This window comes from Cryptomeria japonica, chromosome 6, assembly GCF_030272615.1.
Source record: "Cryptomeria japonica chromosome 6, Sugi_1.0, whole genome shotgun sequence".
Classification (NCBI taxonomy): domain Eukaryota; kingdom Viridiplantae; phylum Streptophyta; class Pinopsida; order Cupressales; family Cupressaceae; genus Cryptomeria; species Cryptomeria japonica.
Window position 1 is genome coordinate 183,057,387 of NC_081410.1, and position 144,179 is coordinate 183,201,565.

Sequence of the window (144,179 nt, forward strand, 5' to 3'; positions counted from 1 at the left end):
AAACTCTCTTCCCCATCCTCTTCCACCTTTTCCCTTTCCAATTTGAGTAATGTGCAAGAGTTTGGGAAGGGCAACCAATGGGAACTCACACCTCACCCAAGGGGTTGGGAAGTGTGTGAGAAGCCTTCTTAGGGAAGAATTTGCAAACTTAGTGAGTAATCACCCACTCTCCTTTCTTGGAGATTTTTCTTGTTTTGAAAAAGTTAGTAGGAGTTGGCATTTTTAGTGGAATTTTGGGAGAAAAGATAGTGGAAATTGGGCAGCTCATCCCCAACTAAAGTTAGCAAACCTTTTGGCAGAATAAGGTTGGTTACTCCCTTCTTTCTCTTGTTATGTTGTAAATGATGATTTGTGTTGTTTTGTGAAATGAAAGAGTTGTTTGTAAGATTGTGCCTATGAAGTTTTTGGTTGAAGTTAATATGTGTAGTTTTCCTTTCTATGTATTTGTTTGTGTTTCTTGTGTTTTCTTTTGGGAGTGTCCAAGATCTCCTATCCTTGGGAGGGTAGGAAGATCTTGGGGTGGAAGGAGTTTGACAACCATGGGTGAGAGGCTCTCCTTATGGAGAGTGTTCTCAAGGGAGTCCTTGGTGACCCTTGATGCATAGCCTTGTGAATGCATTTGGGGGTCATAAGGGGAGCATATATGGCCTTGAGCCTTTTTGGGGGGCATAAGGTATGTGAAAGTATTTGGGTTGCATTGTGTTGCCATGAGGTGGCTAATGTAGTATTGTTTTTGGCATGCATTCTCCCCATTGGTACTTGGTCCACTTCCACCCATGGAAGAGTCACCATGAAAGTGGTGAATGTGTAGCTTGGGAAGGGATATTTGTATGTAAATGTGTTTCTATGTTTGTGTGGGGTTTGTATGTGTGTAACCCGTCTAGTGCTTGGTTCTCCAAGCTCGGGGGTGGCTTCTAGTAAGCCTAGGCTGGGAGGCGAGCTTCCCATGGTTAAAAAAAAAAAGGTGTTTTATTGCAGGTTGCATGAGGAAGGGGAGAAGAAGGATTAAAGGGTTATGTTGCTGTTTTTATGTTGCAGAAAATTAGCTAATATGGCATTGTATTTTCTTTGGAGTTGTAAATGAAAAGAAAGGAAAGGAGCTAGGTTGTATTATCTACAAGAAAAGAGGATTATGTACCCAATGTAGTATGTAAAGGAAGAAGTTAGTCAATGATGCATCAAGTAAGGCAATGTATGCCCATTCCATGGATAGGAAAATGCAAATGGTTATTGCCAAAATTTATGTATTTATGTTTATTTTGTATCCATTATTGTTTTGCATCTACCTTGCTAGAGAAAATTTACAAAGTCTTTACTTAGTGGCAAATGAAGTGAGTAATGCATTAGAATGCAAGTGGGATTTCATGTTTCAAAGGAAAGGAAAGGAAAAGCTTTTATTTTCTTGTATTCTGCAATTTTAAAAGAAATTAGGTTGCTGTAAATTTAAGTGAAAACAGTTCATTTCTTTTTATTTAATACTGCAAAAGAAATTTATTAAAATGTCTTTTTCATGTGTGTAGTCTTATCTATTTGACTTGCCAAATAAGATGTAATCTCCCTACTTAATGCAGAAAAGGAAAACTTGTTACAGCAGTTTATTCCTTTCAAAAAGAAACATATGTAGCATTTAGTTTAGTATTTTAATGTCAAGGAAGGATTAAATATGGAGGAAATTCCCTTAAATGTACTTTGTAGTTTATTCACAAAAATAATATGTTTCCCATAAAAGTTCATATGAGTTATGACTTTTAAAAGAAAAGAAAAAAAAAAAAAAGAATATGCTTACTAGTGTAACTCTTAACCATATACAAAAATATATATATATATATATATACATATATATATATATATATATATATATATATATATATATATATATATATATATATATACCTGATAAAAAAAAAAAACCCTGCAAAAAAAATATAAATATACAGACTGAATACAAACATGTCTTATTAATGATTCTGGCTGCACCTATAGATCCCAAAACACTTAAACATATATATAAAAAAAACACACATATATATATACATACATATATATATATATGTGTGTGTGTGTGTGTGTGTGTGTGTGTATTTACATATTTTAATCATTCTGTTCTTTTAAAAAAAAAGAACCAGGGAACTTAACAAAACAGGTATATATATATATATATATACCAGATTATATATATATATATATATATATATATATATATATATATATTCTTTTAAAAAGAAAACTTAACTAGATTTTACCACGAAGTAAACCCGGAAAACCAAGCAAAACGTTAAACACCCAAAAGGGGTCTGTGCAAGTATGGTGCGGGCCGCAGCACCGGCGGCGACGGCCGCAGCCTGCGGAACCCGCAGACTGCGGGCGGCGACATCGCAGCCTGCGGGGAGCCGCAGCCTGCGGCGGCGCCGTCCGCAGCCGGCGGTGCCGCGGCTGCGGGAGCCGCCCTGCCCCTTCGTGTTAACCTGTGCGGCGATACACTCCTCCTCCGCCCGAACAAGAACCTCCGCCGATAACAAAAAAACACAAACGCAAGGAAAAAGGGGGCATGGGTGGGGAAAGGGGTTAAGCCCGGTCTGCCCTGCGCGCGGTCCATCGGCCGCCGATCCTCTTCCTCGCACCCTGCGCGCACAATACAGAGAGTTAGAAGTAAAGCGAAGATAGAATGCCTCGGTAAGGACAAAATTTGCCCTAACCCTAGTTCGGGTTAGGGCAAGCTCACACACAATTTTGAATTAAACATGTGAGAGTGGGGGAGGGAAATGGGTAAATGAGAATTAATAAAAAAAAAAAAAAGGGAAAATGGTTTACAAAAGATAAGTATCCCACCTTTCCCCTCCCCCTTATGACAATTAATTATAAACTCATTTTTATTAAGTTATGAGCGCAGGCATGGGTAAAAATGTAAATATATATATATATATATATGTATATATATATATATATATATATATATATATATATATATATATATATATATATATACAAATATATATATATATATGTATATATATATTTGTATATTTTTATATAAATAAAAAAAAATAGTAGGATTAGTTTGGCATTTAATTTGTATTAAAATTGATAGAATGTAAAGATAAGTATTGTACACTTTTGTTAATATTGGACAAAGAAGGAGGTACGACATAAGATGAATTAATTACCTAGGTGGGCTAGGTTTAAAAAAAATAAATATATAATAGTAATTTAAGAGGTAAAAACATTAAGTTCTCGGTAGGGCCAAGAGGGCCAAATCAAGTAAAAGATTATAAAGTTTTATTTTAAATATAGAGGATTCAATTAAATAAAAATGTTTTTTAAATTTCGAGGATAATTGAACTTTGAATTCTAGTGGACTAAGGAGGATAAGATAAATTTTAAAACGCTTATATTAAACGTTGTATTCAAGATTTTAATTTATTAATAAAGCTTAGTGATTACCCCTTTTTGGGGAAATATTAGCTCATTGGTAATTGAGTAAACCTAGTATCTAAATTGAATTTAATTACCCGATTGGCATGAAAGTAATTAAGACCTAATCCAAAATGCATTATTATATTCAAATTAATCTCACTTAGTCAATTATTTTAATTAAGTAAGTCGTAATTAGTAAGTACTTTAAAAAAAAAAATTATTCCGTTCGTGCCCAAGAGTGGGCATGACACCCCCTCTCAGTTTTCTCTCGGTATTAGATCATTCCAACAATATTGTATCTCCTATATATGAGGTGCATGAGATAGAGGTTGTGTGTAAGATTCTTATGGCTATTGAGTTACCTCTAAATCTCTGATTAGTGGTACCCCTGCAAAGAGCTTTCTCTACAAGTATATTGTAATCTGTTTGATTGTTGAATAATATATTGGGTGACTTTTGGAGTGTGAGGTTTTTCTCTCGAAAGGGTTTTCCCCACATAAATCACCATGTTGTGGTATGAATATTATTTATAAATATTTCTATTAAGTTTTTGTAACTGTTGTGACGATCTGTAATTTTTTTTGCATTACCCTCCTCTCAAGGTTAGTGTAGGAAGTTGTTCCGCTACTTAACTTCCTTACATATTTTGAATCTTAGTTAGGTCCACATGTACTCTCTATGCATCTATAATGTATCCTAAATATTGAATTTTCTCCTTAGAAAATTAAAAATTCTCTATATTTGCATATAACATGTTTTTTCAATTTATGTCAAGTACTTACTCAATATGGTGCAAGTGTTCATCCTAAGCCTTGTTAATTATTAGGATGCCATAAAGATAGACAATGACAAGTCAAATGGTTAATGGATTGATGATGTCATTCATCTTTAGTATGAAAATGCTTGTAGCATAAATTAGGTCAAAGAGCATGCCTAACCTATAATGCCCCATTTGAAGGACCAAGGAAAAACTTGATAGAACAATTTTTTTTCTGAAACATGAAAGATATGGCAATTCAACCACCATGAAAAATGTACAAGAAAGAAGGAACATTGCCTAAAATACGATCAAGTAAAAACCCATGACCATATTCTCTCGTGACACCACACAATGATAGGATGATAGAATCATCAACCTCCAATCCATACCAAATCACACTTTAAAACACTCAAGACAATGCTAGAATCTAACACCAAGGATGGTTGGCTAGGAGCCAACATTGCTCAACTAGATGAAGAAACTGTTGATTTTGAGATGAGTAGGATAAGGTCAATGCCACCTCTAGTCCACTCAATAGGACCAAAAATGATCCTCAACACAAAGGACAACCCCCACAAGAGGTTTTTCTAATCAAGAGGCCTTACTTCCTCTCAACCTTGTAGAGCTTAGTGGTTGGGGTTTCAACACTTCATCTTATCTCCTATTATAGACAAGTAAACCACATAAAAGTAACAACTAAGCCCCAAGGGTCGATGCTCTTCTAATATTTTGGAGATGACTCAAGGTTCAGTGATTTGGCTTCTGGTTAACCCCTTCTTATTGAAGATGTAGGAAAAAAGATAAAAGTCCAAAGACCGAGGGCCAAAGATAGTCTTTCATTTCACAACTTATCAGGGGTTGGGTTTCAAGTTCAAGTTACCTTGTTACCTGTTGTTCTCAAATTTTTATTCTCTCCTTTCCTCCCTATAAGAAGATTTGATAACTCTGTTTGCTTATGAAGAAGGCATCAAGAAAATAGAATTCTAGAATAACATATAACAAGGTTTCAATAAAACCTTCTACACTTCGAACTTATTGAAAGCTCAAGTGGGTATACCCTTTGTGAAAAATTTTAGACTTTTAAATTGAGATCCATAGTAAACCAATGCTAAAAACCTATGGATTTCATCACCTCAATGGAACTGAAACATTAAAAGAAAAACTTGTGTTCATTTTCAGTATTGATCCTCAAGAAAAATAGAAAGAATTCCATAACAGGTATCAGTGCCTTATCCAGGCCACAGAGTCACCTAAATCAAGCAAGAGTTTTCAAAGATAAACATTCTCATACATTTCATCACTTTGGCTTTCATGAACCCCATACATGCCTAACATATACATAGGTCCTTTCCCATTTAACTAAAATAGTTCATCAGATTCAAAGTAGCAAACAATTGATCTACTAACAAAAATATTTCATGCACATTTAATCCCTCTCCTGAAGAGAAAAGCCAGAAATATGTCTATAAGATTGCCTTACAATCCATGCTCATTTGAACAACCCTAAATTATCCAAATGAAACCAACAAACTAATGAATGCTCACCAGAAGACAAAGAAGATTTAGGCCTGAAACTTCAATCTATATATTCATATTCATTCTTGATGAGAGAACTAGAAAAACCTAGATATATTTCAACAAAGTTTCTTTACAAATTCTTGTGATCTCTTTTTCTTAAGTCCTGGTATCCATTTATAACAATATGGATGCATACAAGCTTCAGACATTCCTAAAAATAGTTTGTTACAACCGCAATTTCTTTCAAAAAGAAGCTATACATCACTTTCAATCCCAACAACCTCTTCAGTTTGTTGCTCCATTGCAGCATCTCCTAACTGTTCTGGGACTTCCTCTTCTTGCACCGTATACTTTTTGGTCCACTCTTGGAACACATCATCAGCAGGCCATGAGAAACTAACAATTTTTTCTTTCAACTTAACTAACCTTTTCCAAGAGTTTCTCACTTTCTTAACCTCTGATTCCAAAAAACCGTAATGTGACTTTATCTTCTCTATTTCTTCAATTGTTTTAACAAACAAGGATGTGTTATTTGTATTAATAATTTCATTCACCCTTAGAGACAAGTTATCTCCCAACTCATCAAGCCATACTTGTTTGTCCTTCAACTGATTTGGACTAACAAAACCCCTAGGAAATAATTCAAACTTATGCTCAGTATATTCCTTCCTGTACAAGTTGGCTTTTCTCTCTACACCAACCCTTCCTTCTGTTAGCCTGGTCATGCCTTTTGCTAACTCACATGTGTATTTAATAATGGCATCAGATCTTGCCTCATCATAGGATGCACACATAAGTTCTAGATCCATTTTTCTAGGCATCCACTTATTCAAAATTGGCTCTAGAGTAGCCTTGTCTTCATTCAACTCACTCAAAATATCCAAAATTCTTTTCATGTTAGTGTGCACAATGGGAGCTCCAACTGTATCAACAAAACTCAAAACTGTGGCCTTTACCTTTTCTTCATATTTGTTTGCAAACAGGGCTTGAGCCTGTTTTAGCTTTTCCAATTCATGTTGAATGGTCTCAGCTGGTTGAAAACCAGAGGTCATGGGAGAAGGGGGAAATTCAATAATAGGACTGGTAGGTGGAGGTCTTGCTGGAGAAGATGTATTCATTAGAGTAGAGGATTCACCTCCTTGGTGTTGTCCTACTAATTGGCTTTGTAGTCTAGCAATAATACTATCCCTGTTGGCTACCTCCCTTTTGGCTTCATTATAAGCCTTTAGAATTGTTTCTAGTTTTACTTGGAGATCAGATCTCTCCTTTGCTTCTTTCTCAGCCATTGCCACACTGAATTTTGTAGTTTCAAGAACTATGTTGGCAGCTTCCACAACTCCTGAGTCCTGGACTCTTTTAACAATCATCCCTACAAAAAAATTGGATTTAAGGTATCTTTCCTTCTTCTACTCTCATCCCTCTTTAAGGACCACATGACCAAAGCAACATTATCCTTGCTGAATGCCACTCCTTCCATAGGCTTGGTTTCTTTTCTGACTACTTCAAGTACCAAGGCATCTGCTATATCCCATCCAGGGAGGATTAGAACACTAGCCTTTGACACCATTTCTCTCCCCTTTTTCAAGACTAATGGCTTTGAATTCTGCCATCATTTCTTGTTTCACCTCCTCCTCTACTAAAGTTGCATCTTTGTGAGGCTGCTCACTCTTTCTCTTTTCACACCTTGCCTTGAATTGCTCAATGTTTTGCTTCCAAGCAAATTGCATGAAGGCCCCTGTTGTGACAAAATTACTATCAGCCAGGAACTCTTCACTGGCTTGCTTGACAATAGGGTCTAGCTCTTTGCCTTTGAACTCATCTACAATTAAGTTCATCTCAACACTCAGTGGCTCTTCTGGAATCCCTTCTTTTGTTTCCTCATATGTGTAGGCAATCTCCCCAAGACTCCCTAACTGCAATAATTGTTCGGCCACTGCCTGTTAATCTCCTATATGGATAGGGGATTGGGACAGAGAATACAAAGGTTCACCTATTTGCACTTCTTTCCCCACCCTTTGCCTCTTAGGGGAGTCTTGGATGCTAGTGACATCTTCTATTTCTCTCTCCCCTCTTGAAGTAGAGGGCTCACCTGTTACTGGCATCAACACACTATATTTTGGCCTCTTATGCATTATATAATCACCTAGAGGGATGGCCTTAGCAAAGGTAGGCTTACTTAACACCAAACTAGCCTTGTCAAGATTATATTTTACTATAGCTTCCCTCTTTTCCTTCAAAGTTTGCATTAGGTATTCAAAATAAAGAATTAGGAATTTAATCTTTTCCTCAAAGGGACTAAAGATAGACAAAGGGTCATAACTACTATCAAATTGATGAATAAAATCAAGAGCCCTTTTGTATGCCACCCACTTTTCTTTCCTGAATTCTTGCTCATCCAAATTGAATTCATTTCTAATCAGATCCTCAGGGAAATGGAATTGGTGTGGCCTACCTTTACATACTGCTCTCTCCCTGAACATGCCATTGAAAAAATCCTTAGGGTCAGTAAACCCGAATACTGCAGTGGACAACCTATAAGGTTGAAAGAAGTCATCAAAGTGTTTCCAACCACCCTTGGTAATTACTATTGATAAGCCATGATGACAGTTGGGAAAATGGTCCCTTTTCCCCTATTTGTTAGCTCTGCCTCTTGCACACCCCCAATTTGCCTTAGGACCTCTGTAATTCCTATCTTCAATGGGAATTGATAGGGCAATAAATATAGAGTGCCTCTGAAACCATAAACTCTGAAAACTGTAGAGATAGGGTATAAGTATATGTCACCCCAGTTGTGCACAATCTTGATACCTTCAGCAAATTCCTTAGGCCTAAGGAATTCTAAAAGAGCTTTGGGGATCCTAGGGTTCTCTAAGCATAAGAGAATCCTAATCTTAGATTGAAAGCATCTGTCAAATTTTAGGTAGCTAGCATTCTCTCTATCCCAGGACAAAATGGTGCTCCACAGTTGTATAGGCACCTCTTCACCATCCTTTTCCTTAACTAAACCCATTTCACTAGCGAAGTAATCAGCACCTTTAAATAAAAACATATGCATGAGAAGGGAGTACCATCTAAAAGGTCTATCTACCTTAACACTTTTTATCCCTATCAGTCCTACATGGATTTTGTAGCTAGGAAATTTGGAAATCATCAAAGCAACATAAACAATAGCCTAGTTCAATCACAAAAACTAAATTGCAATGACCAATCCTAATTACACTCAATGAAAACATGAAAACAAGACATTCAAGATTGAAAACTAAGAAAACCAAATGTAGATTTGAATGTCTCCTTCATGTGGCTCCATTGTCCTTCTTTCTCCTTCAAATAGATTTTATTTGTGGATCTCACCTACTAGTGCATAAGCATGATGTGAAAGCAAGTAGACAAGACGAGATGACAGCATAAGGGTACTGAAAGCGTAATTGATTCGACCAGGGATTAGGGCCCATGATTGAAGAAATTCATCCAATTTATAGACAAATTGGAGAAAAGACAAGATTAGCATGAATTTGATTCGAATGGAAATTTCAAATCAAGAATGACAAACATGACAAATTATGACAAATTGACACTTTCTATGCAAGATTGATTGATTGATAATTATGACAAATTGCTATGTCAAAATTGATTGATTGTCAATTATGACAAATTATGACAAATTGAAATGTCATTCCCATGAAATTAGGAGAAAAATAGGAAAAAATTGAAAAAAAGATGAAATAGAAATTAGGAAATTAGAAAATGAGGAAATTAGGAATTAAGAAATTTAGAAAATGAGGAAATTAGGAATTAAGTGAATTAATTAACAATTTTTCATTTATTAATTAATTCACAAAGAGGGAAGAAGTAGTTAGTCAATTAAATAAATATTTAATTGTGAAAAGAAGACTTAGGATAAATAAATAAATTATTTAACCTAGAGGGAGAAATGACAAACAAGGTTAAATGAATAAATCATGAAACCCTAGGAGATGAATTAGAAATGAAAGAATGACAATTAGGTCTTGATTGAAGGATCGATTTGATCATGATTCTGACTTGATAAAAGACCAATGCTGATAAATGATTTGATTGATAAATGTGCCAATTGACGAGGAACAATGACTAATTGATACAAATTGACGTGATTGAGAAGGACGACGATCGATGTCAAATTGATCGCAAAATGACAAGATTGAAAATGACAACGATCGATGACAAATCGATCGCAAAACGACAAGATTGAAAATGACAACAATTGATGACAAATCGATCACAAGATGACAAGATTGATGACATTTTGATCGAAGGAAAAGGATCGATGATGAATCAATCGCAAGATGACAAGATTGAAAAGAGGACAAAACCCTAATTAGGATTGATGATGTCCAAAATGATGACAAATTAACACGCAGATTGATGCGACAAGATAAGATCGATCAAAATTATGACTAAAGATTGTTATCGACAAGACCAAATTTGAAAGTGAGACAAATGAAGAATGCAGAAGAAGGACTCGATGCTCACAAATGATAAAGACCAAGTGCGAATCATAGGAGAAATGTTAATGCGACGCAAAAACCCTAAAATAAGGCAATGCACAAATGTTAAAATATGACTCCGCAAGTGTTGACCATTTTTAGACGTCTACATTTTTCCCCTCTTTGAGACAATACGATTTTAAGCGTTGTTTCAAAGAACGATAATGAAAATGCCCCAGATACTGACAATGACACATGCATGCCCCCTCGAGGAATTGGCTAGAAACATCCAGAAAAGAGGCCAATTGATCGATAAGAATGACAGAAGATGATAGGATCAAATGGACTGCCAAGACTGATGGAAGAAATGTTAGTAAGAAGAAATTAGACAAAGGATAGTTAGAGATGAAGAAAAACTTGCTTTCACAAATGCACAGAAGTAGGTGAGAACCTTTATTTAATGTAGCAAAACAGATGTAGAGCATCATGGCATTGAAGGCCATAGTTGAAACGCAACCCTTTTTGCAAAACAAAGACACATTGCACACAAGGAATGAGTGAGGCATCCTAGGGTGCATACATCAAGGGTCGAGGTATGTGCGGCATTCACAAAGTGAAGGTACTTATCACAGACACCCAATGATATAGTTTCCCTAGTTTGTAACAAACATTCCACAAACAGCAATCACAACAAAAAAGAAAGAGACCATGAACCATCCCGGTTACTCTAAATCACTCAGTGACATCATCTAACAACATAGGAACATGATCGAAGATAAATCAATAAATGATAAGACTCGCTAATTCCAACAAGTCAAACAAACATCTTGATCTTCATTGTCAAAAGTTGAAAGTGTTGATAGGATGATCATGCTGTCTGGTTTCAGGACATGCGGTACCCCGTCTAAGACAGGACACAGTTTGGTTTCGAGTATACCACACCCTATATAGGACCCATGATAGTAGTGACAAGGATAAATGATTTTGAGGTTGATTGATATGACAATTTTGATCAGTGTGAATGTCTGGTTTGATTGAAAAAGTTCATCTGTTTATGCATGATTTCATTAAAGCACAATGTGTGATTGCGTGTCGTTGGAGGGATGCTCAGCGATCTGTCTATGCACAAAGGGGATAATGTTTTTGTTTTTCTTTTTCGAGTGTTTACAATTTTTTTTGTGTTCATTTTTTTCAGGACTTTATTTGATTTTTAGAGATTTTTTTAGGACATTATTTGATTTTTAGAGATTTTTTCAGGACATTATTTGATTTTTATGATTTTTTTCAGGACATTATTTGATTTTTATGATTTTTTTCAGGACAGTTTTCAATTTTTTTGGATTATTTCAGGACATTTTTCAATTTTTATGATTTTGCCCCTAGTGTCTAGCAAGGCAAGGAATATGACAGGTGAATAAATAGGCTTGCTGAAATGTTGGTGGATAGAGGGAAGACAAAGGCCTTTTATTATGGAGACAATATGGATGCAATTTTCAAGGGCTATTGCGTGATGGGACAAGAGACTGGATATGACAATGTAAAGCAGTGACATGGCATGAGGGACATGTCAAGAGGTTTTTGAAAAATATGTTTTGCATTTCACGTCCTTATGTCAGATCAAGATCAAGGGACAAAAAGAGTGTATGGATAGTGATAAGATATGGATAGGATAAGCAAGACCAAGAATGGATAAGGGACATGGACTGAAGGTCGGGATAGGATAAGGGATAGTGGCAGAAAGTTGCAATAAGCTAGGGAATATGGATGAAAGGTTATAATAAGCAAATGGATAAAGAAAAAAAGCTATGATAGACTGAAAGCTGTGAACAAGATCCATGATGCTCATGAAGATCCTCAGCCTTGTCAAGATCAAAGGTGGAAAGAGGAAATTGGACATGAGGGACAATAGGATAAAGGAGGGTAATGACAGGGGTTTGATAGGATAATGAAACAATGAAGGACAAAAGGATATGATAGGATAAAACCTGCCCCCATGTGTGATGTGCAAGAAGTTCATAGATTATGCATGATGCCTATTTGCTAGGTTTTCATCACAGTACTTTCCCAAGGCACTTGTTTGCCAGGTTTTCACCAGTGGACGAATTATTTTTGCTTTTTTTTTTTCTTTTCCTTTTTTTCACTTTTTTTTTTTTTTTTTTTTTGTATTTTGACTTTTTCAATAGAAGATGGACACATGATAGGGGATGGAAGAAGGACTCAAACATCTCTTTGTTTGGATAGTATCCTTGAAAAAAATGGACCATGAACTTTAAAAGTATGCTCAAAGACGTTGGTAGGATAAGGACATGGAAAATAAAATGAAACTAAGGCGAGGATTTATGCAAAAGATTGGACCAAAGGAATTGAAGGATGAAAAATATGCATTGGATAATGGATAGGGTATTGGAGGAATTGGGCTTTAGTGGATGGAAATGTTGGCAAGATCGACATTGACACACACCTTGAGGGGTGATGGACTGATGGAGGAAAGATGTATTTTGGATATTGAGATTTTGATGGAGGAATAGCTTGGGATTTTGGGACATAAGGGCCCAAAATGGATGAAGAAGGTGATGGAGGAAAAAATTTGAGAGGGCTGGATGGAGGAATAGCAACTTTGGATGCCAAGTTGGATGTTTCTTTAGGCTTTTGTGCTTCAAGGAGCCGCTTAGGGATCCACATTGTTTTGGATTTTTCATGCTTTTGTGGTTCCTTGGAGTGCATTGCTTGCACAAGGGATTTAGGAACCCATATAGATTTTGAATTTTGTTTTTGAGCAATGGGCCTTTTCCTTTTCTTTATAGATCAAATTTTTCTTTGTTTTGACATGTCGATTATATTGGACATGTTGATCCTTGAATACATGTGGATTTCTAGGCTTATGACTTTTATTCTTGGCATCCAAATTGCTTGGAGGGGGAAAGGAATGCATGGATGGAAATGAATGAAATGGAGTTCTTTTGGATCGATGAAATTTACTCAAGGATGTGTGCCTTGCTGACCTTGCATAGAGGACGAAGGGATATAAGGACCTAAGATGGATGGAAAGTATGATGGGGAAGGGATATGTTTTGATTTTGATGGAGGGATACCAACGTCTTGAGAGTGAGTTGTGTAGACATGACCCTTAAGATCTTCTTTGATATGAAGGGATTCTTGCTTATGGAGATCTACTCCTTTGCCTTTATGAATATCTTGACTTGTAGGATACTCTTTTCTTTGGGAAGAAGACGCGAGTCCATTATGAGGTGGATATGATATGAGAGAAATAATGAGATCTTGAAGTGGATCGGATTGCACCAAAGTGGAAGAACCCATTATGCATGTCAAGGGTTCATGAACATCTTGCACTGACACGTTAGAATCATGAGGGGGATTAGGATCATGAGAGGGACTAGGATTGTGTAGTGGACATGGTTCAATGACAGGTTCTTCAAGAGATGGAATGGGAGAAATAATGGGATCATCAAAAGAAATGCGATCTTGGAGTGTATATGGAGCATTAAGACAAGGAGATGGAGGAACAAGTGGATCTTGTGGAAGATCTGAAGGAATGATAGGGTCTTGTGTTGGAAATGAATTTGGAAGGATACTTTGATCTTGACAAGGAGTAAGATCATTGGATTCCTCTTTAAAGGTGCTTTTCTCTTGACTTTTAATGGAGTCATCGAAAAAGATGGAAGGGATATCTTGATCTTTCTTAGGAAGTGGAATGTCAATGGGATTTGAAAGGACATTTTTTTCATGAAATGGAATGGGATCATTTGGGATTGGATGGACTGGGATATCTTGATCTTGCTCATGGAATGGAGTGTCAATAGGACTTTGGATAGGATGGACAAGAATAGGGGAATCATCGTGAGTGTCTGGGAACATGGGTTCCTGGTCAAAAATTGGATGGGATGATAAGGTTTCAAGATCTTGATCTTGATCTATTTCAAGACATGTTTTTGCATGCTCTAAATTATCCTCTTGACATGAGGTTGGACTTTGGACATGCATGGTTGATTTTGACAAGGGATCAATGTTTTGGCATGAAGGAAATACACTTTGAACATTTGTGATGGATTCTGGCAAGGAATCAATGCTTGAACATGAGGAAGAGGGACTTCGAATGGGGTCCTCTAAAATAGGTAATGGCAATAAAGTGCATGGTGGCATTGGGTCTTGTATTTTTGAAACTTGACAAGGATGTGCATCATGAATTGGATTATCTTGGCAATCAATTATGGATAGCCCTTGAATAATGTCATCCTTGGGTGTATTTTTTGATGAGGACAATGTGGAAGGTTCTTGTGAAACTTCTAAAGGTGTAGGGATAGATGCCACTGGAGAGTCAATTTGCTTGCGAGGGGATGAGGCATTGCTAGACATAAGTGTATTATTTTGATCTTCCTTAAAGAACTCACTTGGTAATTTCCTTAAGATCATTGCAATAAAGCCACCTTTCTTTCGAGGTTTTGACATGGTTGTATTTGGAATTTGAACTTGTTTGGCAAGGAGTTGGTTCTGGTCTAATGTCATGTTTTGATATTAGACTTGGTTGAATTGTTCTAACATGTTTGAAACTTGGGTTGGTGTGTGCTGCAACCTTTGTTTTTGAATGTTTGGTTGTAGTTGTTGACATTGATATGTTGATTGAACTTGTTGATATTCCACCATTGGTTGAACTATTTGTGGACATTGTATAGTTGGTTGGACATATTGTTGAAATTGGACCATTGGTTGTGTTGGTTGAATATGTTGGACAATTGGTTGTGTCTGTTGGAAATGTTCGAACTGTTGAACAATTGGTTGTGATGGTTGAAAATGTGATTGATAGTAAAAACCTTCTTGTTCTTGTTGTGGAGGCACATAATATTGAAATTGATGTTGTCTCTTTTCTTGAAATTGTTTTATCATCTCTATTTGGGAGAGGAGAGCTGGTATGTTTGATCGTTCAAGAAGAGATCTTACATCAATTGGCTCAATCTTTGGATTTTGACTTGGAAATTTTTGAAACATTTTGGACATTTGTGATCTATTCTTCTCAATGTTTTTCACTTTTTGTTCCAATATCTCCTTTTCTTGAGCTAGTTTCTCCTCTAGTTTTTGTATTTGGAGACTTGTTTCATCATAAAAAGTTTGATCGGGTTCACCAATTAATGTAGCTAGGAAATTCGGAAATCATCAAAGCAACATAAACAATAGCCTAGTTCAATCACAAAAACTAAATTGCAATGACCAATCCTAATTACACTCAATGAAAACATGAAAACAAGACATTCAAGATTGAAAACTAAGAAAACCAAATGCAGATTTGAATGTCTCCTTCATGTGGCTCCATTGTCCTTCTTTCTCCTTCAAATAGCTTTGTTTATGGATCTCACCTACTAGTGCACAAGCATGATGTGAAAGAAAGTAGACAAGATGGTAGTGCAAGAATACTAGAAGCGTGATTGATTCGACCAGGGATCAGGGACCTTGATTGAAGAAATTCATCCAATTTATAGACAAATTGGAGAAAAGATCAAATTAGCATGAATTTGATTCGAATGGAAATTTCAAATCAAGAATGACAAACATGACAAATTATGACAAATTGACACTTTCTATGCAAGATTGATTGATTGATAATTATGACAAATTGCTATGTCAAAATTGATTGATTGTCAATTATGACAAATTATGACAAATTGAAATGTCATTCCCATGAAATTAGGAGAAAAATAGGAGAAAATTGAAAAATAGATGAAATAGAAATTAGGAAATTAGAAAATGAGGAAATTAGGAATTAATAAATTAAGAAAATGAGGAAATTAGGAATTAAGTGAATTAATTAACAATTTTTCATTTATTAATTAATTCACAAAGAGGGAAGAATTAGTTAGCCAATTAAATAAACATTTAATTGTGACAAGAAGACTTAGGATAAATAAATAAATTATTTAACCTAGAGGGAGAAATGACAAACAAGGTTAAATGAATAAATCATGAAACCCTAGAAGATGAATTAGAAATGCAAGAATGACAATTAGGTCTTGATTGAAGGATCGATTTGATCATGATTCTGACTTGATAAAAGACCAGTGCTGATAAATGATTTGATTGATAAATGCACCAATTTACGAGGAACAATGACTAATTGATCCAAATTGACGTGATTGAGAAGGAAGATGATCGATGTCAAATTGATCGCAAAATGACAAGATTGAAAATGACAATGATCGATGACAAATCGATCACAAAACGACAAGATTGAAAATGACAACAATCGATGACAAATTGATCACAAGATGACAAGATTGATGACATTTTGATCGAAGGACAAGGATCAATGATGAATCGATCACAAGATGACAAGATTGAAAAGAGGACAAAATCCTAATTAGGATTGATGATGTCTAAAATGATGACAAATTAACACGCACATTGATGCGACAGGATAAGATTGATCAAAATTATGACTGAAAATTATTATTGACAAGACCAAATTCAAAAGTGAGACAAATGAAGAATGCAGAAGAAGGACTCAATGCTCGCAAATGATAAAGACCAAGTGCGAATCATAGGAGAAATGTTAATGCGACACAAAAACCCTAAAATAAGGCAATGCGCAAATGTTAAAATATGACTCCGCAAGCGTTGACCATTTTTAGACGTCTACAGATTGCATCAGTGAGATAAGGTGCATAATCAAATGTTACTGCCAAAGAGGGGTGTAAAATCTGTGCTATCATTAGCATATAATGGGTTGGCATGGCGGTTTTAGCATCTTCCCCAAAAATCTGACATAGTGACCAATACATCCCTTTAGCCCTTAGAGTAAACAAATTCAAAGAGAAGGGTTCCATGGTACTAGGGCCTACAAGAGTTATCCCTCCTATTTTGACAAAAAACTCCTTCAAAGGACCACTCCTGAGGTGATCTCTCTGCACATTATAGATTTGAGCCAATGTTTCAAAATTGATAGGCTCTAAGTAATTTGATACCTCACTAAGCTTAAGCACCTCCCTAAATTCATCATCATTAATTTCAATTAAGGCTCTTCCGTTCACATTCCTGATACATATAGCCATAGGGTCATAATTGTGTGCAATCTGGGTTAACAAATCTACATCCATGAAAACCCCAAGGACTATGAGCTTTCCCACGTCTAATTTTGATATACTATTCATTGGAGCAGAGGCATATCTTTGACCAAAACCCACCTTAAAAAGTCCTAGACCTAATATCCCTATCTGTGGATCCCTCAACCAGTTACCTTTGTCATACAAACCATCTCCAATTCTTAGACGGGGGGCTTTGGGTACCAATTCTTTAATTTTGGCTACGACATTTGTGGACATGGTTAATTGTTCTAAAAAATCATCACAGATAGCTCTGTCTTGGTAATTCACTTTCCCTGTGAAATCCCTTCTTGGTGCCATCCTAGAATTGCAGTTTCTCAATTAAAATTTGGACAAACTTCTAAGAAAACAAGCATGCAGTGATACCAATTCGAGTTATAACAGTCAAACAGTATGCAGAAACTTACTAATTGCTTAAAGAAACTCGCTCTGTGCACTGACTCCTCTACAAAACTCTTCAAAAGGATGCCGATGTTCAGTTGATGTGAGCTTAATACGACAACTGAGCATTGAATTGAGACATTAAAACCACATGCTTCGACAATCAACTCAGAATTGAATTCAAAAAATGGCTCCAACGGATCATAAAATTTTCTAAGTGTTTCACCTTTTGCTATTTCGCAGAGGTTAAAACCCTCCCACCTTTTCATCGCGAAACAACGACGTCTTTTGGATCCCGAGAAACCTGCACGCCTTTTACCTTACCTGAGTCGAGTTGCTTAAAACTAGGCCCCACTTTCTTTTGCTACTTCATGAAGGCTAAACCATGCACATTTCTGTCATGTGAAATAGCGCCATCCGTCAGATCTTCTATTATCTACTTGACCTTTACTCTACATGGTGATCGCTTGTCTTTTCACTAACTGTAGGGAGTCATTACCACTAACGGTCTTCGTTGCTTCACAAAGTTTAAAGGCCTCTCATATTTGGGTTGCGAAACAACGCCCATTATTGGATCCCTCTTAAGATGTTCTACCTTTAACACCTTTAATCCTTTGAAGTGGGCCCTTTGCATGGAATCCATCTGCCTTATTGAGTGCCGGTAGATAATTCTTACATGTCAGTCATTTATTTGTTCAAAAAATCCATCAGGCTCCAAATCTGGACTGTCACGTGTTCTACTTTACCATAAATTTCAACACCATCGCCGCTTAACTGAAGAGGGCCCTACACTATCCTTAAGAGCCACATATCCAGCTGACAAGTCACCCCTTTTGTCCTAGCTGGACATCCAACTATATTGCCACATCACCGGCCATGTAACCGCCAGCTCATTTCGCTACTTTGTGAAGAGTATACTGCATGCTACTTCACCCAGTGAAATAATGTGGACCATCTGGTCTATTCTTAGATGCACCTTCTTTACTCTCCATGTCACCCTTAAGCTGGGCCCATTACCTTTTCACCACTTCGCGAAGCATAAAACCTCGACAACTTTTCTTCACGAATCAATGCGAACCGTTAGACCCTCTAAGAGATGATCATCCATTAGCCCTCTTGTGACCACCTTACCCGGGCCCGCCACCTTCTCGCTACTTCGCGAAAGATAAAATTTGGGCTACTTTTGGCTGCGAATCCATGCACGCCATCAGATCAACTCCAAGTTGATCGGCCTTTAATACCACAAATTGCTTACCTGCCAGACCCACCTATCCTTTCGCTATTTCGTGAAGGATAAAACACATGCTCTTTTGCCTAGTGAAACAACGTGGGCCGTCTGATCTTCGCAAGATGCATCCTTCTTACCTTTTAAGCAATATTTCCACTGGGCCCACTACCCTTTCGCTATTTCACGTAAGGTAAACATCAGACACCTTTGCCGGGCTAAACAACGCTGACCATCAGATCTTCTTGAAGATGAACGGTCTTTAATCAGAGGATTCACTTAACTTTTGGGGCTCGCCAGGCTTTCACTACTTTGCGATGGATAAATCTTGTGCATATTTCCTTTGCGAGACCGTGTGCATCATTAGATCTATTGGAACTTACACGATCTTTACAGAGATCGACAAGGAAATGAAAACTTAGGAAAATGGCATAAGAAATAAAACATTTAACCGAGACCCGCCTAAGGAAAGACATAATGGGGGGACCCTTTCATGATGGACCGACCCTTCCACTTAAGTGGAAAAAGTAACATTGAAAAAGAACATAGGGACTCCAAGACATATCAAGGGTAAATTTCAAAAACTCTAAACCTTTAGACCTAGCAAATAATGCTAAGCACAAATTTGCAGGTTTTAGCTGATTACAGAACAAAATCACCCAAGGTTCAAAACAGTGATAACATTACCTTCAAGGACTTAATCATTAAGGTTAAAAATAGAGGATTGAAGTAATAAGAACTTAAAAAATTTCAAGCTTTGAAGAGAACTTTTGGGGAATTGGGTATTAGGGTTTTAGATTACCTCTTACACAAATTTATCGAAGTTGTAAGGTGAAAGTTTGATGCCCATGACTTGATAAACTTAAAGTGAAAAATTCCTTTAAGGAACACTTTAGGGATTAAGATTTGATAAGAAGCCCTTCCTTACACCAAGAGGAGGATTAAATATTAGTGTGAAGGCCTAAGGGTTGAAGCTTGACAACCTTAGAAAAATTCAATGCCTTAAAAGGATCTTTCGGTGATAGAGGCTCAATAATAAGCCTTAACCATTTAACAAAGTTAGCAAAGCCCTGAGGGTGATGGTCAAAAACATTTAGGATTTTTTCACAAAATTAAACAATTCTACAAGATTTAAGGGTAGGATCTAACTCCTATTAAAGGGATAGTTAATTTTAAGTTCAAAATACAAGTTCCTACATTCATTTTATACCCAAGTGAAAAATGCTTAAGTTCATTTTACTATTTACATCATAAAGAATACAATCATATTGAAGGTACAATCATGCTCAATTCCAATTTTGAGATACGTTGAAAGTGTTAGCAGTAGTCAAGAAGGAAGACTGAGAGGGGGGGTGAATCGGTCTTCATCAAAATATAAAACTTTAACTAGAATAACAAATATACCAAACTAAAGAAATAAACAGATAAACAATTCTACAACACAACACACAACACCAAGATTTTTGACGTGAAAAAATTGGTTAAGGGAAAAACCATGGTGGGAACCTACCCACAGTAAGATGATACTCTGCAGTAGTATGTGAAAGTATTGCAATGGGGAATGCACATGCATTCAGGCACACTGCCTAGAGCTCAGTGATCAAAAGATATTTTCCCAAAAGTCTACAAACCTCAGGGAAGTCTCACCGACTTACAATAAGATTTGGACTACAATCCAGAAGAAGTGAACTGAAAGAATAACATCTCCAAATGCCTGATTACAGTTCCAGTTAAGCATAGATGTCTTCCCTGCAAAACCAATCTCACCTCAAACTCAACATTGAATGATAAATCACTTGAATGCACATAAATATCTCTCTCTGCTAATGTAGACCCAAAATATTGATAACCAAACTACATGAATAACTCACCTATATATACAAATCATCAACCTTGATAACAAGGTCAACAAAACCCTCAACCCTTAATTAAAAAATTGCATTACATGATACAAAGATCGACTACCAGACCAATATAATGATCTAAATTACATAGCATGGACCTAATTCAAATTCCAAAATGATTACATCCACCAGAAATCATGCTAAGATCAACCGCAACACGCTACACCACCAGAAATACCACATAACATAAAAATCAATACTAATTGATGAAAACCACCAAAAACTCACACAACAATCAATGTGGATCACCAAAAAAAATAAGACACAACTAGGAAAAACCAACAAACAAGTTAGAATCATTCGAAATAGTTGCACCAACACCATTTTTGAAATCTTGATCTGTTAGTGTCTAGAAGCTCAAGAACACAACCAATCAGCAACTGCCACAATGAAAGATAACTTGTGGAGCACCAAACCCTGAACCATCTAAAATGAAGATACAAAAGATCATCCAAAACAATATCCCAAAGACTTAGCACCAGATCTGATCAGATCAAAATATACCAAAGGAAATATCAACCTTTGCAACACAGTGATCATCAAAACCAAACTAAAAAAATGGATCAAAAAATCTTCCTAATAACACCAAAATAAATCATAGGAATATGTTGAAATCAATGATAACAACATATCCTAGTAGTAGCAATGATAAAACATATCCAACAATCTCCCCAACAATCGAACAATCTCCCCCTTTGGCATTGATGGCAACATATAAATGTGAAAAACAGTCAATGTAAAGAAAGAAGATATCACCAACAAACCCCCCCTAAGATCAAGATAGATAAAATAGTTTTCCACATGATCTTCTCTCCCCCTTTGACAACAATGCCAAAGATCTCAAATTAGATAACCAAACGTATTCTCCCCTAAAACACAGACTACTCCAGCAGAGAAGCAACACCAACTCATCAATATGGATAAAAGATAAAGCTCTGAAATCCACCGGATTGATGCAACTCAATGCATCAAGTTCTCATCAGGAGGGGTGGATACCCCTACCTTGCCTCTCAAATAGAAAAATGTATTTTTAGGAAAAAGGCTTAGTAAAAATATCAGCAATCTATTCCTTTGTAGATACATATTCTAGCTTCACCTTCTCCTCACTAACTTTTTCTCTGAGGGAATGATATTTGATTGATATATGCTTAGTTTTTGAATGTTTCACAAGATTCTTTGACATGTTTATAGCATTGGAATTATCATAGTAAATAACATTAGGCTCATCATGAATAAATCAGATATCTTTCAACATTTGCTTCATCCAAACCACTTGAGTGCAATTACTAGCAACAATAATGTACTCAACTTCAACAGTAGATAAAGACATTGAAACTTGTTTTTTACTAGCCCATGAAACCAACTTCTTACCCAAAAAGAAATCTCCACCTGTAGTGCTCTTCTGGTCATCTACATCACCAATCCAATCTGTATACACATAAAAATGGCTATGAGCAATTAAATAAATATTTTATATTTATTTAATAATTGTTCTTCTATTAAATAGTTAATTTGAAAAGATTAATCTATTTAATTCATTTCATGTCTTTCTATTAATTAATTTAATTGAAACATTTTATTAATTAATTCATCTATCCTTTTCTTCTAATCAATTAATTAAATATCTAATATTTAATTATTCCTCTATCTACTATCCTATAGTCTCAAATATTAAATAATTTCTTAATATTTAATCCCTTTTCCAACTCACCTTCCATATCCACTTCATATTTCCTTTGCCAACTCATCCATCATGTGGCTAAATTAATTCAACAAAATTTAATAAATAAAAATTTATTAGCCACTTATCTCCAACTTCCAAAATAAATGAAATATTGTGTATGTACACATATTTCCAAACCTTCTTCTATATTCTCTCCGACATCCCTATATCTCAGGAAGGACTTGAGTCCACTTGTCCTCTCATGCCTAAATCTTCTCCAACCATCCCTAGATTTCCTCAGTCAGCAACCCAGTCAAGGTGAGATGAGTGACACTTGTCTTCTCCTTCCCCCTTTCTCTCAACCTTCACCTTTGCTCACAACCATCCAAATTTGCAGATCTGATCATGATCATTGATCCAAGACACATCATCTTATCCTCTCAAAAGTCTATAAAAGTAGGAGTTTGAGTTGAGAAAGAGTTAGTCTTCAAATTAACAATTTGAGTAAAACTTATGCATCTGTGAGTTTTTATCTTGAAGCAATTTAGCAATTTAGCATTTCTCATTTAGCTTTAAATCATGTGTATTGCATATCATAGTATTAGTTAACTATCAGCTATCAATCCATTCTTCATATGCCATCTTCAAAGCTACTAGTGCTTGTCTAAGAGAAAATCATCTGCAACCAAGAATAGTGGAGTTAGGACACAATGAGACTTAAATCATGAAGGTAATAATATGGTTTTTATTTTAATATTCATTTCATGTAGTTTCATTGGTTGAGTTTGGATTTCCTGTAGCATTCCCTTTGTATTTTGTGAAACTTATATGTTGCAGGTAGTATTCTGATGATGAAATTCAAGTCGACACATTTTGGCGACCACCATGAGGCTAGAGCCTCACATATATCTTTCTAATATCCTGTCTAGTTCTTGCAAACATAAGTTTAACGCATTTGTAATCCAAATTCATGACTGTGTGAGTTTTGATAGTGCTTTTGTTTAATAGATTAGCACTTTTGTCTCGCAGGTTAGCGCATTTGGCATTTAGGTTAGTGCTTTTGTTGGTAAATCAACACATTTGATTCTTAGATTAGCGCTTTTGTCTCAGAGATTAATGCATTTGTATTTGGTTAGTGCTTTTGTCAATGAATTCTCGCATTTTAGTCTGTAGAGCAGTGTTTTTCGTATCACAGGTTCACACTTTTGTCCTCTAGGTCAACACTTTTGAGGTGGAAGACAATGCATTTCTAGGATAGTGCTTTTATTCGCAACTAACAAACTTTTTCTGTAGGTTCGAATGTTTAAGAACCGAAAATTTCAAACTACTAACATATCTATGTAGCATGATTGTTTTTAAGCAAATTTCTTTGCATTTCCTCATGCAGTTTAATTAGGAGTTTTATTTTGAAAAGTAACACATCATATCTTGCTCATTTATCCTAACTAAGGGATAAATTGATAGCATTCAACTTGCATTTTGAGTGACTTCTTTAAAGTAGTTGCACATAGATTATAGAGGGCTAAAATAAACTAGTGTTTTCCATGCTTGATGAAGTAGTAGGTAAGTATGCTCTCACCCCCATACGGTGATCAGAAAACCAGACCTACTCTCTTTTATGTGCAACCTTAAGAGGGCTTGCCTTCCCGAGCTTCTTTGAGGGGGTGAGTGAGAGGGGAACGACCCAAAGTGGAAACGAGCTAATACTGAGTCCTTCCGATCCACTCTAAATAAATTGTGTTTGTGACAAAAGTCACAAACAACATGTGTTGATAAGTTCATACCGACACTATGTTTCCCCATAAACCCTATGGAGCGTAACATCTATAGGCTGGGAACCTTTTGTATTTAAAGAGTTGAAAGTGTTGCATGTATGGCCACATGACGGGAAGCCTTTTCACTTGTATTTGTTGCCAAAATCCTTCTAATTGTTGGTGCAAGAGGTCGGACCTCTGAAGCGGCTCACACACATACGGTTCTTAGTAGAGATATAAAGTTCTCCATGGGGAGTTTTCATGGAAACTGGTGCTTGGTTTCCCTAGAGAAGTGAGTGCTAAGGGTGGAGCTAGTGGGGTCAAGCATCAAAACCAGTGGGGTCAAGCATCAAAATATTCATTTTGAATAACGTAGCCTCGGAGGAAACCCCATGTGAGATTCAACAATTATTGTCTCAGCTTGCCATAGGATTCATACTCGCTTGTACATTTTATTTTTTATTTTTAAACATTGTGTCTTCTATGTCTATAATATGCTCAGAATGGTAAAAAATTGAAGAAATTCATCATCTAAAAATGAGCAAAAATCCAACAACTTGCTGGAAAAATTGAAAAAATCCTTGAAACATAGTCAGAGCAACACTTTCAAACAACAAAATAATGCATTAGCACTTTTGACTAGAGAGTTAGCACAAATTCTCTCTCACATCTGAGAAAAAACATATCAAATCAAAATTTCAAAGTTAGTATCAAAACACTTCTTGAGTAGAGTTGTCTTTAAGCTATCACACATCATCAAACTAGTTTGATAACTGGGTTACTAATCCAATAGGCTATTTCCAAAAGGTTTCCATAAGCATAAAACATTCAACAAGCTAGTGATTAAAACATCTTAAGTGCAAAAAATCAACATCATTATCAGTTTCTCATCAGGATATATCAAATCCTCTATCACGAAACTTGATCAATCCACCTTGTGTTCATTATCTTGGATATATCTTCCTGTTTTGAACCTAGGTTATATCAAAATCAGAATTGCACTCACATTGGAATCAAGCGAACTTGTAAACTATCATATGCTTATATGAATTTTAAGTATCGCCTTAAGAAAAGAAAGCCCATTTATAAAGCTACTCAGAAGAGGATAAGATTCTTGTATATCAATAACAAGATCTTGTTAAAACATAGGACATTCCTACACCATTTTCGTCACTATTTACGTGGCTACAGGACAAAAATTGATGGAGAAATTTTGCAAGGATGTGCTTTTCAACAAAGAGATGCTTTATCACAATGAACCAACAACAGTGGTAAAATCAACAAAGCGTACCTTCCTAAACCAATAATCACCTATTGAGCTATTTTTAGAAGGTCAAAGCTTCAAAAAAATTGAAACAATCACATGCCAGTTTGGACTAGAGCTCAATACGAACAACTCAGAAAACAACAAAAACAAATGGAAGAAAAAGATAATTCAACGTTCCAAACTTTTGGGTATACGACTGTTGATGAAGAAGCAGTCAATAACACCATTAGAGACCTTGTGCAAGATTTCAATTTTGATAGACTAATGGAAAAATTATTAGCAAAGCAAAAAGAAAAATATCTTTTGATGTTGGCAAAATTAGGAGCTAAATTGCCACAAGACTTTAACATAGAAGGCTTGAAACAAGATGCGGAGACAAGTAACACTCAAAACACAAATCATCCAAATAAAAAAGATATAAACAAAGAAAGCCATGAAGAAACAAGGTGAGATAAAACAAGAAAAGAACATGATGACACAAGAAGAGAGCATAGTGATAGAAGAACTTATGAAGAGACAAGGAGAAACAGTATGGATAATCCTTTGTTAAATCTCACTCAGCAAATGCAAACTCTACAACAACAAATACAAGATATGCATAATGAAACAAGTTCCAAGAAGTATTCATTGGAAGATATCTCTCCGTATCCTTTAGATAAAAGTTTAAATATGATACCATTTCCACAACATTGCGAAATTCCTAAATATGATAAATACGATGGGAAATCTGATCCTTAAGATCACATTAAGGAATTTTGCACTATATGGAATTTGCACACGATGAAACTTACGTGATGCATCTATTCCATAGGAGTTTAAATGGACAATCAATGAAATGGTTCTTAAGATTACCATTTGGAATCAAATCTTTTGAAGAACTTATGAGTAGGTTTATTTCACAATACTCATACAATGTAAGAAATGAGATAACAATGCCGGATTTATGCAATGCTAAGCAAAAGAATGGTGAATCTTTTATGATCTTCTTACAACGATGGAAGAAAATGTTTAATAGGTGTTATTACTCACTAAGTTGCCATTATTTTTATGTCCAAAGTCATTCTATATACTCTAGTCGATTACTACTACCGCAACATTCAGTCGGTAAGCACAAAGTAGTCAGTTATAGAAGAAAGTAGTCACAGAGCCCAGTATACACCGAGTTGTCTACCGAGTAACACTCTATGTCTACCAAGAAGAAATAATGATAAACCAAGTGAAACGTGTTACCAGATTCATTGAACCTAGACACACATGTGGAAACGTGTTACAAGATCGAGGAACAAAGAACCATTATCACATTGGAAATTGCACTTAAGGATTTTGTATGATTTTGAGGTCATCTATCCAATGAAATATTTTGTATAGTTATTTGATAAATCATGTTTGTAAGATTGATGCATGAACCAGATCACCGACATAAGAGATCTATTTATACAGCATGAATTGAGGATCAAATGGGTATGTGTGTATGAGTGTGAAGACAGACATATGTGAAAAGCAAAATCATGGGAAAGCACTGAGTGTTATGACTGTTACAGAGACACATAGGTCACCGAGAAGGATTTCAGAGAACAGTCAAGGAACAGAGTAAATAGAAGGGTTTACCAAGTTATTCTATGGGTTATCGAGGTATGCTATAAGCAAGGTAATCTCATTTTGAGCACATAGAATCTGCTATAACATTTCAGATGTGAAGTTGCAGATATTTGTAAAGATTTTATTGTAATATTTTGAGTTGTAAGAGAAACCTTTAATAGGGTAAAAGACTAACAAAGTCTATAAATTGTAAAGCCTTTGACCAGGTGCAACATTTAGAATAAGTGTTGTAAAATCCTTTAGCAAGGTAGATCTAACAATCTTGATACTCCTAACAGGGTAAGCTATCAAAAATAGCTAAACATGTAGCTCTAACCGAGCACCCTTTATTATTGCAGTAGTGAAGTTGTGGGTGCCATCCCCACTACACTTTTTCTCTCTAACCAAGAGTTTCTGTGTAACCAAAATATATGTGTTATGGAGTGAATCATGTATGATTGTTATTTATCTGTTTTAGCTTTATGTTATGTTACATCAGTTTTTGGTTTATGCATAACAGTAAAGTTATTGTTCAAGAAAGGATTTGAAGTACTGATTCACCCCTCCCCTCTCAGTACATCAACTTTCCATATTGGGCCTAACAATTGGTATCAAAGCTCGAATCTTGGAAAATGGTTTAACAACCTAAAGAAAAAGATCTTATCAATGGAAGGCTATAAACAATCTCAGAGAATTGTATATTTGCAAGAAGAGTTGGATCATGCTAATCAAGTGATTGCAGACATGCAAAGACAAATGCAAAAATCATTGAAAGTTAGAAGAAGATTGTCTGATGATTTGTAGGACTCTCAAGAACTGGTGGAATAGATTAAGACATCATCTGAGAATAGTATATTAAGAGGAGACTGAAGAGATGATTGGAGAACTGAAAGAAAATAACAAAGCACTGACTGATCAACTAAAAGCAATGAAAAGAGGACATGAACATTTCAGCACACAAATGATTGAAAATCTTGATACATTGAGGACAACTGAGGATAAAGTAAGAGATCTAGAAAAAGAAAAAGAACAACTTGAAGCATTAGTATCTGAAAAGAATGATGAAATCACTAGGATGACTAGAATACAAAGAAATTTGTCAGATCAATTGGGTTATACACATCATGAAGCAAATCTAAAGGATAACGAGAATCAAGCATTAAAACTTGAAGTATCAAGGTTGACCGATGAACTTGAAGCAAAGAAGAAATCCAAAGCAACGCTGAAGAAGAGTTATGAAGCATCAAAGATGTTGAATGAGCAACTAAATACAAGAAGACCCAACAAAGATGCAGGACTCGGTTACAAAGGAAAAGACTCTACTGAGAAGGGAATCCACACTATCGAGAGAGGAGAATCATCAAAGCAAGCTGGAAACAAGAAGAACATCAAAGGAAAGAAACCTATTTGCAACTAGTGTGGAAATCAAGGTCATACTGCCAACATGTGCCAAATCAGAAAAGGTAAGCAACCGAATGTCATTAGGTCTAATGGTTATTATTACAATTGCAATAAATATGGTCACACATCTAATCAATGTAGGACAAAGTCTATTAACAATTATCAGAAGGCAAAATTCAAAGGGTTTTGTAAAAACTACAATAGATATGGACATAGTACCGAGAAGTGTTGGTTTAAGCAAAATAACTATATGTGGTCTACACACTAAGCAAATGCTAGAGGTTACCGAACTCATACAGATCCTTACCGACAATATTCTGCAGTAGCATGGGATTACAATACAAGGATATGGTGTGAATATTGTGGAAGATATGGACATATAAGTGCCAACTGCTTTATAAGGGAATGAACAATCAAAGATCATGGAGAAATCCTAGTATGGCATGTTTTCATTGTCACAAAATTGGACACTTGGCTAGAGATTGCAGAGATCAACCTAGAGGAGACACTGAAGAAATAAAAGGCAAATTAGAGATGATTTGGAAAAAGAAGAAAATTGTGTCAAATGAAGAAAGCACCTTACCTACAGAGTTAGGTGCACCTATTCCAAATTAATCGATAAAGGTATGAAGGGACTGCATTCTCTCAAGGTTAAATCTTAACAGTTCCTATTTTATCATGTACTTAATTCAAAATCTGCATAGCTAAAGATGCATTAGGAAATTTGAAATTTTATCAAGTCTTTTGGAAGCCTATCTAGTCAGTAAACACAGGAAGTCTGGCTACTCGGTAAAAGCATAAAAAGGAAGCGGTACCGAGTGCATTTAATGTTTTTGACCTAACTGCATGAAGCCCGATAAGGTATATTGTGTACTTAAAGCTTTTGCGCGGTCATTTTAAACTTACCAAGTTTTCAAGAAAGCAGAGCAAAGCGATTCAAAGGCAATCAAACCTCCTCCGAAGCGAAATTCAAGGTATTTACATCAATCACAATGCATTGTCAAACTAGTTTACTAATCATATCAGTTGTGAATATCTGTTTTACATTTGCTAAGTGGGAAGCGTCTGCCGTTTAAAAGTTTTCAAACCCTAAGGATCTTTTGTTAAGTATTTATCCGAAATCTGTAATGGCACCTAAGATCCAGAAGCCCGTTGTTGTTGAGAACATTGAAAAGCCCTCACTGAAATACTCTCTAACTCCCAAAGTAGCATCTAAACCGGATGATAAAACTGCATTTTCACTCATTTTAGATAAGGTTTTACTAGTTGAGGATGTCATATTCTTCACTAAGTGTCGTGTTGAGGAACTAGGTCATGTTGAGATCAAGGACACATATGATGAATTGTGTACCGATGAGAAATTGGATAGCGAGTATGAACACATTAAAATCAAGGAATTGACTGAAGCCCTAACCTATCCCTGTGTCTTCAAACCCCAATGGGTCAAGTTTGTTCTGAGTAGAGTTCATGATGATTTCATGTGGTTAGAGGAGCAACCATTCAAAATCACCAAGGAAATCATTCATTTGATCATCGGTTACCCTATTTTTGATCATGGCCAATCTCAGAAAATGATATCACAAAAGGAATTGATCACTTTAACCGGAGTTGAATCAAATTGCAGGGGATTGAAACTGAACAATGTGATAGATGCAGAGCTGAAGTTTGCCATTAGAGTAATAGGTTATTTTTTCTTTCAGTCGGCAAGGGAAAACAATGTTCCCTGTGCAACAGTCGATTTAGCATATAAAATTGTGAAGAAAGGAATGAAAATTGATCTTTGTGAAGTATTGTTGAAAAACCTTTTTGAGTATCTAAACACCATAAGGAAGCCAAAGAAGAACAACTCGGCTGACACACTGAAGTTTAGATCACTGTTAGTATGCATTTTTTTTTATTTTGAGAAATTCTTTCCATCAGTCGGTATTGTAGTTTGGGAGCTACACCGTCTAATCACCCATCAAATCAATGACTTCATCAAATGGCTAGGTGATAACTTTAATGATATTATGGATGATTACTTTAGCAAGTTTCAGGAAAGGATGCATAACAGGCATAGAATTCGACCCCAGTTAGTAGAGAAATACAAGGATGACATATGCTTTGAAGTGGACACCGATTACTTCTATGTTAATGCTGTGGAACCAAGAACTCAATCTTTGCCACCTATGGGTTATGAGATTGATTTTGAAATCACACAACAACAGATAGATGCCTTTCTTACATTACCAAGGCATGCGATCGAGCTGAGATACGGTACATATGAAGAAGTGAAAGAGAAAGTTAAGATGTGCATTGTAGTACCAAAGGCTACAAGGAACGCAACAAAAATGATCAAGGAATTAATGGAGAAATTTGGTGAAGGTTCTTCCTCCACACCTATCAAGGGCACTATAGTCATCACCGAGGAGGAATTTGAAGCCCAAGAGGCAGCTATTACATTGAGCACCGAGTTGCCTAAAGGGAAATTTTTGAAAAGGAAGAAACAGGATACATCAAAGGTATCACCGACTCCTTCAGTAAGGCGCCCAGACACAAGATCATTTGCAATATCACCGAGTAAGAAACCAAAGATTGTTGCCACACCAAAGGTAACAAAAACTTTTAAGAAATCTACTTGGAGACTCATTTTGACTAAAGAGCCTAGTGACACCGAATTTGAAGATGCAAGCAAATTTCAGATTGTTAAGAGAAAAAAGGAAGAAGTACATAGTGTTGATAAATTTTGTGCTAATCTGAAGCAAAATGGTGGATTTGGATCATTTAGATATGTTAAATATGAATCCAGATCTGATGAAGAAAAGAGATAAATAGAAGAAGCCGTAATCTGCACTCTTCTAAAATTCTGATTGGTCCCATTGGAAGTAACTAATTCTCTTCCAAAAGAATTGTATTTTCATATTGATAATAGGTGGAAATATGCCATGGACTCAGAAAAGAAGATGAGAGAAAGAAGTCTGGTACATCTCTTTCCAGACATGTGGGTAGATGAAATAAGTGAACATCTGAAAAACTACCACTCAAACTTCCTAGTCAAGCAAAGAGCCTTGAAATTGATGAATGTCTTTTATTTGGATGTAGAGAATGAGACCAAGGAAAAATGGCAGGAAATCTTTCAACTCAGGAATGATGGTGAGCAAGTTGAAGTTGAAACAGTTGATGTTACTAAGCAAGATCCTGATATCACCGAGCAAGACCCTGCTGACACTATACAAATTGATGAGGATATCATGGGCACCGAGGGACAAGAATAGGAAATGATAGAAGGGAATGCATATGCCAAACTGGTATCTAGTGAGTTAGTTTTGGAACAAGTTCAGCCCTATCCTCTGGTCACTCAACTTGTTTCAACCAAGGCACCTCAAGATACTGAACAAGGAACAGAGGGTCACAAGTCTACAGAAGGAGAAGGTACTTCTCAGGCCACTAGGGAATAGACCTCTCAAGCCCCTTCTAGCACTGAAAATGTTACAACTAAGGACTCAAGCACAGAAGCACCGAAGGAGAAAATAGAGGCTACAGGAACTGACAAAAGTGTTTCCTCTATCGAGCAACCTACCAAGGGTAATCAAGCCTCCCAAGCCATTGTATTAGTTCAACTGGTGAAAGCCTCCTCCTCTAAAGAAAAGAAAATGAAAAAGCATAGTTTCAAATTAGATTTGTCAAAACCAATAGTGTTGCCAAATGTAGACATCTCCAAATTAAAAGGGCAAGAACTCATTGAATTCGGTGAACTATGCAAAGCCAAAGAAGAACAAGAAAAACAAATGGCTATTCAAAAGAAAAACAAAGTACTTCAGAAGGTGAAAGCACTATTAACAGATATGCTACCTGAAGCTACAGTGACAATAGATGTAGCCATCCATATTCAACTGGATGAACTCCTAACTAAAATAGAGACATCTGGAGTAGACGCATTTGAATATTTGAGCAAGTTAAAGGACAAAGAGCTCACTGCTAAAATGATTGAAGAGGTACAGAAAGCTATTGCTTTTAGCAAAGTAAAACTTGTCAAATTTATTATTGAGTTGTCCCCTCAAATCAAGAACATTCTTTATTTATTTCAGAAACTCTGTACATTCTCTTTATTCATTAAAGATATCAAAAATAAAATAGAAGTGATTGAGAAAGAGATCACCGATCTCTCAAATAAGTTGACCACTGAGCCAAACTCTATTCAAAATTTCTATACCAAGCTACAAAAGCTCATGGCTCAACAATTGGAACTTAGGAATGAAGAGCACAAAATAAGGATGGACATTATGACTCTTCAAACCTTATTCATTCCACACTTGTCCTCCATCCAAGAACAGATCAACAAGGCTACCTCCCTATCCACTCAACAAGAGGGAAGCACCTTAGAAGGATTAATATCACTGTTAGTTGACATTATAGCTCAAAATTCACTCATGGACAGTGTCAAGGATGCCCTCTCTGCCGCTCTTACTGATGCAAGGACAAAGTACAAATCCATTTTTGACTAGTTGCCTCCATCGAATGGTAACTAAGTTTTGATGTTTGTCAAAAAGGGAGAGAATAGTATCAGAGTATCAAAGGGGGAGTGTAGTATATAGGGGGAGCATACATAACAGAGTATCCAAGAAGAAGAGCAGTGAATTGAGTAGTTAATACGGATCAGAGTTATGTACAGTATATTGATAAGGGGAGTATATCTAAATATACTATTTTATTGACAAATGTATATACTGTTAGTTTAGTCAAATTTTGTAAGTATATAGATTTTTGAGTTATGACTTTGAAAGAAGTTTTGTCAAACATCTCAACTAATGTCAAAAGGGGAGATTGTTACTACTCACTAAGTTGCCATTAGTTTTATGTCCAAAGTCATTCTATATACTCTAGTCGGTTACTACTACTGAAACATTCAGACGGTAAGCACAGAGTAGTCGGTTATAGAAGAAAGTAGTCATAGAGCCCAGTATACACTGAGCTGTCTACCGAGTAACACTCTATGTCTACTGAGCAGCAATAATGATACACCAAGTGAAACGTGTTACCAGATTCATTGAACCTAGACACACATGTGGAAACATGTTACAAGATCGAGGAACAAAGAACCGTTATCACACTGGAAATTGCACTTAAGGATTGAGTATGATTTTGTGGTCATCTATGCAATGAAATATTTTGTATAGTTATTCGATAAATCATGTTTGTAAGATTGATGCATGAACTAGATCACCGACGTAAGAGATCTATTTATACAACATGAATTGAGGATCAAATGGGTATGTGTGTATGAGTGTGAAGATAAACATATGTGAAAAGCAAAATCATGGGAAAGCACTGAGTGCTATGACTATTACAGAGACACAGAGGTCACTGAGAAGGATTTCAGAGAATAGTCAAGGAACATAGTAAACAGAAGGGTTTACCGAGTTATTCTATGGGTTACCGAGGTATGCTATAAGCAAGGTAATCTCATTTTGAGCACATAGAATTTGCTATAACATTTCAGATGTGATGTTGCAGATATTTGTAAAGATTTTATTGTAATATTTTGAGTTGTAAGAGAAACCTTTAACAGGGTAAAAGACTCTAACAAAGTCTATAAATTGTAAAGCCTTTGACCAGGTGCAACATTTAGAATAAGTGTTGTAAAATCCTTTAGCAAGGTAGATCTAACGATCTTGATACTCCTAACAGGGTAAGCTATCAGAAATAGCTAAACATGTAGCTCTAACCAAGCACCCTTTATTATTGTAGTAGTGAAGTTGTGGGTGCCATCCCCATCGCAGTTTTTCTCTCTAACCAAGAGTTTCTGCGTAACCAAAATATATGTGTTATGGAGTGAATCATGTATAATTGTTATTTATTTGTTTTAGCTTTATGTTATGTTACAACAGTTTTTGGTTTATGCATAACAGTAAAGTTATTATTCAAGAAAGGATTTGAAGTACTGATTCACCCCTCCCCTCTCAGTACATCAACTTTCCATATTGGGCCTAACAATAGGTATCCAAGAGATGTACCTGATCAAGAAAAATAGACGTATTCATTGATAATCTTATCAGTGAAATGAGTTATCGTCTAAAAATGCAATGTCCTCCTTCTTTCTCTAAGATGATTGAGAATGGTCTAAAAATAGAAGACACAATGGTAAAGAATGGAGAGCTAAAGATTTACAATAATTCCTATAATAACAACAACAACAATGACAAACCCAAGTTCTGGTCAAAGAATAGGAATGTCATCAATGGAGGAAATGATGACAAAAATGCTACAAAACAACAACCAATCTTTAATCTATCAAGTCAAATCCTAGACAATAAAAATCAAGAAAATAATAAATCCAAGTCTATCTTCTCCAATCCTCACAGGAAATTCACAAACATTGGAGAGCCCTTGGAATCAGGTTTGAAAACTCTTCTTGTGAATAAACTGATTATTTTACAAGAAGCAAGAAGTTATGAACCACAAGTCAAACCTAATTGGTGTAATGACAATCATTTTTGCAATTACCATCTAAATAAAGGACACAAAACTAATGAATGTAAAAGATTGAAACACCTTATCCAAGATTTAATCGATAATGGAACTATCAGAGTGGATAGTCATAAGACAAACAAATCACATCTAGCCTTTAAAACTCCACTTCCAAACTGTGCAAAAGGTGAACAATCTAAATGAAAATATGACAAAGGCAAAGCTAAAGTGAACTACACTTATACATATGATGATGTGGTATAACCAATCAACGTCATTACGAGAAGCAAAGAAAAGGTCACATTTCCAGGTATAACAAATGAATCAACATCTACTTCATGACAATATAATTTAGTGGAACAATTGCAAAGAATACCTCCTCAAATATCAATTTTAGAGCTTCTCAAAGTTTCACCTATGCAAAAGCAAATTTTGGAAAAATCTCTAATAGAAACAACAGTTTCAAAAGACCTGGATTTAGATCAGTTCCAAAACATGGTGGGATACCTTATAGCCCCTCATTGCTTATCATTTTCTGAAAATGATGATGCATCCTTGCAACATCCTCACAATGCTCCCTTACATGTTGAAGTCACCATTCACAAAACTTGTGTCCAATGTGTACTCATAGATGGTGGAGTTGGCTTAAACATTTGTGGATTAAGTTTAATAAAGGCTTTGGGATATTTAGAAAATGTAGTAGATCCAAAGAAAAAAATAACCATTAAGGCTTATGATGAAGAAGAGATTTCTTCTAAAGGAACTATGGTGTTACCAATCAAAATAGGACCTGTGGAAAAGGAATACATTATGCCAGGTTTTAGATTTGAATCTCTCTTATAACATTCTTCTGCAAAGACCATGGATTCACAACATGCAAGTAGTTCCTTCTACATATCACCAATGTGTAAAGTTTTCTTATGAGGGACAAGAGGTCACTATAATTGTAGACTCCAACCAATATTGCAATAATCTGAAGCCAACACAACATACAAGAGTTCCACATAATAGAGAATCAGTATATCCTACCAAAGAAATTCAAGAAAAGTTATGGGAAACCTTTGAGAAAAAGCTTAATTTAAATGATTAAGGAATGGGAAAGTATTCTTTGCATAACTTACCACTTTCACCTCAATCATATGGAAATCCTACAAACGTTCAACCATAGATCTCAGAAAAATCAAAAGAAATGTTTAATGGAGCATTTGTTAGAGCTTGAACACTTGCAGAAGAAACTGAAGACAAGGACATTCTTGATTGGTTGTACAAAGATGAAAATGAAATTATAGAAACGGTTGCAGAAATCAATATTCCCATAGAGGAATATGGAAATGGTTATAAGATCATGTAAAAAATGGGATATGAAGGAAAATGACCAATTGGTAAGCAACAAGAAGGTATTTCAGAACCTATTTATCCTCACTCGCAATCTAAAGAAGATAAATCAGGACTTGGATATCCAAAATCAAATAAAAAATAACATAATTATCAATAGCCAAAGTGGAGAAATAAATCAGTCCCTAAAGAAGAACCATGGAAATAAAAACTACATCAAGTAGCAGAAATAGTAGCCAATAAGCAAAAACAAGAATAATATGAGAAACAACAGAAAAAACTTGCAATCAAAAGAGAAGAAGAATCTTGTAAACAAGTTCAAGGAATACGAGCAAATTCTAAATATGAGCAAGATATTCGAGAAGCAGTGAAAGAAGAGATGGCCGAAATTAGAGAACTATTTGCACCATACAATATTCTTGTATGGTATAGTGGTGTAATCCTAGACAATGGTTTAGAAATAGATTCAAATGACTATGAATGGGGTCCAGATCTATCATCTAGTGTATCAAGTGAAGAAAAGAATGAAGAGAAAATAACTATCACAAATGAAGACTTGTCTTTTACAAAATAAAGGATAGAATTAGAAATAAGACAAGAAGAACTCAAAATCCAGAGAAAAGAGGCATATACACAACAACAATAAAAAGAGGATGAAAAAGAAAAAGAAATAATGCCACAAGAAACACAAACAATTGTTGATCAAGCATTAGGAAATATCATATTTCTATCAAATGATGAGCAAGATGTACCAAGGTATGGAAGAACCATGGAAGAACTAATAGATAGTCAAGCGGGATTGACTATTAGTCCAGAAGAAGCTGAGTTCAAGAGAAGACAAATATAGCAAAATAATCCTCTATGTCATGTACACAAGTATGTCAAATTCAAAATATAAATGAATCTATTAAAATTAATCAAGAAGGAACTTGCAGTGTTAAAGATGTGTGTGTTGATATAATCTATTCATTTGAGGGACAAATGTCAGATGAAGAGTCACTTGAGTGTGAACTACAAAATACCAATACTAATTTTGTTAGAACTAATTGGAGAACACTTGGGAGAGACTATCCTCAAGATCGTTCTATCTATGACATTTCCTACTCTACGCCAAATTATGACTATTATGTCATGAACCTTGAAGCACCTAACAATGACGATGACTATGACTTACCCCTTCTTCATCTAGAACTAATTGATTGGGATAACCTAGAACATCCTGAATTGGATGTCTTTTCCAATGAACATGACTTAGCTGTGTATCTTAATGTTGTCGAAGCCATAACACCTAAGATATCTTCCATCGTAGAATCAAGTAATGTTTCTTGCAGTTAGGAGAATGCCAAAATTTTCAGTTGCAAAATTGAAATAGAACAAGGAAAAAGACCTAGTGTTGAAAACCATTTCATGGCAACACTAGATCAGTCAAGAGGAAAAATAAAGGATGTATCTGACGGTGAAAACCTCTTTGAGGTGCTAGAAGATGGAAAATTTGACATCCTCCTTGCATATTTTTAGGAGAGATATGCTATTCTAATAGAACCAACATAAGCAATAAACATTGGCACACCAAAGGATCCCAAGATACTTCATCCTGCTGCATCATTATCAGATGAAGAGAGGAAATAATACATAGAATTCTTCAGAGAAAGACAAATAAATTTTGATTGGTTCTATGCAGACATACCAAGATTTAATATAGATCTTATCATGCATCATCTCAATGTGGATCTAAAAGAAAAACCAGTTAAACAAAACCTAAGGAAGATGCATCTACACATTGCTCCCTTGAAAAAGATGAGCTAAAGAAACTATTGAATGTGGGTTTCATAAGACCCATTGCCTATCCAGAATGAGTTTCAAGCATTGTGCTAGTGTCAAATCTAGATAAAAGCATAAGAGTCTGCAACGATTTTAGATATTTGAACAAGGCATGTCCCAAAGATGATTTCCCACTACCCAACATTGATATAATTGTGGACTTATCAGCAAGACATGAGATGTTTTCATTAATGGATGGATTCTCAGGATACAATCAAATAAGAATTGCTCCCGAAGATCAAGAAAAGACAACATTCACTTGTGCATGGGGTACTTATTGCTAGAATGTTATGCCATTTGGGCTTAAGAATGTAGGAGAAACTTATCAAAGAGCTATGACAATAATTTTTCATGATATGATGCATAGATTTATAGAAGATTATGTAGATGATTATGTAGATGATATAAATTTTAACATCTTGGGCAAGATCTTTGATAGGCTTGAAAGATATCAGTTAAGATTAAATCCAAAGAAATATGCATTTGGAGTAACCTCTAGAAAACTTCTTGGGAACATTATATCAGCACATGGAATTGAAGTAGATCTAGAAAAGGTCAAAGCTATCATGGAAGTGGAGTCACCTAGGAACATAAGTCAATTGTGTTATTTACAAGGAAGATTTCAATAAATAAGAAGATTTATCTCTCAATTATCAAATAGATGTCATCCATTCACTAATCTTTTACATAAGAATGTTCCATTCAAATGGGATCGGAAGTGTGAAGAGGCTTTTATGAAAATCAATGAATATCTCATGAATCCTCTAGTACTTGTATCACCAATCAAAGGGAAACCATTGTTACTTTATATCTCAGCGATAAATGTATCATTAGGAGATCTTTTAGCACAACATGATGAATAAGGTAAAGAAAGAGAAGTCTATTACATCAATTTAACACTTGTCAGCTATGAATTGAACTATACATCAGTAGAGAAGACATTCCTAGCAGTTGTATTTGCAACTCAGAAACTGGGACATTATATGCTGACTCATTCTATGAAACTGATAGCAAAAATAGATCCACTAAAGTATTTGTTGAACAAGTCAACTTTGACTAGAAGAATGGCAAAATGGGTTATGGTACTCAGTGAGTTTGATATAGAGTATGTTGATCGAAAATCTATCAAAGGACAAGTCATTTCTGATCAATTAGCTGAAGCACCTTTACAAGATGACATACCATTGCACAATGAATTTCCTGATGCAGACATTCTAACAATAAGTACAAAATTTTGGGAGTTGTACTTTGATAGTTCTTATACACAATATGGATCAGGCGCGGGAATTTTGTTCATCACACCTCAGGGACACACAATTCCAAAATCATATAGACTAAGGTTTCCATGCACAAATAATATTGCAGAATATGAAGCATTGACTATTGGGCTCAAAATGGCTATTGAATGGAATATCAAGGAATTACTTGTCTATGGTGATTCACAACTTATCATCAACCAAATAAATGGTGATTATCAAACTAAGGATGACAAGCTCATGCCCTACAAACAATTGGTAGAAAAGTTTAAAGAACACTTTGAAGAAGTATCATTCACTCAGATCCCAAGAAATGAGAATAAAGTAGAAGATGCAATGGCTATAATAGCATCTCTCTTGTAGAATCAGGAAAATCAATAAAGTTACGAATTCCTAGTGGAAGATATCTTAACCCCTGCCATTCAATCCCAACATACCTACATGATTTTCCATATATCTGGAACCAGTCAATCCTTATATGACCAAACTTATCAATATTTAAAAGAGAATATCCTTCCTCTTGACCTATCCCACAATCAGAGAAGAAATTTTATCCATCAATCATCCTGATATACTATTATTGCTAATACCTTATATAGGCAAGGTCTAGATAGCACTTTATTGAGATGTCTTGAACAAGAGGAATCTAAGAAATTTCTTAACGAAGTTCACACAGGTATTTGTGGCACATGCTCAAGTGGATTAACATTAGCTAAGAAACTTCTTCGTATGGGTTACTATTGGCCAACTATGGAGAGAGATTCATTCACATATGCTAAGAAATGGAAATAATGCCAAATCCATGGGAATCTCATCCACGTACCAACAAAAGAATTGCATCCTATGGTAGGATCATGGCCATTTTCTCAATGGGGCCTTGATTTGGTAGGTAAGATAAATCCTTCATTTTCTAATGGACATAAGTTCATTTTGACTGCTACTGAATATTTTACTAAATGGATTGAAGCGGTACCTTTGACAAAGGTGATAGGAAAACAAATATCATCATTCATCTTGAATTATATAATCTATCGCTATGGAGTTCCTATGACCATTATCAGTGATAATGGAAGACCATTTAAGAATCAAGATGTGAAGGAACTATGTGAGTGATTCCATATCCAACATAGGTTTTCTATACCATATTATCCACAACAAAATGGTCAAGCTGAGGCATCAAACAAGACTATCTTGAAAATATTGAAGAAAAATAGTTAATGAAGCTAGAAAAGACTGACACATTCAGCTAAATATTTCTCTTTGGGCATACCGAACCAGCATCCATACCCCAATGGGGGCTACTCCATATTGCTTAGTCTATGGATTAGAAGCCATATTACCAATAGAAGTAGAGATATCTTCTCTACGAGTTTCCTTGAAAGGTCTTATACCAGAAGAAGAAGAATGAGTCTCTAGACTTCAAGAACTTGAGCCAATTCAGGTTTTGTCGTCAAAATACAACAGATCATTTGAAGGCATATCAATAGAGAATGGAAAGAAGTTATAATCACATAGTCAAGCCACACATTTTTTAGATTGGAGATATTGTTCTAAGGGAGAATCCAAGAAATCAGCAACACCGAGAAAAGAAGGGTAAATTTGAACCAAATTGGTTAGGTCCTTTTGTCATAGTAGTAGCATATGGCTCAGGAGCATACACGTTATCTACTCCTGAAGGTGATTGGTTTGATGAACCTATCAATTCCATCCATCTCAAGAAATTCTATGCTTGAGATATAAAGTCCTAGAAAAAATCAATAAAAAGCATATAGAGTCTCGAAGAAATCAATAAAAATCAGAAAAGAAAAAAATCCCTAAAAAGGCATAAAATGGTGAAAAAAAATAAATAAAAAAAAAAAAGAAGGAAAAAATGCAATAAATTTAGATAGTGAAAACCTAGTAAATAGGCGCTATCTAAATGATTTCTTCCATCTATGAGATCGCTTTGCACACCTATCCACTCCATCCTATTTGCATCTATCACTTCCATCTATCCTAGCTCATCCATTTCATCTTTCTCATCCATTGCTTAGAACCATTAGCAGGATATATGCAGTTTACCAATAGTTATCAATTTTTGACATACTTATCATTGTCACTATCTTAGATTTTATTAGAATCAATCAATCTGCATTTGTATCCCACCATGGTTTGAATCTTGGTCAAATTCATACATCCATAATAAAGTTTTGTTTCCACTAGGGAAAAAATCCTAATTTCATTTTGCTAAGGTGATCTTTTAAATCTTTGAAAATCCAAAGCATTCAAAAAATTTAGAAAAAACCAAAAACACCTAGGGTTTTGAAACAGATAACGAGCAACAAAGCAACGAAGATCAAGGCATTTTATAACAACTGAATAATGAAACTCAGAAAACAAAGATTCAACCAGCAAGTAATAAAGGATTATCAAAGATCATTCATCAAGATGATTATATCAATTAATGACCATAAGAAAATGTGAATGACATACAAGATTCAATGTTTATATCTTGATTTTATTGCTAATCATGTACTCTATGTGACTCAAGGATGTCCATGACTAGAGAAGCTATGATGGGGCATGAGTATTTTCTTTGATTGTTGTATGTGGTTTATCACTTATTAAGGTATGTACTTGTCTAAGGATATGATCGACAAAAGATCAAGGAGGACGTTCCGAGTCATGCATGAAAAGGGATAATCCTTGTCTATTCTACAAGAAATACTCAGGTCAACTTGATTCATTATATCAAGTAGCTTGTGTAAACTTGCTATATCAAAATCCATGAGAGAAATACTTAGGCCAGCTTGGATCTTTATGTCAAGTTGCTTGCATTTTTTACAACATTTTAAAGCTCAATGATGAAATCAAGCACTGTTATAAGACAACATATGAAGAACGTAAGTATCATTTTCGATCATTTTTAGATTAGCTCATTAATTCATGCATTATAAGCATTCATTGTCAATTGCATTATAAGCATATCATTTCATTCAAAGATCAATGATCATAAATAAAGATTGAGTATAGTTGGACAAACATTTTTTTTTTTTTTGCATTTGATTATTGTAGGTGCATTTATCTTTAGAATCATTTCAATCATCATTCATTTCATTTAGTTGCATTTCAATCATTGCATTAGTTTGCATTCCATTAAGTGCATTTCATATTCATATAGTATATCATCATTATTATTTGCATTAGGATCATTATCATTGTAGTTATTTTTATCCATTGAGATCATTTAGTTGCATCTTTGCACTTAGATTTATAATCATTATAAGCAATACATATAAGAATAAAAAACATTTCATATCGATCATTTGTATTTCAAAATCATTAGAAGCATTCCCATATATATCATTGCATTTGCATCATTTAAGTTAAGCATATTATTTACGTTAGTAACCATTAAAGTACATCCATGATCATCAAAATCAAAAATCAAAATCATTTTTCATTTCATCATCATTGCATCATATAGAACATCATCATCATGAAAAGAAAAGAAAAGAAAAGATCATCATAACAGCATCCATGCAATCAATGCATATAGATCATCATCATATAGAGTAACATGCATAAACCAAATATCATCATATAGAGTCCATGTCTGCATATAGATCATCATAAAACAATAAAAAGTTCAAGTATACAATGACATTAGATAGAAAATACAAGTACCTCATCAAATTAAATCAAGTCAAGGTTGTCCTATGCCACTACCACCTAACTTTGTCTGCCTCTGTGGCTGTGGGCGAGAAGATCCTCCAGATGCCTGTCCCATGACTCCATAGCTGCTAGTAACCATACTCATAGTAGTATGATAGCTACCTTCCCTCTGGCTCTTTGCAACTAAATCCTTATATAATCGTTGCTAATGTGTTGTCTCCTTCTCAACCCAAAATAGTACTTTGATGGTATCGGCTAAGAGAGTGCCACATCCAACTTGCTGAATGTGATCAAGAAGACCATGAGTATCCTGTTGTCTCCTAACCACCCTGTCTCTCTCTGTCATGAGTGTGTGTACCTACACTCTGAGACATTCCAAGGTATCTTGCTTTGGCACATCTTACTGAGGAACATGAACCTGAATCCCCTCATCTCCACCTCCCTTTCACTTTCTAGAATCTTAGCCTGAGTAGCTCTTAGAACCATCGTCTAATGAGAGAAACATGATCCTCTGAATCCTCCTCCTCTCCACCATGAGCTGCAATAACCCTAGGGTCTGGTTGAATCTTACCAAAATCAATGCCTCTCCCACAACCCCCATCCAGTCCAGTGCTCCTGCCTCCTCCTATAGAGAGTAATCCTCTCACTGATCTCATACCTGCCTTGCTAGTGTCCCTCCCAATCCGTCCTTCATCTCTCCCACCCATTGGAAGTGGTCTCCCAATCCTGCCAATTAGTCCAAAAGGTCCTCCAAAGACTCTCAATCAACCTCCTCTCTATCATGGTCTCCTACCACCTTCACCTCTATCTCCTCCCTCGTCTCCATCACCTCTGGCCTCTTGAGCAGCTCTAATCTCTCATCTCCATCTCTTAGTGATGGGATCATTTGAATCATCCTCCTCATCTCTTGAGTTGGAAGGAGGGTTTGTTGGATTAGTAATCCAAGGAAAAGGGTGTGCAAGCATGTACTGAGCATAATTCACAGTCACCCCAAGATCTAGAATGTGTAATCTCAAATCATAAGCCACCCTAGGAGTAGCTAGAAACTCTGTGTGTGCTATCTCAAAAGACAATGATGGTCTCCATTCTCACCTATCCTTGTACCACTATGCATATATAGTGACACCGGTAGGCATGTGCTGAATGATACCAAACTATCTCAAAATGCGACTAATCAACTGCCACTCAATAATGTATGGAGTACGACCAATGAGATATATACTTTGGATAATATATGGTAATGTCTATGCATCATCTATCCATGGCTCACAATCAATATAAGGTCTCCAAATAATGCTATCCAATGAATCCAAAACCCAACACCAATACTCCATCTTACCCAACTTATGATGAGTAAGGATACCTACATATAAACGGACATATGGTTGCCTCTCACCACAAACTCTATGATGGATAGGTTGAGTAATAGCAATGTGCTCCCACCACTAGATCTATAAAAGTGTGCATCCTATAGAAAAACTAGCGCTATCATCGAGTTTGATGCTGCATCATGTTATGAAGAATCTCACCCCAACCAACAACAAAACCTCAAGATCTCTTGTCTGGACAAATTAATCCCCCAATCAAACCTGCAAGAATCATGGGGAAAGTCTCATAATAAATGATCATATCCTCCCATCAGATCTCTCCTCTAGAAATTCTCTCATCACCAAATACAACTTTGCAAGCCTCTGTCCCTCCACAATCCTGAAAATCATACTGGACTAACTCACCACTCATGGGGATGTGAAGAATCCTATAGACATCCTTGAGTGTCACACCAATCTCACCAGTGGGCAGGTGGAAAGTGTTATGCTTGCTATGCCATCTCTTTGTTAAGGCAATCAACAATCCCCTCTTATGGGTAATATCAGGCATGTATAACAAATGGCGTAATCCGCAGGCATCTATGTGTCTAACCTCAGCCTGTGTAAGATCTGACACTAACCTTTAAAATAAAAATGAATTTTAACATGAACAAAATCAAACAAATTCATTTAAAATAAAAACGCTAACCTTTTTAACTAAAGCACTATTTTATTAAACACAGGTGCTAAATCATTCAAAAGCGCTAACCAATAAGTCAAAAGTGCTAAATCAATCAAAAGCGCTAACCTATTTCACATTTGTAGGAATAGATAAAATGAAAGTGTGAATTCTACAAAAGCGCTAATATACCAAGAAAAAGTAGTAACCAAACATTCATATGAGCTAACTTAACAAAACTTGAAATATACAAAGCAGAAGCGCAAACCAAGCAAACAAAAGTGCTAACACGCAGAGTCAAAAATTGGAAAATTCAAAAACAACTTGAAACGTGCCGAAAAGCAAGGAAATTAGTACGGAAAGTTGAAAGCAAGCTTGGAATAAGGTACATACCAGAGAACCATAGTCGGGAGGTCGCTGATATCGTTGAACGTGCTCAAATTGATGGTTCTCAAATGGAATCACCATTTTTCCACCTCACCAAGACAATTCTTTTCACTCCACAAGCTGACAAGGATGCAAATGAGATTAAAATTAACTTTGGTTAATTTTATATTTACCATTTGGAAGGGTAATTAATTCTTTTGAGTGGGGCAATTTTATTTATTTTTCACAAATGAATTTAATTGCAGGACCTTTTCAATTATCATGAGATCAATCGCTTATCCAAAAAATTTAACAAATTTCACGATCAATCTCCCGAGGGGGCACACAATCAGGATTTTCATCTCCATTAGGGGCACTATCAAGACTTGATTTAATCTTTAAAACATTGTTGTCTTGACATCATTTCAAAGAGGGGCAAAATGTATACACATAAAAATGGCTATGAGCAATTAAATAAATATTTATATTATTTAATAATTGTTCTTCTATTAAATAGTTAATTTGAAAAGATTAATTTATTTAATTCATTTCATGTCTTTCTATTAATTAATTTAATTGAGACATTTTATTAATTAATTCATTTATCCTTTTCTTCTAATCAATTAATTAAATATCTAATATTTAATTATTCCTCTATCTACTATCCTATAATCTCAAATATTAAATAATTTCTTAATTATTTAATCCCTTTTCCAACTCACCTTCCAGCTCCACTTCATCTTTCCTTTGCCAACTCATCCATCATGTGGCTAAATTAATTCAACAAAATTTAAATAAATAAAACATTTATTAGTCACTTATTTCCAACTTCTAAAATAAATGAAATATTGTGTATGTACACATATTTCCTAACCTTCTTCTATATTATCTCCAACATCCCTATATCTTAGGAAGGACTTGAGTCCACTTGTCCTCTCATGCCTAAATCTTCTCCAACCATCCCTAGATTCCCTCAGTCAACAACCCAGTCAAGGTGAGATGAGTGACACTTGTCTTCTCCTTCCCCCTTTCTCTCAACCTTCACCTTTGCTCACAACCATCTAAATTTGCAGATCTGATCATGGCCGTTGATCCAGGACACATCATCTTATTCTCTCAAAAGTCTATAAAAGTAGGAGTTTGAGTTGAGAAAGAGTTAGTCTTCAAGTTAGTATTCAAACTAACAATTTGAGTAAAAATTATGCATCCGTGAGTTTTTATCTTGAAGCAATTTAGAAATTTAGCATTTCTCATTTAACTTTGAATTATTTGAATTGCATATTAGTTAACTATCAGTTATCAGTCCATTCTTCACATTCCATCTTGGAAGGCTTGTCTAAGACAAAATCATCTGCAACCAAGAAGAGTGGAGCTAGGACACAATGAGACTTAAATCATGAAGGTAATAATATGGTTTTATTTTAATATTCATTTCATGTAGTTTCATTGGTTGAGTTTGGATGTCTTGTAGCATTTCCTTTATATTTTGTGAAACTAATATGTTGTAGGTAGTATTCTGATGATGAAATTCAAGTCGACACACAATCAACATCAGTGTAGGAACACAACATGAAGTCATCATTCCCCAGGTACCATAAACCATAATCCACAGTCCCCTTTAGATATCTAAATATGCTTTTAACAGTTGTAATATGGCTTTCATTCAGATCATCTTGATATCTAGAAACCATGCACACAACATGCATAATGTTAGGCCTAGTTTAAGTAAGATATAGCAATCCACCAACCATATATCTGTACAAACTCTGATTAGCTTTTAGAGATTCATCATTTTTAGAAAATTTAGAACCATTCACCATAGGAGTTCCAACCAGTTTGGAGTAATCTAATCCAAACTTCTTCAACAATTCCTTCACATACTTAGTTTGATATATGAATATACCTTTTCTTGTTTGTGCAAACTGCAAACCTAAGAAGAATTTCATCTCACGAATCATAGAAATCTCAAGTTCTTTCTGCATATCACTGGTAAACTTCATGCTCAATTCATCATCACCACCAAATATAATATCATCAACAAAGACTTCAACAATCTGGATATTAACATTTTCAATCTTGAAATCCAAATTACTATTAGCAATACCTTTAGTAAATCCCAATTTCAACAAGCATTTATTTAATCTAGCTTACCAAGCTCTAGGAGCTTGTTTCAATCCATAAAGAGCTTTCTTCAACTTACATACCATGTCTCCATCATACCACATTGAAAATCCATCAGGTTGTTCGATGTAAACTTCTTCCTCTAGATCTCCATTCAAAAAGGGGGATTTGACATCCATACGATAAACCTTGAAATCTTTATAAGAAACAATCTAACAACTTCAAGTCTGGCAACCGAAGCAAAAGTTTCCTCATAATCAATTCCTTCTTGCTATGAATATCCTTTGTAGACCAGTCTAACTTTATTTTTGACAACCTCACTGACTTCATTCAACTTGTTTCTGAATACCCATTTAGTATCAATAACATTCTTATTCTTAGGTCTAGGCACAAGTTCCCAAGTATTGTTCTTTTTAATCTGATCTAATTCTTTTTCCATGGCTCTCATCTAATTTTTCATCTTTACAACCTTCGGCAACATCTTTAGGTTCAACTTTAGAAATCAAACATACTTCTTTAGTGGCTAACCTTCTTCTAGTCATCACTCCTTTATTATTATTACCAATAATATGATTTTTAGAATGATTCAATCATACATACCTCAGAGTCCTCTAACTATTTTGATTCTTAGGTTCCTGTACATCTTCATCGACAATAGCAACATCTGGATTAACAATCTCTACCAAATCATTTTGCTTAGGTTCTTTAGGATAAACATGAGTCAAAACAACATGTTGACCATCATCATAAAATATGCTCTGATCTCCTTCCCAAGGTTCTCATCCTTCTTCACATTTACACTCTTAGCTATCTTTCTCAGTCTCTTATTGTAGCACTGATAGGATTTTCTCTTAGTTGAATATCCCAAGAAGATACCTTCATCACTTCTAGCATCAAACTTTCCTATATCCTCATCTCTCTTGATATAACATTTGCTACCAAATAGTTTAAAATATCTTATAGTAGGAACATGACCAAACCATAGCTCATAAGGGGTCTTATCAGTATCACTTTTGATGTGAACTCTGTTAAATGTATAAATAGTAGTGCTAATGGCTTCACTCCAGTAGATTTTGGGAACATTTCCTTCTATCAACATAGTCCTTGTGACATCCAAAATAGTTTTGCTCTTCCTCTCAACAATTCCATTTTGTTGTGGGGTTCTAGGGGCATATAGTTGTCTTCTAATTCCATGGATCTCATAGAATAAATTAAACTCACCAAAATAGAATTCTCCACCTGTATCAGATCTCAAACATTTCACCTTCAATCCAGACTCAGTCCACCTTATCTTTGAATATCTTTAATTTGTCCAATGCTTTTGATTTTTCTTTCAAAAAGACAACCCACATCATCCTAGAATAGTTATCAGTTAGCAACATAAAATATCTATCACCCTGCACACATCTAACATTTTTAGGTCCACATAGGTCAGTTTGCACAAGATCTAGCAATCCATCAGATGTATATTGTTTTCTCTTGAAACAAATTCTTGTTTGCTTACCCAATTGACATTCCTTACATACCACATTAGCAGGCTTAACAATCTTAGGCAAATCTCTAACAACGTGAGTGGAACAAATCTTAACGATTGAATCAAAGTTTGCATGACATATTCTCCTATGCCACAACTAGCTTTCATCTATCTTAGCAGTCAAATAAATTTTCTCACCGACATTCAAATGAAAAATGTTACCTTCAGTCTTAGTCGTAGATGCAATCTCTATACTGAAGGCATTTAAGATCTTGCATTTACCATCCTTGAATTGTAGATCATAACCCTTATCAACCATCTATCCAACACTCAAAATATTATGCTTCAAACCATCAACATACAAGACATCATCAGTGTTATGTTGACGAACTTATAAGGCACTAAGAGGGGGGGGGTGAATCAGTGCAAGTAAAAATAATACAAATATGATTATGCACTTTAACAACTTGAAAATCAATAAGAATATAAGAAATAACACCAAGTATGCAATCACCCAATAGAATATAAGCCACATAACACAAGAAATTTTATACGTGCAAAACCCAAATGAGAAAAACCACAGTGGAAGTTAGTACCCACAAGATAACTATCTGCAAAATAGAAATCTTGTCTGGTTAAGGTCTTACAATGAAATGCCTTGTGAGGAGAAGACCCGGTTATGAGTCACCCAATTAGGAGATTTACCTATCAGCCTTGTGAGGAGCTTAATGACTTGTTAGGATCAACCTCGTGTGAGGATTTACCACCCTTTTTAGAGATTCCCTGTTAGGGTACTTAAAGGTTTAAGGCCTATTTGGACCTACTCGGTTAAGGGATTTAGCTGCTATAACTATTAAGATAACAACAGGTTCAAATGATCTCAGTATAACACCATTAGTGTCTGATAAGATCTGCTTCAGAGCATTACAATTTCACATATACTTCATCTCAGAACTTCTTTGATCACCACATTATCAGAAATACAACATTCGCTTATGATTTCTCACACTTTCAAACTCATACACACTTTCGACTTCATACCTCATCACACATTTTAAAACATCATTATGCTGGCTAGAACCTTGGAACAATTCCCCAGGTTAAATGAATCTAGACAAACTTACATTGCACTCCTTACACAAGTCATGCATCGACTTAACACATCAAATTATGTGTCTCTTTACCAATCTTAGTGATAATCATTACTACCAATTGAGTCTCTAACAATTCTTCTATTATGTCAATCAAATCTCATTCAGCCGATCAAATCTGCACATGTGGTTATAAACATATCTTCATCTGATAGTCTTCAATGCTTCTATAAAACTACATCATCTCATTCTTCATGAATTTCATGTACCGGTTGTCAGAATGTAACATTGTCAATCTTTTACCGATTGAAGTCCTAATTCCCGGTTCTGATGAAAACTGTCTCTGTTAACCGATTAATCCTTATCGGTTGAACTATAGGACTTAGATGACTTAAATAAACATAGTTGCCATCAATGACAACATACAAAATAGTCATCATACAAAAATCTAACCTCTATACAAAATAAACATATTGATGGTACGATGAAAGAATAAGTATCCAGTCAACTACTGAGAGGGGGGGGGTGAATCAGTAGATAGAAAAAATGATACAAACTTCACCAATCTCAAAAATCATCTCTCAAACTAAACTTAGAACTAACAATGTAATACCTCTATCAAGATAAAAGCTCATAGGATAAACCGGTTGACTGTTACAACAAATTAACAGTAAACAACTTCTTCATTTCTCAATGCTTCCGGTTATCAAGACTTATCAAAATATTTAAGAAGTTAAGTAAATCAACCATGAAAACATAACCACAAAAACATTCACCACTTGACATAAATATCTTTTGACGTGGAAACCAAAATAGGTAAAAACCACAGTGAGATGAGACTCACAAGATAACTATCTGAACTCTTCTGAAGTTCATCCTATTAGGAGCCTAGCTTGTTAAAGCTTTACAAAAAGTCATGTTAAGAACTGATCCTATTAGGAATCACTCGATTAAGGGATTGACTACAAATTCCTTGTTAGAAGCAATACCCTGTAAGGAGTAACCTCGGTAGAGGATTTGAAAATCCAAGCTAATGGATCACCTTTTTAGAGGATTTGAATAACACCAAGCTAATGGATCACCTTGTTAGAGGATGTATTTGCTGATCTGTCTGAATAGCACAACACTTGCTTGATCAGATCCATTTCATGCTCCTATCTGCCTTTACTCAAACAACAGATACATCATCCAATTTGGAAATCACACACTCAACTAATCTGTGCCAACTCTTTGCCAACTCATTAAACTAAACAACTTCATTGACCTTATAAACAAATCAATTAGGTTGGTAACATAACAAAAAGTTAATTCTCATAGAGATTACAAACAAATCAGTTCAAGTATGACCGTTGGATTACATATCAATCTCTACACATCAATCAAGAAAACCTTGATCACTCCTTGATCACTGCTTCACCAAACTTAGTAACTCGTCACGCGCTTTGCATTAGATGCAATACATTTTCTCATTCCCTAGACAAAAACCGTTACAACAACTCGCCAAAATCTCTTGGAATTGTCTTCATACAATAATCATACGTGTCATAATCATTACTTCTCATCATCAGATCATAAACCAATATAACCAATTCACCAAACTTAATCGGTTAGGGTTTATAAAAAACAATAGGTAGGGTTTACCAGTTACATCAATAGATAAGATTTACACTAGTTACCGGTTCATTCCACAAATTCTTCCTATTGGTTACAGTAACAATATTACAACAATATCAATAATATCATTACCGATTAATTGATATCAATGACAACATAAAATATCATTAATGTAATCTTCATGCAAATGCCAACAATACCAGCTGCAACACATTACCGATTCAGATCAAATGATCAAATTCTAACATTCTCCCCCTTTGGCATTGATGGCAACACTTGAAAAAAATTTTGTCAACTAAATGTGCAACACAAAAATTGACTATCGCTCTTTGCAATTACATGCCATTACAAAAATGAAATACATTACTCAAATACCACTCCCCCTTAATCTGATATTACATACAAAATTTTGACTCTTAAACTACTACTCCCCCTTTGACAACAATGCCAAATAAAGAAGTAAAATACATGAAAGATATATACATGTGATATCAAAAATTCCATCAGAGTAGTATATATATATATTATAGTCATAGAGTCATAATGTCTATTAGAAAGCAATTTTAGAGAATGCATCAACAAAATTATTTTCAACTACTTGAGATCATTATCCCAAGTCTCCAATAGTGTACCAGTTATCTCAATATGTGTCTTTAGCTAGGATTGGAATCCCTCCATAGCATCTACTTTACTCATATCTGGAGTAGCCAAAATTGCCTCTAACTCTCTGTAAGCTCTTTGAAGAATTTCCACCTTTGGAATAAATTTTATCTTGAGTTCTTGCAATGATTTTAGCCGTTTGACTTGCTCATGTTCATATATCTCAAGTTTGTGATGAAGTTCTTCAACTAATCTACCAAAAAAATAGCTGAGTCCTTCAGTGGTCTAAATGTGTCACTTAGGATTTCAAGCTCTTTCTTAGCATCTTCCCTATTCTTCTTCAGATCAACACAAAATAAGGAAAATTTGGAAATGGTAGCCAAAATCTTACCTCTGGTTTTCAATTCAGTTCTCAACAAATCTTTATTTACCGTTAGGGCTACTTTTCCTTTGTCTATTTTAATCATTAATTTTTCTTCCCTTCTCTTCTTATAATCTTTTTCAACAGAAATATGTGTTGCCTCTTCAAAGGTTTTAAGTTGATCACCGACATCAACAACTAATTGAACAAGCTTGTCCATCAAAGTAACGAGATTCTCAATACCAGTCTCTGGTAGGAGACTAGACATAATTTCAACTACCATTCTCAAGGTCTCTACTTCCTTTTGTTGTTCTTTTAATATCTTCTTATGTGACCTAGATTGAATGGCTTGTGCAATTTGTATTAGTTGTGAGGATCTCAAATTATCCATGTCAATAGGACCTTTAATACTTACCAAGTCATCATCATCATCATCAATTATTGTTTTCTTCTTTGAACTTGGAGATAATGTATCATTTCTCTCCTCTATTTTCTTCTCCTCTTCCTCCTTATCAGTTTTCTCCTTTTCTGTATTTTCTTCTTCTATGGTTACTTTGCTTGGTGCCGATTGATCTTCAACATGTAGCTCCTTTACCGGTGCTTCCTTTGCCTTATTTTAATTAGTCTTATCCTTCTGATTTTCTGCAGTAGCAATATTTACATTTGTATCTTCCATTATTGGTTCAGTTTGAGTAATGGTAGGCTTTGCATTTATCGGTTGCTCACTTGTGCTTTTATCATCTCCTCTATCTTTTTCTTTGTTTTGTTCTTGTTTCTTCTCACCAATCTCCATATCAATATCCTATTCAACAAGATTGACCAGTTCATCATCAACAACATCTATATTGTCAGCTGTGTTAGCAACATTATCAGTATCATTATCATTTGATATATCTACTGCTTCAATATCAATAGAGTTATCATACAAGTACTTATTGTTAGGTTCAAAATCTGTGATCTTGACACCTTTAGGAAGTTCTCTCGATTTAAACTTTTCAGACTTTTCTTGCTCAATTTCTTCATCCTTTTCATCTTCTTCATTAGGTGTGAGACCCAAAGCCTTTTTAATAAAAAATTTAGTCTCCTTCTGGACTGATTCGGTCTCCCCTATTAACATTCGTGTTAATCTCTTTTTGGATCGGAATGATGCTTTTGCATTGATCCTTATCTATTCAATTTCTTCTTCAGTTGCTTCTAGTTGTAGGTGCTTAAAGATATAATCAACGAATTCTTTGTCTTGATGTATTGTAGCCTGCTATCTTGCATCAATTGAGTTATACAATGAATTTGGAATTTTCCCTTGTAGCTCAATGAGGGCTCTACTAAACTTATTCATTCCGAAGACAACTGCATCTTCAATCTCTATTTGTTGGTTTTCAGATAAATGAACAAATAGTATGTCCAAACCTTTATATATTCCATAATATTTTATTAATTTGACCATTATATTAAAAGATTCTTCTAACGTCAAATTTTTCTTAGGTTATTTTCCCTTACCAGTTGTTTTTGGCTTCTTAGCACTTGCTCTGAGTGCTCTTTTTTCCTCTTCTGATTCTATAGCCTCTTCATCATTTACTGGTTTGTGGGCTTTCTCTTTATTACTCTTACTCGTGTATACTAGTGAAATAGGTGGCTCAACAACTTTCCTCCTCTAGAACTGTATCTTTGAGGGCTTATCTCTTTGAGATTTAGTAGGTTTCTCCTTGGTTTCTTTTTTCTTTTTCTTCTCTGCTACTTTGGCCTTTGCTGCTCTTGTTTTACCAGTGGGAGTACTAGTAGGTACATTAGAAGTTCCACCTTATTCTGCCTCATGCTTTTCTCTAGTTGCTGCTCTTTGTTCCTTGATGAAACTGGCTTGTTCTGGAAATGCTTCCACTTCTTTCCTAACTTTCTTAGCAATTACCAATCACTACAACTCAGAATGTACTTGTAGTAATTTCTCCTTATAGGTTCCAAATCTTTCAGTGGTGGTATCGGCTGGTTGGCTCAACAAGTGTTTTGCATATTCAATAGGTAGGTCCTTATCAATTTCATATCCCATCGGTAGCACCCATGTAGTCTTAGGGATGACTGCTTCCATTAAGCATGTGTCAGTGTCTACCATGAAAAAATTGAGTCCTCATACCAGTTTACAACCTCTGTCGGTATATGCTCTTTAGCATGCATTTTCTTCTGAAATTCTTTAAAATATCACCAAGAAATATTGTCAAACTTATCTTTGATCGACCCGATACTCTTCTTTATTTGTAGTAGGGTAGGTGTACCGATTATCCATTGAACATCTCCAATACTGGGGAATTATTTTTGGAAATAGAAGAACAAACCCAAAATCAGGTAGCTAAACTTGAATCTCAGCTTCTTGTCCTTTTCCACAAATTCTAGATTTGCCATTAGTTGACTTCTTAACACTTCTGTCAAATCATAGTCCACATTCTCTTTGACCATCCAGTAAGTAGTATGAATGGTTGTTGCCGGTATGCTATTCATTCTACTTGAATAATAGATTTTGTACCCGATCACCATAGAAGCAAATTTGACAATAGGATCATTGATGTTATTAACAATCATGACTTTTCCATCCCATCTAGATCATGTTAGCTTCTCAACATCATTTTTAGGTATTGACCTCAACAATGACACTTCACTAGTTTGGTAGAAACCGGTTCCTGCATGGATTGCTTCCTTTTTATCTTATGAGGTCTATCCACCCACATGAATTGATCATGAATCCAGCTTAAAATGAATCTGACTAGCTCATTAATTATCAAAGTCATCAATGAAGTTAACTACATGGTGAAACCCTTTATTGACAACACTCTTGAATTGTTCTTGCAATCTACCCTATTTGTCACACAATGATCTATATTACTCATAAATCACTACAACACCCATGTCTTCCAATTTACAGTGATAAAACAATCTAACATCCTCTACATGTAGGACTCCATCTGGTACACTGGATAGGGCACCAATAGGGTCCATTTCCTCTAAATTAAATGGATGTTGGTTGAAATTCGATCATGGCCTCTCGATCACATTGACAAGATGAGGAGTATCCATGTCGAAATATGAAAAATCTCTAAGAAAAGAGTAAGATTTCTTAGATAAATATCTTTTCTGCTTTGGTACTAGGGTTTCAAACTGACAAAACCTTCAATAACCTGATCATCGATTCAAACTGCACTTCCAATCACTTCAGATTGCAGGTAAATGGATTGATTGATGATGGCACACACTTTTCTCTGCTCTTCTTGCTCACCAAATGTTCTCAATATTGAAAAGTGACAAATGAAATTCAAAATGTTCTATTTATTTGCTTTTTAACTACTGCATTAAATGCTCTTTAACCGACAAAACCCTGAAACACCTTAAAATATTATAAATCATATTACCAGTTGCAAAAATTGTATAATATTTATTGGTTATGATCGAAAAACACATCAAAACACAAAAATGCATCAGAATATGCAAATTCAACTTACAGTTCTTCATCCAAGGTTTTTTTACAAGATTTGACATTATGCACACCCCAACTTGTAGAAACAACTTAGTTTGTCGGTAAAGAATTCTTCACACTGGGTGAAGAATTGAATTCCTCAGATGATTTGTCATCACTCTTCTTCTTCCAAATCTTATTCATCTCAACTTTGGTTTCCTCAACATGTACTATCTTTTTCTTTTTTCGGTCTACAAAATGATTTACTGGTTGGCTCTTTTGTGTCCTGCAGAACTTAGCAATGTGTCCCAGTTTATGACAATGATAGCATGCCATTCTAGATGCTCTCCAAGGTTCCACATTGCCTCTACCTATCCTTCTTCTACAGTTCATTGCCACATGTGCAAAGTTGTTGTAGATTTAACAAATCACATTAACTCTTCTCTCCATATCATAGGGGCTAGACCGGTTGACATAAGGTCTTTGCCAATTAGTGCTTCTCTGATAATTGAAATTCCTTCTCCAATCACCAATAGATATTTGATTCATATGAGGTGTTGGATTGTTTTCTCCATATCTGCATTCAACTGATTTATGCCCATACATATTGCATGTATAACAATAACCTTCAAACTTTCTAGGTACATATCTAGCATTAGGTCTATAACTAGTATTACTATTAGATCTGCTTCTACACACATTTTGTAGTATATCCAGGTTTATGGCATTTAAAACAAGCAGGTTTGTAAGCTTTCTTACCGATAGGTTTATGAATCTTAGGAGCAGTTATACCTTCATGCATGTTTCTCTTTGTACCAAAAGGTTTACCTTTCTCAAATGTTGAATATCCCAGTCTAACTGTATCACATGTCATCCTTTGAGATTGGATCTATTCATCAAGCATTGAGGAACTCTTATTGAATTTTGCAAGATTCTCTTTAGCCTCATCAAGTTCCTTGGTAAGATCTTCATTCCTTTTCATGAGAGTCTCTCTAGGAGACATAGCCATATCTAGATCTGCTTGTATACCTTCTTAGGGTTTTAAGATCTTCCTTGGTTTTAGAAGGCTTCCTATCCATCTCTCTATAACTCATTCCTTCCCCCATGATTGTCTTTAATTTAGAGATCCCTTCCAAGCAAATAAGCCTTAAGGAAGTTAGTCTTTGATACCAATTGATGAACTTATAAGGCACTGAGAGTGGGGGTGAATACGTGCAAGTAAAAATAATACAAATCTAATTATGCACTTTAACAACTTGAAACTCAATAAGCATATAAGAAATAACACTAAGTATGTAATCACCCAATAGAGTATGAGCCACATAACACAAGAAATTTTATACATGGAAAAACCAAATGGGAAAAACCATGGTGGGAGTTACTACCCACAAGATAACTATCTATAGAATAGAAATCTTGATTGGTTAAGGTCTTACAATGAAATGGCCTATAAGGAGAAGACCCGGTTACAAGTCACCCAGTTAGGGGATTTACCTATCAGCCCTATGAGAAGCTTAATGAATTGTTAGGATCAACCTCATGTGAGGATTTAGCACCCTTTTTTAGAGATTCCCTATTAAGGGACTTAAAGGTTTAAGGACTGTTTGGACCTACCCAATTAAGGGATTTAGCTGTTGTAATTGTTAGAATAACAACAAGTTCAAATGATCTCAGTATAACACCATTAGTGTCTGATAAGTTCCACTTCAGAGAATTACAACTTCACATATACTTCATCTCATAACTTCTCTGATCACCGCATTATCAAAAATACATCATTCGCTTATGATTTCTCACACTTTCAAACTCATACACACTTTTGACTTCATACCTCATCACACATTTTAAAACATCAGTAGGCCAGTTAGAACCTTTGAACAATTCCCTAGGTTAAATGAATCTAGACAAACTTGCATTGCACTCCTTACATAAGTCATGCACCGACTTAACACATCAAATTCTATGTCGGTTTACTGATCTTAGTGATAATCATCACTACTAGTTGAGTCTCTAATACTTCTTCTATTTTGTCAATCAAATCTCATTCACCTGATCAAATCTACATGTGTGGTCACAAAAATATCTTCATCTGATAGTCTTCAATACTTCTGCAAAACTACATCATCTCATTCTTCATGAATTTCACGTATCGGTTGTTGGAATGTAACACTATTAGTCTTTTACTGGTTGAAGTCCTAATTCCCGGTTCTGATGAAAACCGTCTGTACTAATCGGTTAATCCTTTCCGGTTGAATTGTAGGACTTAAATGACTTAAAGAAACATAGTTCCCATCAATGAAAACATACAAAATAGTCATCATATAGAAATCTAACCTCTATACAAAACAAACATATACCGGTTGCAACACATTACCGATTCAGATCAAATGATCAAATGCCAACATATGCTTACCATCAAAAGAAATAGAACCTCTCCCACAAATTACATAGGCTTTGTCATCTCCAAATCTAACTATTCCACCAGAATACCTTTCCATGCTCACAAATTTTCTTTTATCACTGGTCATATGATGTGATTGTCAATCTGTTGGCAATTTGATCGAATTGATTATGATGTTTTGTCATTGATGTCAACACTAGCTTCTTTGGTTGTTTACCGGTATCTAGTTGGTCTTGATAGAATGATTGGTTTCTGGTTGGTAAGATCATGTTGATCCAGTATACTCTGATATTCTTTGTCTTATGGAATTGGATTAGATCTTCTATTCATGCTATTTAGATATATGTTCAGTCAGTTGGTATTGATTTGGTGATCGGATTCTATCTTATATGATGGTAAGCCTGTTTTATTGATTTGGTGAGACTTTCACTGACAAAGCTTTGTTGAAGATATTTTTGATATTATGCATAAGTGGTGTTGGTGCAACTTCTAGAAGGGATTCAGGATGCTAATGGTGATCATGTTTGAGCCTTGATTGATTGGAATTATTGCTTTAGCATGTGTGGACCTAAATTGGGTCCGGTACTATCTAGGTTATGGACTAGCTTAATGTAACGTGTTGTTGGACTTCTCGATGTGTTTTTGGGATGATTTATGGGTTAGATGATATTTGTTTGGCCTTAGGCCAACATGTTTTTAATTATATAATAGGTTTTATTGTCTGGGTAGCTGACCTAATTGTTTAAGGTCTAGGGTTTGTATATATATGTGTATGATCTCATTGTAGATCATGGTATGCAAGAAAATAATGTAATAATCATTCATGCAGAGGATTTGGTTGATCATAGGTGATCGAGTTGGGTTTATGCTAGAGGTTTAAGACCTCAGTTATTGAGATTAATCAGAACTGTACTCAGGCATAGGAGATTGATGGACTTGTAAAGCGCTAAGAGGGGGAGGGGGGTGAATCAGTGACACCAAAAACAATACTACTTTAAACACTGGCCAGTAGATAAACTTAACAAGTTTGTTAAACAATATGCATGCAATAAAAATGATATAACAACATCCACAATAAGTAAAACATCCACCATAACACAAGTGTTTATATGTGGAAAAGCCAAATAGGTAAAAACCACGGTGAGATGGGACTCACAAGTTAACTATTTGCAATAATAAATAACTAATTGGTTAGGGTCTACAGAATGCTCTGCTAGGAGCAAATCCTGTTAAAGATCCCAAAGCTTAGTTAAAAGCTATAGCTTGTAAAAGGTAGTACCCTGTAAGGAGTAACCTCGGTGGAGGATTTATGAATCCAAACTAATGGATCACTTGGTTAGAGGATTTAAACAATGAAGCTTATTAGAGCTTACCCAGTTAGGGGATTTGACTGTTGCAGCGATTAGAAAACAATAGGTGATGTGATCTAGTAGTAGCAAAAATTTCTTGTATAGATCCTCTTTTGCGCACCTAACACTTCTTTACCAACATACTCTGTGACTTAACACTTTTGCCTTTACACATAGCATAACACTTTCCCTTATACAAAATAATTCATTGTGATGACAATATATAGACATTTAGATTTAATGTTAGCCTCTAGAAATGATTACATAATTACCTAGGTGTAGTGTATTTGGTCAAGTGATTATAACTCACCACAAAAATACTGCCAAATCTTGTTAGTAAGGATAACTCATCATGGATTGTGATAATTCATCACATAATCAATGAATACCAGTTGGAACAATCAATACCGGTTGGAGTTAAACATATAAACCATTTATCCTTGATGCTCCTATGATAATCTTTGTTGGATCCTCATGTTGATGCCAAGTTATGCAAATCCACTAGTTGTCTCCATATATAGATATGGGTTGTCACCATGTACCGGTTGGATATAAACCTCTAGAATACCGGTTGTAGTATAAACAACTTTGAGGTCACACCGGTAGACAATATGAACATATGTGTGTGTATGTGTTTCATCAATGACAACATATGATGAAGTTTAATCATTACAATCATCATCAAGCCAACAATCTCCCCCTTTGGCATTGATGACAACACTTAGAAAATTTTCAGAAATAAAGCTAAGTGTGCTTAAAAAAAAAAATATTCACATATACACATACTCCCCCTTACTACATACATCATACAAAATTTTCAAAAACACACATACATATTTCAACTGCCCCTTTGACAACAATGCCAAATTGAAAAGAAATCAGTGTCACTCTTGTATTTTTCATCACTAGAGGTGCTTGCTCAACCTTCTTCTTCTTACCTCTACCACTCATGGTATGAACAATACTGGTTTCAGCTTATGCAATCAGATCTTCAACAATATTCAATTTTGTCTTCTTTTTATCCTTTGGAGATGCCAACAGGTTATTAGCATAACCAACCAGTAAGTCATCATTGACCTCATGACTCATTTCTTCCATTTCTTCTTCTCTAGGCTCAATTGCCTACATCAAATATAAATCAGTGGTAACTATGAAAACAATGTCCTTAGAAAAGTGTTTTACCACATCCTCAGACAATCTTACCCTCATTCTCATTTTCTTTTGAAATTCATTGAAGCATTTTTTCATTGCAACAGAAAAGGTGTTCTTCACAGCCTTGATACTGTTCTTAATTTGGGCAGATAACAGTAGATCCATAGACCATTCAAGATCACCTATTCCCGATAGGAAAATATGGAAATAAAAGAATAGCCCGATCAATAACTATCAAAATTTAAACTTTGGACTGTTGTCCTTCTTGATAAAAATATAGAAAAGTTTGTATAAAAAATGTTTTACATATACAACAACTTGAAAAACTGAATCAGGATTCATGCATTCACAAGTCTCATGAAAATGACATTAAAGTTCCTCTTCAATTGTGATAAAGCATGTTTCCATGTCTCCAGCACATTCTCAGTGTACTCAAGTGTAGACATAATATGTGTATGGAACTCTTCCATGGAATCAAGTGTACAGGTTTATCGAGTAGCTAAAATAGCTTATGCGTTCTTGTAGGCTTTTTGCAGTATGTCCACTTGGGATGTGAGTAGACTCTCTAATTCCTTTAGTGACCAAAGTCTTTTTGCTTTCTCAAGATCATAGTTATCCAACCTATTGTCCAAATCATCCACAGATTTGCTAAAAGCAAAAATATAATCTTGAAGTGGTACATATACATTGCATATCTTTTCTAGCTCTTGCTCTGTTTCAGTTTGTCTGTTATTGATATCAAAATAAAAGAATGAAACATTAGAAGTAGAAGCAAGATATTTTCCTCCTATTTAAATAGCTTTTCTTAATAAATCTTTATTAAAAGATAGAGCAAGTTTCCTTGTATCAATTTCTTTCATAAGCTTCTCTCCATGCCTCTTCCTGTAACTCTTCTTAGCATAAGTTTGTGCTGCTTCTTCAAGTGACTTAATTTGGTTAGATGCATGAGCAACTAATTGACAAAGTTTGCTAATAGGAGTTGTCAGATGTTTTGTAGCTGTTTCTGGTAGTAGACTTGATAGAATATTTATCATTCTAAATGGTGTCAGCTTCCCTTCTTTGCTCTTTAAGTCTGTTCTTATGTGCTCTAGATTTCATGATAGTTGCAATCTTCATCATTTAATATGCACTCATATTATTACTAATTATAGGCCCTGAGATGCCTAATGAGTCATCATCATCTTCATTAGTCTAGTGTATGACTAATATTTTTACCAGTTCAGAAAATGTAACCTTAACAATTGCTTTCTCTTGTCCTTTCTTTGTTCCCTGTTCAAATATTTGAGTATAAATATTTTCATTAGATTCCATCTGAGTGTCCTGTGAAACCAATGGGGATTGGGGTTTCTCAAGTTGTTCCTTTACTAGTGGAATATCCACTCTTGGTTGAGTTGCCAGTTTCTCAACTGAAGTAACCTGTAAGTCGGTGATTTCAGGTGGCTGTATATTTGGTACAATAATGTTTCCAGATAGATCAATTGTATCCTGAGTATCATCGACAAGTATGACTTGTTGGACAATAGTGTCATCCTTTCTCATGACAGGACAGTCAACATCACCTTGTACAATTTCTTCCTCATCCATTTCAGGTCAATCAATAATATCTTGCTCATCCTTGGAGGAATGTATAAGATCTTCTATGTGTTTGATATTACGAGCAATCTGATGAGTCTCAATCTCAACAGGTTGCACTTTTCCATTGTGTTGGTGTAAATAATTATTCATCATGGATATTATTACACTATACTTAAGTTTACTTAGGAAATTCATTTCATAGTAGTTTGGGTATGAGACACTTGGGTGTTTGTGCCACATTGGGATAGTGTGTGTAGGAGAAATTCCACCTTTTATGGTGTTGATCTTGTTGTTACACTCCACATTTAGTGGGTGATCCACCTCATGTGGACTATTATATTATTTCTCCTACCTACCCACACCTATTTCCTACCTACCCTTGTTTCTTATTGAGCCACATGTCATGTTTGTGTGCTCACATATCCCTAGCCTTGCCTATATAAGTAGGCTCATCTACATTGTATGTAACTATTGAATCATGTTATTGATCATTTTCTATTGATGAGAATACAGTTTATTCTTGTCCCATATTATGTCTCTATTTTGTAAATTTCATTGAGCTCTTGATCTTGGCAAAATCTCACATGGTATCAGAGCCATTAGAGTGTCATTGGTTTGCTAATTGAGAGAAATTTGATGCAATTTGAGGTTTGCATTTTGGATCTTTCTATTGTAGGTTATTATTGAAGATTGATGGGTCAAATCTGAGGTCATCATTGGATTGAGGAGGTCCAAGAAAGTCAGTTTTGCCTTTTGTTTCATCCAAATCGGACTTTGGAGGCCAAATCTAGAGGCATTTGAAGTTTGAAGCTGCGACGGAAATTTTCCAGAAATTATAATTTTGTAGGCATTTTTCAAATAGCGATATCTCACTCATCCGAACTCGTTTTTTCGAGCAATTTTTTTTGTTTTGGGGTAGAATTTCGTGATCAAAATAGTGGTGCAGAATGTTTTTGATTTTCGGATATAGGTTTTTCAGAAATTGCAAAATCCCATTTTTTACAACTTTGGAGGCTTCATTTGGGCTCATATGGACTCCTTTTCAGGTGCCATTTTTTTTGAAAGTGCATATTTTTTCATCTACTTTCATAATCTGCCATTTGTTTGCAGTAATTTTAAGTAGAAATTGTACTTTCATTATTTGATCATTTTTGGCATATTGGTACTTGTATATTTGCTTGAATCTCAGTTAGATTCATTGCACTATTGATTGAAGTCTTTTGTATCTCATTTGAGAAGTTGTAAAATTTGCATCATAAGTCCACTTTACCTTGTTTTTCAAGTGGGTCATTGTAATCACACTAAGTATAAAGTGCCAAAATCATCACTTTGGGGGGGGTACTTTGATTGAGTGAATTTGGGGGGGTGTCTCTTGTGCTTTTGTGCTCTTGTGTTCCTTCCTTTTTGCTGCTATGGGTTCTTCTAAGTTTCCTCTCTTAACTCCACATAATTATGCTACTTGGAAAATTGATGCATGGAGTAAACTTATGGAAAAAGGACTCACTCATTACATTGATGGAACTATTGTTGCTCCAGCTGATCCTAAGACTGATCCAGTTGGTCACTGAGATTGGCTCACTAAAAATATAATGGCAATTGGTACCTTAAGAAAGTATGCATCAAAGGATCTCATTTTTCATATTGAGAAATGTACTCTAATCAAAGATGCTTGGAAAAAGTTTCAAGACTTGTATGGTCAAGTTGATGAGATTAGGGGATATCAAATTGATAGTGATCTCACCATGTTAGATCCCAAGAACTTTTATACTATACAAGATTATGTCACTAAGGCAAATGAGTTGAGGGCACAACTCAAAGATTGTGGCATTGATAAGAAGGATACTCAATTGATATTCAACTTGATAGGAAAGCTTCCACAAAAATATGCAGCATTTGTTTCTAGTTTCCAAACCCATAGGATGACAATGGGTTCAAGCTACACAATGCCTACATTTGATGCTTTCAATGAAATGTTGATGATGGAACAAACTAAGTTGATAAGCATGGGCATTCTTAAGGCTTCTAAGTCTCAAGCATTAGTGGCAAATCAAGGGAACAAAGGAAATCAAGGAAAGGACAACTCAAACAAGAAGAAATGGCAATCAAAGCCTAAGGACAAAGCACCATCTTCTCCACAACAAGGAGATTCATCCTCTTCCAAGAGGGATAATTCACCAAAGAGGGAGAGACCTACTTGTGCCTATTGTAAAAAGGTTGGTCATGAGGAGCATCGTTGCCATTTTAAAAAGATTGATGAGCTTACACATATCATAAAAAAGCATAACATTGATTTGCCTAATGTCTACAAGAAGGATGATTCATCAACTTCCACTTCCTCACATTCAAAAGGAAAAGGGTAAGCATTCATGGCTTCTACAAGTGGGAGGACTCACTCTTTTGGAACAAGAAAAGGAAAAGCTCTATGTGCTACTATCAGTCATGATTCAGAGAGATGGCTTCTAGATTCAGGGGCTTCTCATCATATGGCATCTTCGTAGTCCATGTTCTCTACATTTGAGCCTTGCACCATGCCACAGATTTTGATGGGCAATCATACATACATGGATGTGATTGGGAAAGGATCTATTGACATTGGGGATAACTCCTTCAATGATGTGTTGTGTGTACCCCACTTGACAAACAATCTCCTTTCTATCTATCAAATCACACATGACGCAACTAAGAGAGTTGTGGAGTTCACACCTGACTCAGTTTTCATTAGAGACATGGAGACTGGAGCTATCATTGCAACTGGGGTGGTTGATCATGCATCTCGGTTATACTCTTTTTCAGATTTTGTTGATGATGATGATTTTAGATTTGATGATTCTACACATTATGATCACACTTCTTGTGATGGTTCAGATTTTGAGGAGAACTTTGGACACTTGAACATGGGGATTCTCACATGTGACCCCATTCTTGAGTCTTGTATTTCATCTCCTCATATTGATATCACATCACCTATTGCACCTAATGATGTGGATAGTGCGACAGTTTTGCCTTCATGTGATTCAGTGCAGCAGGATATTCATTGTCTTCCAGCTTCAGATTCATGGGATGATTACTTGATAGATACTGCAGGTTTATTTATGGAATCCTACATTGCAGATTTGGGAGACATCATTGATGACATTCATCTTCTCTTTGATGAAGGTGATCCTTCTTCGATTGTTGCGAGGGAACCCTCTGACCCTCTTGTTCATTCTCTACATGATCATTCTTTCGAGGTTGACATGATTGTGGATACTTATGTACAACAGTTGGAGGAAGTCTCTTTATGTTTTGAGGAGACATGTGAGTCTTTGGGACATGCTCTACATCCATCTCCACTAGATCTTGGAGTGCCTTTTTCAGCAGTGTGGCACAGTTTACCACCTTTGGAAGGGGTATCTTTCAGCATCGACATGGGGACACTTGAGCAGTTTTCAGAGATTCCTTTCATCATAAGTTTTATTCATACATCTTCCCTTCATGATTGGGGAGACTTCATGGATACACCTTTGGTTTTATTTCTTCCTAAGGGGAGGAATTTTGTTCAACGTTTGTGGAGCATTTTCTTCATACATTGAGCTTCTATCATTGGTATAGATTCTCCATTGAGGGGGGGTCACAATTTGACTTCTCTTCTTCTCTCATATGGGGGGGACTTTTTCCTCACATGGGGTTTTGTTCCTCACATACTTCTTTAAGAGTTTTTTAATAGCTTTCATCTCTCTTTTTGGGGGAGGGTTTTTTCCCATTGGGTTTTTCTCTCTTTCCCCACTTTGTGAGAGATTTCATTGCATTAGTTTGCATGCATTTGCATTTGTACATGGGTACCTAACATGGCCTAGTAGCCGGGACCCATCTTGCATTGCTTAGTTGCAATGTAGACTTTAGTGCATTCCCCTAAGTTGCACTTAAGGGGGGGTGTTGGTGTAAATAATTATTCAGCATGGATATTATTACACTATACATAAGTTTACTTAGGAAATGCATTTCATAGTAGTTTGGGTATGAGACACTTGGGTGTTTGTGCCACATTGGGATAGTGTGTGTAGGAGAAATTCCACCTTTTATGGTGTTGATCTTGTTGTTACACTCCACATTCAGTGGGTGATCCACCTCATGTGGACTATTATATTATTTCTCCTACCTACCCACACCTATTTTTTACCTACCCTTGTTTCTTATTGAGCCACATGTCATGTTTGTGTGCTCACATATCCCTAGCCTTGCCTATATAAGCAGGCTCATCTACATTGTATGTAACTATTGAATCATGTTATTGATCATTTTCTATTGATGAGAATACAGTTTATTCTTGTCCCATATTATGTCTCTATTTTGTACATTTCATTGAGCTCTTGATCTTGGCAAAATCTCACACATTGATCGGCCTCAATCTTCTTGTTTTGTAAGCAAAATGAACCTTGTACTTATCAACCAATTCATTCAACTCATCCTTTGACAACTCAGGAAAATATTGTACAAATGCATCATCTATGATTTATTTTTCTTTCTTTATTGCTTCCTCCCATTTATTCAAAAGAATAGTATACAAGGAATTAGAGATATCTTTTTCAAGATCATGAGGTAATCTATTGTAGTGACACAAATAATTGATTACCTATTGAATAATTTGTTCCTTTTCATTTTCATTGAACGAATCAAAATGATCTTTGACATTATCAAATCTGTTTCTTCCTAATGTTTTCATTGTCCTCTCAAAGGCAGTCTTAGGCTTGTAAGCTGAAATATCAAAAGGCACAGTTACCTTTGGCACTTCCTTCACTTGCTTAGCTACTCTACCGATTATTTTCATTTTCTTGGGTTCTTCCTCAGTGTCAGTACCTTTAGATTCTTCCTAGATAATTAGTTTTCAAACTCTTTTCTTTGATGCTTTCTCCTTCTTTGCATAAAGTTTAGGTGTTGGTTCATTTTTGGTTTGGACACTTCATGTCACTCTTGTATTTTTCATAACCAGAGGTGCTTGCTCAGCCTTCTTCTTCTTACCTTTACCACTCATGGTAGGAACAATACTGGTTTTAGCTTGTGCAGTCTGATCTTCAACAATATTCAATTTTGTCTTCTTTTTATCCTTTGGAGATGCAAATAGGTTATTAGCATAACCAGTCAGTAAGTCATAGTTGACCTCATAACTCATATCTTCCATTTCTTCTTCTCTAGGCTCAATTGCCTACATCAAATAGAAATTAGTGGTAACTGTGAAAACATTGTCCATAGAAAAGTGTTTTACCACATCCTCAGACAATCTTTCCCTCATGCTCATTTTCTTTTGAAATTCATTGAAGCATTTTTTCATTGCAATAAAAAAGGTGTTCTTCACAGCCTTGATATTGTTCTTAATTTGGGCAGATACTGGTAGATCCTTAGACCATTCAAGATCACCTATTCCCAGTAGGAAAATATGGAAATAAAAGAATAACCCGATCAATAACTGACCAAATTTAAACTTTGGACTGTTGTCCTTCTTGATAAAAATATAGAAAAGTTTGTATTAAAAATGTTTTACATATACAGAAACTTGAAAAACTGAATCAAGATTCATGCATTCGCAAGTCTCATGAAAATAACATTAAAGTTCCTCTTCAACTATGATAAGGCATGTTTCCATGTCTCCAGCACATTCTTAGTGTACTCAAGTGTAGACATAATCTTTGTATGGAAATCTTCCATGGAATCAAGTGTACAGGTTTCTCAAGTAGCTAAAATAACTTATGCATTCTTGTAGGCTCTTTGCAGTATGTCCACTTGGGATGTGAGTAGACTCTCTAATTCCTTTAGTGACCAGAGTCTTTTTTCTTTCTCAAGATCATAGTTATCCAACCTGTTGTCCAAATCATCCACAAATTTGCTAAATGCAAAAATATAATCTTGAAGTGGTACATATGCATTGCATATCTTTTCTAGCTCTTTCTCTATTTCAGTTCGTCTGTTATTGATATCAAAATAAAAGAATGAAACATTATAAGTAAAAGCAAGATATTTTCCTCCCGTTTCAATAGCTTTTCTTAACAAATCTTTATTGAAAGATAGAGCAAGTTTCCCTGTATCAATTTCTTTCATAAGCTTCTCTCCATGCCTCTTCCTATAAGTCTTCTTAGGATAAGTTTGTGTTGCTACTTCAAGTGACTTAATTTGGTCAGATGCATGAGCAACCAATTGACCAAGTTTGCTAATAGGAGTTGTTAGATGTCCTATAGCAGTTTCCTGTAGTAGACTTGATAGAATATCTATAACATTCTGAATGGTGTCAGCTTCGCTTCTTTGCTCTTTAAGTCTGTTCTTATGTGCTCTAGATTTCATGATAGTTGCAATCTTCATCATTTCAGATGCACTCATATTATTGACAATTATAGGCCCTGAGATGCCTAATGAGTCATCATCATCTTCATCAGCTTGGTGTATGACTAATGTTTTTACCGGTTCAGAAAATGTTACCTTAACAATTGCTTTCTCTTGTCCTTTCTCTTTTCCCTATTCAAATATTTGAGTATAAATATTTTCATTAGATTCCTTCTGAGTGTCTTGTGAAACCAATGGGGATTGGGGTTTCTCAGGTTGTTCCTTTGCTGGTAGAATATCCACTCTCAATTGAGTTGCCAGTTTCTCAGCTGAAGTAACCTATAAGTCAGTGATTTTAGGTGGCTACATATCTAGTACAATAATGTTTCCAGATAGATCAATTGTATCCTGAGTATCATCAACAAGTATGACTTGTTGGACAATAGTGTCATCATTTCTCGTGACAGGATAGCCAACATCACCTTGTACAATTTCTTCCTCATCCATTTCAGGTCAATCAACAATATCTTGCTCATCCTTGGAGGAATGTATTAGATCTTCCATGTGTTTGATATTACGAGCAATTTGATGAGTCTCAATCTCAACAGGTTGCACTTTTCCATTGATCAGCTTCAATCTTCTTGTTTTGTAAGCAAAATGAACTTTGTTCTTATCAAACAATTCATTCAACTCATGCTTTCACAACTCAGGAAAATATTGTACAAATGCATCATCTATGATTATTTTTCTTTATTTATTGTTTCCTCCCATTTATTCAAAAGAATAGTATACAAGTAATTAGAGATATCTTTTTCAAGATCATGAGGTAATCTATTGTAGTGACACAAATAATTGATTACCTGTTGAATAATTTGTTCCTTTTCATTTTCATTGAACGAATCAAAATGATCTTTGACATTATCAAATCTGTTTCTTCCTAATGTCTTCATTGTTCTCTCAAAGGTAGTCTCAGGCTTGTAAGTTGAAATATCAAAAGGCACAGTTACCTTTGGCACTTCCTTCACTTGCTTAGCTACTCTACCGGTTGCTTTCATTTTCTTGTGTTCTTCCTTAGTGTCAGTACCTTCAAATTCTTCTTGGATAATTAGTTTTTGACCTCTTTTATTTAAAGCTTTCTCCTTCTTTGCATAAATTTTAGGTGCCAGTTCCTTTTTGGTTTGGACACTTCATGTCACTCTTGTATTTTTCATCACCAGAGGTACTTGCTCAGCCTTCTTCTTCTTACCTTTACCACTCATGGTAGGAATAATACTAGTTTCAACTTGTGGAGTCTTATCTTCAACAATATTCAATTTTGTTTTCTTTTTATCCTTTGGAGATGCCAATAGCTTATTAGCATAGCCAATCAGTAAGTCATAGTTGACCTCATAACTCATATCTTCCATTTCTTCTTCTCTAGGCTCAATTGCCTACATCAAACATAAATCAGTAGTACTGTGAAAACAATGTCCTTAGAAAAGTGTTTTACCACATCCTCAGATAATCTTACCCTAATGCTCATTTTCTTCTGAAATTCATTGAAGCATTTTTTCATTGTAGCAGAAAAGGTGTTCTTCACAGCCTTGATACTGTTCTTAATTTGGGCAGATACCAATAGATCCTTAGACCATTCAAGATCACCTATTCTCGATAGGAAAATATGGAAATAAAAGAATAGCCTGATCAAAAACTGTCCAAATTTAAACTTTGGACTATTGTCCTTCTTGATAAAAATATAGAAAAGTTTGTATAAAAAATGTTTTACATATACAAAAACTTGAAAAACTGAATTAGGATTCATGCATTTGCAAGTCTCATGAAAATAACATTAAAGTTCCTCTTCAACTATGATAAGGCATGTTTCCATGTCTCCAGTACATTCTAAGTGTACTCAAGTGTAGACATAATATGTGTATGGAACTCTTCCATGGAATCAAGTGTACAGGTTTCTCGAGTAGCTAAAATAGCTTATGCATTCTTGTAGGATCTCTATAGTATGTCCACTTGGGATGTGAGTAGACTCTCTAATTCCTTCAGTGACTAGAGTCTTTTTGCTTTCTCAAGATCATAGTTATCCAACCTATTGTCCAAATCATCCACAGATTTGCTAAAAGAAAAAATATAATCTTGAAGTGGTACATATGCATTGCATATCTTTTCTAGCTCTTGCTCTATTTCAGTTCATCTGTTATTGATATCAAAATAAAAGAATGAAACATTAGAAGTAGAAGCAAGATATTTTCGTCCTGTTTCAATAGCTTTTCTTAACAAATCTTTATTAAAAGATAGAGCAAGTTTCCCTGTATCAATTTCTTTCATAAGCTTCTCTCCATGCCTCTTCCCGTAACTCTTCTTAGCATAAGTTTGTGTTGCTTCTTCAAGTGACTTAATTTGGTGAGATCCATGAGAAACCAATTGACCAAGTTTGCTAATAGGAGTTGTCAGATGTCCTTTAGCAGTTTCCGGTAGTAGACTTGATAGAATATCTATAACATTCTGAATGGTGTCAGCTTCCCTTCTTTGCTCTTTAAGTCTCTTCTTATGTGCTCTAGATTTCATGACAGTTTCAATCTTCATCATTTCATATGCACTCATATTATCGACAATTATAGGCCCTAAGATGCCCAATGAGTCATCATCATCTTCATCAGTCTGGTGTATGACTAATGTTTTTACCGGTTCAGAAAATGTTACCTTAACAATTGCTTTCTCTTGTCCTTTCTCTTTTCCCTGTTCAAATATTTGAGTATCAATATTTTCATTAGATTCCTTTTGAGTGTCTTGTGAAACCAGTGGGGATTGGGGTTTCTCATGTTGTTCCTTTACTGGTGGGATATCCACTCTTGGTTGAGTTGCTAGTTTCTCAACTGAAGTAACCTGTAAGTCAATGATTTCAAGTGGCTACATATCTGGTACAATAATGTTTCCAAATAGATCAATTGTATCCTAAGTATCATCAACAAGTATGACTTGTTGGATAATAGTGTCATCCTTTCTTGTGACAGGATAGCTAGCATCACCTTGTACAATTTCTTCCTCATCCATTTCAGGTCAATCAATAGTATCTTGCTCATCCTTGGAGGAATGTATAAGATCTTTCATGTGTTTGATATTATGAGCAATCTGATGAGTCTCAATCTCAACAGGTTGCACTTTTCCATTGATCATCTTCAATCTTCTTGTTTTGTAAGAAAAATAAAATTTGTACTTATCAACCAATTCATTCAACCCATCCTTTGACAATTCACAAAAATATTGTACAAATGCATCATCTATGATTTATTTTTCTTTCTTTATTGCTTCCTCCCATTTATTCAAAAGAATAGTATACAAGGAATTAGAGATATCTTTTTCAAAATCATGAGGTAATCTATTGTAGTGACACAAATAATTGATTACCTGTTGAATAATTTGTTCCTTTTCATTTTTATTGAAAAAATCAAAAGGATCTTTAACATTATCAAATCTATTTCTTCCTAATCTCTTCATTTTCCTCTCAAAGGTAGTCTCAGGCTTGTAAGTTGAAATATCAAAAGGCACAGTTGCCTTTGGCACTTCCTTCACTTGCTTAGCTACTCTACCAGTTTCTTTCATTTTCTTGGGTTCTTCCTCAGTGTCAGTACCTTAAGATTCTTCTTGGATAATTAGTTTCTGACCTCTTTTCTTTGATGCTTTCTCCTTCTTTGCATAAAGTTTAGGTGTCAGTTCCTTTTTGGTTTGGACACTTTGTGTCACTCTTGTATTTTTCATAACCAGAGGTGGTTGCTCAACCTTCTTCTTCTTACCTTTACCACTCATGGTAGGAACAATACTGGTTTCAGCTTGTGCAATTTGGTCTTCAACAATATTCAATTTTGTCTTCTTTTTATCCTTTGGAGATGCCAACAAGTTATTAGCATAACCAATCATAGTTGACCTCATAGCTCATATCTTCCATTTCTTCTTCTCTAGGCTCAATTGCCTATATCAAACATAAATCAATGGTAATTGTGAAAACATTGTCCTTAGAAAAGTGTTTTACCACATCCTCAGACAATCTTACCCTCATGCTCATTTTCTTCTAAAATTCATTGAAGCATTTTTTCATTGTAGCAGAAAAGGTGTTCTTCACAGCCTTGATACTGTTCTTAATTTGGGCAGATACTGGTAGATCCTTAGACCATTCAAGATCACCTATTCTCAGTAGGAAAATATGGAAATAAAAGAATAGCCTGCTCAATAACTATCCAAATTTAAACTTTGGACTATTGTCCTTCTTGATAGAATGAAGATTTAACAATAATTGGCTCCTTATGTCCTCACATAGGTCATAATTAGCATTTTCAGCTATCATCTTGTAAGCAGTATGCACCGCTGCTGATGGAACACTATTTAACCTACTAGAATAGAATACTCGGTAGCCTATAATCATAACTACCAACTTTACCATTGGGTCCCTGATGTTATTGTCAGAAAAAGAATGCTTATCAGAGGTTAATTCGGTTAGAGTGTATACTATCTCTTTTGAAATATGCCTCATCATACTTACTTCACCGGTTCAGTAAAAACCAGTTATAACTTGAATAGCTTCCTTGGTTATAGTATGATTCCTTTCTAAATACATGTTTTCCCCATGAAATCGACTCAAAATAATTCTGATATGTTCTTCAAAATCTTCAAGAAAGTAAGTTGCATTATGAAAACTTTTTTCATAAGCCCTAATATATTTTGTTTGAATATTTCTGTTTTTATCACAAAGGGATTTTAATTGAGAATATATCGACAATGATCCTAAATCCTCAATCTTGCAATCAATGTAGCTGGACAAATCTCCTTTCACTATAACACCACTAGGAACTTGTGATAAAGCATTATAAGACACAATTTGTTCCACTTCTACAACTTCCATTGGTTCAGACGTAATCATCAATTTCTCAATTGTTTTAAAAGACGATGCCATTTTAGATAAATTAGATTCGAAGTAGGATTTTTCAAAGAAATACCTTATTTTACTCACACTGCCTCTTTAACCAGTTGAATGCTCAAGTGCACACCAATTTAGTCTTCACCAACCTTCAAATTAGTTTGATTACTCAAATCACAATGCAACTTCGACCAAAATCAGCTATCAATCCTTTCTTAGCTCTGCAAGTGCTCAAAAATTCTTTCTCGTATGCATTAGGGTAAAATTAACAAAGTGAAAAATCCTTTTTATCCTTTTTACCTACTGCATTAAATGCTTGCCCATTAGGGTTACGAACCCTAATTACACTGCTTAATGATACATAGATGTAAAACTAGTTGAGAGCAATTGACAAAAAGTTGTCAAAATTTCATGCATTCAAACTCTCTTACCACTCATTTATCTCAAGGGGTATGGAAGTGGATTTACTATTAAGTTCCCCTTAGCCATATGAAAAAGCTTAGTTCACCAATGCGGGATTCTCCACACTTGGTGAAGGAACAGTTTCTTCTCCAAGTGAGTCATCACTCTTCTTCTTCCATATTTGATTAATTTCTTCTCTGGTTTCTTCAACATTAACTTTCTGCTTTTCTTTTTGATCCTTAGAAGGATTGACCAGTTTTCTCTTTCTGGATCTACTGAATTTTGCCATGTGTCCTAGTTTATGACAGGGATAGCAAGCCATACCAGATGATCTCCAAGGTCCGGCATTACCTCTCCCAGTTCTTCTTCTGCAATTCATAGCCACATGACCAAAAATTTTATAGATGGTGCAAATGACATTTGTTACCTTTTCTATCTCAAATGGACTAAACCGGTTTCCTTAGGGTCTTTGCCAGTTCATGTTGACCTGATTGTCAAAATTTCTCATCCAATTGCCATTTGGTCTTGAATGCATATGTGGTACAAGATTCTTCTCTCCATAGTTGCATTCAACTGATCTATGTCCATACAATTTAAATGTGAAGCATTGACCTTCAGATTTCTTGGACACATACCTAGCATTAGTATTGTATCTTGCATTTCTATTAGGTTTGTCTCTACAAATATTTGCAGTCTAACCAGGTTTATGGCAAACAAAATAAATAGGTTTAAAGACCTTCTTATCGGTAGGCTTTTTGACCTTAGGAGTAGATTTATTCTTAAGAGTGTTGCTCTTGGTACCAGAGGATTCACCCTTTTCAGATGTGTGAAAACCAAGTCCAGAAGTATCACCATTCATCCTTTGTGATTGAATTTTCTCTTCCAGCAAGGTAGAAATTCTGTTGAACTTTTCCAATTTCCCATTCACTTTAGTGAGATGTTTGGTGAGATCTTCATTATGTTTTGACAGTTTCTCTCTCAGAGATGATGCTAATTTAAGATCTAGTTGTAGGTTCTCTTTTTCTTCTCTCTCTGCATTCAAATTCTCATGCAAGGTAGCATTCTCTTGCTTGATCTTGGCAATCTCATGATCTCTTTCTTTGGTGATATCTTCAACAGTTCTCTTGGCTTCGAGTTTCTAACTCATGTAGTAGTAAGACCTTCTAGCTCTCTCCTTAGATTTAGCTATTCACTGTTTAGTTTTTCAACTTCCTTGGCTAAAGCATCAATATTGGCCTCATCTAAAGAACTATTATCAGATATTATTAATAGTTGTTTAGTTAGCTCTTTTTTTTTGACTTGAGAAGCTTTCAGTTTGACCCTTAGGGTTTTAAGCTCATTCCTACTAGCCTCAATCTCTCTAGCCATCTCAAAGTAGCTCATATCCCCCATGGTAGCTTTAGGGTTCCCTTCCAAGCCATTAGGCTTTAAAGAAGTTAGGCTCTAATACCAATTGATGGACTTGTAAAGCACTGAGAGGGGGGGGTGAATCAATGACACCAAAAATAGTACTACTTTAAACACAGACCGGTAGATAAACTTAAGAAGTTTGTTAAACAATATGCATGCAATAAAAAATGATATAACAACATCCACAATAAGTGAAACATCCACCATAACACAAGTGTTTATACATGGAAAACCCAAATAGGTAAAAACCACGGTGAGATGGGACTCACAAGTTAACTATCTACAGTAATAGATAACTAATTGATTAGGGTCTACAAAATGCTCTACTAGGAGCGAATCCTATTAAAGATCCCAAAGTTTAGTTAAAAGATATACCTTGTAAAAGGTAGTACCCTGTAAGGAGTAACCTCGGTGGAGGATTTCTAAATCCCAACTAATGGATCACCTGGTTAGATGATTTGAACAATGAAGCTTGTTAGAGCTTACCCAGTTAGGGGATTTGACTATTGCAGTGATTAGAAAACAACAGGTGATGTGATCTAGTAGTAGCACAAATTGCTTGTATAGATCCTCTTCTATGTACTTAACACTTCTTCCTTTACACATAACATATCACTTTCCCTCATACAAAATAATTCATTGTGATGTCAATATATAGACATTTAGATTTCATGTCAGCCTCTAGAAATCATAACACAATTACCTAGGTGCGGTGTATCTAGTCAAGTGATCATAACTCATCACAAAAATGCTGCCAAATCTTGTCAGTAAGGATAACTCATCATGACTTGTGATAACTCATCACATTATCAATGAATGCCAGTTGGAACAATCAATACCAGTTGGAGTTAAACATATAAACCGTTTATCCTTGATGCTCCTGTGACAATCTCTATTGGATCCTCATGTTGATGTTGAGTTATGCAAATCCACTGGTTGTTTCCATATATAGATATCGGTTGTCACCATGTACCGGTTGGATATAAACCTCTAGAATACTGGTTGTAGTATAAACAACTTTGAAGTCACACCAGTAGACAATATGAACATATGTGTGTGTATGTGTTTCATCAATGACAACATATGATGAATTTTAATCATTACAATCATCATCAAGCCAACAAAGATGCTATTATTGCAGTTCATTCTTCCTTCCAGATTGTAGTCTGGATTTCTTATATAGTCAGTGAGACTCCTTTTGTAATGAGCAATGTGCTATAGGATGTTGGCCTTCCTAAAAGTGTAGGCCCCTCAATTTGTAATCACCTACTTAATGCAGAAGTATTAGCTGATTGTGGGTAGGCTTCCCACCATGGTTTTTCCCTTTACCAGGTTTTCCACTTACAAATCTTGGTGTCATGTGGATGGTAACTATTCTCTAATGATTGCTTGTAATTAATTGGTATATCTGTTATTTTGGTAATTGGTTTATGTATTTCAATATTGATCTTATGTGTTCTGGTAATAATGTTTTAAATTCTTAAGGTTCCAGTAATCTGGTGACAACTAATTCACCCCCCCCTCAGTTATCCTCCAGTTATTTGAACTGTCTAACAATTGGTATCAGAGCTTTGGTCCTCTCTACAAAAGCTTAACCGCTTGAGGAAGATCCTATGGCATCTAATAGTTCAAGTTCATCTAGTTCATATGTAGCTGTCTTCCGGAGATAAATTCCTAGGATTGATGGAACAAATTACAAAGTATGGAAGATTCAAATGGAGACTCATCTGAGATGTCTTGGTAAGGAAATGTAGGACATCACTTAGATTGGTGTAACCCCTTTTAATCCGACATCTGGAAATCCTCCTCCAGCAAACTTGGATAAGGAGCTTGAGAATGATTGTAGAGCTAGAGAAGCCCTCTTGTGTGCACTTTCTAATGAACAAATAATGGGATTGACTAACAAATCCACAACAAAAGCTATATGGGACAAGTTGGAGACTCTAAATGAAGGTGACCCTACTGTTAAGATTGCTAAATTTGATGGTTACCAGGTAAGATATGAAAATTTAAAGATGGAAGAAGATGAAAGGATCATTGTATTTATGGAAAGGGTAAATGAATGTCATGGGAATTCAATATTGTGTTGGATCTCTGAGTGAAGATGAAATAGTTTCTAAAGTTTAGAGAGATTTACCACCGGCTTATAAGATGAAGGCTATTGCAATTAATGAATTGAGAACAATGGAAAATACTTTTGTCAATAGGGATATCTTGGTTGGGAAATTGTCTACTTTTGAGCTTAAAGAATTTGGACCTTCTAGAGTTGTGAAGTCTGAACCTGCTTTTCATGCATTTACATCATGAACTGACAAGCAAGATTGGAAAGATTTGTATGCAAAGGAATTGGAAGATATTAAGAGGGAAGATGAAGAATTTGAACAACTTGAAGCCCTATTTTCTAGAGGAGTACCTAAAGGACCGGTAGGAAGTAAGTATGAAGGAAAAACATGCTTTAAATGTTTTACATGTAATAAGATAGGTCATTTTGCATCTAGATGTCCTGAAAAGAATTCAAGATTTGAAGAAAGAGCTAGAATATCTTTTAAGCCTAACCTTGAATATCAGAACAAGCATAAGTACAGGAGAAACAAAGATAAATCATGTTACTTTTCTTATGAGGAAGGTGTGACTGATTCTGATGATGAACCGACACAAGACTTTGCTAGTGGTTCTAGAAATGGAAAGGAATGGGTGTTCCTAGTTATCAAGGAAGATGATTCGGTAGTGGAAGGGAATCTACCTGAAGAAAAGGCCCTTGCTTCTAAAATTGAAGATAAGGATGAATGGGTAATTGACAGTGGATGTTCACATCATATGACTGGAGATAAAAGGAAGTTTCTATCTTTGCAAGAATTTGATGGCGGTCTGGTTAGATTTGGAGATGACAAAGCATGCATGATCAAAGGAAGAGGAACTATATCATTATATGGTAAGCACAATATTAATAATATTTATTATGTTGAAGGTTTAAGGCATAATCTTTTGAGTGTAGGATAATTGGTGGATAAGGGATTTCAATTACAATTCAAGGATGGAAAATCCAAGATCATTAATAGATCTAGATTGGAGATTGTTAGACAAAAGGTAATATATTTCATTTGAATTCCAGTGAGAATGCATGTTTGATTGCACAAACTGATGAGAGTTGGCTTTGGCATAAAAGGCTATGTCTTGTGAATTTTGATTGCATGGTAAAGATCAGTTCAACTAAGGTAGTTAGAGATATACCTAAGATTGTGAAGCCCTATAATCCGGTATGTAAAGAATGTCAAATGGGAAAACAAGTCAGAACCACTTCTAAGATTATACAAGACAAATATAATTATGTTCTTGATCTTATTCATACTGATTCATGTGGTCCTGCTAGAATCAAAAGTTTTCAAGGTGATAGATATTTTGTGCTAATCATTGATGATTATTCTATAATGATGTGGGCTACTTTTCTAAAGGAGAAATCTGAGGCTTTTGAAAAGTTTAAAATCTTTAAAGCTAATGTTGAAACTAATACATGATTGAAGATTAAGTGCTTAAGGTCAAATCATGGTGGAGAATTCACATCTGGTGAGTTTAATAACTTTTGTGAGAAGCATGGCATAAGAAGACAATTTTCTGCTCCCCGAACACCTCAACAGAATGGAGTTGTGGAAAGAAAGAACATAACTATCTTGGATGCTGCTAGAACCATGATGATGGAAGCTAATCGACCTCATATCTACTAGAGAGAAGAAGTGAGCACAATATTTTATACATTCAATAGAGTTCATATCAAAGAAGAAAGTAGTAAGACACCTTATGAGCTATGGTTTGGCAATACACCTACAGTTAAGTACTTCAGAATCTTTGGTAGTAAATGTTATATTAAAAGAGATGATTTCATTGGCAAGTTTGATCCTAGATGTGATGAAGGAATATTTCTTGGTTATTCTAATGAAATCAAAACATTTAGATGTTATAACAAAAGATTGTAGAGAATTGTGGAGAGCACTAATGTCAAGGTGGATGAACAAAATAGAAGTCAAATCAGAACTTAGGAACAAAAAATGATAGTGGAAATGATCATATCTAGACCGATAACACCTTTACCGAAACAGAATGCTGAATCAGTTACTCTGGCAGTATCAAAAAATTCAACAGTAACCGAAGGTCAGGGAAGAGGAACAGAGAATCAAAAGACTCCTAGGTATGTAAGGTTGAATCATTCAGAAGATCAGATCATTGGGGATAAGAACAAATGAGTGATGACAAGAAGAAGATTGGCAGTTGATGAGGTATGTTTGATCTCTCAAGTTGAACTGATATCAGTAACTAAAGCATGTAAAGATGAATGTTGGATGAAAGCTATGGAAGAAGAATTAGATCAGATATAAAAGAATAACACATGGACTTTAGTTCCCTGGCCTAAAAATAAGAATGTTATTGAAACCAAATGGGTTTTTAGGAATAAACTAAATGAAGTTGGACAAGTTATGAGGAATAAAGCTATATTGGTTTGTAGAGGATATTCTTAAAATGAAGGAATTGATTATGATGAAACCTTTGTACCAATAGCTAGGATTAAAGCTGTAAGATTATTTCTTGCCTGTGTTGCACATAAAAACTACAAGGTTTATCAGATGAATGTTAAGTGTGCTTTTCTAAATGGGGATATTGATAAGGAAGTTTATATTGAGAAACTTGATGGATTTTCACTTTCAAATGATAAAAACATGGTTTGTAGGTTAAAGAAAGCCTTATAAGGATTGAAACAGACACCTAGAGCTTGGTATGCAAGGTTGGACAAATATATTTTAAAACTTGGTTTCACTAAAGGTAACACTGATAGTAATCTATATTATAAATTCATTGATGATGATGTACTAATTATTGAGGTCTTTGTTGATGACATCATTTTTGGAGGTGAGGATAAGTTGTGCATGAAATTTTCTAACAATATGAAGAATAAATTTGAGATTTCTATGATTGGGGAAATGAAATTTTTCTTACGTTTGCAGATTACTCAGACTGATAAAGGTATTTACATCTATCAAACTAAGTATGCTAGGGATTTGTTGAAGAAATTTGGTCTTGAAAATTCTAAACCGGTTGGTACTCCTATGGTCACAAGTGAGAAATTGACAAAGAAAGATGAATCAACATTGGTAAATCCTACAAGATACAAGTCTATGATTGGAGGTCTGCTATATTTGACTCAAACTAGACTGGATATAATGAATGCAGTTTGCATTGCATCAAGATATCAAAGTGATCCTAGAGAAAATCATGAGAGTGCGGTGAAAAGGATTTTTTAGGTACTTACAAGGAACATTTGAATATGGTTTGTGGTATCCTAAAGATGATGAATTTACTGTATTTGCATATATAGATGCAGATTGGGAAGGTGATGTTGATGATCAGAAGAGCACTTCCGATGGAGCTTTCTTTCTTGGAAAGAAATTTATTTCATGGATCAACAAGAAACAATCATGCACTTCCTTATAAACTGTTGAAGCTGAGTATATTGGTGCTGCTACTAACTATACAAAAGTTCTATGGATGAAGCAAATGTTAAAGGATATAAAATAGCATTGCAATGAACTGATAGTTTCTCACTATGATAACTCTGCTGCTATAGACATATCAAAGAATCCAATATTCCACTCTAAGACAAAGCACATATATATCAAATACAACTTCTTGAAATAAAAGTTGAAAGAAAATAAAGTTAGATTGGTTTATGTGAACACTAAAGAGCATATTGTAGACATCTTCACTAAACCTTTTCCTAAAGAATCATTTGAGTACCTTAGAGATAGATTAGGGGTTTCTGCCCCTCTGGTAGAAAATTGATTGATGTTATTTGGCATCAGTCCAGAATTTATTATTGGAGCTATTATTAATTTTGGATTGATGTGGCGATGCTACTACTCAGGGAGAGTAGTTAGTCTTGTGATTCAGTGGTTTATGATTTTCCTTTGATATTTTTGTAAGATCTTTGGCATTGATGTCAAAGAGGCAGAGATATTCATGTGAAAAACTTAAGGAGTTATATACATTAGGGGGGTAAATTTGCATAACTGTGATATCATCTACATGGAGAGTATGAATCAAAAATTCATTGCTATATTCTTCTATGGGAGATGTTTTTGGCATTTCTTGGCACTTGGATGTTTTTCACATCTAGTGTTGCCATCAATGCCAAAGGGAGAGATTGTTAGCAATTTGATGGAATGATTATGATGTTTTGTCATTGATGTCAACACTAGCTGCTTTGGTTGTTTACCGGTATTCGGTTGGTCCCGGTAGGATGATTGGTTGGTAAGATCATGTTGATCCAGTATACTTTGGTATGCTTTGGCTTATGGAATTGGCTTGAATATACTATTCATGCTATTCAGATATATGTTCAATCAGTTGGTATTGGTTTTGTGATCAGATGCTATCTTATATGCTGGTAAGCCTGGTTTATTGATCTGGTGAGGGTTTCACTAGTAGAGATTTGTTGAAGATCTTTTTGATATTATGCATAAGTGGTGTTGGTGCAGATTCTAGAAGGCAAGATGTTGATGGTGATCATGCTCAATCCTTGACTAATTGGAATCATTACTTTAGCATGTGTGGACCTAAATTGGGTTCGGTACTATCTAGGTCATGGAATGACTTAATGCAACATGTTGTTGGACTTCTCGATGTGTTTCCGAGATGATTTATGGGTTGGATGATATTTGTTTGGCCTCAGGCCGACATGTTTTACAATTATATAATAGGTTTTATTGTCTAGGTAGCCGACCTAATTGTTTAAGGTCTAGGGTTTGTATATATATGCGTATGATTTCATTGTAGATCATAGTATGCAATTGAATAATGTAATAATCATTCATGTAGAGGATTTGGTTGATCATAGGTGATCAAGTTGGGTTTATGCAAGAGGTTTAAGACCTATGGTATTGAGCTTAACCAAAACTATACTCGGGCATAGGAAATGCTATTATTGTAGTTCATTCTTCCTTCTGGATTGTAGTATGGATTTCTTATGTAGTTAGTGAGACTCCTTTTGTAATGGGAAGTGTGCTCTAGGCTATTGGCCTTCTTGCAAGTGCAGGCCCCTCAATTTGTAATCACATACTTACTGCAGAAGTATTATTTGACTGTGGGTAGGCTTCCCACCATGGTTTTTCCCTTTACCAGGTTTTCCACATACAAATATTGGTGTCATGTGGATGGTAGCTATTCTCTAATTGTTGTGTGTGCTTAATTGGTATATTTGTTATTTCGGTAATTGGTTTATGTATTCCGGTATTGATCTTATGTGTTCTAGTAATAAATTTTTAAATGCTTAAGGTTTTAGTAATTTGGTGACAACTGATTCACCCGCCCCTCTTAGTTGTCCTTTGGTTATTTGAATTGTCTAACATAATTACCCATTCATCCTTTTATTCTACCTTAGAAACCAAAGCTTTCTTCTCAACAAAACAACAAGTAGAATCAATAGGTACACATCCATCTTCTTTAATGGAAATAAAGACAACTTAATCTCCTTCTAATTTATCATCTATGATACCTTCATCTGCAACATAATAATAGTTCTTTTGGTTCCTAAACTTCTAGTTAGACCTATAAGGCTTATCATACTTCTTATGCTTATGATATCTATCATTCCTATCATACTTATAAAACTTATCATGCCTGTCATACATAGCCATTATCTCTGGGTATCTAGAAACAAAATGTCCTATCTTATTACAAGAGAAACATTTCAAAGGCAAATTTACATCATACTTACTGGCACATTTTGGTAATCTTTGAGCAATCAGTGCTTTAAGCTCATCAAGCTCTCTCTATTGCTCTTCAATCTCTATCCTCTCTCTCTCTCTCTCTCTGACATACCAATATATTTTGCAACCATTCGGATCATACTTCTTCTTACCAGATATAGACATAGATGCTCTAAATTCTATCTTAGACTTTCCATGTGTTTCTCCAAATTCAGTAAGTTCAAAAGCAACAAGCTTTCCAACCAACACATCTCTTGTCACTGTAGTCACACTTCAGATCTCATCAATAGAAACAACCTCATGTTTATAAGAAGGTGACACATATCTCAACACCTTAGCAACAATTTTATCTTCCTCAATGCTTCCACTGACACATTTGATACCTAGCACAAGTTCATTTACCTTAGCCATAAAAGAGTGTATGTTCTCATCATCTCCCATCTTCGATGTTTCATATTTTCCTTTCAAACTTTGTAACTTAGCGACTTTCACTTGTTTGTCACCTTCATATAGGATCTCGAGATTCTCCTAGATCTCATGTGTAGTTTGAAGTCCCATAATATTTTTCATCTCTAAATAATTCAGGGCACTAAGCAATGCTTCCTTTGCTCTAATATTATGCTTCATTTTCTTAACCTCATTTGGAGTAGATGGTCTATTTTGAGGAACAACATAGACATTCTTTGTAATCTTCCAGTAGTCTTCTCCAAGACATTTCAAGTGCATCTCCATCTGGTTCTTCCATATAGTATAATTGATTCCATCAAACCTCAGACTTTCCTTCTTAAAGATAACACTTTAAGTTGCCATCCTGGATCTCCTCAAGTAGTTATGCTTCTACTAGAGGATCTAGCTCTAATACCAATTGTTAGCAGTAGTCAAGAAGGAAGATTGAGAAGGGGGGTGAATCAGTCTTCACTGGAATATAAAACTTTAACCATAATGACAGATCTACTAAACTACAGAAATAAATAGATAAACAAAATAACAACACAACACACAACACCAAGATTTTTGATGTGGAAAACCCGGTTAAGGGAAAACCATGGTGGGAACCTACTCACAATAAGATGATACTCTGTAGTAGTATGTGAAAATATTAAAATGGAGAATGAACATGCATTCAGGAACACTTCCTAGAGCTCATTTCTCAAAAGATATTTTCCCAGAAGGCTACAAACCTCAGGGAAGTTTTGCTGAATTACAATAAGATTCAAACTACAATATGAAAGAAGTGAACCAAAAGAATAACATCTCCAAATGCCCGATTACAGTTCTAGTTAAGCATAGATGTGTACCCTACAACACCTATCTCACCTCAAACTCAAAATTGAATGATAAGTCACTTGTTTGCACATAAATCTCTCTCTTTGATAATGTAGACCCAAAATACTGATGACCAAATGACATGAATAACTCACCTATATCTACAAATCATCAACCTTGATAACAAGGTCGAGTAAACCCTAAAACCTCAATTACAAAATTATATAATATGATACAAAGATTGAAAATTGGACCAATATGATGATTTACATTACATAGCATGGACCTAATTCAAATTCCCAAATGATCGCATCCATCGGAAATCACGTCAAGATAAACCGCAACACGCTACACCACTAGAAATACCGCATAACATAAAAACCAATACTGGTTGATGAAAACCACCAAAAGCTTGTACAACGATCAATGTGAATCACCAAAACAAATAAGACATGACTAGGAAACACCAGCAAGCACATTAGAATCATCCAGAACATTTGCACCAACACCAGTTTTCAAATCTTCATCTGTCAATGTCCAGAAGCTCAAGAACACAACCAATCAACAACTGTCATGAATAAAGATAACTTGTAGAGCACTAAATCATGAACCATCTAAAATGAAGATACATAATATCATCCAGAATAATATCCCAAAGTCTTAGCACCAGATTTGATCAAACTAGAATATACCAGAGGAAATATCAACCTCTATAACACAATGATCAACAAAACCAAACTACAAAACCATATCAAAAAATCTTCATAATCACACCAGAATAAATCACAAGAATATGTTGATATCAATGACAACAATGTATCCTAGTAACAACAATGACCAACCATATCCAACAATCTCCCCAGTAATCCAATAGAAAGAACCTACTTTCACTATCATTTGCATTCAATCTCAATAGAAAGGTTCATAAAAGATTATTACAATTACATTATATAGGTATTCAAACATATTTTCATTATTAAAATTGCATCAAATGATAAAAGAGTGAAATATAAATGAACTAGTACCAAGGTAGTACCATATTTGGTCTTCATCCATGATCCTTCATTCCCAACTGTGGTTTCCACACCACCCAACCTTCTGGAATCAAAAGATCCACTACTACCATGCTAGGAGATGGTCATATTGGCCACAATCATGCTCACATAAAATAAATATAGGGAGGTCTTACACACATGCCATACACAAAGTATGCATGATCATACATATCATGGAGAGTAAGTACCAATTACAAGTGAAAGTAGGTACATTTTTCCATTGGGCATGATCATTGATGGCACTAAACTACTCATCAATGAAGGAAAGTTGTACATCATCTTTGGGCATGATCACCAATGACATAATCCAACCAATCACATTGGGCACAATCACCAATGAAGAAAAACATGTTGGTATTTTGGTATGGTTTTGTCGTTGATGTCAACACCTACTAAACACTTATCAACTTTGGCACTTTGGAGAATCAACAACATTTGCTAGAAAGCAAGTGATTCATGCACAGTCACCAGTATCTGGTACACCGGAAAGATATAATGATCATTGACACTTGGAATGATATGTAAAACACTTGGTTATGTTGAAGACATCATGTGGACACTTTGTCTTGGAGTTTTATTTATTGGTACATTAGCATTTGCATATTTATTGTTACCAGAAAATAGGTCCAGGTTACACCGGCAGGTTTATCTTTTCCAAATCAGCATGGCACACTATGGAGATGACTTATTATTGTTGTAAATGCATTAAGCCGACATATTGAATCGGTTATTGCATCGGCTATTAATTGATATGTAAATTAATTTTATTGTAATATCTTGTAGAGTCGACCTACTAAAATTGGTCTTAGGTTATGGTATAAACGTAAGATCTTATATGTAAGATCAAATGTGGAATGTGAAAAAGGATTGTGTGAAGGTATATGCGACAATAAGCAGAGATATACACATAGACATCATTTGAAGATTGAAGGAGGGTTTTTGAGAAGACAATCAGAACTACATTGGTACTGAATCCAGTATATGAAGATGTTATTTTGAGTAGTACATTCTTATTGGATTTAACCATCCAACTGTAGTTAGTGTGACTCCCATTTTGTGATTGAGCAGTGAGCTCTGGGCGCTTGGCCTTTCTACATGTGCAGAACCTATTTGTATACACTTACTATCTGTAGTAGTATCATCCGATTGTGGGTAAGGTTTCCCATAGTGGTTTTTCCCCTTACAGGGTTTCCACATACAAATATTGGTGTTATGTGTTGTGGATGACTCTGTCTTTATGTTTCATGCATTAATCCTTACCGGTATTGCAGTTAACTATTAAAACTATTTACTGGCATATTGGACTGGTTTACCGGTATTAAGCATTAAGTTCATTAAGTTGTTTTTGGTTTGAATTTATTTGACAACTAATTCTCCCCCCTCTCTCAGTTGTCTCTGAGACCTAACAATTGGTATCAGAGCTTAGTCCACTTTTTTAGAAGTTTAACAGCTTGAGGAGATCCAATGTCTACTAACTATTTCAGGAAGGACAATCCTAAACTTGATGGAACCAACTATGGCATATGAAAGATCATAATGGAGACACATCTAAATTGCATTGGAAAGGACATCTGGGATGTTACAAAGAATGGTTATACTGCTCCTACTCAAAGTTAGCCCAATCCACCCAACTTGACTAAAGATGAGGAAAATGATTGCAAAGCAAGAGAAGCACTTTTGAGCACATTATCTAATCAACAAATCATGGGACTATCAGATAGGTCTACTGCTAAAGCTATTTGGGATCATTTGGAAACACTGAATGAAGGTGATTCCATAGTCAAAATTGCAAAACTTGAAAGCTTCCGAGTCAGGTATGAACATCTGAAAATGGAAGAAGATGAAAGGATTTCTACTTTTATGGAAAGAGTAAATGAGATTGTTTTGGGTATTACATGTTGTGGAGGAACCTTGAGTGAGGATGAAATTGTTTCAAAAGTTTTAAGAGGATTGCCACCGGCATATAAAATGAAAGTCACTACTATAAATGAGTTAAGAACAATTCCTAATACATCAGTAACTAGGGATACATTGATTGGAAAACTTTCAGCTTTTGAAATTGAAGAATTTGGTCCTATTGCTACTATAAAGACAGATTTAGCCTTTAAAGCATCAACATCATCTACTCCATCATTTGACAAATCTGATTGGAAAGCCTTTTATGCAAGAGAACTTGAAGAAAGCAAGAAAGAAAATGAAGAACTTGAAGAATTTGAAGCACTATTTGCAAGGAAAATGCCTAAAGGTCTAGTTGGAAGTAAGTATGAAGGTAGAGCACCCTTTAACTACAATAAGATTGGTCATATGGCTTCAAGATGCCCTAATAGACATGCTAGACTAAGAGAAGAAGCTAGAAGAACATATAAGCCTAACCCTGAATATCAGAGATACATATTTAAGAAGAATAAAGATAAATCTCGTTACATTGCTGATGAAGGAGTGACTGATGATTCTGATGAGGATCCGATAGACAATGGATGGGTTTTTGTGCTATAACAAAAGATCAACTGGCACCTACTGCTCAATCGGTAGAACAGGCCTTGGCAGCTAAAGTTGAAGTAAAGGATGAGTGGATCATTGATTCGGGATGCTCACATCATATGATAGGAGAAAAAGGTAAATTCTTGAACTTTCAAGAATACAATGGAGGCTTAGTGAGATTTGGAGATGACAAAGCTTGTTTGATCAAAGGTAAGGGTACAATATCTCTTGATGGTAAGCATAATACTGACAATGTTTACTATGTTGAAGGATTAAGCATAATCTTTTGAGTGTTGGTCAATTAGTTGAGAAAGGATTTCAGTTACAATTCAAAAATGGAAAATGTAAAATCATGAATAGAACAGATTGGGAAATTGCAACTGGTAATCAGACTAGAGGTAATATCTTTCATTTGAATAATAGTGAAAAGACATGCTTAATTGCACATATTGATGAAAGTTGGCTATGGAATAAGAGACTCTGTCATGTAAACTTTGATTGCATGGTGAAAATCAGCACTATTAAGGCAGTTAGAGATTTACCTAAAATTGTCAAACCTCACAATACAGTATGTAAGGAATGTCAATTTGGAAAACAAGTTAGAGCTAGTTTCAAAAGTATTCCAGAGAAATCCAATAATGCTCTTGATTTAATTCATACTGATTTATGTGGTCCAGCTAGAACTAAAAGCTTACAAGGTGATAGATATTTCATGCTAATCATTGATGACTATTCTAGAATGTGTTGGGTTACTTTTCTCAGAGAAAAATCAGAAGCACTTGGAAAGTTCAAACTGTTCAAAGCAATGGTAGAAAATGAAACTGGTAAGAAAATCAAATGTCTAAGATCAGATCAAGGAGGAGAATTTACATCTAAGGAATTTAATACATTCTATGAAGTAAATGGAATCAGAAGACAACTATCAGCACCTCGGACACCACAACATAATGGAGTTGTTGAAAGGGAAAATAGAACTATCTTGGATGCAACAAGAAGTATGTTATCAGAAGCAAACCTACCACATATATATTAGAGAGAGGCAGTCAGTATAGCAGTCTATACATTCAACAAAGTTCACATCAAAGGTGAAACCGGTAAGACCCCTCATGAACTATGGTTTGGAATTACTCCTACTCTTAAATATTTCAAAAATTTTGGAAGTAAATGTTATATCAGAAGAGATGAGTATGTTGGCAAATTTTATCTTAGAAGTGATGAAGGAATATTTCTTGGTTATTCATCTAAGAGCAAGGAATATAGATGTTTTAACAAAAGATTGCAGAAAATTGTTGAAAGTACAAATGTAAAGATTGATGAACAATTCAGAGGAACTTCAAGGTATATAGACTCTGACCGGCAACATAAATTTTGACAAATGAACCTACTCTGAATCCATCAGTACAAAATGAAGATCCAATTACCCCAGTATCATCTAAAAATTCCACAGTAACTAAGCAACAATAGCAAACAAAGACACCCCGGTATGTAAGACCGAATCACTCTGAAGATCAGATAATTGGAAGCAAGTTTAAAGGAGTTATGACAAGAGGAAGATTGGAAAATGAAGAGGTATGTCTTATTTCTCAAATTGAACCATCATCGGTTAATGAGGCATGTGAAGATAAATTTTGGATTAAAGCTTTAGAAGAAGAATTAGAACAAATTGAGAAGAATAACACTTGGACATTAGTTCCCCGGCTTAAAGATAAAAATGTAATTGGAACCAAATGGGTATTCATAAACAAAATTAATGAAGATGGTAAGGTTATTAGAAATAAAGCAAGACTAGTGTGTAAGAGATATTCTCAGAAAGAAGGAATTGATTACAATGAAACCTTTGCACCAGTAGCTAGAATTGAGGTAGTCAGATTATTTTTGGCTTTTGCAGCACATAAGAACTACAAAGTATATCAAATGGATATTAAATGTGCATTTTTGAATGGAGATCTTGAAGAACAAGTTTACATTGAACAACCTGATGGATTTTCTTTGACAGATAACAAAGATATGGTTTGCAGGTTAAGAAAAGCTTTGTATGGATTGAAGCAAGCTCCAAGAGCTTGGTATGCAAGATTGGATAAGTATCTTTTGAAGATTGGTTTTTCTAAAGGTAATGCAGATAACAATTTATATTATAAAGTAACTAATGATGACATCTTAGCTATAGAAGTATTTTTTGATGATATAATCTTTGGAGGAGAAGATGGATTATGTAAAGAATTTTCTATTAAAATGCAACAAGAATTTGAAATGTCTATGATTGGAGAAATAAAATTCTTTTTAGGATTTTAGATTTCACAGACTGATAAAGGTATATTCTTGAGTCAATCCAAGTACTTAAAAGAGTTACTAAAGAAATTTGGGATGGAGAACTCTAAACCGGTAAGCACACCTATGACTACAAATGACAAACTATCACAAAGGGATGAATCTACACCTGTTAATCCAACTAGATACAAATCTATGATAGGAGGTTTACTATATCTGACACAAACTAGAGCTAATATTATGAATGTAGTAGTATGTATTGTTTCAAGATTTCAGAGTAATCATAGAGAAAATCATGAAACAACCGTAAAAGGGATTTTTCGGTACTTACAAGGCACTATAAATCTTGGATTATGGTATCCTAGAGATGAAAAATTTGAATTATGTGCATACACAGATGCAAATTGGGCAGGAGATGTGGATGATAGAAAAAGAACCACCAACGGATCATTCTTTCTTGGAAACGGACTAATTTCTTGGTTGAGTAAGAAACAAAGTTGTACATATTTATCAACAGCAGAATCAGAATATGTTGCAGCAGCAACTAACTGTACACGGGTACTATGGCTTAAGCAAATGCTGAAAGACATAAAGGTAAAATGCAAGGAACCTATTACTATCTATTGTGATAACACTATAGCAATTGATATATCTAAGAATCCGGTATTACATTCTAAAACCAAACACGTTTCTATCAAACTGAATTTTCTAAGGGAAAATGTTGAAGCAAAGGAAATAAAACTAGTTTATGTGAATACAAAAGAGCAGATAGCAGATATCTTTACTAAACCTCTACCTAAGGAGACTTTTGAATATCTCATAGATCAGCTTGGGGTCATACCCCCACCAATAGAGACTTAGGAAGTTGATGATTGTCATTGATGTCAACACCTACTAAACACTTATCAACTCTGGCACTTTGGAGAATCAACAACATTCACCAGCAAGCGACTCATGCATAGTCACCGGTATCTGGTACACCAACAAGATATAATGATCACCGACACTTGGAATGATATGGAAAACACTTGGTTATGTCGAAGACATCGTGTGGACACTTTGTCATGAAGTTTTGTTTGTTGTTACCGGCAAATAGGTCTAGGTTACACTACCAGGTTTATCTTTTCCAGATTAGCATGGCACACTATGGAGATGACTTGTTACTGTTGTAAATGCATTAAGCAGACATATTGAATCGGTTATTGCATCAGGTATTAATTGATATGTAAATTAATTTTATTATAATTGTACGTTAGGAAATAGGAAATCATCGCAAGCAAGTCAAAACATTAGTCATTAGCTCAATCACAAAAGCTCATTGAAATGATCTATCCTAAACAACATCCAATAGAGACATGAAAACAAAGCATAAAAAACTAAATATTATGCAAACCGGATGACAATTTGAATGCTCCTTCCATGCGGCTCCATTGTTCTTCTTTCCTCTTCAAATGGTTTGGTTGTGGATCTCACCTACAAGTGCACATACATAATTGAAAGCAAGTAGATAAGATTATTGATCAAGAGTACTAGAAATTCGATAGTTTGATTACCAATTATTAATTATTAATTATTAGCCTTGATTGATGAAGATCATCCAATTTATAGAAAAATTGGAGAAAAGACAAATTAGCATGAAATGGATATTGGAAGCAATTGATTTCAAAATGGCAAAATTTAGTTGAAAGAAGAAGGTTATGACACCTTCTATGTCATGAATTATGACATATTGCCAATGCAAAGCTTAGAGAACTAGAACCTTATGACATCTTGCTATGTCAAGAGTATGACGCATGAAGCACAAAAATAGGGAGAACTAGAGACAAGTTAATTAGGTGGAAATTAAAATTAGGAAATTAGAAAATAGGTGGAAATTAGGAATTAGGAAATAATGAAATTAGGAATTAAGAAATTGATGGAAATTAGAAATTAGTGAATTAATCAATAATTTTTCATTTATTAATTAATTCATTCACAAAGAGGAATAATTAGCCAATTAAATGAATATTTAATTGTAATGAGAAGACTTAGGATAAATAAGTAATTTATTAATCCTAAAGGAAGAAAGTGATAAGCAAGGTTAAATGACTAAATCGTGAAACCCTAGAAGGCAAATTAGGTCTTGAAAGATAATTGACTCGATTTGACTTGATTTTGGATTGATAAATGACCAATGTGATAAATGATTTGATTGAGAAAATGCGCCAACTGACGAGGAACAATGGCAAATTGATCCAAATTGACATGATTGAAAAGGACAAGGATCGATGACGAATCGATCACAATATGACAAGATTGACAAGGACAAAGATCGACCAAAATCATGACTGAAGATTGTTGTCGACAAGACCTAATTCGAGAGCGAGATGAATGAATAATGTAGAAGAATGACTCGATGCTCGCAAATGATGAAAACCAAGTGCGTGACATAGGAGAAATGTTAATGCTATGCAGAAACCTAAAATGAGGCAATGCGCAAATGTTAAAGTACGATTCCGCAAGCGTTGACCATTTTTAGGTGTCTACATTTTGCCCCTCTTTGAGACAATGCGATTTTAAGCATTGTTTCAAAGAACAATAATGAAAATGCCCCAGACAATAATAATGACATATGCATGCCCCCTCGAGGAATTGGCCGGAAACATGCAAAGAAGAGGCCAATTGATCGATAAAATGATAGGATCGAACGGACTAACAATTAGAGATCGGATGCATGAAGGACAAGCAATGTAAGGTGCACAAGACCGTGACCAACATAAGATGGAGAGGATGCACGTCCATCTATGCAATGACAAAGATCTATAAATGGGACCAAGAGAGTGAAAATTGCTCATTTGCACTAGCCAAAGAGGAGAATTTGTTGCTCTGGAAAAAGACACTTGCAGAAAGATGGCAAACATTCCAATGGCAGATCACCTTGGAGAAGGTGTACGCACATTCAAACGACCAGACAATGCAGGAGCAGCGGTATGGATCTCAAAAACCCATGTTTTCAATTTCATGAATTTTGATTGCATGCGGGACATTGTGGGGCCCACAAGGGATGCCAAAAAGGACTCCTGCGCTTGTGTAGGGTCTTCTGCGCTTGTGTAAGGTCTTTTGCGCTTGTGTGAGGTCTTTTGTGCTTGTGTAAGGTCTTCTGTGCTTGTGTAAGGGTCTTTTGTGCTTGTGTAAGGTCTTCTGCGCTTGTGTAAGGGTACACAAGCGCATGTTACATGACACAAGTGCAGGTTACATGACACAAGTGCAGGTTCCTTGACACAAGCACAGTTGTGCATTGGGAACTCAATTTTGGTCCAAAACAACATGCAAATGATCCGAAAAGGGGGGATAAGGGTAGGATAGGTCAGAATATATATAAAACACCCTGAGGTGAACATGAAAATGAGGAAATGCAACCCGTAGGAGAAAACCCTAAGACTGACAAAATGTGCCCCAATTGTGATGTAGAGTCGACATTATCCGTTGATCACACGGGAGGATCGACCTGACTACTTCATGTTATGACATAGACTCAGAAGCATGGACAGAGATACATCAGCAGGACTTGAGACATGGTAGGGATGGGGAGGATAGAGGGAGAACCCAGTGACAGAGGCACGTGCTCCTTATGACAGATAGTGGACATTATGTAGTTTGACATTATATAGTCAGCCTGCGGGCCATACTTAGGACAGATAGTCCAATTTTGTACTCCGATATTATTTTGACATATGATATGATATGCATTGATATGATGGGATGAAATGTGTTATGACTGATGTTATTTTCCATGTATGGATGACTTATGCACTGTTGATGTATGAATTGTGGAACATGTATGGATATATTGTTTTTATTTGTTTTTGATGCATTGATAATATGAAATGGATAAAATGCTTGATGTAATGCAAATGTACTAACCAATGAATGCAGGATGCAGCATATGTATGGAGAAATCGGAGCACTAGACCGAACTAACTATCTGAACTGACGGAAGAAATGTTAGTTAGAAGAAATGAGATAGAGGGAAATTAGTGACGAAGAAAAACTTGGTTTCAGTAATGCACTTTGTAGGTGAGAACCTTTATTTTAATATAGCAAAATGGATGCGTAGCATCGTGGCATTGAAGGCCAGAGCTGAAATGCAACCCTTTTTGCAATAGACACATCGCAGACAAAAAGCAATTACAACAAAAAATGGAAGGGACCATGAACCATCCCGGTCACTCTAAATCACTCAGTGACATCATCGAGCAACATAGGAACATGATTGAAGATAAATCAATAAAAAGATAAGATGCACAAATTCAAACAAGTCAAACAAACATCTTGATCTTCATTGTCAAAAGTTGAACGTGCAGATAAAATGATCATGTTGTCTGGTTTCAGGACATGTGATACCCTGTCTAAGATAGGACACAGTCTGGTTTCGAGTATACCACACCCTGTATAAGACCCATGATAGTAGAGCCAAGGACAAACGATATTGATGTTGATGTTCGATTGATATGACAATTTTGATCAGTTTGAATGTTTGATTTGATTGAAAAAGTTCATTTGTTTATGCATGATTTCAATTAAAGCACAATGTGTGAATTGATTGTCGTTGGATGTATGCTCAGTGACTTGTCTTATGCACAAAAGGGATAATTTATTGCAAAATGTTTGTTTTTGGATTTTAGTTTTTACAATTTTTTTTGTGTTCATTTTTTCAGGACTTTATTTGATTTTTAAGGATTTTTTCAGGACCTTTTCAATTTTTTATTTTTTTGAAGGACATTTTTTCAATTTTTATGATTTTTTTAGGACATTATTTCAATTTTTATGATTTTTGCAGGACATTTTTCAATTTTTTATGATTATTTCAGGATATTTTTTGATTTTTATGATTTTTTTTTTCAGGACATTTTTCAATTTTTTTAAGACTTTTTTCAGGACATTTTTCAATTTTTTATGACTTTTTTTCAGGACATTATTCAATTTTTTAGGATTTTTTTTTTCAAGACATTTTTGAAATTTTTATGATCTTTTTTTCAGGACATTTTTCAATTTTTATGATTTTTTTCAATTTTGCCCCCAATGTCTAGCAAGGCAAGGAATATGACAGGTGAATAAATAGGCTTGCTGAAATGATGGTGGATAGAAGGAAGACAAAGGCCTTTTATCATGGAGACAATACAGATGTAATTTTCAAGGGCTATTGCATGATAGGACAAGAGACTGGATATGACAATGTAAAGCAGTGACATGGAATGAGGGACATGTCAAGAGGTTTTTGAAACCATGTTTAAATTTTGTGTCCTTATGTCAGATCAAGATCAAGGAATGAAAAAGAATGTATGGATAGTGATAAGATATGGATAGGATAAGCAAGACCAAGAATGGATAAGGGACATGGACTGAAGGTCGGGATTGGCTAAGGGATAGTGGCAGAAAGTTGCAATAAGATAGGGAATATGGAGGAAAGGTTGTAATAAGCAAATGGATAAATGACCAAAAGCTATGATGGACTAAAAGTTGCAAGCATGATGCTCATGAAGATCCTCAGCCTTGTCAAGATCAAAGGTGGAAAGGGAAAATGGACATGAGGGATGATAGGATAATGGAGGAGTATGACATGGTATGATAGGACAATGAAGGGCAATAGGATATGAAGGAGGAAACCTGCCCCCAAGTGTGGTGTGCAAAAAGTTCATAAATTACGCATGACACTTGTTTGCCAGGTTTTCATCATGGTACTTGCCCAAGGTGCCTGTTTGCCAGGTTTTCACCAGTGGACGAATTATTTTTCTTTATTTTTTTTCTTTTTGTCTTTTTTTTCGTATTTTTGACTTTTTCAAGAGAAGATGGACACATGATAGGGGATGGAAGAAGGACTCAAGCATCTTTTTTTTTTTTTGGATAGTAGCCTTGAAAAAACTGGACCATGACCTTTAAAAGTATGCTCAAAGACGTTGGTAGGATAAGGACATGGAAAATGAGATGAAACTAAGGCGAGGATTTATGCAAAGGATTGGATCAAAGGGATGGAAGGATGGAAAATATGCATTGGATAATAGGTAGGGTATTGGAAGAATTGAGCTTCAGTAGATGGAAATGTTGGCAAGATCGACATTGGCACACACCTTGAGGGGTGATGGACTGATGGAGGAAAGATGGATCTTAGATTGTGAGATTTGGATGGAGGAATAGCTTGGGATTTTGGGACATAAGGGCCCAAAATGGATGAAGAAGGTGGTGATGGGGGAACAAATTTGAGAGGGTTGGATGGAGAAATAGCAACTTTGGATGCCAAGTTGGATGTTTCTTTTTGTGCTTCAAGGAGCTTCTTAGGGATCCACATGGTTTTTGATTTTTCATGCTTTTGTGGTTCCTTGGAGTGCATTTCTTGCACAAGGGATTTAGGAACCCATATAGATTTTGACTTTGCTTTATTTTGCTCAGTGGGCCTTTGTGGCCTTTTGGATATTTCTTTTTCTTTATAGATCATATTGTTCTTTGTTTTGACATGTCGATTATATTGGACATGTTGATCCTTGAATACATGTGGATTGCTAGACTTATGATGCTTATACTTGGCATCCAAATTTCTTGGAAGAGGGAATGAATGTTGGTGTGGATGGGAATGATATGGAGGCATGCGGGATGGATGGAAGGTTCTCCAAGATGTGTGCCTTTGCTGATGTTGCATAGGAGATGGAGGGATATAGGGACCTAGAATGGATGGAAGCGATGATGGGGAAGGTGGACATTTGGATTTTGACTTTGAAGGGATACCAACGCCTTGAGAGTGAGTTGTGTAGACATGAACATTAGTATATTCTTTGATATGGAAGGGTTCTTTCTTGTGAAGGTCTACCCCTTTGCCTTTATGAATATTTTGACTAATAGGATACTCTTTTCTTTGGCAAGAAGATGCGAGCCCATTTTGAGGTGGATATGATATGAGAGAAATAATGAGATCTTGAAGTGGATCAGATTGCACCAAAGTGGAAGAACCCATTATGCATGTCGAGGGTTCATGAACATCTTGCACTAACACGTTAGAATCATGAGGGGTATCAGGATCATGAGGGGGATTAGGATCATGTAGTGGGCATGGTTCAATGATAGGCTCTTCAAGAGATGGAATGGGAGAAATAATGGGATCGTCAAAAGAAATGCGATCTTGGAGTGGATATGCGGGATTAGGACAAGGAGATGGAGGAACAAGTGGATCTTATGGAGGATCTAAAGGAAGAATTTGATCTTGACAAGGAGGAAGATCATTGGAATCCTCTTTAAAGGTTCTTTTCTCTTGACTTTCAATGGGATCATTGGAAAGGATGGAAGGGATATTTGGAATGTCAATGGGATCTGAAAAGACATTATTTTCATGAAATGGAAGGGGATCATTCGGGATTGGATGGACTGGGATATCTTGATCTTGCTCAGGGAATGGAGTGTCAATAGGACTTTGGATAGGATGGACAAGAATAGGGGAATCATCGTGAGTGTCTGGGAACATGGGGTCCTGGTCAACAATTGGATGGGATGATAAGGTTTCAGGATCTTGATCTTGATCTATTTTAGGACTCATTTCTTCATGCTCTAAATTATCCTCTTGACATGGGGTTGGACTTTGGATATGCATGGGGGATTCTGACAAGGAATCAATGCTTTGGCATGAAGGAAATGCACTTTGAACATTTGTGATAGATTTTGGCAAGGAATCAATGCTTGAACATGAGGAAGAGGGACTTCGAATGGGGTCCTCTAAAACAAGTAATGGCAGTAAAGTGCATGGTGGCATTGGGTCTTGTATTTCTGAAACATGACAAGGATGTGCATCATGAATTGGATTATCTTAGCAATCAATTATGGATAGCTCTTGGATAATTGCATCCTTGGGTGTATTGTTTGATGAGGACAATATGGAAGGTTCTTGTGAAACTTCTAAAGGTGTAGGGATAGATGCTACTGGAGAGTCAATTTGTTTATGGGGGGATGAGGCATTGCTAGACATAATTGTATTATCTTGATCTTCCTCAAAGAACTCACTTGGTAGTTTCCTTAAGAGCCTTGCAATAAAGCCACCTTTCTTTCGAGGTTTTGACATGGTTGTATCTGGAATTTGAACTTGTTTTTGGTTTGATCTCATGTTTTGATTTTGAACTAGATGTTGCTCAAATTGGTTTGACATGTTCAAAATTTGGCTTGGTGTGTGCTGCAACCTTTGTTTTTGAATGTTTGATAATTGTGGTTGTTGACATTGATATGTTGATTGAACTTGTTGATATTCCACCATTGGTTGCACTATTTGTGGACATTGTATAGTTGGTTGGACATATTGTTGAAATTGGACCATTGGTTGTATTGGTTGAAAATCTGATTGATAGTAAACACCTTCTTGTTCTTGTTGTGGAGGCACATAATGCTGAAATTGATGTTGTCTCCTTTCTTGAAATTGTTTCATCATCTCTATTTGTGAGAGGAGAGCTGGTATGTCTAATCGTTCGAGAAGAGATCTTACATCAATTGGCTCAATCTTCAGATTTCGACCTAGAAATTTTTGAAACATTTTGGACATTTGTGATCTATTCTTCTCAATGTTTTTCACTCTTTGTTCCAAAATCTCTTGTTCTTGCGCTAGTTTCTCCTCTAGTTTTTGTATTTGAACATTTACATCATCATGATAAGTTTGATCCAAGTTCTGAGACATGTAGAGATTGGATTGACATGATTGATTGCTCAAGTGTGATGACATGGCTTCGTAAGAAGGTTGAGATCTCATTTCAACAAACATGTTACTATGCAAATGCAATATTTTTGTAATTTTTCAAGGATGATGTATGATATGCAACTAAATGCAACCTAGATAGATGAAAATGCAATCTATGGCAAGAATGCAACCTATGTTTTTGGTGTTTTTCAAGATTTTGACAAACTTTTGAATGCAAATCTAAAAAGAGACCCTTAGGAAATTGAAATGATGCCTAGACCTCAAAGGACAAAAGGACCAAGTGACAAAAGGACAAGATGACAATGTCTCCCCTATATGCTTGGATACTAAGCTAGGTTTGACGAAATGATATTGATGACAAAAGGACAAAAAGTTTGATAAGGTCTAGACTTCTTAACAATGACTTAGGATTTATCAAAGATTTGGACTACTCAAGTATGACAAAACCTAGTTTTGACACTATATGCAAAGGGGCAATTAATATGCAAATGACCCTAATATGATATGACAATGACTTAAGCTTAATGAAGAGACTTAGGATATGCAAATATGAATGTATGAAAATGGTATGACTTTAATGCAAGAGGACACATGCAAATGGATGACCCTTATTGATATGCAAAGGAGTATGACTTAGGTGAAACCTAACCTTGGTAGTTGATAATGAACTTTGCAAAATGCAACCTAGGATGAACCTAAATGTAAGTGACATGAATGTTGAGACAAGATTTTGAACAATGTTTGCTAACCATGTTTGAAGATGAGTTTTGAATCTTGTTGAACTTTTGTTGGATGAAGGTTTCTTGTGTTTAATCTTATGTTGGATCAATTTGCCTTGTTCTTGAAATGAGATAAAATTCAACTTTTGACAATCAAAGAATACAAGATATTGCAACTTAGACTCAAGACAATCATGCTCATTCCCACATTTCTTATGGTAGGCAAGGACATTAGGTACTTGAGAGGTAGACTCATTATGGGATTCAAGGAGAATACATAGATGCTTGACCCCACGGGCTCCCCTCCACGACACTCACTTCTCAGGGCAGCCAAGCATCAGTCCCCATGGAAATCTCCCCATGGAAAACTTAGTATCTCTTCCAAGTATCCGAATTTGTCCTTCTCAAGCAACTAGAAGGGTTTTTGGCCTCTAAAAACAAGGTGTGTAGTAAGGATTTCTATTAAGCATTACTCCTTGATGTCACGCAAGCGTGATTGAGACATTAAGCCCATCAAGATACCAAACAAATGTAGTTGCGCAAGCACGATTTAGACCAAGAGGCCCTACTTAGATGTTGATATGAGAAAGAGTTCAAGGGTCATTACTTCCCAAGTAACTGCAATTCCCATGTAACACTTCCTTCAAAGCTTTCGCTCATTGGGTATTTTTTTATAGTGAGTTAGAATGCCAAGGAATTCTAGCCGTACTCACTTTGGGTCATTCCCTTCTCACGATTATCACTTTCTTGTAAAAGAAAAGTGGTCGGGAAGGCAGGCCCTCTAAATGTGACACACAATCAACAACACAAGCATGGTATCGAAGATCTGGATTTCTGATCACCCTAAGAAGGATGAGAGCATACTCTCCTACTCCAATGTCATACTCAACAATCAAAGCAAACAAATGTTCATTCCAACCTATTTAGAAATCACTAGGTGCCTAAAAATTAATTGCAAACATAAAGTTTGGTTGTTTCTCCAAGGCAACCTGCAAAACCCAAGTTAGAAGTTTGAGGTGTTTATTCTTTGACTATCAAATCTGCATAAACATGTTAGTAGTTTCATTCGTTGTCTTTGCCATGCGTATGCCAAGATGCTACACAGATAATTAGTACCAAACACCAAAAAATAGAAAACAAAATGCAAAAACAAACAATTTTCAAGTAAAACACTACATTTTTTTACCTTTGTTCTAGACTTTACACAGGCGCAGAAGTCATGACACAAGCGCAGAATGTCTTCAACACAGGCGCAAGTTGCTTGACACAGGCGCAGGTTGTCTTACATAGGCGCAGAAGTCTCCAGAAAGCCCTGCACGGCCCTATTTTTGGGTTTTTTGGCCTGCAAATCAACTCAAAAGCACTCAAAGACACAGTAAAGGGGTTAGATGGTTAGTGTTCACTTCGGGTTCACCAATTAATGTACGTTAGGAAATAGGAAATCATCGCAAGCAAGTCAAAACATTAGTCATTAGCTCAATCACAAAAGCTCATTGAAATGATCTATCCTAAACAACATCCAATAGAGACATGAAAACAAAGCATACAAAACTAAATATTATGCAAACCAGATGACGATTTGAATGCTCTTTCCATGCAGCTCCATTGTTCTTCTTTCCTCTTCAAATGGTTTGGTTGTGGATCTCACCTACAAGTGCACATACATAATTGAAAGCAAGTAGATAAGATTATTGATCAAGAGTACTAGAAATTCGATAGTCTGATTACCAATTATTAATTATTAATTATTAGCCTTGATTGATGAAGATCATCCAATTTATAGAAAAATTGGAGAAAAGACAAATTAGCATGAAATGGATATTGGAAGCAACTGATTTCAAAATGACAAAATTTAGTTGAAAGAAGAAGGTTATGACACCTTCTATGTCATGAATTATGACATATTGCCAATGCAAAGCTTAGAGAACTAGAACCTTATGACATCTTGCTATGTCAAGAGTATGACGCATGAAGCACAAAAATAGGGAGAACTAGAGACAAGTTAATTAGGTGGAAATTAAAATTGGGAAATTAGAAAATAGGTGGAAATTAGGAATTAGGAAATAATGAAATTAGGAATTAAGAAATTGATGGAAATTAGAAATTAGTGAATTAATCAATAATTTTTCATTTATTAATTAATTCATTCACAAAGAGGAATAATTAGCCAATTAAATGAATATTTAATTGTAATGAGAAGACTTAGGATAAATAAGTAATTTATTAATCCTAAAGGAAGAAAGTGATAAGCAAGGTTAAATGACTAAATTGTGAAACCCTAGAAGGTGAATTAGGTCTTGAAAGATAATTGACTCGATTTGACTTGATTTTGGATTGATAAATGACCAATGTGATAAATGATTTGATTGAGAAAATGCACCAACTGACAAGGAACAATGGCAAATTGATCCAAATTGACATGATTGAAAAGGACAAGGATCGATGACGAATCGATCACAATATGACAAGATTGACAAGGACAAAGATCGACCAAAATCATGACTGAAGATTGTTGTCGACAAGACCTAATTCGAGAGCGAGATGAATGAAGAATGTAGAAGAATGACTCGATGCTCACAAATGATAAAAACCAAGTGTGTGACATAGGAGAAATGTTAATGCTATGCAGAAACCTAAAATGAGGCAATGCGCAAATGTTAAAGTACGATTCCGCAAGCGTTGACCATTTTTAGGTGTCTACAATATTATCTTGTAGAGCCGACCTACTAAAATTGGTCTTAGGTTATGTTATAAATGTAAGATCTTATTTGTAAGATCAAATGTGGAATGTGAAAAAGGATTGTGTGAAGGTATATGCGACAATAAGTAGAGCTATACACGCAAACATCATTTGAAGATTGAAGGAGGGTTTTTGAGAAGACAATCAGAACTACACCGGTACTGAATCCAACATATGAAGATGATATTTTGAGCAGTACATTCTTATTGGATTTAACCATCCAACTATAGTCAGTGTGACTCCCATTTTGTGATTGAGCAGTGAGCTCTAGGTGCTTGGCCTTTCTGCATGTGCAGACCCCATTTGTATACACTTACTATCTGAAGTAGTATCATCTGATTGTGGGTAAGGTTTCCCACCATGTTTTTTCCCCTTACAAGGTTTCCACGTACAAATATTGTTGTTATGTGTTGTGGATGACTTTATCTTTATGTTTCATGCATTAATCCTTACCAGTATTGCAATTAATTGTTAAAACTGTTTACCAGCATATTGGACTGGTTTACTGGTATTAAGCATTAAGTTGGTTAAGTTGTTTTTGGTTTGAATGTATTTGACAATTGATCCCCCCCCCCTCTCAGTTGTCTTTGGGACCTAACAAAACATTCAAAAGAACTCAAGAGTACAAGACTAGATACTAGAATGGGAGTAAGGAGTGTCACCATGTATGCTAAAAGGGATGGCATCACATGGAACCAGGTAGAGTTATCCTACATGTGAGGATACTTGATCTTACAATTCCAATGCTCCATGAACATGCACGCCTTCCATAAACATCCTTAATCTATACGAGCATTCAAGGCATGAGATTAAGAATCCATTATTTTAACTAATTACTCACATTAAGTTAGTTTTTAATTTGATTAGACTCCCCACCCATGATTGTTAGTGTGGCTCTTTGGGCCATAGACACATTTAGAGCCACTCCCATACTACTCTTGAACACCTAATCCTAGGTTCATCACATTTGCCAAAAACTTAAATGTGGCATGCAAAACAATGCATAAAATAATGATGTAAAAATTTTCTTAGAAACTAAATAATATGATTCCAATACAATACTTACAAAAATCCACCAGGGAAACCACTTTTCCAATATTTCAAAGCATTAAAAATCACTTTCAAGAAAATTTTCCAATTTATTTTACATGTAAGCTAGAAATTTTTTGAAGATTGTTTAAATAGCTTGAAAATTCATCGTTTAAAAAAAAAAAAAGATATCCTTTGGTTCCAAAAGTGCCTGGCGCCCCTCTTTTGACATAAGATTCACATTTTCATCATGTCTGAATTTTTTTTGGAATTCTACAATCAGTTAGAGAAAATTTCTCATAAATTTCTTCAATTAAAAAAATACCACTTAAATTTCAATATAATGAAAAGTATAGTAAAGCATGGTACTCTACTAGTTTGATTCTAACCTTTCAATGTGAAAAAGATCGAGCATAGGCAAATAAAGTAACTAAATACCTCAAATCTAGCCAAAAACCAAAATGAGAAGCTCTGCAAACATACACCAAGTGATCTAATACATGCACATGCATACACTCCTCTCAATTCCTATCCTAATGTATCTAACCTCATTCAATTCTATTCACAATAGCTTCCACAATCACCAATTCAATATTTTGAGCAATGAGGGTTTTCCCATTTCTATTTTTTCAAAAAATGATAAGTAATTAGAATGAACCCTTTTTCCCCTTTTAGCCCCAATTCCAATTTCAGTATTTGAAATAAAATAAAATGAAATAATTCTTTTAGTTCTCAATTTAATTTCATTTACCTTAATTTCCTCAAAACATGATAGGCATACATTTACAACTATATTTCTATTTTGACATTAATTTATGATTTAAGACTATACAAGCATAGTTTCAATTCAAATTTATGAAAAACATGAATTTAAACCAAATATTAAATCATATGTTCAGGATTCTAGAATAATATGAAAGATAGTACTTAGGGCAATTTATGGATAAAATAATGAGAAATCATAATCGCATCGACGATGCCATATCTGACTAAATAATTACAACCAATGTAGCATCTCCCATATAATCAATGGTGGGGTATAATTTAGACCCATGGAGCCCAGTGAATAAATATCTTGTACCCATAACTACCCCACAAACATCAACGGTGCCTACTCAATGTATATAAATAGTTGAAGCATATCAAGATCACTCAATGGGATTCAAACATTATATACATAATTTCATTGACTAATATAAGTCATGTTAACATTTAATTACAACATAAATATTAAAGGCTTACTATTGTAGACACCTAAATTTGACCATTAACATTTGATCAAATTTACTGCTTTTTATTCATTTAACCCCCTATCTTGTTAATTAAATAATTTATAATTGTTTAATTAACTAGCAATTTATTCTTCTATTTTCTAACCAAATCCCCTAAGCTATTGATTTAATTTTCCTATTTTCCTATGTCTCCTTGACTCTTCATCTATTTGATTAAATAAATGAACATATATTTATCTAATGAAATTCACCTTTCCCTTTTCCTCTAAACTAGAATTAAAATTAATTTTCAATTCCTCACCTTTCTCTATCCTAGTCAAATCCTCCTACATTTCCCACTTGCACCTAAGTGTAATCCTAATCACCCTCTAATATCCACCTAATATTCTTCTAATATTGTGCACACTCCTAATCATGTGATTAGCGAAAAGGCCATAAATGGCCACTCAAATCAGCCAATTATCCTTTAAGGCTATCTGCTTTGGGAGGGTACCCCACATGGATTCCTTTCCTTTTCCCCCCTTCTAGGAATGTTTAAGTCTTAAATTCCATTCCCCAATATACTTGTAGTGTCGAGACAAATTTTTCCTTTAGGGAAAAGCCTTGTCTATACTCCAAGTGGACATTTCCTCCAACCACCTCCCCTCACGTGCATTCCTAGGTTGACACTTTTCCAACCTCCCATGAGAAGTGAGGACCAAATCCATCTCCACAATTGATCTTTATCTTTACATTTTAACCTTCTATTCCATTTCCGCAATTCAACTCCTAAACACTTAGACAATTTTCACATTCTAAACCATCATGCAATCATGATCAACTTCATGCAATCTTGAGCACTAGAGAATGTTGCCACTATCTTGAGAACACATTGAATTCATTATCATTGGGAAGATTATTGTATTTAGGAGAGTATTATACAAGGTTTCAATGGCTATTTCATGGGTTTTATCTCTTTTCTTGTCTTATCTTGCTTGTTGTTATGTCTTATGATTTTGGGTTGTTTTAGTGTTATCTTAATACATTTAGGAATCACATTTCATTGCACACATTCTAGAACACCCAATGGTACCCACACATGGGTTCAAACTAAATTTTATTATTATTTTTAGTATTTTATGTCACTAGCTAGCAGATCCACAGATTCATTCGTGAACTGATGAGTTTGCTATAGTTTTGGTAGATTTGCAAGTAATCTTTCAATTATGGGTTTTCACTAATTTGGTATATTTGCCTTGTATTTTTGTGGACTTGTAAGAAATTTTGACAGATCTTCCTCATAGTCAACCCTACCTTAAATTGGTAGATTTCAAATTTTTTAGTGGATTCATTCATAAAACAAAATATTTGAAAAACGAGTTGGTATAATTGTGTGAAATATAGACTAAATGGATTTGTACATAATTTTATAAAATTGATATATAGAATAGTGGATCCAACTTGTGTTCTAACAAGATCACTCATTGATGGATTTGATCTATTCTTTAGTGAAATTGTAGGTAATTTGGCATAACACTTTGTATTTTAGTGAATTTATGATATTTTGTAAATTTTCAAACTTTTTCCTACATGTTTTGACTAGGTTTTGAAGTACTGATCCACTAACCTATCTCACTTGTGATCCAACAAACTCAATTATGCAGCTTGCCTACAATAGTTGAAGACTAAAACATGCTTGAAACTAGTGACTTAATCATTTGTAGGGTGTGGTCAAAGGCTTCATTTCTCACTAATCTAGGCACATTTGAAATTTTGTTTAAAGGGTCAATTTAAACTATAAGTTATGTTTGGGATTAGTGAGTTGATGTATGCTCTACCCTTACATGCTTGTGTAAGCTTGGGTATCATAATCATACACTAATCTAGGCCTTGTTGTGTAATCCCATAGATTATATCTTGCACATATGCTTTGTATGCATGCCTATATGATCCTAGAGATTGGAAACACCTAGTATCTTGCTCCATTTGGGAGGCTTGTTTGGGGATTTAATCACCCTAAAAGATGACCTCAACCACACTGATGGGGTATATAAAGGGGTGAAAGTTGTTGTCCAATCCATCTCTCATCATGTTTAGTGAAATCTTGAAGCTTGGGTGATACCAAGATAGGGGTAAGGGCTCATCTGAAAGGCTTAACTCACGTTCTCAACCCACACTTGTGACTAAGTGGTGTTCATGGATGTGCTTCATGTGTCCTAGTATTTAGAGGATGCCACTATATTGCATGTATTATCATTGGTAAGACCTTTTAGTTACGATTAAGTGTGGTGTAAGGGATGTTGATTGTATCTTGAAGTTACTCATGATGTATTCCCTTGAGTAGAGATAACAATTCTTGGAATTGGCTTCTTTAGCCACTTGTAGAGAGAGGAAAGGTGAGATCTTATGCCACTAGACCCTTATCTATCAGCTTTTGAAAGAGAGGTGCCTCACAACAATCTTGGAGTATTAACTCTTATATTTTGGGCCTCCACTATATTGTCTCTCCCACTTGAATAATCTAGGCTTGTGCAATTTGAACTGTCTTCTTGTTAGTATCAATGCATACATACAATTCATGTCTATCTTGTACTATATTATGTATGCTTTAGTTTTAGTATCTTATTTTAAAATAGTCTATTAGTCAAATAAGCTAGTCAATCCCTAGTTCAGTTTGCTCTCTATTCTAATGGCCTTGCCATTAATTTGATAGAATTCTTTATCATTTGGTGAACTTGCGTCACCTTTGTTAGTCTCAGCTTTCGATGGATTTTCTTTGTGTTTTAGTAGATTTTACATTATTTTGGTAGATTTGCTAATGCATTTGGCAAATTTTCTTGACATAATCAATCAGTCTTAATCAACAATTTTGCTTTGTCATATAGTTAATTTGACTCCAAGTAGTTCAAGTTGTACTTTTGGTAGGTTTGTTGATCGCTAAGAAGCTATACCCATATAAAAACACACCTTAATCAACAAAACACAAAATAAGGGATTTGAACTTATTCCTACAAGATTGATTTTCCTTTTGGAAGATTTGCATAGAAAGCATTGGATTGTGGATTTGAACACAAACCAATAGTATTGACTTGTCTTTCTTTTAGTGGACATTTGTAGAAACTTATTTTAGCATAATTGATTTGTGTTCAGGTGGATTTGTTTTGTGTTTTGGTAGGATTGTCCCCCATATTTTTTAGAGAGAAAATCCTTTTAATGCTAGGTTTCCATGTGAATTATAAGACCTTCCACACAAGAGAATAATTTTTTTACCATCCTACACAAAGTTATGGATAATTTTGTCTATTCAATCATCCAAACATGATTATAAATACACCCTCTTAGTTCAAGGATCACCCTAAACCCATTGAAACTTTATTAAACTAACCCTCACCAACTTCTGACTTCACATCACTTCTTTGAGAAAACCTACATCTTTAAAAAACCCCATCCTAGTACTTTCTTAGAAACTTAGCCTATCTTAAGCTAGTTGATCCCTCGTTCAAGAAAAATCACTTCAATCTAGAAGTCCACCTAACATCGATATCCTATCACTTGACAAATTTTCCTATCTCAAGTGACATCCACATTCATCAAAACATCAACTAGGATTTTCATCTCATGTTTGAGTGTCAGATAAATCTTCATTCACTAATCAAACATCCAAAAAAATAAAATGATCTTAAAATACAAAGTTACCTTCACCTTAATGAGTATTCATCCAACTTATTATTCCCATTAGAGCCCATCGTAAATGAAAAATCAAATGTAGTAGAAACCACCACAAGTCTCTGCTAGCTTCCCTACATGGGTCCTACCTATGGATATTAACGACCCATCTAGCATACAGGTTGTTGCACCCATATACTTGGACTTGGTTAATCACATTTCCCATGAGTATGAAATGGTCAACCACCTTGAAGCATTGACATCTATGTAAGACTTCCTCAACCATCCTTGAAATGAGCCTATGATTGAGAAATAATAGATGGTTGAAAGGAGCCTAATCACCACTAGATTTTGATACCTCATAGATTGCTCCTCCACCAGGACCACCAACACCACCTTATCACACAACAACCTCATATTATTAGTCTTGGAGCTTGGTAATAGCATACTAAGAGAATTTATACCACCCCAATCCAAATTCCACACATTCTTGATTATGGCCAACCATTTGGTTCTTCCACATGGATCAATAAATTCATACCATAGAACACTCAACCATCCATCCCCCAAAATGTGCTTCACACTATCTCCCAACACAATCCCTTCACTAATGGTCAACCATGTGTACCTCTCACTTCCATACCCAAAAGGTTGGTCCAATCCATCTTATATGCTACACTCACTTTGGGCCAATCCTCCTATAGAGTGGCTCCCATCTCAAACCAAACCACCATTTTCATTCAACAATCACTCTATGTTCCCCAAAGCACCTTCATTCCACAATTGGTCCCTATATCACAAATTTTCTTCATCCCACAATCCACTTATATATCAAAAAATACTCCCATCCCCCAATAAACCAATCAAAAAATTTCATAAGACACTTCCATACCCTAGGACGTGAACTATCTTGAGCTTTCAAAATCATCCTACATAGCCCAAACTACATTTCTACCATGTGATAGTGAAACTACCAGTTATTTATATATCACCCACCTTATGTTCCTCCATATAATCCTCCATAGAATAAAAATCCACTCCACAATCAAACTTACATCAATATTCCACAACCCCCCTCAATACCACACTTACTTGGGCATTTCCCAAATTCAACCTTCCTGTCATCAACTTTCACCACAACCAACCAACATCCAACACTAATAACTCACATATGAACAATCCTAGCATAATTATTATGTACCTCCACCAAGCTCCAATGTGATAAGGGTGAAAATAGAACAACCCCCACTCAACCAAGAGTGGGAAGACATTAAAAATACAATCGAAGAATTATAGTAAAGCAACAAAAAGAAACCATTCAAATTTCCCTTAACACATTTGATAAATCAATAACCATGGTTCCTTTCCTACAACATTTTGAGATGCCAAAATTTGACAAGTCCAAAGGAAATGGAGACCATTTAAAATTTCAATCACATCAAAGAATTCTTTATGACATGTTAGGAAGTGGCCTATAGTGACAACTATCTCTTATGTATGTTTTGGTATAGTTTAGGTGACCAAGATTTGGAGTGGTTTCTCCGTCTCCCTCATGGTTCCATCACTACTTTCACATAGATATCATAAAAGTTTGTATCTCACTTCTCATATAATGTGGAGCATGGAATTACCATGCTTGATGTATGTAATAGTAAGCAAAAAGGGGGAGAAAGTTTTGTTGAATACCTTTGATGGTGGAAAGGCCTTGCGAGTTTCCTCACATATTGAAACCTCATAAAGAAATTGGTCACAATCTTCATCCAAAATCTCAATCAATAAATATCCTTTCATCTTCAAATCCATTATCCCTCAACTTTTGATGAGATCAAAGAGAAAGGAGTCACAATTGAGAAGGCCTTAATTGCTAAGGATTTGGTTAGAATTTACAAGGAGAACATTGATAAACTAAACAATGATAGATAAAGATATTGGAATTGAAACAAGAATGTTATTGGAGATGAGTGACAAACACTAAACACCTCCAATTTTTCATGATGATAAATATTCATCAATAAAAATATCCACCAACGAATCAACAAACAAATTTTATTTTAGTTTCCTAAGGACCACCTAGACAAAACACACAAAGCAATCAAAGGTATAACTTTGTACCATTGGGGAAAACCCTAGATGCAATATTTAAAATATTATTTCAAACAAATATGGTTACATGTCCACAAACACAACTATTTGATGAATCAAAACCTAAACTTATATCGCTGAAAAGATAACAAAAACTATGATTGTCATTGATCAAGGGACATGCTACAAATAAGTGGATGAAGCTCAAGAACTACATTCAGGATCTCATTGAAAAGGGTGATGTTATGATTGATCCCATTCAAAATGCTTCTCTGAAAGCACACTTGAAAATTTATCAAAATGAATTCCCTAAGCACCCTCCAAGTGTCACTACTTCCAATGTAAATCGTGGGTCAATTATTAGTCATAGTTAGAATCAAAACAACTACACTAACAACATAAACTACAATATGGTACCATTTGACTACAATAGTATCTTCACTTGCATAACTCAAGTGGATGTCGATGTAGATATGATTCACATTAAGTTCCAAGATCCTTAATTTGTAGTTACCACTTGAAGATGGAGAATCATTATTCTAGGACCATTTAATACCTCCCAACCAAATGCATAATATAATTTTTTAGAGCATCTTGAAACAAATCCTACACAAATTTCCATTATCGGTCTCCTTAAAACATCACTTATCCATCAAGTGATCCTTACCAAATAATTATAGGATACCCATATCCCTAATGACATAGACCCAACATAGTTTCATGATCTTGTGGGACACCTTTCATCTACTTATCACTTTGATACAAAGTCCCGGTATAGGTATAGGATAGGTTCCTATAATCCAAGAACACACCAAGGACCCTATAAATCACACAACACTCCTAGGGGTTAAGAAATATCAGCTTGACAAGTCCCACATCCCTTTCTTCCAAAAAAAGACTACTAGTACAAGGTCTCTTTCATTGATTGGTACAAGGACCCTATGGTCAACAATGGTTTGGTCCCTTATCCAATGCAACAATGGCTACTTAAGGTTTGATTTGAAGTCCCCTAGGTTAGGGAGACCTCCTTCAATCATTGAATTCAGGTTCCCTCTACCAGTTTGGGTAACTGTTGCAACAAGGCCTACAAAACCTAATAGCCTTGCCAAACCAGTTTTCCACACTTAACTCTTTATTTCTCTAAAAGACCAAACAAAAAATCCTAGATTTAGATACTCTTTGGGGAGTTACAAAACATATCCTAAGGGCTCTTATCAGTAGGGAACACAAGAATCCAAACCCTACTTTGGTTAGAAGAGCGGTACAACCCAATTAGGCCTATTTTACAAAGGAGTGTGTAGAAACAGACCTTAAATAACCAAAAAAACTCAAGGAATACTCTTAATCCATTGAAAATACACTAATTCCTAAGTGTTAGGCCATGATCGAACCTTTAACCTTTGATGTGAGACCTGTTTGCTTACACTTGCATGGTGGCCACATGGAATTGCCCACCTTAATGAATCAAACCCTCACCTCCAACTGGTCCTAACCTGCAAAAGAACTTCAAAATCCTAAAATAAATTGGAAATAATTGAATCCCCCCAAATCCATGAACCACCAATGAAGGATCAGCAAGGTAAGGCCATTTCTTTGCAAAACCCTAGACAAAACTATCAAATCTAGAATACTTCCATAAATTTGCTGATTTCTTCCTTGTCTTGGTGAATTAGTACCTCATACTTGATGCATCTGAAAGGTGATTATACACTCTAACACATCCCACTGGTTTCATAATTCTAAAATGATCATATAGTATGGTACACTGTGTAGAATAATGGAATTGCAAGAAATTCTCAGAAATATATTACTTCAATGATGCCAAAATTTTACAAAGTCATTCTCTCCTTCCAATGATGATTGGGGATGAAATTTTATACCTTCCTCAATGGTTATCAACCACCTTTTGAACTGAGGTGACTGTTGGAAAGAAGTTTCTATTTGCAACCAAACATTGTCATTAAAAGTTGTTAATAAAGTTGTCAAGTTGAGCAACTTTTGACATATGTTAAATCCGCCTACCTAGAGATGTTCCAACATGTCCTAAACCTTCCTAAGACATCTCAACACATAAACACCTATAAAAATACTCAAACAAATACCCCTAGGCCCATATTCCCATGGTGGCTTATCAATTTGCCAAATCCATGTCATTGGTTAACAAGGTGGGGTTTATTACAAACAAATCAAAGATCAAACAAACAAGACTACCCTATTACATAGATTGAAAGGTCACATTCTCATGTGTGTCCTTTAGCCTTTATTTCTCTTATTATCTTAGTCATGAGGTGCTCTTGCACCATACTCCTGGGTTGAATGAATCTCAAGTCCACTTGAGATGAGGTCATGTAATGTAGTGCCATGCTTCTTGATTTGATCTTCATCCAACCAAATGGCTTCAGATTCTGGTTTTCCTTTCCATTTGACCAAGTATTGTTTTTACTCATTGTTCTTGGTCTTCTTTACAATGTTGGTGTCCAACACTTTTTCAAGCTTAGGTGGCTCATGTTTGGGAAAATCTACATTTGCTTCTTCTTCTAGGACCTGATGTGAGTTACCTACATTAGAGTCACCTTTAAAAAGAGTTAGATCACAAACATTAAAAATAGGAGATATGCCAAGGTCTGATGGTAATTGAATTTCATAAGCATTGGTGCCAAAATTATTTAAGATTTGACATGGTCCTACTTTCATTTGCACGAGCTTAGTGTGTTTGCCCTTGGGTAACCTTTCCTTCTTCAAATTTGCCCAAACCAAGTCTCCAACCTGAAACAATACCTCTCTCCTTTTCTGATCTACATGTTCTTTATATTTTTCTGATGACTTTTGAAGTTGTATTTTGACTTGCTCATGAACTTCCTTTATGGATTCAACAAACCTCTCACCATCTGCACTTATGGGATCTATATGGGGTAGTTTTGTCAACTCCAATACCCCTCTTGGATGCAACCCATACACAATCTGAAATGGTGACTTCCCTGTGCTTCTGTTTACAGTGTCATTGTAGGCAAACTCATCCTGAGGTAAGATTGAATTCCACTTTTCACCATGCTTCCTTGTAATACATCTCAACAAATTCCCTAATGATTGATTTGCTACTTCTATCTGCCCATCCATTTGTGGATGATAGGCTGATGAGAAAGATAGATTAGTACCAAGTTACCTCCACAGAGTTCTCCAAAAATGGCCAACAAATTTGACATCCCTATCAGACACTATGTTCAATGGAAGTCCATGAATCCTTTCTACTTCTCTGAAAAACAAATCTGCTATATAAGATGCATCACTAGTGGACTTAGATGGCAAGAAATGTGCCATTTTACTAAACCTATCCACTATCATAAATACACTATCAAACCCTTTTTGGGTCCTAGGTAAACCCATTACAAAGTCCAGTGACACACTTTCCCAAGGTCTTGAGGGAATGGGTAAAGGTTGATAGAGACCAGCATTGGTACTTATTCCTTTTGCCCTTTGGAAAATGGTACATGTATCTACAAAATTTCTTACATAAACCTGCAATTTGGGCCAAAAGTAGTGCCTTCTTACCAATTCAAATTTCTTGTCCAAACCAAAGTGACTTTCCATAGCTCCTCTATGTTTTTCCTTGATGATATTAGTTCTCATTGAGCACTTTGGTATGCACAATTGCCCACCTTTGAAAAGAAGTCCATCTTGGATCAGAAAATCAGAAAACTCCACATGATACCTTTCACCAAATTTAGTACATGCCTTGTAAATCTCCTTAAAGTTGTTGGGAAAAATGGTGTCTCAACCTTGCATTTATGCGAGGTTACTATTTATAGTAATTTTTCATTTGGGCATGAAATGGTGCGAAACTCTCCCTGAAGCTTCTGGTTGGCTAGATAAGCATTCCGGTAAAGTTGCGTCGCGAGGTCACAGCTAGTTTTGAAGATATTAAAGTTTTCGTCTTGGAGGGGTGCAATAAAATATTTAAACTTAATTTTGGGGACTTTAGAGGCTCCGAAATGCCCTAAAAAGTGGCCGTAACCGGCAAAGCCGGTTACGAGGTGATAGAGCACTTCACGAGCTTTCCGGCGCTTCAAATGGTTCGTCAATCGGACACCCGGTTCTCAAGTTATGGCCTCCGGAAGTTTGTACTCCTGAAATAGGAAAAATAATTTATATCGGATGCATAAATGAGCTGTAAAAGGGAGTGACACGTGTTGATGTGTGCTTTAACATGTCATAGGGCATCTAGAAGGGAGATAAGGTCGGCTACACCTTATTGGGTGGTTTTAGCCCATGGTTTTGTAATATCGTTTGACGGTTTCTTGTATTGTATCTCCTATTTATGAGGTGTGTGAGATAGAGGTTGTGTGTAAGAGTCTTATGGGTATTGAGTTGCCTCTGAATCTCTGACTAGTGATACTCCTGCGAAGAGCTTGCTCTGCAAGTATGTTGTAATCTGTTTTTGATTGCTGAATAAAATATTGAGCTGCTTTTGGAGGGTGGGGTTTTTCTCCCGAAAGGGTTTTCCCCACGTAAATCACTGTGTTGTGGTATAATTGCTATTATATCTATTTCTATTTTCTGTAACTGTTGTAATGATCTGAAAAAGTTTTGCATTACCCTCCTCTCAAGGTTAGTGTAGGAAGTTGTTTCCGCTACTTAACTTCCTTGCAAAAGTCCTCATCTGCAACATACATATCTTTCATTGCATCAATCCCAATGCTTTCTAATTGGATTTTAGATATGGTTAGCACTCTCCTACTCAATGCATCAGCCACTTTGTTGGCTACTCCTTTCTTGTGTTTTATGGAAAAGGTATAGGCTTGTAGGGATTCTACCCACTTCATATGCCTATGGCTTAACTTTTCTTGGCTATTAATGAAACTCAAGGCTTGGTTGTCAGTATAGACCACAAATTCCTTTGGTAGCAGATAGTGTCTCCATTTTTTCAATGTCTTAACTAGTGCATACATTTCTAGGTCATAAGAATAATATTTTCTCTTTGCCTCATTGATTTTTTCACTAAAGAATGCTATAGGTCTGCCTTCTTGGCTTCTGACTGCTCCTATGGCCACATGACTAGCATCACATTCAATCTGAAACACTTTGTTAAAATCAAGTAAAGCTAGTACCGATTGTTGAGCTACCTTTTTCTTGAGAGTTTCAAATGCCTCATCCGCCTCCTTTGTCTAAGAAAACCTACACTTTTGACCACCTTTTTATGGTTTCCAACGTTGGAGCACATATCTGACTGAAACCTCTTATGAACTTTCTATAAAATGTGGTTAACCCATGGAAACGTCTAACTTCACCAATAGTCTTAGGAGTAGGCCAAGAAAGAATCGTATTTACCTTATCCTGATCCATCTTCAAGTGACCTTTGGAGATCACAAATCCTAGGTAGATGAGCTCTTCCTGCATGAACAAACACTTCTCCATATTGATCATCAATTCCTCTTCACTCAACCTTTTCTAAACCATGTCTAGATGCCTCAAGTGTTCTTCCTTTATCCCGTTGAATACTAGGATGTCATCCAAATACACTACTACAAACTTCCCTGTGAATTCTTTCAAAACTTCATTCATGAGTCTCATGAATGTACTTGGGGCATTAGACAAGCCAAATGGCATAACCTTCCACTCATACAACCCTTCATTTGTTTTGAAGTTTGTTTTCCACTCATCACTAGGCCTAGTTCTAGTTTGGTGGTATCCACTCTTTAAATCAATTTTAGAAAAATATTTTGCACCCGCCAATAATCAAGAAAATTCTCTATCCTAGGCATTGGAAATCTATACCTTATGGTGATTTTTTTGAGAGCTCTTGAGTCAATGCAAATCCTCCATGTTCTATCCTTTTTGGGTGCCAAAACTGTAGGTACTGCACATGGGCTAAGACTCTTTCCAATCAAGTCAGAATCTAGCAACTCCTGAATTTGCCTTGCCAACTCCTCATTTTGTTGTGGTGTGAGTTTGTATTCAGCCTTGTTAGGTAATGTGGCCCCTGGGATCAAATCAATACAGTGACTGATCTCTCTCACTAGTGGTAAACTCCTTGGTACTCCATCTGCAACTATTCCTTGGTATCTTCTAATGATCTCCTCCACTTCTGGACTGAGATCCTTGTCCTTTCCTTCTACCCTATCATATGTAGCAGGCTTCTCCTTTGAGGTTGGTATTGGAAGCAATGCAAAGAATATTCCTTCTTCCATCTTTATCTCCTTGAGGAATGGTGTGCCCTCCATCATCATCACTTTGGACTCAATTTCTTTTTTCTCTTCATTGTTTTCAGTCAAGGGTAGTAGCTCTATGACCTTGCCACTCTTTGTGATGGAATAGGTATTCCTAAAGCCATCATGGTGTGGTTTGATGTCATACTACCATGGTCTTCCAAGTAAGAGGTGTCAAGCATCCATATTAACAATATCAAACAAAATCTTATCTTTATATGCTCCTATTTGGAATTCTACCCATGACTACTCTTCTATAAGAGTTTGTTTCCCTTTTGTGAGCCAAGACACCTTATAGGGGTATGGATGGGGTATCCTCCTCAATTTCAACTTCTCTACCATTTCTATTGACACAAAATTCTTAGTAGACTCTGAGTCAACCAGAACTTTACATACCTTTCCTCCTGATTGGCAAGCGGTGTGGAAAATAGTCTTCCTCTGAGGTGGCTCCATAGGTGTTGGTACCTTCAAGAGGGTTCTTCTCAACATTAGTGCCTCTCCAGTCTCTGGATAACCATATGAATCAGGTTTATGACTTCCTTGGTAATCTGATTCTTGGGTTAGATTAGGTCTCCTTTATCTTTGGGAACTAGACCCCACCTTCTTTGGGCATTTGCTGGGAATGTGTCCCTCTTGGTTGCAGTTAAAACATTTTATTGGTCTTGCTCCTCTACTTGATGATCTTCCTCTAAAATTTGGCCTTCTACCTCTAAAGTTTCCTTTGTTGTTGTTTTCATTCCTTCAGGAGTCTTGACTTCTCTCTCCTTGAAATTCAAAATTTGATCCTCTTCCTTTGAAGTTGCTCCGTCCTCTTGGTTGCTTACCCCTTCCTCTACTGCTCTGCTCTTGTCTTCTTTTGAGCTTCTCCTCTACCTTTAATGCTAATTTATAGCATCTATGAATAGTTTCAGGGCACAAGAGGTTCAACTCTTCTTGTATGTTCCACCTTAGGTCATTTAGATACCTTGCCACTCTTTCACTTTCATCTTCAACCTTCTTAGACTTTATACCCAATTTCTGAAATTATTCAATATAGGCACACACATCCATCTCTTTCTATCTAAGATTCTTCTTTCTCTTGTGTAATTGGACTTCATAGTACTCAAGTACATATACTCCCTTGATCTCTATAATCATCTTCTTCCAAGAGGTGATCATTCTTCTTCCCTCTTTTACTCTTTCTCCTTGCACAAAATTCCACCATGTCAGGGTTGCTCTCTGCATTTTTGACTTGGCAATCTTCATCTTTTGGTTATCAGCAATGTCTTCACATTCAAAGAAGTTGTTTAAGGACTCTATCCAGTCCATCACTCCATTGGCATCCATCTTCCCACTGAAAATGGGAAGGTTTGATTTCTGGTTCATGGTTCTCTTCTCCACAGACTTCAAGGCATTGACCAGGTACCTATGCTCTGCAGGAACTTCCTCTTCTTCCTTCCCTTGTGGGTTCTCCTGTTCTTCTCCCACTTCCTTTAAGCCATCAGATCCTCTCTCTAGCCTTCCTTTCAAGTTCTCAATCAAACTTTTAAGCCGATCATTTTCTTCCTTGTTCTCTTGCACCATCCTAGCAAGTTCCACATTTTTCACCTTTGGAGGCATTCTTCTAGCCTCACCCTTTGATTCTTCTGCTAACATGTACTATTCTTCTTCCCAAAAGGATTCCTCCTATGCTCTGATACCAATCTAATGTAGAGTCCTGGTATTGGTATAGGATAGGTTCCCCTAATCCAAGAACACACCAAGGATCCTAGCAATCACACAACACTCCTATGGGTTAAGGAATATCAACCTGACAAGTCCCATATCCCTTTCTTCCAAACAAAAGACTACTAGTACAAGGTCTCTTTCATTGATCGGTACAAGGACCCTATGGTCAACAATGGTTTGGTCCCTTATCTAATGCAACAATGGCTACTTAAGGTTTGATTTGAAGTCCCCTAGGTCAGGGAGACCTCCTTCAATCATTGAATTCAGGTTCCCTCTACTGGTTTGGGTAACTGCTGCAACAAGGCCTACAAAACCTAGTAGCCTTACCAGACCGGTTTTCCACACTTAACTCTTTATTTCTCCAAAAGACCAAACAAAAAATCTAGGATTTGGATACTATTTTGGGAGTTACAAAACATATCCTAAGGGCTCTTACCGGTAGGGAACACAAGAATCCAAACCCTACTTTGGTTAGGAGACCGATACAACCCAATTAGGCCTATTTTACAAAGGAGTGTGTAGACACAGACCTTAAATCACCAAAAAAACTCAAGGAATACTCTTAATCCATTGCAAATACACCAATTCCTAAGTGTTAGGCCATGATCGGGCCTTTAACCTCTGATGTGAGACCTATTTGCTTACACTTGCATAGTGGCCACATGGAGTTGCCCACCTTTATGAATCAAACCCTCACCTCCAACTAGTCCTAACCTACAAAAGACCTTAAAAATGCTAAAATACATTGGACATACTTGAATCCCCTCCAAATCCATGAACCACCAATGAAGGATCAGCAAGGTAAGGCCATTTCTTTGCAAAACCCTAGACAAAACTGTCAAATCTATAATACTTCCAGAAATTTGTTGATTTCTTCCTTATCTTGGTGAATTAGTACCTCATACTTGATGCATCTAAAAGGTGATTAGACACTCTAACACATGCCACTAGTTTCCTAATTCCAAAATGATCATACAGTATGGTACACTATGTAGAGTAATGGAATTGCAGGAAATTCTCAGAAATATATTACTTCAATGATGCCAAAAGTTTACAAAGTCATTCTCTCCTTACAATGATGATTGGGTATGACATTTTATACCTTCTTTAATGGTTATCAACCACCTTTTGAATCTAGGTGACTGTTGGAAAGAAGTTACTATTTGCAACCAAAAGTTGTCATTAAAAGTTGTCAACAAAGTTGTCAAGTTGAGAAGCTTCTGACATATGTTAAATCCGCCTACCTAGAGATGTTTCAACATGTCCTAAACCTTCCTAAGACATATCCAACACATAAACACCTAGAAAAAATACTCAACCAAATACTCCTAGGCCCATATGCCCATGGTGGCTTGTCAATTTGCCAAATCCATGTCATTGGGTAAGAAGGTGGGGTCTATTACAAACAAATCAAACATCAAACAAACACGACTACCCTATTATATAAATTGAAAGGTCACATTCTCATGTGTGTCCTTTATCCTTTATTTCTCTTATTATCTTATTCATGAGGTGCTCCTGCACCACACTTGTTCTTGAACCAATCTAGGATTCCATCTATTGAGCCAAATCATACCCACCCTCTCTATATTGAAGTTCTAATCAATAAATATAAGACAAAGCAAGTTATTTTGGATAATGGTACTACCCATAATATATGTACTTTGATGTTTATTAAACAAGTGGCCTCACACATTTTAGTTAACCTCAAGATTTAGGTAGTCACCATAAAAGCTTGTGATAATGTAGAGAGGAATTTTATGGGGACAAATTATCTTCCAATTTAGGTGGGTGTCATACTAGAACACATAATAATACATGTTGTTGATCATGATCTCTCATATAACATGCTCCTTAGTCACCCATGGCTCCATATCATGGAGGTTGTTACATCCACTTTCCATCAGCATCTGAAATTTCCCCTTAATGACATTAAGGTTACTATAAATGAAGACCCCCAACCTTTTGAATACTATCATGCTCTTGAGGATTCATTCTCCCACTCACATCATTGCCCTAGGAGAAATATTATGACTCCCAACAGAAAATCCTCATCATACAATATTGACCTTGATACCATCCTTTCATTTGACAAAGAAAAAAATACCCTTGAATCCTCATTTTCCTAGATCAAGTTTAGCAAGAAAGGTTGTGGAGATTATGAGCTGAAATATGCCTTTATTGTGGGAACTATTCCCTTAGAGCCTCATACTTATATAAGATCATGTTATCAATAGAAGAAAAAGGAGACCTTGATGAAAGATTTTGGTTCCATCACTTTTTAGTCACTTGGAGGTGTTAATCAAGAAGTGATTAAGTAAGATATAAATTAGTGGGTTTATCACTAATCTCATGAACTTGCCACTAAAAAATTGGACTACCAAGGTGGAGGTTTCGGTCATTATGAGAAAGGAATGAAGAAACCCATTGAGCTTATTGCAAATCATAAACAGCAAGGGCTATGATATGGAACTACAACCGATGAGGCCTCAACTTCAACTAATGCCACCCAAAATATTGAGAGAATTTTCATGAGTGTTAAAGGTAATCTTGAAGAGGTTGTCAAGAGAGAAAATGATGATATTTGTATCTCCTCATTTTTTTGATAATTACATAATAACCATTAAACTCTCCCTTTACCACACTAAATTAATTGAATGGGACCAATGAGGGATTTCCCATCTTGACATCTTTCAAAGTAAAAAAGATATCTTATAATTTATGGGCATATTTGAGCATACATCCTAAGAGCACAATCCAAATTATGTCTACAAACTTTACCCCTAGGCTTACTTTAAGGAAGAGGAAGTCCCTAGTTGCAAAGTGAAAAACAAAATAAAAATCAAAGATCCTCTAGTGAAAACCTTTCCAAGGCACTTTTCGATCAGAAGAAAAAAGTAAAAATAAATGAAGTTAATTTTTGGTGAAAACCTCTCTAAGGCATCAGAGGATGAGGACATGCCTCTTCCTCTTATGAACATGTAAAGACCCAAAAAATCACTAATTCTTATAGAGGAGACTAAGGAGCTCAACTTGGGAGCTAAAGATTATCCTAGGATTACATTTGTTGTGTCTTACATATCACATGAAGAACATCAAGTCTTTTCTAGACTACTCTCAAAGGCCTCTATCAACTTTTCATGGTCATTCTCACACATGTCTAGATTGAATCCCACCTTTGTAGTTCAACTTCTTGTCAATTTGGATACCAAATTAGTCAAAATAAAATTGAGAAAGATGCAACCACAAGTGGCACTATTGGTCAAATCCAAGCTTGAAAAATTGTTGGAAGCTGGTTTCATACACCCATAGTCTTTTTAAATTAGAATTAAACATAGTGCCTATTTCTAAACTAGTTGGGGACATCAGAATTTGAACTGATTTTAGGGACTTGAATAAAGAATTTCCCAAAAGATGACTTCCCACTCCCCAATATCAACATTCTTATTGATATCAACATGAGATATGAGATGCTTTCCTTAATAGATAGGTTTTATAGGTATAATCAAATAAAAATTGTTGAAGAAGACCAACACAAAACAACTTTCACTACTCGTTGGGGGACCTTTTTTATCAGGGTATGTCATTTGGTCTTAAGAATTTAGGAGAAAATTATCAAATATAAATGACTATCATTTTAAATGACTTGATTTGTATAATGATGGAAGATTATGTGGATGACCTCCTAGGTAAATCCAAGACAAGAATAGAACACCCTACTATCTTGGAATATATCTTTGAATGCCTTGAAAAATATCAGTTGCTATTAAATTGTAATAAATGTGTCTCTGGCATAACACCATGAAAACTTTTGGGGTTCATAGTATCTAGAAGAGGCATTGAATTCAACCCTACAAAAGTCAAAGATATTAGAAAGATTCATCCTCACATGACTCTTAAACAATTGAGAAGTATTTAGGGAAAACTTCAATCAATTTGAAGATTCATAACACAACTTGAAGATAAGTTCTAACCTTCCACACACCTACTACACAAGGATATAGTCTTCAAGTGGAAATGAACTTGTCGGTAGGGCTTTGACAAGTTTAAAAAATATTTGGCCAACCCTACTATCCTCATGCCTCCCATTCTTAGGAAACCATTTTTATTATACATCTTAGCTAATTTTGTTGCACTAGGAGAACTTCTTGCCTAATCTAATTACATTGGGAAAGAACATTATATCTACTACATTAACCTCACTTTAATGGGGTATGAGATAAATTACCCTCCAATAGAAAAAACATGTCTAGTTGTTGTGTTTTATCAAAAAATCTTAGACACTACATGTTAAGTCATGTAGTCATGCTTATATTGAAGGTGGATCCACTGAAATATTTATTATCTAGCAATAAACTCATAGGATGTATATCAAAATAGATCATTCTATTGAGTGAATTTGATAAATAATATGTAAATTATACATCTATTAAAGGTTAGACTATTGTAGGTCAACTAGAAAATGCACCTTTGGTTAATTCTTACCCTTTCGCCACTATGTAGGATGAAAATGGAATAAAGTGAATTAGGGCCTAATCCCAATCTCATTCACACATAGGAATATGAAAGAGCCTAATAATTCACTTGGACTACTTCTTGCAAGAGAGAGTCAAGGAATACCTTTAGGATTTCTATTCCTTTGCTTCTATGAAGAGGAGATATACAAAATGTGATGGTATAACAAGCTAAGCTAAGGAGATGACTAAAATTGCAAATATAAGCTGAAATACATGAAAATGTAGATTTGATAATGAGGTATAAAGTAAAAAACTAGAAATTAAACTTAGGTGTGCACCTATCACCATAAATTGAGCTAGATTGAGAGAACCTAAGTGTTGGGCACCTTGGTCCCTATTGCTGGATTGACCTATAACTCTGGAATATGCTATCTGAGACCTTGAACTACTAAACTGCCATAGAAAGTCAAAAAACTGAGAGGACTAGGGTGTTGGGTTCCTTGGTCCTAGAAGACTAAGGCTTACTGTTGAATCTGAATTTGCACCTGTGAGTTCTGTCTTAGTCAAAGATTGTAGCTCTATCAGATTCCTGTACCTACACCTACAACTTAGAAAATGGTGTTTGGGTGGGTATATAGGGTTTTTCCTTAGTGAAACCCATTGTTTTGGTGATTTCCACTTGCATAAATAGCCAATAATGTATTGAAATATGTGTGTGATAGAATCTTATGTGCTTACTATTGGATATTATTGAGAGGTTTGTTGGAACATTGTTTTGTCGTTGATGTCAACATATTCCTCTATGTGTTTCAGTGTTGCAGTCAAATTAAGTAAGTTGGTTTGGCCAGTATGTTTTAGTTGAGTTGTTGCAGATTAAAGGGTTTTGAGATAATTATCTCTAGTTGATTTAACATAAGTTTATATGGTTCACATGATGACTTGATCAAGTTGTGAGTCCTGGTATTATGGTTGATATTTAGTTGTTCATGTTATTCGGTACTTTTGTTTTTGCTCCACATTGCTTCGGAATTGCAATATCTTAGTTTGCAAATTTAGGAGGTATTTGGGATGTTCAAGTGTGTCCTCAATTCTAATGGTTTGTGACTTGGAGGTCCGCAAGTGATTTTTTTCAGTTTGATAGATAGTTGAGTTGATGTTCTTGAGGTTCAGTATAATGATAATGAAGATTCTAGTAAGATGTGATGTTGCGGTTGTTTCTATGGAAATTCACATTACTTGTGGATGTTTCTAGATCATTTTCTATCTGTGTTGTGGTCCGCATTGATCATTATGCTTGTTATTGATCATTTTTTGTTTTGGTGTTGTTCTTCATGTTATGCCATATTTATGGTGATTGTAGCATGTTACCGATGTTCGTGGCATAATTTTTGGAGGTGTTTCATGTTTGTGGTGGTGATTTGGGTGCAAACTATGTCTTAGCCAACATTGTTTTGGTTTGCATGTGTATTGGAGTTTGGATTGAGTCGACTTGGTATTACATGTTTTAGTTGTGTGTTATGCATTTTTGGGCTAAGATATAGAAGTTCTAATTTAATGTTGTAGATATATAAGAGAGGTTGATATGGTCATTTTCTATATCAATGGTTATGTGGTGAGAGTTGGTAATTGGGTATGCATAGTTCCTTGTGTGCAAATGAAAGATTGGTGCTCTGGATTGCAACAAAACAACATATCAGAATAGAGTGTGCAGTTTGATATATGAGCTTAATCAAAATTATTTCTAGGCATTTCTAGATTCTATTTATTAATTCAACCACTTCAATTCTCTATTGTAGTAGATTTGTAAGGAAGTGAGCCTTCTAGGTTATAGCCCTTATTGTAAATTGATCAGTGAACTCTAGGTAGTGTGCCTAAATGCATGTGCATTCTCCATTGTAATATTATTATACTTCTAATATAGTATATTAATATTATAGGTCTCAATCCCACCATGGTTTTTTCCTTAACCAAGTTTCCAGGTAAAAATATTGGTGTTATGGTGTTATGAGTACTTGCTTTATGTTTATGCATATTTCCTTTCTTCATATGTATTATGTGGTTAAGTGATCAGTTTAATAATGTCAAATATTGTAGCCTCTCAGTGCTCCTTGATTCCAACAATTGGTATTAGATAAAATTTGAGGTAGTCAAGATTGGTTTGTGTTGTTGAGGATGTGTTGGTTTAAGTCTAAGGCAGTTGATGTTGTTGAGGATACTCAGATCCTCTAAATCGGTCTAGAGTTGGAACTCCTTTGGAGTTTGGGGAAAATGCATAATAAGATGGTGGAAGCAAAGGAAATTGTAGCTATGACACCTATTTCATTATCAAGTGGAACTATAGAGGCAGTGAGAGAGTTCTTAGAGGAGGACCAAAAAGAATCATTGAGATGAAGAATCTTATCAATTGGGTCAGTGTTCTTTTTGACTCTTTTGTGGAGATTGTAGAGGTTTTGATCAAGAAACGAGTTAGTTACAAATTTATTCAGTAAGTTGATGAGTATGATTGATAGTGATAAAGACTTATGAGATACACTATCTAAAGGTGGAAGTGTCTTCAAAGCATGTTTATGATTTGAGGATATAAAGAGGCAGGTTATGCAGTTTGGAAAACAGTTTTAAACCAATCTACTTTGGAGTGTCTGAAGTAGTTGGGATAGTAATTTGAGTTCTTTTGCAAATGTATTCAAGTTTATATAAATTTGTGGAGTTAATTTATTCATAGTCATTCTGTGTGATTTTTGGTATATTGGTGTCAAAGGAGGAATTGTCAGTGTGGTGGTTTAGATGTTTAGATTTATGTTTTTGTCAAAAGGGAGAGAGAAAGATATGTTGGATATTGTTGAGATGTATGCATGATCTAAAGGGGAGAGTATTATGTTTAGATGTTCAGTTGTGGATATTATTGAGATTTATGTATTTGACATTGTTGTCAAAGGGGGAGATAATAATGTGAAAAATTGCTATATCATGTGCTAGATCTAAGGGGGAGATTATTGGTTGTTGATTTCTTTCTTTGCATCAATTGTTTTTCACATCATATGTTGCCATGAATCCCAAAGGGGGAGATTATTGGATATTGTTGAGAAGTTTGTTGGAACATTGCTTTGTCATTGATGTCAACATATTCCTCTATGTGTTTTAGTGTTGTAGACAGATTAAGTAAGTTGGTTTGGCCAATATGTTTTAGTTGAGTTGTTGCAGATTAAAGAGTTTTGAGATACTTATCCCTAGTTAATTACACACAAATTTCTATGGTTTGCATGATGATTTAACTGAGTTGTGAGGTCCGGTATTATGGTTGATATTCAGTTGTTCGTGTTATTTGACATTTTGGTTTTTGCTCTGCATTGCTTTAAAATTGCAATATCTCACTTTGGGAATTTAGGAGACTATTTGGAACATTTAGGTGTGTTCTCAATTCTGATGGTTCGTGATTTGGAGGTCTACAAGTGAATTTTTCAGTTTCATAGACCGTTGAGTTGATGTTCTTGAGGTTTGATACAATGATAATGAAGATTATAATAAGATGTGATGTTGCGGTTGTTGCTGTGGAAATTCATGTTCCTTGTAGATGTTTGTATATCATGTTCTATCTGTGTTGTTGGTCCACATTGATCACATTATTGATCATTTTCATGATTTGGTGGTGTTCTTTGTGTTATGTGACATTTAGAGTGATTGTAGTACGTTATGGATGTTTGTGGCATAATTCTTGGAGGTGCTTCATGTTTGTCGTGGTGATTTGGGTCCAAACTATGTCTTAGCCGATATTGTTTTGGTCTACATGTGTATCAAATTTTGGATTCAGCCGACTTGGTATTACATGTTTCATTTGTGTGTTATGTGTTTTTGGGCCAACATGTAGATTTTGGCAATTGACACTCATCTAGTAAGAGTTAATGGCATTTTGGGTTGTCATTGATGGAAACTCATCATCTTAGAGTAAATGGTTTCATTATTTGGTTAACCGACATTCATTGCACTTAACTGATATTCACATTGCTTTACATTGGCATCAATATTCTCTTCATACCCAGCTAAGTCCTTATCCCAGTAACATGTATATGGAACCCAATAATGGATAGGACACAGTTACGAAATCTTTTGGTCCCGATTATTTCTTTCATGGATTTTGTGGTAACATGTAATGGCTGACATGGTCATTAGGATTATGTTTGGATTTCATTATGTTCTGGCAATCAAGATGTTTATATTTCTCATTAAAGAAGACATGGTAAAGCTAGAAGGATATTAAAGAAAATCATTTCAACAATAGATCAGATGTGTGATGGAATGCAAATTTTTGGTTGTGAATATTTTAGTGAATATTGATATACATTTTGGTCAGTGATTAGAAGCATTTGTATACAGTTTCACGTGCATAGCATAACTGGTAGCAGAATTGAGGATCAGTGAACTGGTATACAAAGAAGGATATCAGAGCATTCATCAGAACTTATCTAGCATGGTTAGATGCAATTTATAAGTTCATTTTTATTTGTAAACACTTTTTAATATTCTATAAGTCAGTGAGCTCTAGGCAGTTGGTCTTTCTGCATGTACAGACCCTCTCATGTAATATTTGTATACCTTGATCAAGTATATAGATATTGTGGGTATCATCCCCATCGTGGTTTTTCCCTTTGCAGGGTTTTCCACATATAAATCTTGGTGTTATGGTGATGCCTTTCAATGTGTTATTTGGTGTATGCACTTTAATTCTATTTACTGTTAACCAGTTAATAAGTAATATGTTCAAAACTAACATTACCAGTAGAACACTGATTCACCCCCCCTCTCAGTGTTCTTGGATTCCAACAATTGGTATCATATCTTGGTTCCTTGGAAGAAGTTTAACCACTTGAGGAAGATCCATAATTTAAAATCAATGGAAACTAGTCTGCAACAACAACTTTGACTTTCTCTTGAGGATCTTGATAATGAGTAGATGGAGAACAATAAAACTAAAAAATGAACTGAAGCAAGCTAGAGAAAACACCATTTCATTGCAAGGAAAGCTTTCAGTTGTCAAGGCTAAGATGAAGGAACTTTGTGATCAATTACAAAATCAGAATAGTGATGAGGAAGATGCTATGAAGGATCATTGTCAGAAACTTACTCAGGAGAACACTATCTTGAAGAATGAGAAGCAAGACCTAACTGTGAGAATGTGCAAGGAGATTGAGGATAAAAAGAAAAATGAAGAAAACCTAGCTCAAGCATTGAAGGATAGATCTGAGGAATGCAACAGAGTGACTCATGTGAATGATATGCTAAAAATTGAATTGGTCCAATCCCAGAACAATGAACAGGAACTTGAAAGACAAATTATAATCATGAGAGATGACTTGGTTACTGCAAATGAGTAAAAGGATAAATTTCAAGCCAGCTCTGCTAAACTTGATGAAATACTGAAGAATCAGAGAGATGCTAATGACAAAAGAGGCCTTGGTTATGAAGAAGGAGAAAGCTCTAGTACTGCACAACATGATCAATCATCTAGACAAAAATAGAAACATGACAACCGAAACCAAAAATCACTGATAAGACAACATAATGCTCACAAATTCAATGGTACATGCTTTATTTGCAATAAATATGGTCATATGGCTAGTCAGTGTAAAAATAGGAATAATCAGAACAATGCATCATTCATCGGTCTTGGAAATTGAAGATGTCATGCATGTAGTAGATATGGACATATGGCTAACCAATGTAAATCAAAAGGAAATCAAGGGGTTAATAAGGCAATTCAGAAAAACAATATTGTATGTTATGCATGCAACAAGATTGGGCATATTGCTAAATATTCTAGAAATAAGAACCCACCAGCAACTAATAAAAATTCAGATGAGAATGGTAAGGCAAAAGTGGAAGATATCAGGAAGCAACATGAGATGAGATGGGTAAGAAGATCTAATACACCATAGGCAGAACAACTGGTAGAGTCATGAGGTCCTACACCAGTAGTAGAGACAACTGATAACTAAGGTACTTAGCTTTAGGGGTAGGAAAATTATTGAAGATCATGCAAATACACTAGATTAGGTCTGTAGTCATAAAATTCTGATTGTCGATGGGTACTCAAGAGATTTCAGAAGTTTACTGGAACCTACTCACAGACTATGTGAACCGATCAAGCCTAACTGACAACATTTATAACAATGAAAAATAAGGGTTGACGACGATAAAAAGGAAAATGTTAAGTTATTTTCCTCACATGATGATTGAGCATTTAGATGAGTGAATTTCTAGATCATTTTATAGTTCAAAGGCGATTTGAGCGAGCACTTTCTTTCAAGGCGATTTGATCTCCTGATAGCTTTTTAAGGTATTTTCATGTTATAAAAACCCTAGTTTCCATGTTTGGTTATAATAGCTTCATCTTCATCCAACATCGATACTCCTTTGGTGGTTGAGATTAAGAACTCCCCTTGTCCCATTTTCAAGAAGCGTCCGTACAAATCTCTTTTGGATGAGCCATTTGGCGCATTTTTAAAAGTCTATCATGGAGTTCTTCATACTGAGGACATTAGAGCTTTTATCCCTTAAGATATTGAGGAATTTGGAGGTTATGAGTTGTCCTGTGTTTTCACTCAAAACCTAATTTTCAACAACCAGCTCAAACTGCAATTTGCACACCTGTAGAGAAAGGGTTTTGCATAGTTCATGGATTTTCCAACTTTCAATGAGGTGGAATGGGTGCATTATGTTTTGAGACGCATTCATAGAGAGTTCATCTGGTTGGACCGACCGTACAATATTACAGAGGAAGTCATAAAAATGTTACCCGTTTGCACAAAATTGGAGGCATTCTTGACACAAGGTGTAAGTTATCTAACACAGAGCTCAATAAACTTATTGGGGAAACTTTTGATGGATTTTCTTTAAGAGTAGATGATGTCAGAGATATAGATGTAAAGTTTTCAGTGATGATTATCAGATATAAGATTTATCAGTCAAACTAGTTAAACTTTGTCTTTGGTAACACAATTTTGATGGCACATCAAATGGTTAAGGAGGATTCCCATTATGATCTATGAAATGTAAAGTTGAAAGAACTCATGACTAACTTGCAGAAGATGAAGCAAGATAAGAAGAATACCTTTTGGTATGGCTCCTTCATTATCTATTTGGTATTTTACTTTTTGGGCACTGTTCCCGATTTTGGCAAGATTTAGTGGGCTTTTGACTACTTGGTATCAATATGGAAGAGAGTCTAAAATATCCACAATGGTATAGAGAATTAAATATACTTAAACCATCAAAATACATCGCAACTGATCAAACACAAAATTGGAAAATATTAGTAGACCTCAAATAAAGCCTCTGGTACAAAAATCAACTTGGGATAATACCTCAAAAATGACCAAAACTGAGAAAACACAAAACATAGACAGTTTAGAACTTTTATCACATAGAACAATGCTTTTGTCTAATAGAACAATGCTTTCATTCTGTAGGACAACACAAACATTTCCAGAATCATGCATACATATCCTAAGACATTGCATTCATTCTTAGATTTGTGCTTATGCCTTCTGAGACAACGCTTATGTTGTGCAAAACAACGCTTTTATAGAAACAAGACATTTACACAATTCTTACGAAATACTCATAAATCTTACGACTAAAATAATAAAATCTAGACTTAACCAAAGGGCTTGAAAAATACATGAATAGAGACGCCCAGAAATAAGGTAAATAAATTCAGACTATAACTCAATATTCAATCAAAAAAAATTCATGGTAAAATACATACAAAACCATTGCAAAACTCACAGAGAAACCAATGAAACCAAATCCAAACACTCAAAAATAGAAAGACTCACAAAGGGAGAAAATACCCATTCAACTTCCCATACAAACAAGGATTTATCACTAGAGATTTTCACAAGAACTTCACAGAGCCGAGAAATGGCATACACAAGAAAAAACCAAATATATTTCTCTAGCAACTATATGAAAACTCTTAAACATAAAGTTTCCTCACCAAATATTAATCTTCAACAATATTAAAACTATAGAATAACATAATACTTCATCCCAAGCCCAAAACACTTGTAGACACAATGCATACACAAAGAAGCCATTAAAATCAAAATGCAAAAGTAAAGAACTCCAACATGCAACCTGAAGTAATGGAATGAAGTTGAAGAAGAGCTCCCACAAAGCCAAACCAAAATCCAACCAAGCTCCAGCCCAAACCAAGAGTAAAAGAAATCCAAAACCAAGGAAGAATGCTTGCTGGAAAAAATTTCAGAGAATAGCCAACCCGAAAACCATGACGGGAATGAAAATAAAAAGCAACAATAATCCAAAAACCCTAGCCTCAATCTCAGCCAATCAAAATATTTCATTTTGGAATATATTTTACCAACCCACCATATATTATAATTTATTCTCCCATTTTGAATTTAGCCAGTGAGAGTAAAGGGTAGGTAAAGTAAATATAAAATATACTTATCTAGCTAAGTGGGAATATTTTATTATTATTTAATTTAATGTGTTCATGCACCCCATTTATGAAATAAAAGTCAAACTATTAAATAAACAAAAGTTATAAATAAATAATCCAAATGGGGATTAAAATTAAATAAACCAAAAGCTAATAAAATAAAATAAAGAACCAAATAAATATAAGATATCAAATAAATACTAAACCATAGAAAGTCAAATAAATAATTAAATAATCAAATACCATTAAATATTAAATCACATATATAAAAATAAATATTAAACAACGATAAAGCTTACCAAATATTAAATAATCATAAAATCAATAAACATTAATTATCAAATAAATATAAATGCCAAATAATTAAATATTCAAAACTAATAAATTAAATACATTAAAATAAACATTACTAAATATAAAACCACACATCAAGAGCCACATAATCATTCTAACATAATCAAGTAAGTCAACCGACATAAACCAAATTCACAATACCAAGAAGACCAAGCTTACTAACTAACAAGGCAAATTATGTTGAGACGCTGAATACTCACGGTGAACAACTTAGACCTAGAGTATGTGAAGGGAAACTCATGCCATCTCCAAACCACATAAGTCATTGGACCTAAAGACACAATCAGACCTGTGAAGCCAGGTAGAGTCGATGTCTGGTACCTGCAAAATCTTGCAACCACAAAATAACAATACAACATATACATATACATATATAGAACAAGCAAGTGATAGAGAATCATGACGAGACATCCCATTCACAATGAGTGATGTGCAATCATCTCTATCACAAAGGCAGTCAAAACAATAGTCAAACACATCTCATAAACATCTCATCAAATGTAATCATGAAGTAGGGTTAGCGTAAACATAATCATCATCAAAACCATGATAAATCTAATCTATCAATAATCCATCACATAGTGAGCATATAGAGTCCATCGAGTACATATATCATCAAATCACATGATCAATCATGATAGTACCAACATCCATACAGATAATCAAAATAGCATGTCCAATAGTGTCTAACATCAATAATAAGTAGCCAAAGCACATGAGTTATCATCATCCAGATCATCAAATATAGTCTAGATAAGTTTATCAAGCATAATATAAGAGTCAACTCTAGTCAAAATAAGTCAAATCAAGGGTGGACACTACATCCTCCCCCCCTTTGCCTAGGTTTACTCCTGGAAGCCTGAGAACAAATAGGGGTATAGCTCTCTCATCCACACTGCTTCCTCCCAAGTAGCTGAAGAATCATCAATTGGATCCCACTGGACCCTTACCTACTCTACACTTTGACCTTTAAGGGACATCTCTCTATGCTGAAGAATGTGCACGAGCTCCATAGAAAGTTTCCCATCCTCGACCTGTAAAGCATTCCAATCCACCACATGCGAAATATCAGGATGATATAACCTCAAAATTGAAACATGAAATACATCATGTATGCGGGACAAGCTAGGCGACAAGGCAAGGCGATAAGCTAGAGGACCAATCTGATCCAAAATCTTGAAAGGTCCAACAAATCAAGGTGCCAACTTAAAGGCTTTTCCATAATGGATCAGACTCTTTCGCAGGCGAACTCTCAAAAATACTTTGTCACCAACAGAAAACTACCTGTCCACTTGGTGAGCATCCACATATTTCTTTGGTCTATCATGTGCGGCCATCAAATGCTCTCTAATGTGAGCCACTTGCTCCTCCATATCCTATAACATCTCTGATCCAATACACACTCTATCCTCTAAATGGTCCCAACTCAGGGGCATGCGACATGGTCTACCATATAATGCCTGATAAGGAGACATACCAATAGAGTTGTGGTAGCCATTGTTGTATGCAAACTTAACCAAATAGAGATAATCCTCCCAACGAGACTGTTGATCCATCATGTACACCATATCATCAACTTTCACCTTTTTCCATCTGAGGCATCTGCATTCCAATTGCACTCTCTGTCTGCAGCTGCTTAACCTTTCCTTCTTCTTTATCAGCCCAAACATCATCTCAATTGGTTTGTCAAAGTGACAAACCCATCACGTCTTTACTCTTCCTTCTCTATCCCGGTGGCACAACATGCCAACCTAGCTAATCTGGTGCATATATTTGATTTCATTTGTGACTCACTAGTTTTACTGTGTGAGCCTTCAATCATCTACCTTTAATTATTTTGTCTTATCACAAAGAGATATGTTGCATTCCATGCATATTGGGATATATGCTCAGTATTGCCACTTACCATTGGGAGTGGATCCTTGTCATCTCATTCTACTTTCGACATTGCACTGACATGCCTTAGTTGACATTGAACATATACATCTTCAATCAGGCACACATGATCTGATTGAGCACACTCACTATCAATCTTCTCAATTTGGTGGGAAACCTGCAGATTGACATCCAACTGTATATCGGTGGCCTGGACATACTTCACCTCCGATGTTGATGTGATTCTCATAACATTTCGTCTATTCATCAAAATCAACATCCCAACATCTTTCTCTCTTACTAATCTCACCATTTTTCCTCTTCATCAATTTTGATGTCACGTTTTCATGTTGGTTTCATGCATCACTATGCCTTCTTCAATGATCAACATGTCACTTCACCAATGGGCACTTCATGCATACCAGTTGATATTAATGACTGCAAATTAACTATTCTCCCATACCAGTTGTCCATCTATACTGGTACCAAGTTGTACTGATTGACATCAATGACAACACAATGCCAACACACCTTGCAAGAGCAAAGGAAGCATGGATACAATAAATCAATTGATAGGGGCCATGAGGCCCATAGACTCCGAACACTGTTTGAACTTCTCTGTGCTCACAACCTTAGTTAAACAATCTACAATATTCATCAAAGTTTTTACCTTAACTAGCTTCACCCTTCCATCTTTGACCATATCTTTGACAAAATGACACTGAACATCATTATGTTTGGTCTGGGCATGAAATGTCAGGTTCTTAGCTAGGCAGATCACACTCTAACTATCACAATAAATTGTCATTGTACCTTGTTTTATTCCAATATCTGAACATAGTCTCTTAAGCCAAATGGCTTCTTTACAAGCATGAGTAGCTGCTATATACTCTACTCAAGTAGTGGACAAAGAAACCACAACCTATCGCTTACTCATCCAACTAATTGCACCACCTAATAAAGTAAACACATAAGCACTAGTGGATCTTATGTTATCAATATCACTTGCCCAATTTGAATCCACATAACCATAAATATCAAGGGAAGTCATGTCTCCAACCAAATTACCATGACAACATAAAGACTCTTTTGTCTGCATCCCAATGAATTCTAGCAAGATTAGACATATATTTGGAAATAACTCCCACTACTTGAGCAATATCTAGTCTAGTATTGACCATAGCATTCATCAAACTTCCTACTGTACTCCAGTAAGGCACTTTGCTCATGTATTCCATCTCTAATGGGGATGTAGGACAATCTAAAATAGATAATTTCATTCCAACTATGAAGAGAACACATAATGGTCTACAATCATGTATGTTGAACCTCTGTAATACTGAATTTACATACTTACTCTAGCCTAGCCATATCTTTCTATTCATTCTATTTCTTCTAATTTTCATCCCAAGAATGTGTTTCACTACACCAAGATCTTTCATTTCAAATTTAGCAGCAAGCTAAGACTTTGCTTCTAAAATAATACCTTTCCCTTTACCAATGAATAACATATCATTAACATATAATGCAATGTATAGGAAATGATCACCATCAAGATTTATAATAAAAATAGTGATTTGAATTAGAATGCTCAAATCCCAAACTCAACACATATGTATCAAATTTATGGTACCACATCCTAGGACTCTGTTTGAGGCCATACAAAGATTTCTTTAATTTACAAACCAAATTACTTTTAGCTTTCACCACATAGCACTCTGGTTGTGTTATATAAATATCCTCCTCCAAATCACCATAAAGGAAAGAAGTTTACACATCCATTTGCTCAACATCTAAATCATAAGCAATAGCATTAAAAAGAAAAAATCTAATGGATGCCATTTTATAGTAGGAGAAAATATCTCACCATAATCAACACCTTCAACCTGAGAGTAGCCTTTTGCAACCAACCTTTCTTTATACTTCTCAATGCTTCCATCTAAACCAATATTTTTATTGAATACTCATTTGCAACCAATAGAATTCCATCCTTCAGAAAATGGTATAAGATCCCATGTATTATTCTTTTTCAAAGATGTCATTTCTTCTTCCATAGCAATATTCAAGGATTATGCATCATTCATACCTAATGCCTCTTCTAGAGATCTAGGTTCATCCACATTAGTATTCAAAGAAAAAATACATCTCCAATCATCAGGTGAATACCTTTTAGGTGGTTTTATATGTCTTGTAGACTATCGAACAAGCTAAGTTAGAGGTTATTCCTCCTCTTCTGAAGATTTAAATCTAGATAAGCTCTCCTCAACTTCTTGCCTATCAAGTGGTCTCAATTCAACTCTTTCAAGCATAGAAGGGAATTGAATCACATCTTTTTATTTAGTCTATTTTGGTTGTAATGTAATAGAAGGACACTTAATTTCTCTAAAAATAAGACTTCTACTATGAATTACCTTTTGTACAATAGGGTCCTAAAGCTTGTATCTTTTTATACGATAACTGTAACCGATGAAGATACATTTCACAACCTTTTTCTCCAACATTGTTCACTTCTCCTTTGGTACATGTGCATATGCCTCACAACCAAAAACTCTTAGATCTATCAATGAAGGCTTGTGACTTGTCCATGCTTCCATAGGTGTTTTATTAACAAGAGTTGATGTAGGAGACCTGTTAATCAAGTAGCAAGAAATGGAAACTGCTTCAGCCCAAAAGTTTCATTTTAGACTAGCTCCACTCAACATACTCCTAGCCTTCTCCATCAGTGTCTTGTTCATTCTTTCTACAACTCCATTCTGCAATGGAGAATATGGAGTTGTTTTCTATCTATTAATGCCACATTATTTACAGAATCTATTAAAATCATTAGAGAAAAATTCATTTCCATTATCATTCCTCAAACATTTAATTTTGTTTCCATTCTACAACTCAACCATTGTTGTAAATTCTTTAAAATGACTAAAAAACTTTATATTTACTCTTTAAAAAGTATACCCATGTCCTTATACTAAAATCATCAATAAATGAAACATAATATGTGGGTTTTCCAATCGAAGGAACATCTACACGACCAAACACATCAAAATGAATAAGTTCCAAAAAACAACAATATTTATGAGAACTCGAGTAAAACTGAATGTGGTTTTATTTTCTATAAATTCAATGCTCACATTAATCAAAGTAAATATTACACTCATTCAAACCTTCAACAAGGTTTTTATTGTTCAAGGTCCGTAGACCCTTTTATCCAATGTGGCCAAGTCTCTAATGCCATAACATAGTCTTCTCTGTAGGTAATTTTTCTTCAGAAGATAGAGCACCCTTAGGCACCCAGAAGCCATGTCCATCTACTGAAGGTGAAACCCTCAAGTCTTCCAATGAAGTATCTGCAGATTTTTTTTTATAGAAGTACTATTATACTCAATAGTGTATGTTTCTATTTTATGCAAAGTATCAAACCTGACATCTCTAGCAATCACCATAGCACCCTTAATCATCTTACATCTTGCATCAGAAAAGACTACCTACACACCTGCATCTATAAATTTGCTCACAGATAGTAAATTTCATTTTAAACTAGGGATATGCAACACACTCCAATTCTTTTTATTCTACCATCAAGAAAATTGATCCTAACTTTATCTCAACCAACAATGTATAAATGTGAATCATCACCCAAGTACACCTTGCCTCCATTAAATTCCTCATATTAAAAAAACAAATCTTTATTGGAAGTCATAGGAAAAGATGCACAAGAGTCAATTAACCATGCATCATTACCTGCATGAGTAGCCAAAGTTGCAATGAATGTATCACCATCTTCCTTCTCAGACTCAAAATCAAAATCAAACTTCTATTTTTTCTTATTCTTTTCTTCTTTGCAGTCCTTATGGATGTGACCTAGTTTGCCACGATTATAGCATATGAATTTGGAATTTCCAAGGGATTTGGATCTCCCTATAGATTTGGACTTATTGTGCTTCTCATTCTTCTTGCATTTTTCCTTAGGTCTTCCATGAACACTTAGGGCTTCCTTTGAATTGATGGATACCTTCCTTTGCATCTCTTCACCAAGTAGGGATCCCACCACATCTTTAGATATCAAAACAACAAGAGTACTACTGATAGCCATAATAAGAGAATCCCATGAATCAAGCAAAGAACAAAGAAAGATCTAGCATTTCTCCTCTTCATCCATCTTAACAACAAAAAATACCAATTGAGCCACCAACATATTAAATGCTTCCAAGTGATCTGCAATTCATCAACCCTTTTCCATCTTCAAGGAATATAATTTCTTCCTCAAGAAAATATGATTTAATAAATATTTGGCTTGATACATCTCACCAAGCTTAGTCCATAACTTCTTTGCAGTGTTCTCTTCATGTATATTGATCAAAATAGAGTCTTCCAATCACAATCTAATTAGACCATTAGATTTTCAATCCATAACATCATACTGAGCAGCTACAGTAGGATATGTAGGTATTGATACATTCACATCAATAACATCCCACAAATCTTGATCTATTAGCAGATCTTCCATCTTTAGCTTTCACGTCTCAAAATTACTACCATTAAACTTCACCTCTATTCTCCCTGGTGAACTTGCCATCTAAAAATTCTTGCAACAAGATCAAAAATTATCTTCTAAACAAGCTTCCACTCAAATCTGGATTAGTTCAAAAAACCCAAAAACCTACAACTAAAACAAAGGTGATTAGGCTCTGATACCACTTGTAAGGAAGTTAAGTAGCAGAATAATTGTTAGGATAATTGGTGGATAACTAAGAGGGGTGGGGGGGGGGGGGTTGAATCAATTGTCAACATATTATCAAACTTTAAACACACAAAACCTTTTACCAGAATGCATAAATCAAATATCAGAATAATAGATATATCAATTAAGCATAAACATAAGTCATAAACCAAATACCATGCATCCACATCATATAATACCAAGATTTGTATGTGGAAAACCCGGTAATAGGAAAAACCATGGTGGGAAGCCTACCTTATACTTCTGTAGTAAATATGTGATTACAATAAGGGGCCTCCACATGCAGGAAGGCACACTACTCATCACAAAGGAGCCTCACTAACTAAAAAATATATCAAGACTACAATCCAGAAATAAGAATGAACTGCAAGAATAAGATCTCATATACCTGAGTATAGTTCTGGTTAAGCTCAATACCAGAGGTCTAAAACTTCTTACACAAACCCAATTTGATCACCTATTATCGACCAAAGCCTCTCTATATGATTACAACATTATTCGCACATAGATAATCCCATAACCATGACCCTGTTTTCTTGATGATGATTGTAATGAATGACTTCATGTGTTGTCATTGATGGAACATATAAACACACACATGTGTTCACTTTGTCTACTGGTATTACTTCTAAAAGTTACTTTTATTGTAACTGGTATTGGATGTTTAGTTTATGATGGTTTAGAGAGTGTCAACTAGTACATGTAGACAACTGATATACGCAGGAATGACTTGACACCAACTTGAAGATTCAACAGAGACCATCAAAGAAGCAATGGAGGACAATTGGTTTACATGTTGATAGTGGTTAACTCTAACCGGTATCGGTGTTCCAATCGATATTCATTGACTATGTGATGAGTTATCACCGGTCGTGATGTGCTACCCCTAACCAACAAATTGTGGCAGTAATTTATGATGAGTTATGTTAGATTGTCCAGATACACTATACCTAGGAAATTGTGATATGATTTCTAAGCTGACATGAAATCTAAATATCTATATAATGACATTATGATAAATTATTTCTTATGAGATGATTTGATGTGAAGATAGAAGTGTTAAGTTATTGAAGGCATTGCAAAATATGTTGGTGATGCAGTTTTGAGTGCACAGAAGAGGATCTATTCAAGAAAGTTGTGCTACTTTTAGATCACACCACCTGTTATTTTCTAATCACTACAATAGTCAAATCCCCTAACCAGGTAACCTCTAACAAGATTCATTGTACAAATCCTTTAACAAGGTGATCCATTAGTTTAGATTATGAAATCCTCTGCCGAGGTTACTCCTAATAGAGTACTACCTTTAACAGGGTATAGCTCCTAACAGAGCTTTGGGATCTTTAATAGGAGTCGCTCCTAGCAGAGCACTTTTGTAGACCTTAACCAATCAGTTATCTATTACTCTAAATAGTTAACTTCTGAGTCCCATCTCACCATAGTTTTTCCCATATGGGTTTTCCACATATAAACACTTGTGTTATGGTGGATATTTTACTTATTGTGGATGCTTTAATATCATTTTGGATTGCATGCATAGTGTTTAGTAAAATTGTTAAGTATCTCAACTAGTCAATGTTTAAAGTGGTATTATTTTTACTGTCACTGATTCACCCCCCCTCTCAGTGCTTTATAAGTCTATCAGACCCATGATCTACAAAGAGATCTTACAACATATATATATGAACCCGAGACCTAAACAATTAGGCTAGCCACCAAAAGATAATATAATAACATAAAACCAAAATCCAATGATAAAGCAAGTCGGCCTAAGACTGAAACAATGAAAACCAATCAATAAATCCAATCGGTAATGCATCGAGAGCATCCACCAACACGTTACTAAACCAGTCCATAAACTAACAAAATAATATCGGACCGAAAATAGGTTGCCATAAGCCAAATGAAACACCACCGATCAACTGGAACATGAACATGATAACCATCAGCATCCTGTGAACCTTCTAGAAGCCACACCAATGCCACTTATCAAATCCATCAAGAGATCTTCAACAAAGCTCTGCCAGTAAAACCCCTATCGATTGTTAGGTCCCAGAGACAACTAAGAGGGGGGGTGAATTAGTTGTCAAATAAATTCAAACCAAAAACAACTTAACCAACCTTAATGCTTAATACCGGTAAACCAAAATTTATGTCGGTAGACAGTTTATCAGTTAATTATAGTACCGGTAAAGATTAATGCATGAAATAGAAAGACAATAACATCCACAACACATAACACCAATATTTTTACGTCGAAACCCTGTAAGGGGTAAAACCACGATGGGAAACCTTACCCACAATCAGATGATACTAATGTAGATAGTATGTTATACAAATGGGGTCTGCACATGCAAAAAGGCCAAGCGCCTAGAGCTCACTGCTCAAACACAAATAGAAGTCACACTGACTAGAATTGGATGGTTAAATCCAATAATGATGTACTATTCAAAATAGCATCTTCATATGCTAGATTCTATACCGGTGTAGTTTTGATATGCCTTCACAAAAACCTTGCTTCACCTTCAAATGATGTCTGCATGTATAGCTCTACTTATTCTTGCATATACCTTCTTACAATTCCTTTTCCCAATTGCATATCGATCTTACAAATAAAATTTTACATATATACCATAACCTAAGATCAATTTTAGTAGGTCGGCTCTAAAAGATATTGCAATAAAATCAATTACAAGTAAATCAATAGCCGATGCAATAATCAATTAAACATGTCAGCTTAATGTATTTACAATAACAACAAAATCATCTCCAAAGTGTGTCATGCTGATCTGGAATAGATAAGTCTGTCAGTGCTTATTCTAGACCTATTTACCGGTAATAGCAAATATGCAAACTCGAATATACCAATGAACAAATCTCCAAGAAAATTTTTCCAAATGATGTCTTCAACATAACTAAGTGTTTTTCATGTCATTCCAAGTGCCAATGAACAATATATCATGTCGATGTACTAGATATCGGTGACTGTGCATAAAGTCACTTGCTTGCCGATGAACATTGCCAATCCTCCAAAGTGCCAGAGTTGATAAGTGTTAATAGGTGTTGACATCAATGACAAAACCATATCAACATATCCAAAATACCAACAATCTCCCCCTTTGGCATTGATGGCAACACAAGATGGAAAAACCATCAAAGTGCCAAAATAGAAATGCCAAATACCAAAAACCAACAATCTCCCCAAAATAGACCAAAACCATAAATCAAAATTTAGGTAGAGAGAGTAATCAATCTCTCCCAAAATAACAATCTCCCCCCCTAGGAGTAACATGTGTTTTTCCATATCAATCTCTCCCCCTTTGACATAAAATGCCAAAGCTAGTACAAAAACAAGGGTCAAATACAAAATACCAACCAATTCAGTATACCAACTACTCCCCCTGAGAAGTAGCTCTCCTCATCAAAAGTCAGAGTAAAAGATTTCTCTATTAGTTCTGTCGGTTGATGACAAACATAAACTATCTAAGTCTCTACCGGTGGGGGTATGACCCCAAGTTGGTCTCTGAGATATTCAAAGGTCTCCTTAGGCAAAGGCTTAGTGAAAATATTTGCAATCTGCTCTTTAGTATTCACATAAACTAGTTTTACTTCTTTTGTTTCAACATTCTCTTTCAAAAAATTCACTTTGATAGAAACATGTTTAGTTTCAGAATGTAGTACCAGATTCTTAGATATATCAATTGTTGTTGTGTTATCACAATAGATAGTTATAGTTTCCTTGCATTTTACCTTTATGTCCTTGAACATTTTCTTAAGCCATAATACCTGGGTACAGTTAGTTGCTACTACAACATATTCTGATTCTATCGTTGATAAAGATGTGCAACATTGTTTCTTACTCAACCAAGAAATTAATCTGCTTCCAAGAAAAAATGCTTCGTCAGTGGTGCTTTTTCTGTCATCCACATCTCCTTCCCAATTTGCATCTATGTATGCACATAATGAGAGTTCTGATACTTAATTTTAAGTACAGATGCCAAGCTAATAAGATGAGAGGGGGAGAGGTGAATCATACAAACATAATCTTCCATAAAAATAACAGATTCAACCTCGGTAACATATACTTCAGTAATATAACCAAAACTGCTAAACATGCAAACTCAAAAGAATATAAACATCATAAAACTCATAACACCAGATTTAAAGTGGAAACCCAAATAGGTTAAAACCACTGTGGGATTTCAGACCCACTAAGAAATATACTCTTCTAGAGTATGCTCGGTTAAAAGCAAATCCTGTTAAAGATTACAAACACATTGCTAGATGTGACCCGATTAAGGGATTTTCCTCAGATCTGTTATGATCTTCACCTTGTTAGAAGTGACCTTGTTAAAGGATTTCAAACACTCAATCAGAATTTCACCTTGCTAGAGGGTTTTACAAATAAGACTGTTAAGTCCACTTGCTTAAGAGATTTTTTGTCACTTCACAAAATAACAGTAATAAAAATCTATCTGCAACTTCACATCTAAAATGCTAAAGTAGATTCTTATTTTCTCAATACAATAGGACTTATCTTGTCCATCTGCTGGGCTCTATACACTGTTATTCAAATAGGTCTTCAAGCTTCAGTGCTCGGTAATCACTATGTAGCATCCTTGTGTATACACTTGCCCGCATACATTGTTTATCAACAGTTCCTTATTTATAAACAATTGCTAACCGCTTAATCTCCTTGATCATGTGAGGCCTCACCTCAACTCAGTCTGACATTCAGTGGATTTTATATTTTAGACTATTATGGATACTTTATTTTGATGCATTTTGAGACTTAGAACTTATATGATTTCAGGAGTTGGATAACATTGCTATGATTTGATGATTTACTTACATGCTTTATGAGATAGAACACTACATGATTATTAGATAGAATGAAATTGCAATGATAGATGTCGTTATTGAATTTGCAGGACTTTACTCTGAAGATAGAACTATGATGTATGTTTAGTTTATGTGAATTGGGATGAAATTGCTTACGTGAATTTGCTTGATAAAAGATGTATTCAATCTGTGCAGATGAAAATTGTATGCAAGTAATGATGTGCATTGTTATATTATTGAATTATATTATATTTGGATATTTGGAAGTACTAATGTGTAAATTGAGATGCGCAGGAAATTTACCATGTGACCATGGAAAATTACGGAGAATCAAACCTAGACTTATGTATGTTCGTAAAGCCAGGGTTTGTCTATTTGGAGAGACAACACCCTGTTTGTGTTGTATTTTATTCGTAACAGTATATGTTGCATGAGTGTTAAGTGTTAATTAAATTTTAATGTGTAAAAACCTCAAGAGACAATTTCATGTTTTATTTTTGTAAAAGTATTTTCTTAGTGTCACTTGACACATGTGGATTTAAATTTAAATATTTTATTTTGTCTCTTGGTGGGAAAGTGTTTAATTATAGTTTTCTTAAATAAATTAATGTGTTGTCATAAATATTTTGGGAATATAATATTTGGAGTGGTCAACTTATGTTTGACCCGAAAATAAACTTCAGAGGGGTTTAAAATGGGTTAAATGAACACCTAGGGGTAGTTTAATAGGGTTTCCTAAAGCCCATAAGGTATACCTAGGGGTTAGGGGTAATTTTAGGCAAGTTTCTACTTTATAATGATCTTTTTAACGCTTTAAAAATTGGTTTTTTTGAGTTGAGAGAAAATTGAAAATTGGAGTTAAATCTAATCAAGATTTTTCCTCTTGGAAGGAGAGTCTTTTTGCATTTTGCTTTCTTTCTTCTTTTTGTTTTTTTTTAAGAATCCTGTGAGAACTCAGAGAGTGAGCTTCTTAAGGAAGATTTTTGGGAATAGCAGGGTAATCACCCACTCTCCATTTTTGGAGACAGAAGAAAAATTGGAAGGAAAATAATGTTATGGAATAGAGAAATTGAATAAGGGTAGAAGAA